General features: G+C 43.2%; 5 protein-coding genes across 7 annotated transcripts in view; 1 reads left to right on the top strand and 4 right to left on the bottom strand.

Annotated features, from left to right (window-relative positions):
• The window catches only part of LOC306941235 (pleckstrin homology domain-containing family G member 3-like), a 104,472-nt gene extending 88,295 nt beyond the window's left edge, over positions 1-16,177 (bottom strand). For all 3 annotated transcript variants that reach the window (XM_079526570.1, XM_079526572.1, XM_079526571.1), the window contains exon 1: positions 15,943-16,177. Coding sequence is in view for 1 of the 3 variants with exons in the window: in XM_079526571.1 (XP_079382697.1) it covers positions 15,943-15,994 (52 nt within the window). In the remaining 2 variants the exon portion in view is untranslated. The remainder of the gene's footprint in view (positions 1-15,942) is intronic.
• Positions 16,178-25,254: 9,077 nt separating this feature from the next.
• On the bottom strand, positions 25,255-42,790 carry spint1b (serine peptidase inhibitor, Kunitz type 1 b). The gene is made up of 12 exons (XM_079525792.1): positions 42,205-42,790; positions 41,078-41,207; positions 40,375-40,582; positions 39,016-39,194; positions 36,783-36,924; positions 34,164-34,334; positions 30,857-30,892; positions 29,515-29,646; positions 28,894-28,944; positions 26,749-26,919; positions 25,743-25,805; positions 25,255-25,509 (listed from the first exon to the last, which is right to left on the bottom strand). The coding sequence occupies exons 1-12, from the start codon at positions 42,294-42,296 to the stop codon at positions 25,319-25,321; spliced, it is 1,566 nt and encodes a 521-aa protein (XP_079381918.1). The 5' UTR covers positions 42,297-42,790; the 3' UTR covers positions 25,255-25,318.
• A 16,877-nt stretch (positions 42,791-59,667) lies between these two features.
• On the bottom strand, positions 59,668-76,932 carry gpr132b (G protein-coupled receptor 132b; the record flags this gene model as incomplete). Its single annotated transcript, XM_079526480.1, has 6 exons — positions 59,668-59,967; positions 61,147-61,381; positions 62,450-62,721; positions 65,259-65,396; positions 72,859-73,052; positions 76,851-76,932. 6 exons carry the CDS (start codon positions 76,930-76,932, stop codon positions 59,668-59,670), a joined length of 1,221 nt encoding a protein of 406 aa, XP_079382606.1.
• Positions 76,933-88,952: 12,020 nt separating this feature from the next.
• On the bottom strand, positions 88,953-123,115 carry vipas39 (VPS33B interacting protein, apical-basolateral polarity regulator, spe-39 homolog). The gene is made up of 19 exons (XM_079526170.1): positions 123,045-123,115; positions 122,416-122,508; positions 121,031-121,136; positions 118,855-118,995; positions 118,128-118,163; positions 117,927-117,994; positions 114,672-114,728; positions 112,266-112,358; positions 111,752-111,785; positions 109,425-109,527; positions 108,549-108,576; positions 106,525-106,598; positions 104,599-104,674; positions 104,366-104,500; positions 96,608-96,649; positions 95,889-96,065; positions 94,611-94,700; positions 94,320-94,424; positions 88,953-90,467 (listed from the first exon to the last, which is right to left on the bottom strand). The coding sequence occupies exons 2-19, from the start codon at positions 122,506-122,508 to the stop codon at positions 90,447-90,449; spliced, it is 1,479 nt and encodes a 492-aa protein (XP_079382296.1). The 5' UTR covers positions 123,045-123,115; the 3' UTR covers positions 88,953-90,446.
• A 1,629-nt stretch (positions 123,116-124,744) lies between these two features.
• LOC306940540 (cell division cycle-associated protein 4-like) lies at positions 124,745-130,782 on the top strand (the record flags this gene model as incomplete). The annotated part of the gene is made up of 3 exons (XM_079525637.1): positions 124,745-124,862; positions 127,510-127,800; positions 130,168-130,782. Exons 2-3 carry the CDS (start codon positions 127,516-127,518, stop codon positions 130,780-130,782), a joined length of 900 nt encoding a protein of 299 aa, XP_079381763.1. The 5' UTR covers positions 124,745-124,862; positions 127,510-127,515.
• Positions 130,783-144,179: the final 13,397 nt, after the last annotated feature.

The following is a 144,179-nucleotide window of genomic DNA, read 5'->3' as shown; positions in this document are numbered from 1 at the left end:
CAATTATAACCCAATTTTAGCCACAATCGAAAATTCAATTAATAGATGGTCAAGTCTTTCAATATCTTTGATCGGCAGAATTAATATACTCAAAATGAATGTACTTCCCAAGCTATTGTATTTATTTCAAAACGTACCCTTGTCACCTCCACCAAACTTCTTTTCTAGAACCAGGAAATTGTTTACCAACTTTATTTGGAACAATAGACGTCCTAGACTTAGATTGTCCTTACTTTATCTACCCTATGATAGGGGAGGATTACAGTGTCCTAACTTGCTGTGGTATTTTTGGGCAGCTCAATTGAGAACACTAATGTTCTACTTTACAACGGATGCGGCGCCGGCATGGAAAGATGTGGAATCAAGCTCCTTGAAGTTACCACTCCCCCTTTATATTTACTCAGATACTTATAAAAACCTAAAAAGAATTACAAGCAATCCTATAGTTAAAACAATGATTGAAGTCTGGCATGAGGTTAATATATTTTTGGGAGAACATCCACGTCTCTCTCGCTTCAGCCCAATATGGGGTAATAATCAATTTGTGCCAGGTAGAGCTGATGGGGGGTTTAAATTGTGGGCTGATAGGGGAATAGGTCAATTAAGGGATGTATTTGAGAGGGGTCGGGGGAGTATGCTCTCGTTTGAGGAACTGGTCATTAAATATGATATCCCTCGCAAACACTTCTTTAAATATCTGCAACTGAGGGACTTTATTAGAACTAATCTGGGGCAATCCATGCTGGCCCCATCCATGTCTGTGCTGGAGAAAGCTTTGGTGACCCATTCGGAAGGGGGTTAATATCAGATTTCTACGCCCTATTGGTTGACTTTTCTCCGGAATCCTCGGAAGATAGGCTTAATGCCTGGAGAACAGATATTCAGGAGGATTTAACAGTGGAACAATGGAGTACGGCTTGTGCACAAGCTCAATCCCAGACTGGGAATACTCGTCTAAAACTTCTACAATACAATTGGCTTATGAGAGTGTACATCACACCAGTTAAACTTAATAAGTATAATTGTAATATTCCAGATGTATGCACCAGATGCGGTGAAGATAGAGGCACATTGTTCCACTGTCTATGGTCCTGTCCAAAATTGATTGAGTTTTGGGGGAAGGTCGGGCAGGAAATACAGAAGATTTTGTCAATAAATATTGTACCAGAAACAAAGTTCTTCCTGCTCGGTCTGTATCCGGAGGGACACAAGATAAAGCGTAATGAACAAATGTTTATAGATATATGTCTTTTACAAGCTAAGAGAGTGATAGCATTGACCTGGAAGAGGCCGGACAAACCAAGTATTACACAGTGGTTCAGAGAATTGTCTTTATGTCTACCTTTGGAAAAGATTGCATACATTCTTAAGGACAAACAAGAAATGTTTCAGGAGGTGTGGGGCCGTTTTATGAGATACATAAAGAACAATAATTTGTCACATTTAATGGATGGAGCTGAAGAGGAGTAGTGCTGTTGTTGTTGTTTTTTGTTTTGTTTTGTTGTTTTTGGTTATTGTTGTTTTGCTTTCTTTATATCAGTAATTGTCTTGTACTGTTCATTGTTGTTGTTTTTTGTATATTTGTATTGTCATTTGTGTGTAAAAAGGAAAATAAATATATTGTTGAAAAAAAAGACACCTTAATCCATTTTGGCCTGAGATCAGATTCTAAAAATGTCTTCTACATCCTGACAGTTTTCTGAAAAAGCTATGTTTCTATGTCAGTGGTTCTTTGATTTTTCAAAAATAGCAGACATACAAGCTTGTAGCGCGCCACTCGGTGGCGCGCTATGAGCTTGTAGATCTGCTATTTTTCAATAGCTAAAGCATAACATAATGCTAACACCAAAAGGGGTTCCCGCCCAAAATGGGTTAAAGGCGAGAAAGCGACCGCTAGGGCTGAGACACTCTACCGGAATAATGTCACTTCATTGTCTCCACCAGGCCGAAGGCATGGGGAGAGAGTATGTTTTGCACTCCGTCCGTCCATCCGTGTGTCCGTGTGTCCATATGTGTGTCCTACCGTCTGTGAACAGCTAATCCCCGGCACCGTTAACCCGGTCAATGCCAAATTTTGCAAACACACTCCCTGGATGCCAACGATGAACCTCTGCCCCAAAATTTCCAGAACGGCCTGTTATAGCGCCACCAGGAGGCCGCTTTGTGCAAAACAAGTTTTTGGAACAGTACACCTACAGATTTTGTCCAAACATCACGCAAATTGGTACACAGTCTCTCTAGAGCCATTCAACGAAACGGGTCTTTCACATTTCTCAGACTCCATCCTGATTGGCTAAGATTGGCTTCCAAAGTTCGCAGGAGTGCTCAGTTTCAAACAAAATGCTGCAAATCATGAACACATCGTGTGAAATTGTGCACGCACATTCCCACTAGGCCGAGGAGGAAATGCCACATGAACATTTTCAACTCGGCCTCATGGTGGCCGAAAAGTGTTTTTACCTCTAACTGCACGGATCTGTGGATAACTTTGTATGCCAACTCCCTAGAGGCCAAGGAAAAACCTTTGCCTGGAATTTTTCACATCTGCCACCAGGAGGCCGACATATGTAAAACACATTTTCTAATATTACTCCTTCAGATTTTATCCAAATTTCACGCAAATCGGTACACATGCTCTTCATAGTCATGTGATCAAGACGGGTTTGTTTGATTTCTCATAATCCACCCTAATTGGCTACGATTGGCTTCTAAACTTTTCAGGAGTAGCCCGCTTTGTACCCGTTTACAAATCGCCACAACTACTCAACGCAGCGTCCAATTGTGGTGAAACTGTGCATGCATATATAGGCTTTGGAAGAAATGCCACTTGACAGTTTTCAAATCAGCCTCATGGTGGCGCTACAACAGGCCAAGCCGCGTCTCACACACACACACACACACACACACACACACACACACACACACACACACACACACACACACACACACACACACACACACACACACACACACACACACACACACACACACACACACACACACACACACACACACACACGTTTATATTGCTCCTAAACATTTTGCCAAACATCACACACACTCCTATCCTCCTGGTGGAGACCTGTGCCCAGAAGGGCACTTTTTCTAGTTATGTTTTCTAAAATCAAAGACAGCCATGACACACAGAAGACACAGGGGTCAGTGTATTTTACGGCCATTTGAAGGAGTAATATTAGAAAATGTGTTTTACATATGTTGGCCTCCTGGTGGCGCTATAAAGAGCAGATGTGAAAAATTCCAGGCAAAGGTTTTTCCTTGGCCTCTAGGGAGTTGGCATACAAAGTTATCCACAGATCCGTGCAGTTAGAGGTAAAAACACTTTTCGGCGAGTTATAGCGCCACCATGAGGCTGAGTTGAAAATGTTCACATGGCATTTCTTCCTCGGCCTAGTGGGAATGTGCGTGCACAATTTCACGGGAATCACAGGATGTGTCCATGATTTGCAGCATTTTGTTTGAAAATGAGCACTCCTGCAAACTTTGGAAGCCAATCTTAGCCAATCAGGATGGAGTCTGAGAAATCTGAAAAGACCCGTGTCGTTGAATGGCTCTAGAGAGACTGTGTACCAATTTGCGTGATGTTTGGACAAAATCTGTAGGTGTACTGTCCAAAAACTTGTTTTGCACAAAGCGGCCTCCTGGTGGCGCTATAACAGGACGTTCTGGAAATTCTGGGGCAGAGGTTCATCGTTGCCATCCAGGGAGTGTGTGTGCAAAATTTGACATCGACCGGGTTAACGGTGCCGGAGATTAGCTGTTCACAGACGGACGGACACACACACACACACACACACGGACGGACACACACACACACGGACACACGGACGGACGGACGGAGTGCAAAACATACTCTCTCCCCATGCCTTCGGCCTGGTGGAGACAACAATACTAATATGGGAGAGGGGGGGGGGGGGGGAGGGGGGGGGGGGGAGGGGGGGCGGGGGGAACACAACGGAGACAAGAACACAACGGAGACAGCGTGCTTCTTTCACCTGACAAACATGACTATGTCATCATTTTCATCACTTTTTTCTTTTCTAGGTTTTAAAGGTCACATTAAATTGTCACTTCACCGTCATCAGGGGAGCCCCCCCAAAAAAAAAAAAGTCATGTGGGGACTAGTCTCCAACCAACACTGGATTAGTGTGTAAATAAATGGAAGGTTTAATTAATAGTACCTATAATAACAACGATGCACGTGAACGCACAGCATGGAAGGAATGCTGTCAGACAGCAGACAGACACACTCTGGGCACACCTGAACTTCCATGCACGGCCAAAAGAAGCTGTCTGCCGGCGTCTCTTCCGGGTTTTTAGACAGCTGGTGTATGGAAATGAAGCTCCACCCACGCGGCAGAATGCCGCTGAGGGCAAGCTTTTCCAGCCGCATGGGTGGAGCTTCATTTCCATCCACCAGCTGTCTAAAAAACCCTGGCCTGCCTGACAGACAGACAGACAGACAGACAGACAGACAGACAGACAGACAGACAGACTACCACACACAGGCACTGTGTTGTAATGGTTGTGCTCTGGCATGCAGGGCCGGCCTATCAGAGCTGTCGTAACAACTATCTACATCGCAGTCTGAGATCAAAGAATGTTCCCGAGGTCAGAGCAGAGCAGTGTTGCTCAACCGACGACGTGTTGAGAATCACAACAATCATAAACTTGTAGAACAAAAGCCTTATTTATGACTCGCATATTTATGTCCGTCCGTTAAATACTGCAAACTGCCCAACTGTACAAAGAAAACACGTTTCAATATGCAGTTACGAAGAGTTGTGCAACACACACACACACACACACACACACACACACACACACACACACACACACACACACACACACACACACACACACACACACACACACACACACACACACACACACACACACACACACACACACACACACACACACACACACACACACACACACTGTGCCCCCGCCCCACGACCTTACAGGCGTTGCTTTTTTTTTTTAAATAATATTTATTAACAGTTTGCAGAATTAGAGTACATTTCAAGCACAACTCAATACAAAGACTGTTAACTGTGAGTGGACGACCCAATAAAGCATTACACCACCTTGTTCAATTCATCAAAACATTTAGAGACGTACAAATAGTTTGCAAAGGCTAAACGTATGTAATTTAGATTTAGACATAGCACTCTATAGTGTGTATACTTATAGTGTCATTGTACATTGTACTGTTAGACGGATGTTAGGTTTCTAGTTGGATTCGGCACAAACAAGGGACTAAATTAATTTCGCTCCTATGCCACCAAAATGTGGAACGCCCATGTGAATCCCTTGACTCCTTCAAAACTGCTCTCAAAGGGCACCTACGGACGGCTGCAATTCGAAACTGGCCCCCGTAAAATCGGAATCCCCCACACACCCCTTTTCCCAGTGTATATGTTTTTAGTTTTTTTTTCCTTTTTACCTCCTCTATGATGATTTCCTGTTTTTGGCTATATAGAAGTGCATATTCGTACGTCTCTAAATGTTTTGATGAACTGAAAACGGTGGGCCCTATTGTAAACAAGTGTGATGCTTTATTTATGGTGTCGTCACCCTCACGGTTAACAGTTTTTGTATTGAGTTGTACTTGAAATGTACTATAAAGGGCCTTGCAAACGTGAAGTGAGGAACGCAGGCGTTGTTGCCTGGAACAACACAGGTCTCCTCCAGGTCTGTTGAAGAGGGGCGACAACGCAAGCGCAAAAAAAAAAGTTAAACAGAATCCAGGTCTGGTGAGTCGGGGGGCACGACAAATTAACGGGACTGCGCTCAAAATGAACTATAGGCACGTTTTATCGCTCCCCGTTTGCAAGGCCCTTAAGTCTGCAAACCAATCAAATCAATCAATCAATCAATGGGATACACATGCAGATCAGAGTCAGACACACCAACGGACCAACAAGCGGAAACAACTGTCGAACATGTGCTGTTCCCGTGCTTGTGGTGAGGGTTAGGTTAGGTACCCTCCTAGTTTACTTATGATGATGACTATTTCTATTTATTTGATCTATTACCATGTGTTGTTCTTGCTTACTGTAAATCTGCTAAATGCCTAAATTGTTTGACAATTTGGCCAATGTTTAGTTTTGATAGTATGTCGATTACTTTCGATGATGTAATTTATTATTATTCTTTTTTTTTTTTTTTTTGTCCTTAAATTGTCACTTCACTGTCATCTGTCAACTCGGTCCAACAGATTGAGAAGGACTGATTACAGAAAAGCTTTTTTGTGTGTGTGAAATAACCCATTTACACCCGAGGACGATTCTACAAATGTCTTTTGTACAGTTTTCTGAAAAACCCAGGTGGTTCTCAAACTATTTCATGTCAAGGACCGCCAAAAATTATATGTACCGGTAATTGGCCACCGACCCCCATCTGAAAATATGTTGTTCCATGCAGGGACACCGAGTGGCGCGCTACGAGCTTGTAGATCTGCTATTTTTCAACAGCTAAAGTATAACATAATGCTTTTAAACACCAAAAGGGGTTCCCACCCAGAATGGGATAAAGTCACCCAGCCAGAATAAACAGGAAGTGATGTCCTATACTTCCTGAGCAACTGTTTGAACACAGGAAGTGGAAGGTGAACCACTTCCTCTTGATGTCCAACAGTCGTGCGCTGATGGGGCTCTCACCATTACACATTTAAACCCATTCAGGATCTCACAAGCTTGTAGATCTGCTATTTTTGAAAAATGTGTGAAAATGTGGTGCAAATCTTTGAATATACTAGGGCCTTACCCGTTCTAATATATCAGGAAATTATGTAGTGTGGGTAATGCGATCAAATGTATGTTATTATATAAGATAGATAGATAAGACACCGATAGATAGATAGATAGATAGATAGATAGATAGATAGATAGACAAAATATTTTCACATGGGGGTCCTCGGCCAAACGCGTATCAAATTGGGGGTCCTTGACAAGAAAATGTTTGAGACCCATTTCTTTTTTTAAACCTCAGTGTACAAATGGTCCATTTGGTTCCATGTGTAGGCTCTCAGAGTTAGATTTACTCTAAGGCTTTGACAGGGTATACTCTCACATTACCAAAGCACAGGCCTGGGGTCAGTTCTTATGCTCTGGACTCAATCCAATTCTGTGTGACGGTCTGCAGGTAAACTTAACTGATTTAGTGCACGGTTCAAAAGTTTAAATGGCCATTTCGCTTGGCCATTTAAACGCGCGCACACACACACACACACACACACACACACACACACACACACACACACACACACACACACACACACACACACACACACACACACACACACACACACACACACACACACACACACACACACACACACACACACACACAGGCCGGTGCTAAGTCATCATTTGTGTTCAGAGTAAATGTGCGTTAACGGTGTGTGATGTCATCAGAGGAAGGACTTAACTGTGTTTAGATGTAAACAGCGTAAAGGTCTGGTATTCTGGACTGTCCTGTTGAGACGTTTTATGAGACAATTTTTTGAGGTGTTTTTACTTTACTTGAGTATTTCCAATTTTCTATACTTTTTACCTCTTTCTACTCTACTACATCCCAGAGACACATATTGTACTTTACAGAAGCAAAGATTTGAGTTAAAACGTTCTCTCTGAAGGAATAAATATTCAAAGATTTGCGCCACATTTTCACGATTTTTAAAAAATCTGCTATTTTTCAACAGCTAATGGCTCGTACACACTGCCCGATATTTGCTCCGATTATGCTGTCGGGAGCATTTTTGTGAAAGGAGCTGCGAGAAGATCCAGCGCCGATAAAAGTGCTCGCCGACGCCTCCCCGACCATTTCTGAACATCTAGCACGTTTGATATTTTACTCTGTCGCCGACTGGATATCATACAGTATGAACTGGGTTGCGACTGCACCCCAATAAGGCCTGTATTACAGCCAATGAGAGCATACTGCTCACAGCACTGCTGTCTGTCTGTCTGTCGTGTCGCCTGTATGGATAGATGATCAGATGATAATATATAACCATTATTCCTTGGGTAAATCCCTGTCCTGTGTCGTACATGGTAGCATTAGCCCAATGTTGCTGTTAAATAAACCATAACCAAATCATTTCACTTGAATAATGTTGACAAAACCGCATCGGAGCAAACTTTTGGGCTCTCTCTCTCTGTGTGTGTGTGTGTGTGTGTGTGTGTGTGTGTGTGTGTGTGTGTGTGTGTGTGTGTGTGTGTGTGTGTGTGTGTGTGTGTGTGTGTGCGCGTGCGTGCGTGCGTGCGTGCGTGCGTGCGTGCGTGCGTGCGTGCGTGCGTGCGTGCGTGCGTGCGTGCGTGCGTGCGTGCGTGCGTGCGTGCGTGCGTGCGTGCGTGCGTGCGTGCGTGCGTGCGTGCGTGCGTGCGTGCGTGCGTGCGTGCGTGCGTGCGTGCGTGCGTGCGTGCGTGCGTGCGTGCGTGCGTGCGTGCGTGCGTGCGTGCGTAGAGAGAAGGGGAGTTATTTCATGAAAATCAAGATTTAACGTCCTGTCCTGTCTCACTGCAGCCCACGTAGGCTACACTACACGCTGTCACAAACATTTCGCCGCCTGTGTGTGTGGCATGCACAGAGAGAGAGAGAGAGAGAGGCGTCCTCTGTGTCGGTCTCGCATCATGTCGGTCATCGTATCATGCACGTGCGTGAGACGTGAAAATGATAAAATAAAAACTAATGAATATCGGGTCTTGATCGCATCTTGGTGAACTCTTGCAGTGTGTGATGCCTAGTCTGCGACCAATCGTTTAGTGTGAAAGCCACAAAGATATAATGACAGCCGATTTAAAAAAAAAAAGACTCCTGTAGTGTGAAATATACACGACAACTTTAAAACTCCTACAGTGTGTAGGGGCCATAAAGCATAACATGCTTAAAACACCAAAAGGAGTTCCCGCCCAAAATGGGTTAATTGTAAACTTTAGTTACTAGTTACTTTCTGGATTTTTTTCTCATTATCATTTATAACAAAACGTGTATTAACTACTTCAGCCCTATATACATTCCGGGCCATTTGAAAATACACAGATCTACAAGCTTGCAATGTGTTGCTCATGCGACGCATTGTGAGCGTGTAGATCTGCTTTTTTTATATATAAATTTGAAAACCAGTTGAACTGACAAGACATTAACCCATTTTGTGCGGGAACCCCTTTTGGTGTTTTAAACATTATGTTATAATTTAGCTATTGAAAAATAGCAGATCTACAAGCTCATAGCGTGCCACCGAGTGGCGCACTACGAGCTTGTAGGTCTGCTATTTTTGAAAAATCGTGAAAATATTTATTTCAGAAAACTGGAGGATTTAGAATATTTTTTTTAAATTTTGAGGTCAGGCCTAAATGGGTTAAGGACATTACTGAGGAACTGTATGTCATGGAAAAACATTCATACTTACGACTACAAGAGGATAAGTTCTAGAAAAAGTGGAAAAAGTGGGATCTCTTCTTTCAGCCTATCGATGATGTATGAGGATTTCAATGAATGTATCCTGTAATATGAAAAATGCAGCCTTGTTTTTGTTTTGTTTTCTTCTTTTTTTTTACCCTTGAAAAGAATAAAAAAATAAATAAAAACACATTCAGGACGGGAACCCCTTTTCGGGTTCTAATTTTAGACTTTTTTTCTTCTGAAAAGGCGTTTTTAGAATGACCGTTTTTACACTTGCTGAAAATAGCCGATCTACAAGGCCTCGGCCCTAAATGGGTTCTAGGACCTGGAACGTGCCTGTGTCTCCTTTAGCTTTTTAACCACATTAATCATTAATTTAAACTTTAGCTGTTGAAAAAATTAGCAGATATACGACCTTGTGTAGATCTTTTGAAAAATCACAATCTTTGTTTCTTCTTGGGGGGGGACGGGGGGGGGGGGGGGGGGACATATTACATGTTTTTTGGGGTCCTTGACATGAAATAGTTTGAGCACCACTGATATTATAGAAACATAGGTTTTTCAGAAAACTGGCAGGAAGACCTTTCTAGAATCCGGTCTCAGGTCTCAATCAGTGTTGTTTTTGGCAGCAAATTTCTATTTTAGTTTAGTCCTCCTAGTCTTTGGAATGAAACTTCATTTAGTTTTAGTCACATTTTAGTCACCTGGAATGTGTTAGTGTTTGTCTAGTTTCAGTCGACTAAATATCATAAGATTTTAGTCGACTAAAATGTATTTTGGCCGGCCTTGATGCCGTCGTAATGACTGATTTTACACGCTGAAAATAGCCGATCTACAAGCTTGTAGAGCTGATATTTTCAGCATGAAACCAAGTGTAAAATGACTTGTCTTTTATGTATTACTGGATCTCTTGTCCCTTCCTAACATTTTAGTCTAGCTTTTTTTTGTTGATGAAATTGTCAATATTTTTAGTCTTGTACTTTTAGTCATCGTAGCTTAGTTTTTATGTAGTTTCCATTTAGTCTTCGCCAGTGAAAAAAGGTAGTCGACGAACATTTTTCGTCTTAGTTTTAGTCGACGAAAACAACACTGGTCTCAATGGGCGTTGAATAGATCATCCAACATGGAGCGTGTCATACTCCCTATCTGCTTCCTATGAGAGTCTCCTCACAGAGGACCAATGACCACGTCCTGTCCCACAGGAAGTGAGTCAGACCACGAGGGCTTTCCCAAACACAAGAGCTAATTTTAGCACAATGTTTGATATATATAGTCTCTGTCAGGCAGAAACCAGGGTTGTTCTCGTCGACTAATACCATGACGAAATATGTCTGTCGACTACCTTTTGACAAAAACTAAGCCATGATGACTAAAACTATGACTAAATAAATATACAGACAATTTCGTCAACAAATACAAACAGTGGACAAGAGATCCAGTAAGTCATTTTACACTTGGTTGCATGCTGAAAATAGCCGATCTACAAGCTCACAGCGCAAAGGTGTGAGTGTGCGTGTGTGTGTGTGTGTGTGTTTATAAAAATCACACCTGTGTGAAGTGATTTGGTCGCCAAATTATTTCCGGGGGTCCCCAAATTCTTTTCAATTTTTTTCATTTTTTGCAACTGAATGGCTGGAAAAAGGAAATTAAGAGTTTACATAGTACGTGGTGCATGCATAAACTTTCCTATGTAAAGCGCCTTGGATAAAGGCGCTATATGAATGCACCATTTACCATTTCATAGCTGAATATAAGGAGGCGCCCTTGAAAAATTGGAGCAAATGAAAAGAGCTGAAAAGAGAGTGACTAAATAATAACTTGATTGGATCAATTCATTCCTTCCCTACTTTGGAGGCAAGGTGAGGAGGAGGCCGACTGAGAGGCAGTGTTGATTTTGTCGACTAAAACTATGACGAAAAATGTTCGTCGACTACCTTTTTTCACTGACGAACACTAAATGGAAACTAAACGAAAACTAAGCTATGATGACTAAAAGTAAGACTAAATCTATTGGGAATTTCATCAACAAATTTCTTCATACGCCTTTGATGGCAATTGGATGTGTTTTGCAAAAATCAACCTGTTGGTGGCGCTATAACAGGCCAATGTGTAAAGGGTGGGATATATTCCTCAGCCTAGTAAGAAAATGTGTGAAAGATTTCACGTAAATTTCATGCTGCGTTCATGATTTGAGGCTTTTGTTCAAAACGGGGCAATCTTGCAAACTGTGAAAGCCAATTATAGCCAATTAGGATGGAATATGAAATATCGGACAGATCCGACTTGAGCACATGACCATAGAGATACTGTGTAACGATTTGTGAGATTTTTGGACAGAATCTGGAGGAGTAATATCCAAAAATGTGTTTTACAAAAGTCGGCCTCCTGGTGGCGCTATAAAAGGCAGATGCGGAAAATGCAGGTCAAAGGTTTGTCCTTGGCCTCTAGGGAGTGTGCATGCAACGTTTCACGCAGATCGGTGCCGTTTTAGGTAAAAAATGTGAAAAGCTGCCTCATGGTGGCGCTATAACAGGCCGTTCTGGAAAATGTGGGGCAGAGGTTCATCGTTGGCATCCAGGGAGTGTGTGTGCAAAGTTTGGCATCGACCGGGTTAACGGTGCCGGAGATTAGCTGGTAACAGACGGACGGAAGGACGCACACACACACGGACGGAGTGCAAAACATACTCTCTCCCCATGCCTTCGGCCTGGTGGAGACAACTAGACTAAAATGTTAGGAAGGGACTAGTGGACAAGAGATCCAGTATAAGTCCTTTTACACTTGGTTGCATGGTGAAAATAGCCGATCTACAAGCTTGCAACGCGTTGTGAGTTTGTAGATCGGCTATTTTCAGCAAGTGTGAAATCAGTCATTACGGCGGCATCAAGGCCGGACAAAGTACATTTTAGTCGACTAAATATACAGTTGATTTAGTAGACTAAAATGTATTCTGTATTTACTATTTTGACTAAAATGTTGTGATATTTAGTCGAGTAAAACTAGACTAACACTAAGACATTACTGGTGACTAAAATGTGACTAAAACTAAATGAAAACTATTCAAAAGACTATGACTAAAGCTAAAATCCAAATTTGCTGCCAAAAACAACACTGCAGTGCTGAGAGGACCAGTCCAATTATCCAGAATACATCCATCTATCTAGTATCTACTGAGATAAGGGATCAGTCCAATGATCCAGAGCCTGTCTATACAAATACAAGACGCTACAATCTAATGGTGCGTACACACGGCCAGATGCAAAGATACAGTCTACCAGTCATTGTCAAAGGAATCCAGACGTCAAGCTACCAAGCAAATCTGACGTTTGTAACTGCTGCAAAAGATACAATACAATACAAATCTACAAATTGAAGCTGAGCTGGGTTCAACTTCCAGATGCAAAGCTACAACTGTAGCTGCAAAACAAGTATTCCCCCTCCCTGCATTTTTGTCTCCACCAGGCCGAAGGCATGGGGAGAGTGTATGTTCTGTTGTCTCCACCAGGCCGAAGGCATGGGGAGAGAGTATGTTTTGTTGTCTCCACCAGGCCGAAGGCATGGGGAGAGAGTATGTTTTATTGTCTCCACCAGGCCGAAGGCATGGGGAGAGAGTATGTTTAGTTTTCTCCACCAGGCCGAAGGCATGGGGAGAGAGTATGTTTAGTTGTCTCCACCAGGCCGAAGGCATGGGGAGAGAGTATGTTTAGTTGTCTCCACCAGGCCGAAGGCATGGGGAGAGAGTATGTTTTATTGTCTCCACCAGGCCGAAGGCGTGGGGAGAGAGTATGTTTTGCCCTCCGTCCGTGTCCGTCCTTCCATCCGTTAACAGCTATTCTCCAAACTTTGCACACAAACACTCCCTGGATGCCTCTGCCCTACATTTTCCAGACATCACAGTCAGACCACAGTGATGACATCACACCACAGCGATGACATCTCACCAAAGCGATGACATCACACCACAGTGATGACATCACACCACAGTGATGACATCACACCACAGTGATGAAATCACACCACATTGATGAAATCACACCACAGATAACATCACACCACAGTGATGACATCACACCACAGATGACATCACACCACAGTGATGACATCACACCAGAAATGACATCACACCACAGTGATGACATCACACCATAGCGATGACATCCCACCATAGCGATGACATCACACCAGTGATGACATCACACCAGTGATGACATCACACACCAGAGTTATGACATCCCACCACAGTGATGACATCACACCAGACATCACAGTCACACCACAGTGATGGCATCACCCCACAGTGATGACATCACACCAGACATCACAGTCACACCACAGTGATGACATCACCCCACAGTGATGACATCACACACCAGAGTTATGACATCCCACCACAGTGATGACATCACACCAGAGATGACATCACACCACAGTGATGACATCACACCACAGTGATGACATCACACACCAGAGTTATGACATCCCTGATCCCACCACAGTGATGCCATCACACCAGAAATGACATCACACCACAGTGATGACATCACACCAGAAATGACATCACACCAGAAATGACATCACACCATAGCGATGACATCACACCATAGCGATGACATCACACCACAGTGATGACATCACACACCAGAGTTATGACATCACACCACAGTGATAACATCACGCACCAGTTATGACATCGCACCACAGTGATGACGTCACACCACAGTGACATCACACCAGAGATGACATCACACCACAGTGATGACATCACACCACAGTGATGACATCACACACCAGAGTTATGACATCCCACCACAGTGATGACATCACACCAGAGATGACATCACACCACAGTGATGACATCACACCACAGTGATGACATCACACACCAGAGTTATGACATCCCTGATCCCACCACAGTGATGACATCACACCAGAAATGACATCACACCACAGTGATGACATCACACCAGAAATGACATCACACCACAGTGATGACATCACACCATAGCGATGACATCACACCATAGCGATGACATCACACCACAGTGATGACATCACACACCAGAGTTATGACATCACACCACAGTGATAACATCACGCACCAGTTATGACATCGCACCACAGTGATGACATCACACCACAGTGATGACATCACACACCAGAGTTATGACATCCCTGATCCCACCACAGTGATGACATCACACCAGAAATGACATCACACCACAGTGATGACATCACACCAGAAATGACATCACACCACAGTGATGACATCACACCATAGCGATGACATCACACCATAGCGATGACATCACACCACAGTGATGACATCACACACCAGAGTTATGACATCACACCACAGTGATAACATCACGCACCACTTATGACATCGCACCACAGTGATGACATCACACCACAGTGATGACATCACACCATAGCGATGACATCACACCATAGCGATGACATCACACCACAGTGATGACATCACACACCAGAGTTATGACATCACACCACAGTGATAACATCACGCACCAGTTATGACATCGCACCACAGTGATGACGTCACACCACAGTGACATCACACCAGAGATGACATCACATCTCCACAGTGATGACAATACACATGCATTAATTAACCTACTACAATCTTAACATGATTGTGAAAGTTAAATTCAATTATTGTTGAACATGCATTAGGCCTACATAATTTACAAGAAATCTACACAATTAGAGAATGTAGAAGAATTGGTATTTTGATCAACGTTTGCCTAATGGTACCAACATCATGGAATTGTGGACAAAATCTTATCCAACGATAACAACAATATCAAGTTACTATGTTCTGGGTCTGAGAAGCTTAAATGTCATCAAATGCTGGAATGTGGCTTCAAATGCCGAATAAAAATAATGCTCCTTGATGTGAAAAGGGTTTGAAAACCACTGATTGAATAACCTGACTTGTTTGCGTGCCATTGCATGTCGCACTTGAAAACAGCCGATCTACAAGCTCACAAAGCAACCGGCGCGCAAACCAAAAGAAAAGAAAGGTAACTTCATTCAGTGGTTCCCGAGGGGGTACCCAGGAGTACTTGAGGGAGTTCCAGGGGGTCCCCATGCTAAATGATAGTTTGGAACCAAATGGACCCTTATGGGTCTGTAACTTTGGGTCCATTTGTACACTCTCAGAGTTAAATTAACATTGATTTTACATATATAAATTGGGGGTCCCAGAGATAGAAATGCCATTAAATGGGGGTCCGTAGACTAATGCATGTGAATCATGTCAAACTGGGGGTCCTTGGCTTGAAATTAAAACTGGTTGAGAATCACTGCTAGAGCTGTAAAAATCTTCTCTTATGGGGGTCCCTGGCATATCTTTTCAAATGGGGGGGTCCGCAGGCTAATAAATGTCAATTTGGGGGTCCTTGACATGAAAAAGTTTGGGAACCACTGACCTAATTCATGGCATCACACAGCAGGGTGGTGCACACAGAGTTTGAACTAAAGCGACGGACTCACCTCCTAGAAGAAGTTGATCATGGAAATCTTCTGTCTCCCCCTTGTCCTGCATCCACAGCGAATATGTCTCCTTGTCGGTTTATTATTAATATTCCGTAGATGTTCATATATTTATAAAACATCAAATGTGTGAATCCGGGTACTGTGTTTGTTGTCGTGAATCCAGTTTGAAGTGAACGCTTTCTTTCTCTCGTCTGACGAGTTGTTCTGTTCTCTGTTGCGAGAACTGTCTGTCTCTGAGGAGGAGGGAGGCAACGGGCCAGTCACGCGGAACTCTGTGACCCGTCACAATATGTGACCCATCAATGGATGGACGGAGGAAAAGGAAAAATACATCACATTTAAATAGAATAACCGACTACATTTACGTGGGGGGGGGGGGGTTGTTTTTAATTTTACGTTAAAAGCTAAACAGAATAAACCGCAATTAAGTGGGGGTGACGGAATTGTACGGGTCACCGATGTTGATGTAACGCACTAGTGACAACCCCACGCCCCTCGATCTCGAGCGCCCTCCGTAACAATCCCAAAGTCGCTTCTATTTAAAAAAAAGGTAATCAGACAAATACGGTTAATTCAAGGAATGACACGTGCTCCCCTGTCGAGTTTATAATAAGTGCGTCTGTGCTGGTGTGAATTATTGTCAATGTTAAACATGTATAAGCTCGTTGTTGTTGTTGTTGTAGTTGTAGGAAGTGGAGCGGTGTGTGGTGTGTTGATGAAGCATTTTTCAAACTGGCTCTAACATGGGAACTCTGGGAAGTGAAGGCGGGTCATGACTAATACTGTGTGTGGACTGGATTTACTGTACTACTATGTGTCCAAATACGTGATAAATATAAATACAATAATGAAATCTGTGGTGGAAAAAGTACTCAAATGTTTCACTCAAGTAAAAGTATCAATACTGCAAATGTAGAAATCCAGAATTCAAAATATCAAGCCTACTGAGTGAAAATTGGCCTACAAAGTATTGGATTGGCATCAAAAATGTATTTATTTTAAAGTGCCAAATGTAAAAAGTCATTGTGCAGAATGTCCAATTTCATAAGTTTTCAAATGTATAAAAAGAAAACTTTTGAATATAGCAGATGTACAAGCTTGTAAAAAAATTTGGTTTGTGTTTTGTAATAATAATCAAAATAGAGTTTTCAAATAAATGCAGTGGAGTAAAAGTGCAATATTTTGATCCGAGATGTATAGTAGAGTAGAAGTATTGGAAAATACTTAAGTATAAAGTACAAATAGAAAAGTACAGTAAAGTACCTAGAGTAGTAAATGTACTTAGTTCATTTCCACCACTGAATACATGCAAATAAATAGGCCTATATATAAATTTCAACTTCTTTAGACAAATTAACTACTTCATAATACAAGAGTATAGCACACAAGTTGTCAAAATAGATGATCTAGGCTACAAGCTCTGTAGCCCTAGAATGTATCAATCAACAGGAAACACTTCCTGTTGATTACCGCAGACGTCATCACCAATTGACCTACATACTAATTCCTACACGGGTTGTGCTTATAACCACGCCCCCGGGCAAGTTAACTTTACTGAGGTTAAGGTTAGGGTTAGGTTTAGGTATAGTTTTACTGAGGTTATGGTTAGGGTTTGGTTTAGGTATAGTTTTACTGAGGTTAAGGTTAGGGTTAGGCTGTCAATCACAGCGACTGGCCAATCACAGCGCGCGTCTTGCACAACCCGCTTTGGTACGTCGCCCAATTGACCAGGGAAACGCAAAGGTTTGGGTCACACAATTGGCAGGTGGTGTGATTAATTACCCAGCAGCTATCGCAATGCACCTGCCAATTGTGTGTCCCAAACATTTGTGCTTCCCTGGTCAATAATTGGTGATGACGTTTGTGGTGATCAGATGAAGTTTTAATAAATTAAGTCCAGCTGTCATTCCGGGCCCCTTTGCCCGGAGAGAAAGAGTCCGGGTGCAGCTCGTGAAACAGTGGAAATAATTGACTAAATACAGGTTTTGTGCCAGAACTTTCACATGGATATGAAACTAGATGACAATATTTCACTCCACGTCTTTGGAATTATTTAATGGGTGAGTACAAACGGAGCATTTATCACATTTATGCCGCACAAGGCGCGCATGTTTCAATTCTACCAGGAGGGAAGGGATCTATGCCTGTGATACAGAATTTACAAAGTATATGAATGGTCACAGACATTCTAGGTCTACAAGCCCTGTAGATTATTAGTATTTTTACTTAGTAATACAAAAATAATACAATTAAAAAGGATAGATTTTGGACATACTTGGTTTCCACCTGACAGCATTTATATGAATCTCTCTCTCTCTCACGCACGCACGCACGCACGCACAGTATTCTTTTATTTAGGCCCTAAAGGTAATAAGTGACCCATGCAGCCAGCCAGAGAAGAATGCCAAGTATTCTTTTCATGTCAACATTCCTGCCCTCATGTTGTTTTCATGCACTGATGTGTTTAATAAGATACAACCTTATTTAATAGGCGAATATAGGCTCTATGACTATGCACAGCAATACAGCCATGTTGTAAATAAATTAGTCATCTTCCTTACTTCTTTCGCAGGCGTTGCCATGATACTAAGGAATTAAGCCTCTGTTCCATTTTGGTCAAACAGAGTCACTCAGGGTGCTATTGTTGCATGTTGGCTCACTGGAAACACTCTGCTACACCAGTGGGTCTCAAAGTGCAGGGTCCGTGCAGGGATGTTTCCTTGAGGGGTTCCAAATGATATATGATATGATATATGATATTTTATAGTACTTTATTGTCAGTTTGTAGGCTACTGAAATTTGTCTTGCAGCCTTGTATGCAACACACACATACAGACATTTGACAGTCACGTAACACAGAGAACAGAAAGGAAAACAAAATTACATACCGGTACATGAAAAGTTAACCCGTGTGAAGTTAGTGGTGCAACTCTGTGTGGGGGTCCCCGGGGGGGGGGGGGGGGGGGGGGGGGGGTTCCAGACCACATGGTGTCGGTCCGGTTCCGACGAGCCGCCCCGCGTCCGAAACGGTCCAGAAATGACAGAGTTACTGTGTGGGGGTCCCCAGGGGGTCGCTCTACTGTACTGCATAAAGGCAAGAACAATGTCAGATCTTGTAGATCGGCTATTTTCAGCAAGTGTAAAATCAGTCATTGTGATGCCAAAATACATTTTAACTAGACTAAAATCTCATGACATTTAGTCGAGTAAAACTAGACTAACACTAACACATTCCAGGTGACTAAAATGTGACTAAAACTAAATGAAAACTATTCAAAAAGTCTATGACTAAAACTAAAACTAAAACTAAAATTTGCTGCCAAAAACAACACTGCTAGCCAACCTCCTGATTGAGCCTCAAAGTTTGACTGATGGACAAATAAGGACCTCTTCAGTCTGACCTTATTGTATGCTGGAACACCACATCTCCTTCCCGAAGGCAGCAACCTATACTCTCGTTACAACACATGGCTAGTATTTTAGGTAATATACTGTACCTTGCTAACCTTATGCTGTTACGGGTGTGCAACTCTGAGGGTGTACAAATGGAACCGACACTCTCAGAGTCATGGGGGGTCCTTGAAAATTAAAAGGTTGTCGCCTCGCAGCTAGAAGGTCCTGGGTTCGATTCACGCTGCAGGGGACGCTGTGGGTGCTGGGGGCTTGTTCTCTCCTCCATCATCAGTGCCCATATACCCCGAGGCGGGGTTGGCGAAAGGGCCTTTCTGTGTGGAGTTTGCATGTTCTCCCTAGGTACCCTCACATGTTCTCCACGTGTCCCTATAGGGTAGGTACCCTCACATGCTCTCCCCGTGTCCCCTAGGGTAGGTACCCTCACATGTTCTCCACGTGTCCCCTAGGGTAGGTACCCTCACATGTTCTCCCCGTGTCCCCTAGGGTAGGCATACCCTCACAAAAAAACATGCAGTAATCCTGGCCTCTAAACTACCTCCCCCTGGCCAGCCGGGGCGCCTGTTGGAGGGGAAAGGAACTGGTCGGATTAACCTATTTTTTTTACAGTCTATGGGATTAACGTGTTCCTTCCACGCGCTACGTCCAGCCAGGGAAACTCTCCTCTGTCAGCTGAAAAGAAGCGCGCAGCTTGGACTCCTCATGCATAGAAGGAAGCATGAGGTCAGCATGAGGTTATATTTAAATTATGAAGAAGAAATTAAATTGAGAAACACTGTAGGCCTACTATACTAAATGGAACAGAGCCTTAGTTAGAATCATTGGCATTCTACTTTATTTGGTTGATGCTGTGCGGTTTGCACACAATACCACGTTTCAACCACATGTCTCAAGATGTTTGTTACGCACTGGAAATGTTAGGAATGCACTGTGTGTGCGTGTGCGCGCACGTGTGTGTGTGTGTGTGTGTGTGTGTGTGTGTGTGTGTGTGTGTGTGTGTGTGTGTGTGTGTGTGTATGAGGGGGGCGAGGTCAGCTGTAGTATGACTTAATTGTGTGAGAACTTGTTTGGAGAGAGAGAGAGAGAGAGAGAGAGAGACACAGACAGACAGACAGACAGACAGACAGACAGACAGACAGACAGACAGACAGACAGACAGACAGACAGACAGACAGACAGACAGGTTTCTTATCTCACTCTATCATCAGTCCAACAAACACTTTGAATTTATGAGGTGTCATGTTGTTATTAAATCCACAGCCTGCTCATGCGACCATTGCACTCTGCACGGTGTGTGTGTGCGTGCGTGTGTGCGTGCGTGTGCGTGCGTGTATGTGTGTGTGTCACCTGAAACCACCACAAGGTCACACTGTCAAGTCTGTACTGAATAGTTTGGCCACTAATTAAGTGTCCTCGGCTGCATTGAATTCCTCCTCTTGTGGTAATGAACGACAACAGAGGGATGCTGTCCATCCATGGCAACATATGTCAATGTTTGCGGTGTATATATCCATTATTAAAATATTTGTCATAATTCTTCTGTCACGACTCATGAGGAATACAAAAAAAAGACAAACTGACACAATATTGTGTGGACAAGATAATATTCCATTGGCTATATTCTAAATGACGCTGGCTCCCTCCAGTGGCCACACGGTGGCTACTGCTGAAGTAAATGAGGGAATAAATACTTTAACCACTTAAGAACTATTTTATACTTTGGCTATATTCAAACATAGCATAATTATGTACAAACACGATGTGAGCTTGTAGATCTGCTATATATTTTAAAAATATAGGCCTATATTGTTAGGATTGTTAGGGGAGTTGAACATAATTTACATCTCTATAAAGTTTAACATTAACTTTAATTTAAGTACTAGTTCAGCAGACATATATTTATAACACATGTCAGCCCCAGCAACCTCACACGTGCAGGTCACACAAATAATTGTGTCCACACAAAAAACAACCCAACATGTCCAGACAGAATTGTCTATAATCTGGACAGAAACCTGACACTATACAGCCACAAAACAAACCATGACGTAAACAAAACACCCAGCAACAGACTGCCGCGGTGTGATATCACACACACACACACACACACACACACACACACACACACACACGTCTATACCTGCCTGGAAGAACCTGTTCAGCCTGATTTCTACCACACCGGAGGATAAAATGAAGCATCTCTTCCGCAGTGGTTCACAAACTTTTTGTTTGACCCCCAAATTGGGCCCCACGGACCCCCATTTGAAAAAGATATGCCAGGGACCCCCATAAGAGAAGATTTTTACATCCGATTCTCAACTGGTAATTTCAAGGATCCCCGGTTTGACATGCATATTAGTCTATAGACCTCCATTAACTACTTCCTTAATGTCAACGAAGTCCACACCCACAACACCAGAGGGAGTTCAACAAACCATGTGCAACCCAGATTCGGCACAAACAAGGGATTAAATTAATTTCGTCCCAAGGCCACCAAAATATGGAACGCCCTACCAACAGTCATTAAGACATGCAAATCCCTTGACTCCTTCAAAACTGCTCTCAAAGGGCACCTAAGGGCGGCTGCAATTCGAAACTGGCCCCCATAAAATCTGAATCCCCCACCCACCTCTGTTCCCCCTCACTGTAGGCTATATGTTTCTTTTCCCTTTTTACCTCCTATGATGATTTCTTTTTGACTATTGTGTATATTCGTATGTTGATTAATTGAAAATGGTGGGCCCTATTGTAAACAAGTGTAATGCTTTATGGTGTCGTCCACTCACTGTTAACAGTTTTTGTATTGAGTTGTACTTGAAATGTACTGTAATTCTGCAAACTGTTAAATCAATCAATCAATTTAATGGCATTTCTATCTCTGGGACCCCCGATTTATATTGTAAAATCAATGTTAATTTAACTCTGAGAGGGTCCATTTGTACACTCTCAGGGTCCATTTGGTTCCAAGCTATCATGTAGCTGGGGGACCCCCTGGAACTCCCTCAAGGACCCCTGGGGGTCCCCGGACCCCACTTTGGGAACCACTGCTCTACCCAATAGGAGTGATTCTAACGTTGTTGCGAACCGTGACTTGTGGTGGGACAGTTTGGTCAAAATGTTGCCGCAGACATACAACATGAGCAGACAATAATATTACTAGAAACATATAAAGATGGAATTATAGTCCCCGACTCCCTGAATGTCGATAACAGGTCTGTAACTCTGTAGACACAACGAACCAAATGGACCCTGTGGGGGTGGTTCTTGCAAATCAAACGTTTGAGAAGCGATCAGAAGTTTAGATTCCGTACCAGAATCTAAACTTGCTGTGGAAACTCAAAAACAAAATTTCGATTCTATAAACGTTATAGAAAGTGCACATTGAAAGGGAAAGTATATCAAAAATACAAGTCATCTTTCTTCTATACGGCTTTATTGAAAACTTGCATTTAAAACAAATGACATTCTTCATAAGCTTTCCTGAATTAAACTCTTTTAGCTCCACATTCATATATTTACAATAAAAACTGAAAAAAACATCCAAACATAATGACCACATAGAACGGTATTTGCATTTGGTTTTCCTCAAGTGAAGTTTGAATAAAACGACATTCAAATACGACTGTGACCCTCCCTCACCTCGTATAAACACTAACATACATGAAAAGGACCTTAACGACACAAATCTATCAAAAAGCCAAAGTAGAAATAGTTTCCCCCTGAGAATAGATGGCGCACGCGCGCGCGCACGCACGCGCACGCACGCGCACACGCACGTGCGCACACACACACACACACACACACACACACACACACACACACACACACACACACACACACACACACACACACACACACACACACACACACACACACACACACACACACACACACACACACACACACACACACACACACACACACACACACACCTGTGCAATTCAACGTCTAGAATCAATGAGTGACCACTTGCTTTCTGTCACTATTTAATGAAACTCAAACATCCTGTGTTTTCAATTTCACCTAGAGAAGATTAGCACAATGTTAAAACACTGCGTTACATGACATGAAAACAATTACTTTCTTTTAAAAGCTCAAAAATTCTCACTCATTCTCACTGTTTTCAATAGAGGGTATATGCGCGTGACATCATCATCATACCTGGAAGTTATGCGGGAAACGTCTACTGAGTGGCAAAGAACTATACTTTCTGGCCGAGAGTCTTCTAAATCCTGACAGTTTTCTGAAATACCTATGTTTCTATGTCAGTGGTGCTCAATATTTCATGTCAAGGACCCCAAAAATTATATGTAATTGGCCGCGGACCCCCATCTGAAAATATGTTGTTCCAGGGACCCCCCCAGAAGCAAAGATGTGAGTTAAAAACTTTCGCTCTGAAAGAATATATATTCAAAGATTTGTGCCACATTTTCAAGATTTTTCAAAAATAGCAGACCCACAAGCTCGTAGCGCAGCACTCGGTGCCGCGCTATGAGCTTGTAGATCTGCTATTTTTCAATAGCTAAAGTACAACATAATGCTTAAAACACCAAAAGGGGTTCCCGCCCAAAATGGGTTACACTCACTTTGCCACTCGATTTGCCAACTCACATTATGCATGCGCATACCCTCTATTACAATTAACACAGCGTTAAAATACTGTGCATACATGACATGAAAACAACAATCACTTTTCTTTTAAAAAGCTAAACAATTCTCAACCTTTGCACAGTGTCTCATATAGCTGTGGTTCGCAAACTTTTCAGGCCTTGACCACCCCAATGTTTGACCAATTCTTATAATATAGTTTTTTTTTTTACTACTTTCCATTGGTACAATATTTTCGAAAATATTGTACCAATGGAAAGTAGTAAAAAAAGAAATAGCACTTTAAGAGACTTAAAGTGGAGAAATGGAGAAAAATCTAAAACCTCACAAATGGAGTTAGTTGGTTTCCTCCCGACAGCAACGATATGTAGCACTGACAGCCAAACATAAACACGACCCTGTTTTCTTCCACGCGAAGGGAGGGGCTGGAAGGAGCGCCGCAGCTTGTGATTGGGTGAGACGGGCTGTCAGTCAGTGGGCTAAGGGAGTGCTCCAAACTGTGTTCATTGTAGGGGGACGACGGGGATTTACTATTCTCGGTTCTCGGTCGCAACGCGAACGGCGCCGAGAACATTTGTTGTTCTAAGGTTAATTTGTCTCTAGCCTCGGAAACCCAGACGTTTTTATTTCCAGGGAGAAAAAAAGAAGTATGGGGGCCGAGTCCACTTCAATTCGCCATACAGTAGTGCAAACGTCGCTCACTTTCTGCTGATTTCTGATCGTCTGCACGTTTGTTAAATTGACGCACATGTACATGTACACACACACACACACACACACACACACACACACACACACACACACACACACACACACACACACACACACACACACACACACACACACACACACACACACACACACACACACACACACACACACACACACACACACACACACACACACACACACACACACACAAAATAATGGTTAATGTGGTTAAATGCTAAGGTGACACACATAGGTGTTCCAGGTCTTAACCCATTTAGACCTGAGGACGATTCTACAAAATGTCTAAATCCTGAATCCATGTTTCTGTGTCAGTGGTGCTCAACAATTTCATGTCAAGGACCCCCAGAATTATCTGTATTTGGCCACCGCACCCCCATCTGAAAATATGTTGTTCCAGGGACCCCCCCCCAGAAGCAAACATTTGAGTTAAAAATGTTCGCTCTGAAAGAATATATATATATATTCATTCTTGCGCCACATTTTTACGATTTTTCAAAAAAATAGCAGATCTACAAGCTCATAGCGCGGCACCGAGTGCCGCGCTATGAGCTTGTAGATCTGCTATTTTTCAACAGCTAAAGTATAACATAATGCTGCCAAACACCAAAAGGGGGTTCCCGGCTTAAACCGGTTTGGTGGTGCTGTTGTGGTCGCTGAAGGGAGCGTGGGGGATGCTGGTGGCCACGGGCTGATGGCGGTGGGAGGAGGAGGAGGAGGAGGAGCGCTCTCGCCTGGCCTTGATGAAGCAGTACGACAGTACGGCCACCAGCGCCAAGATGGCTACCGCCAGCACCACCGCCACCGCTATGGAGCCTGCATGGGGGTGGGGGGGGGAGAGAGAGAGAGAGAGAGAGAGAGAGAGAGAGAGAGAGAGAGAGAATCGTTGGCTGCAGTGTTCATGCTGACGGAATGTTTTTATTTAATTTTAGACAAAACAAAATCGAAAAATCTAAATCATATTTTTGGCATCTTTGAAATGTCGACAGTTTATTTTGTCGATAAGTAAAATGCGTTTTGCACTTTCTTTTTAGTCTGGTGATTCTTACCAGATTCAGTCTCTTCTTCCTCTTCAAAGCGTTCAAACATTCCTCTGGCAAACACATGTTTCTCTGTAAGACATTTAAAAAAGGACTCGTCATGTATTATGAACACATGACAGAGAGACCCCTTTTCCACCGGTTGGTTCCCAACCAGTTCTTTTTGGTTTTTAGTCCATGAGCCAGAGCTCCAAAATTGGTGGGCAAACTATACCCTATATTCAATTGTTTATAAGATCAATTCAAGTAAATTAATACATGATAACCCTTCCACAGTAGTAGCCTTTTCATATTTTCTTATTTTTCATATTTTCCTACATAATGCCTCATTTGCATATTTAAAAATGTAAAATTTGTAATACAATAAATCATTGTCTTCGTGTAAGTTCTCAATTGGGGAAGTTTAATGGTGATAACAATCTAATATAGGTATGGTTTTGCCCACTCAATTCATAATTAACGTTTCAATTTTGGAGCTCTGGCTCATGGACTAAAAACCGGTTCCCATTGGGAACCAACCGGTGGAAAAGGGGCCAGAGTGTGCAAATGGAAATGTACTGTATGTACACATGGAAATGTAGCCAAATGGACCCGTAACGGTCCATTTGGTTACTGTTAGAAATGCTCTCACCTCACCTTGATTATCGAAGAAAAAAACTATATTTGGTTGATACATTGTTTTTTTGTATCCCTGTCAAATAAACATCATTCATTTCAATAGAAGTTGCTCAATGGCGTTTTGAAGCACCCGGAAGACTGCCGGAAGTACCATTATAACTCAATGGCTCGAGCGAGCGGATCAAAGTTCGATTTGATTTGCAAGAACCACCCCCACAGGGTCCATTTGGTTCGTTGTGTCTACAGAGTTACAGATGACGCACATTACGCACATGACGTCATGAACGTCCGTCCACCTCTATGAAAGTGCTGCAGTTCCACTTTTCGCCAGTAGGTAGTGGCAGCTTCAACGTTGGGATGGCCTTACTGGGGGGGCTTGGCCCTATAACACACAAACCTGTGACTCCTTGGCAGGTGCTCATGCAGGTGTCCTCCTGCTCAAAGTTGTTGTCGTTGCCATCGCAGCCCCCGAACGTGAAGCGGTGGCACTGCTGGTCCAGCGGGTCGTAGTACCAGCGGGTGTGGCTGGCGCGACACGCGCCCGTCCTGGGAGGCTCCGTGCAGCGGGCTACCACAAACACACGCACGCACACACACGCACGCACACACACACGCACGCACGCACGCACGCACGCACGCACACACACACACACACAAATGCAGTGTGAATATCGTCGACTACCCTTTTTACACAGACTAAAACCAAATAAAAAAAACTAAGCTATGATAACTAAGACTAAGTAATATAGGCCAATGACAATTTTGTAATGACAACTAGACTAACATGTCAAAATCACCCGAGACCCGAATCACATCCTCCATAAAGAATATGAGTTGATGCCGTCTGGCAGACCATCACCATACTGTAAGCTCAACACATATAAATTATCTTTTGTTCCACTGTCAATCAAAGCACTCGATAACAGATAACTAACTACTGGGGGGAACGGGGAAGACCTTATGATGGGAGAGTGCAACACTGTAATACTTGAACCTCTTGATATATTTGCACAGTGTGGGTAGGATCATTATTTTTTGTACTATAAACTGGATTCTTTGTACTATGAACTGTGTGTGTAAGTATGTATGTCTCTTGGTGCCCAAGACAAATTTCTCCTCCGCTAGTGGAGAAGAGATCCAGCTGAAGTCATTTTTTACGTTATAGATTTTGTTTTGTCACATTCCTAAGCCAATGTCGGTAGTATAGGTCATCAAATTGTTGTTCCCCCCTAAAATATAGATGCTGGGGTCTAAAATATGGATGCTGGGGTCTAGAATATGGATGCTGGGGTCTAGAATATGGATGCTGGGGGTCTAGAATATGGATGCTGGGGTCTATAATATGGATCCTAGGGGTCTAGAATATGGATGCTGGGGTCTAGAATATGGATGCTGGGGTCTAGAATATGGATCCTAGGGGTCTAGAATATGGATGCTGGGGTCTAGAATATGGATCCTAGGGGTCTAGAATATGGATGCTGGGGTCTAGAATATGGATCCTACGGTCTAGAATATGGATGCTGGGGATCTAGAATATGGATGCTGGGGGTCTAGAATATGGATGCTGGGAGTCTAGAATATGGATGCTGGGAGTCTAGAATATGGATCCTAGGGTCTAGAATATGGATGCTGGGGGTCTAGAATATGGATGCTGGGGTCTAGAATATGGATGCTGGGGTCTAGAATATGGATGCTGGGGGTCTAGAATATGGATGCTGGGGGTCTAGAATATGGATAGGGTCTAGAATATGGATGCTGGGGTCTAGAATATGAATGCTGGGGTCTAGAATATGGATGCTGGGGGTCTAGAATATGGATGCTGGGGTCTATAATATGGATGCTGGGGATCTAGAATATGGATGCTGGGGTCTAGAATATGGATGCTGGGGTCTAGAATATGGATGCTGGGGTCTAGAATATGGATGCTGGGGTCTAGAATATGGATAGGGTCTATAATATGGATGCTGGGGTCTATAATATGAATGCTGGGGTCTATAATATGGATGCTGGGGTCTAGAATATGGATGCTGGGGTCTAGAATATGGATGCTGGGGTCTAGAATATGGATAGGGTCTAGAATATGGATGCTGGGGTCTAGAATATGGATGCTGGGGGTCTAGAATATGGATGCTGGGGTCTAGAATATGGATAGGGTCTAGAATATGGATGCTGGGGTCTAGAATATGGATGCTGGGGGTCTAGAATATGGATGCTGGGGTCGAGAATATGGATGCTGGGATCTAGAATATGGATGCTGGGGATCTAGAATATGGATGCTGGGGTCTAGAATATGGATGCTGGGGTCTAGAATATGGATGCTGGGGTCAAGAATATGGATGCTGGGATCTAGAATATGGATGCTGGGGTCTAGAATATGGATGCTGGGGTCTAGAATATGGATGCTGGGGTCTAGAATATGGATGCTAGTTTAAAGTCTACTCTATGCTATGAAGTGTTGCTGTTAAATGAAAATGTCAACACAGAACATGCAGACGGACAGACATACAGACAGACAGACAGACAGACAGGCGATAAAGCTCACCTCTCTTCTGATTGACATCGATTTCCAGGAGACGACTGAATGTCCGATTGACTGAAATCAACACAAATAGTGTATATCAGTTACTCTGTGTGTGTGTGTGTGTGTGTGTGTGTGTGTGTGTGTGTGTGCGTGCGTGCGTGCGTGCGTGCGTGCGTGCGTGCGAGATTGAGTGAATGTGTGTGTGACAAACCACACAAGAAGAAACTGAAATATGTGAACTAAGAGAAGGTGTATTGTGTAGAATCACTGAGATGTTCTTAGTCTTTTTGTAAAAACAAAAAAGGAAAGTCTCCAAAAATAGCCAATCTACGAGCTTGTAGATCTGTTATTTTGGCAATTCCTCTGAGCTTGTTTGAATCTCGCCCCTGACTACCCCACGAATAAACTAAAAATTAAACTAAGCTAGCAAACCGACTTTAAAAACAAATCAAAACTAAATGAAAACCCAAACTAATGAAACCCTAGAGCATGTTGTGTGCCGCCTTACCCCTATGCCTAAACCTAAGGCATGTTTTACTATTCTGAAAAAATACAACAGAAGGGATATAAGGAAACACGCAAGATAGGGCTGTGTCACTGTGTGTGTGTGTGTGTGTGTGCACTTGTGCGTGCGTGCCTTACGTTTGTCGCAGTTCTTCTCATCCGAGGCGTCATCACACTGCGTGATGTCATCACACTCCTGACCTCTCTGCAGACAGCAGCCACTCCCACACACAAACTGACCCGGCTGGCACGCTGCGCCGCACGACTCACCTGCATGCACACACACGCGCACACACACGCGCACACACACACACACACACACACACACACACACACACACACACACACACACGCACACACACGCACGCACACAGTATTATCAGGATATTGATTGGTGTCAGATTGTATCGTTTCAAAGCGTGTCATGCGACGGGATTCACTCTTTCCCGGAGCGTTCTACACCCGATGGGCGTGGCTTTGAGGTCACAGGGTCAAGGCCTATTCATACTCCAGTCTTAGGTGATAAGCTGACCACCGACAAACTACAACATGAGGTCACTGAGCCGCGCTAAAACTACAACATGAGGTCACTGAGCCGCCGTGGTAAGAGACTCACCGCTCACCCAAAAACATCTCTCTGTTTTTACTAAAACTACAACATGACGTCACTGAGCCGCGGTGGTAAGAGACTCACCCAAACACATCTCTCTGTTTTTACTAAAACTACAACATGACGTCACTGAGCCGCGGTGGTAAGAGACTCACCCAAAAACATCTCTCTGTTTTTACTAAAACTACAACATGACGTCACTGAGCCGCGGTGGTAAGAGACTCACCCAAAAACATCTCTCTGTTTTTACTAAAACTACAACATGACGTCACTGAGCCGCCGTGGTAAGAGACTCACCGCTCACCCAAACACAACTCTCTGTTTACTAAAACTACAACATGACATCACTGAGCCGCGGTGGTAAGAGACTCACCGCTCACCCAAACACATCTCTGTTTTTACTAAAACTACAACATCACGTCACTGAGCCGCGGTGGTAAGAGACTCACCCAAACACATCTCTGTTTTTACTAAAACTACAACATCACGTCACTGAGCCGCGGTGGTAAGAGACTCACCCAAACACATCTCTCTGTTTTTACTAAAACTACAACATGACGTCACTGAGCCGCGGTGGTAAGAGACTCACCGCTCACCCAAACACATCGCTCTGTTTTTACTAAAACTACAACATGACGTCACTGAGCCGCGGTGGTAAGAGACTCACCGCTCACCCAAACACATCTTTCTGTGTTTACTAAAACTACAACATGACGTTTGGATGCTAAGGGAAGTGCGTCCCACAGTTTTGGCGCCAGAAGGGAGAAGGTTGGGGTTAGGTTTAGGCATATAACCACGCCCACTACGTAGAATGCTCCGGGAAAGAGGGAGTCCGACAGGAGGAAGTGACATCATCATTGTGGAGGTTACCTGTGTGTGGCAGAGTGCTGCGTGCCGCCGATGGAGCTGTGAGGAAAAACACACACTTTATTAAAACACACACACACACACACACACACACACACACACACACACACACACACACACACACACACACACACACACACACACACACACACACACACACACACACACACACACACACACACACACACACACACACACACACACACACACACACACACACACACACACACACACACACACACACACACACACACACACACACACGTCCCTATGTTTGGAGTACCAACAGGGGGCACTGTTGCACCACTCACTTCAGACCGGTCTGATTTCTTATCCCACGATATCTAATGTAATCCTGGGCTCTACAGTCCCTCTGGCAACCTGGGGAGAGCAACGAACCTCATGCTTCCTTCTATGCATGAGGAGTCCGCTTCTTATCACCCGACAGCCTGGAAGTTTCCCTGGTTGGACGTAGCGTGGAAGGAACACGTTATTCCAACCAGTTCCTTTCCCCCCCCATCAGGCGCCCCCGGCGGTAGTTTGTGTAAGACGAAAATCTACACTAATAATAATTATTATTATTTTGTATTCTGTGTCATTGAGGATGATCTGTGTCATTTGATATTGAAAGTGCTAGCCGTGTAATGGCCTTATTGTTCATATCAGCAAGTGTGGGTGTAGGGCAGGGGTCCTCAATAGGCGGACCGCGGTCCACGACCGGACCGCGGACCACCTCTCTGTGGACCCTGGAAAAAAAAAAAAAAAAAAAAAAACTGTACTAAACAGGCATAGAGCCCCGCTCTCCGCTGGCCGCTGCGTGGCCCGCGCCGCGCTCATGGGACCGGACCTTAGTCTTTTTCAAAAACTATTAGTGGACCTTCAGCATTTCTAGTTGAGGACCCCTGGTGTAGGGAGTCCGATGATCTTGGAAGCAATATGGGTAATACTGAAAAGTTTGTTTCTGTTAGGCATGGACAGTATGGTGTAGAGACATGCGGAACAGTACAACAGAACAGGTACAGTAATAACAGGAGATGAGGAGCAACAGATAATGATCTTAGCTTATGAATTACATGGAGTCATTGCTGAAAACGTGACTGGATAGATGTAATGTGTTGATCAAACCTAAGTCTATTGTCCAGTGTGAGTCCAAGATATGTGAAGCCGTCAACCTGTTATACAGTTTTACCATTAATGAGGAGTGGGCCAAGTCCAGTGTGGGTTGTCCACATTCAACTCTAAATAGTTGTCAGTGCACCACTGTGTAATAGAGTTATTGTCGTGGAGCAGTCCGAGAATGGCAGTTGTATTGTATTTAAGTTGTATTTAAAGAGTATTTTAATAGCTGAATATAGGAGGGGTTAGCACCCCTCAAAAATAGCAGACCTACAAGCTCATAGCGCGGCACCGAGTGCCACGCTATGAGCTTGTAGATCTGCTATTTTTCCACAACTAAAGCATAAAATAATGCTTAATAGGCATGTAACGATTCACTCAACTCACGATACGATTCGTATCACGATATGAGGTTCACGATACGATTTTTCACGATATTTTACAGAAAAATTACCGTTTTTTTTAATTTTATATAATTTATCTTCCCCCCCGAGCTTTTTCACATTTTTTATTTAACTACATTGCAAAAGAAGCAGCATTACTTTTGACAGTGCAGAAACATAATTGCCTTCCTTGATGAGCATCAACGACCATCATCACCTGGGCACAGTCACAGACAGCTCCCCTCTACAGTCAGACACACAGCTCCCCTCTACAGTCAGACACACAGCTCCCCTCTACAGACACACACAGCTCCCCTCTACAGTCACAGACACACACAGCTCCCCTCTACAGTCACAGACACACACAGCTCCCCTCTACAGTCACAGACACACAGCTACCCTCTACAGACACACAGCTCACCTCTACAGTCACAGACACACACAGCTCCCCTCTACAGTCAGACACACAGCTCCCCTCTACAGACACAGACACACAGCTCCCCTCTACAGACACACACAGCTCCCCTCTACAGTCACAGACACACACAGCTCCCCTCTACAGTCACAGACACACAGCTACCCTCTACAGACACACAGCTCCCCTCTACAGTCACAGACACACACAGCTCCCCTCTACAGTCACAGACACACAGCTCCCCTCTACAGTCACAGACACACAGCTCCCCTCTACAGTCACAGACACACACAGCTCCCCTCTACAGTCACAGACACACACAGCTCCACTCTACAGTCACAGACACACAGCTCCCCTCTACAGTCACAGACACACAGCTCCCCTCTACAGTCACAGACACACAGCTCCCCTCTACAGTCACAGACACACAGCTCCCCTCTACAGTCACAGACACACAGCTCCCCTCTACAGTCACAGACACACACAGCTCCCCTCTACAGTCACAGACACACACAGCTCCACTCTACAGTCAGACACACAGCTCCCCTCTACAGTCACAGACACACAGCTCCCCTCTACAGTCACAGACACACAGCTCCCCTCTACAGTCACAGACACACAGCTCCCCTCTACAGACACACACAGCTCCCCTCTACAGTCACAGACACACACAGCTCCCCTCTACAGTCACAGACACACAGCTACCCTCTACAGACACACAGCTCCCCTCTACAGTCACAGACACACACAGCTCCCCTCTACAGTCACAGACAAACAGCTACCCTCTACAGACACACAGCTCCCCTCTACAGTCACAGACACACACACAGCTCCACTCTACAGTGCACTACTACTGAAAGTGACTCTCATTTCTCTCCAAAAGCACTTGAATATGATGGAATATGACTAAAGCTCACATTTCACATCACACACCATAATTCACTAGCCCCCCTCTTTTTTTAAATTTTTGAGTGGTGTAAACCACTCCTACAACTGGCTTTGTTAGTTTACGTGTCTGTCTGTCTGTCTGTACCAAAGAAATCACACCCGTGTGAACTGAGTGGTGTAAGGTCTTATATAGACTGATCAGCTGTGGTCTGACGTAATGAAATCACACCCGTGTGAACTGGGTGACCATAGCAACCGTGCTCATTTTTTTTAGCACAGACAGACAGACAGACAGACACGTAAACTAACAAAGCCAGTTGTAGGAGTGGTTTACACCACTCAAAAATGAGCATGGTTACTATGGTCACCCAGTTCACACGGGTGTGATTTCATTACGTCAGACATTACGTAATTATTGTATTTATTTCAATAAATCGATTCATGTCGTCGGGATTAATATAGATATATATATCGATATACGATATATCGTTACATGCCTAGTCCTTACCTGGCAGTCCGTGGCACGCAGCGGAGCACTGCGTCTCCGTGAGGTAGTTGTTGAGGTTTCCTTTACAGCCTCCGTAGACGAAGCGCTCGCACCGCTCCGACGTCACGTTGTAGTGCCACCGCATGAAGGCCGCACGACACGGACCCACCTGGACCGCCACCGCGCAGTGCACTGAAGAGAGAGAGAGAGAGAGGTCACTGTACCTCTGCTATGCAATGCACTGCAGAGAGAGAGAGAGAGAGAGAGAGAGAGGGGGAGAGAGAGAGAGAGAGAGAGAGAGAGAGGGGGGGGGGAGGACAGGGAGCTCGGAGGGAGGTTGTGCACAAAGTGGGTCCCTTTATTCTTTTTTCTAAATTTCTAAATTTTGTTTTAAATTAGTATTATATCAAAACCTAAAAACAAAAAAAAAACATTCACAAAAAAGCAAAAAAAAAAAACAACACAATTCAATGATTTAGTTTCATGGATAAATCAAAGGAAAATCAAAGACATTCCAAAATGTGTGTGAGCTTGTAGTTCCACAGAGAAGTGTCTGCATTAGAGACAGCCAGAATGCACCAGTACAGTATGATCCCAGCCTAGAGGAAGTCTTTATGGCCAAGGTCATTAAATACCAACCACTCCTACAAACCGTCTCAGAGCTGGGCTATAGGTGCGGACTATTTGTTGAGTGGTGCAACCACTCCATTCCCTGGCTGGGTCCCTGGCTGGGTCCCTGGGTCCCTGGCTGGGTCCCTGGCTGGATGCCTGGGTCCCTGGCTGGGTCCCTGGCTGGGTCCCTGGCTGGGTCCCTGACTGGGTCCCTGGCTGGGTCCCTGGCAGGGTCCCTGGCTGGGTCCCTGGCTGGGTCCCTGGCTGGGTCCCTGGCTGGGTCCCTGGCAGGGTCCCTGACTGGGTCCCTGGCTGGGTCCCTGGCTGGGTCCCTGGCTGGGTCCCTGGCTGGGTCCCTGGCTGGGTCCCTGGCAGGGTCCCTGGCAGGGTCCCTGAATGGGTCCCTGAATGGGTCCCTGGCTGGGTCCCTGGCTGGGTCCCTGACTGGGTCCCTGGCTGGGTCCCTGACTGGGACTCCCTGGCTGGGTCCCTGGGTCCCTGGTTGGGTCCCTGGCTGGGTCCCTGGCTGGGTCCCTGACTGGGTCCCTGGCTGGGTCCCTGACTGGGTCCCTGGCTGGGTCAGTCCGAGCACGGAAATAGCATTTTCTTCTCAGATCTACAAGCTCACAACGTGACACAGACAGACAGACAGACAGATAGACAGACAGACAGAGGGGGGGTGATCGTGTCCAACCTGTCCGACTGAGTCAGATCAGAGGGTGTGGCCACCGATGGGGTGTGGTCACAACGAAACTGCCGTATGTGTGTGTGTGTGTGTGTGTGTGTGTGTGTGTGTGTGTGTGTGTGTGTGTGTGTGTGTGTGTGTGCGCTCAGTTTCAATCCACCCCTGGGAATTAATCAAGTATTTCCATTCCATGTATGTCTGTCTGACTGACTGATAGGCACTCATTAAAATGTGTAGCTTTTGCAATACACTCACTTGAATGGCATTATGTAAGCCATGTGACTGCATTCCTGATGCACTAGTGTGTGTGTGTGTGTGTGTGTGTGTGTGTGTGTGTGTGTGTGTGTGTGTGTGTGTGTGTGTGTGTGTGTGTGTGTGTTATGTAATAACTGTGTAACTTTGTAACTGTACGTGGGTGTAATTCTGGCTAAGTGTCGAGGTGTCCTTGAGCAAGACTCTGAACCTGTAACTGCTCCTGATGAGTAGGTTGGTGCCTTGCTTCGTTTCCTCCGTCACCGCTGTGTGTGTGTGTGTGTGTGTGTGTGGGGCACTGAAACAGCCACTCTACACAGCTACCAAGTAATTTGTCATTGAAGCTCCATCTTGGCATGAGGTCTCCTCTAAGGCAGGGGTTCTGAACGTTTTTGGCTGGGGAGTGGGACCCCCGGAAATGTCTCGCTGTTGATTTGTTTGATTTGGTTATTTCATCAGACTACACTTCCCGTGAGTACTCACGTTGGGACTGCTTAGGGCTGGGGGACTACATTTCCCATGATTATTCACGTTGGGACTGTATTTCATTAGACTACATTTCCCATGAGTACTCACAGTGGGACTGTGTTTCATTAGACTAGTTTTTTTTCCCTATGAGTACTCACAGTGGGCCTGCTCAGGGCTGAGGACTACATTTCCCATGAGTACTCACAGTGGGACTGTGTTTCATTAGACTATTTTTTTTCTCCCTATGAGTACTCACCATAGAGTATATAAAAGGATAGAGACTGAACTGGCGCGAAGCTCCGCCCCCCCAGCTATTCATGTCAGTGGAAGTTGCTCAGTGGCGTTTTGAAGCACCCGGAAGACTGCCGGAAGTACCGTCTCAGAACGTCTACTTCCGCATTTGACCACCAAATTTTGGTGGTCAAATGCGGAAGTGCAACCGAGCGCTCAATGTTAAAGCCCAGCTGCACGGGGTTTCCCGGTCATGAATCCACGGGTCCGCCTGTAGTCCCTCCTCCTACCACTAGGGAGGAGAGCTTCAACGTTGAATAGCCTCACTGGCCCCTTGGTACTCACAGTGGGCCTGCTCAGGGCTAAGGACTACATTTCCCATGAGTACTCACGTTCGGACTGCTTGGGGCTGAGCACTGTGACGGTGACGGTGGCGGTGTCAGACAGCTGGTGTGAGTCAGTGACCGTCAGCTGGAAGACGTAGCGTCCAGGAGGCAGGTTGGACACGCGGAGCTGGTCCGGCAGCTCTGTTTTCTGAAGGGAAAAAAGACAAAAACAAAAAAAGTTTACATTATTATTATCTAGAGCTGAGACTTTATTTTGATTCATGAACCCATTTAGACCGAAGTTTGATTTTACAAATGTCTTCTAAATCATGACAGTTTTCTGAAAAATCTATGTTTCATCAGTGGTTCTCAAACATTTTCATGTCAAGAACCCATAGAATTATATGTAATTGGCCGCCGACCCCCATCTGAAAATATGTTGTTCCAGCCTGGGACCGCCCCAGACGTAAAGATATGAGTTAAAAGCGTTCGCTCTGACAGAATATATATTCAAAGATTTGCGCCACATTTTTGCGATTTTTCAAAAATAGCAGATCTACAAGCTCATAGCGCGGCACTCAGTGCCCCAGACGTGGTTTTTTGTGTGTCCAGCGACACTCTCATTGGCTTAAACTGCTGCTCGCAGCGCTGATCACAGCCCCTTTCACATGACTGTACGATTTATGCGACAGAGACATACATTTAGAACCTGTCAAATATCTAGAAGAAACGCTCGGGGAAGGCATTGCCGATCGATTTTGTTATCGCCAACCGGATCTTCTTGCAGAGCCTTTAACACACACAGCGTCAGATGTTCGGGGGGTTTTGTCGGGCAGCGCCAAACAAAGGTCCCCGACAGCCAGTGGTGGAAAGAGTACTCAATTGTTTTACTCAAGTAAAAGTACCAATACTGCAATTTAGAACTACTTTGTTACAAGTAAAAGTACGGAATTTAAAATGTACTTGAGTAAAAGTGCACAAGTATTGGCATCAAAATGTACTTAAAGTACTAAAAGTAAAAGCATTCATATTCCAGAATGTCCCATTTCACAAGTTCAAAATGTGTAGAAAATCTTTCAAAATGTGTAGAAAATCTATTGAAAATATCAATCTGCTTGTAATTGTACAAGCTGCTTGTAGATCTATTCTTGAAAAATCGTGAAAATATGTGCAAATCTTTGAACAATATTATTCTTTCACAGCAAACGTTTTTAACTCATATATTTGCTTCTACATATTTTCAGATGGGGGTCCGGCAGCCAAATACATATCATTTTTGGGGGTCCTTGACATGAAATAGTCTGAGAACAACTGATATAGAAACCAGGGTTTTTCAGAAACCTGTCGTGATTTAGAAGACATTTTTGTAGAATCTGGTGTCCCAGGGACGTGCAGAGTGTTAAGAGAGGCAGGGGCTGAAATCCCGTAAAGAGGGCACTTTTGGACAAAAATAGCAGATCTACAAGCTCACAACACGTCACGCTGCGACGCGTTGAGAGCTTGTAGATCAGCTAATTCCGGGGCGCAGCCCAGCACTCTTTAGCTAGTGGAGATGCAGGTGTAACGACATGGAAAGCAATTCTCCTGAATGCTGCCTTCCCGGGCATGGCATGGAAAGGAGAGGAGTGGCGTTTTGCATTTCTTTCGCCATGTAGTAAATGCTGCATTCGTGGTCTGGAGAGGGCAGTTGTTTTACAGACGGGTAAAAGGGCAGGGGCTGAAACCCCCTTTGATGTCTACTGTATGTGTGCACGTCCCTGTGGTGTCAGGTAAATGGTGTATATAGTGTATACTGTACCGGTGTTGTTTTCGTCGACTAAAACTAAGACGAAAAATGTTCGTCGACTACCTTTCTTCACTGACGAAAACTAAATGGAAACTAAATGAAAACGAAGCTATGATGACTAAATATACTGACAATTTCGTCAACAAATAAAAACTAGACTAAAATACTAAGAAGGGACTAGTGGACAAGAGATCCAGTATAAGTCATTTTACACTTGAAAATAGCCGATCTACAAGCTCACAACGTGTGGCAGCACGACGCGTTGTGAGCTTGTAGATCGGCTATTTTCAGCAAGTGTAAAATCAGTCATTACGACGGCATCAAGGCCCGCCAAAACACATTTTGTTCGACTAAATCAACAGTAGATTTAGTCGACTAAAAATCTTATGACATTTAGTCGACTAAAACTAGAACAACACAAAAACATTCCGGGTGACTAAAACTAAATGAAAACTAATCAAGAGGCTATGACTAAAACTAAAATTTGCTGCCAAAAACAACAGTGTACTGTACCTCCATGATCACAGAGGAGTCCTCCCCCTCCAACAGGCTCCAGTGGTAGCTGCTGATGCTCCCGTCGCCCACTGCGTGGCTCTCAATGCCGTTCAGAATCACCTGATTGCCGCCAGCGGCCCCGCCAGGCTGGACCACCCTGTCCCGCCCCGCGTTGGCCCTAGGGGGTGTCTTGTCACCTGCAGACGAGGAGAAGAACACCTTTTGATCAGGCATGCATGCAGCGCACCTTTGGAAATGTATTCTTTGTGTGTTTCCCGCTAACAGTGGTGGAAAGTAACTAAGTACTTTTACTTAAGTACTGTACTTTTCTTGAGTATTTCCAATTTCCAGTACTTTTACTTCTATACTCCACTACATCTCGGAGCCAAATTTTGTACTTTTACTCCACTACAATCATTTGAAAACTTTAGTTACTAGTTACTTTGGCGATTAACATTTTGATTAGAAAACATACATTAACCACTTCAACCCTATACATTTCGGCCATTTGAAAATAGCCGATCTACAAGCTCACAACTTGTAGATCGGCTATTTTCAATAGATTTTGTACACATTTTGAACTTGTGAAATGGCACATTCTGCACAATGAGTACTTTTACTTTTAGTATGTTAAGTACATTTTGATGCCGATACTTTTGTACTTTTACTCAAGTACATTTTCAATGCCGTACTTTTACTTGTAATGAAGTAGTTCTAAATTGCAGTATTGGTACTTTTACTTAAGTAAAACAATTGATACTTTTCCACCACTGGCTGTTTGCTCAGGCTCTGAGCGTCACCTCATATAGCACGTTGCGATTCTTGTAGATTTGCCCCCCCCCCCCCCCCCCCCTCCCCCAGAAATCCCCCGTAAATAAGCTTCAACATTAAAAGTGTTATTATATTGAAATTGGACAATATAGGGTGACATCACAATATGTGTTAAAGTATATTGCCTATAAATAGGCAACCACACAAATTCAGACCTAATCTCTCCGTTCATTGTCCATGGCAAATATGAGACGTGGGGGAGAAGATGACGTAAATTTTCCCTTCATTGTCAATGGCATTTAATGTTTGTGTTGCGGACATTTGACCTAATTTCTCCTTTCATTGCCGATGGAAAACATGAGACGTGTGGGGGACAAGATGACGTACATTTTCCCTTTATTGTGAATGGCATTTCATGTTTGTGTTGCGGACATTTTGAAAAATAGCATATCTACAAGCTCGTAGTGCGGCACTCGGTGCCGCAGTACGAGCTTGTAGATCTGCTCTTTTTCAATAGCTAAACTATAACATAATCCTTAAAACACCGAAAGGGGTTCCTGAATGGGTTTTAAAAATCATTCACACACCCACCCCGTCCATCCTTACCAGACAGTCCCTCGGGGGGTCCCTTCAGGTACTTCTCGTAGACGGGCTCCAGGATGTAGCTGACGAATCCAGCCTTGTTGACGAAGCGACAGGCGTACCTCTGCTGGTGCGCGCAGCTGAACAGAAAGCAGGTGTAGCTGGAGGTGGTCTCGCTGCCCAGCGTGTGGTTGGTGGTCTCCACGAGGGCCAGGTCACACCGCGGGGCCTCCTACCATGGCAGCAGGGTTGTTTTGGACAGAAATTTTTTGGATTTAGTTTCAGTCATAGTCTTTTGAATACATTTTCTTTTGCATTTTAGTCACATTTTACTAGTCACCTGAGATGTTTTAGTGTTAAGTCTAGTTTTGGATCGTCTGAATATCATAAGATTTGAGTGGACTAAATCTAAGGTTGATTTAGTTGACTAAAATGTATTTTGGCGGTGCCTTGATGGCTTCGTAGTGGCTGAATCTACAAACCAATCTACAAGCTCACAACGCGTCACGCTGCGACGCGTTGTGAGCTTGTAGATTGGCTATTTTCAGCACGCAACCAAGCATAAAATTACTTGTCTTTTAGTTCTGCTGGATCACGTCTCCATTAATCCCTCCCAACATTTAGCCTAGTTTTTATTCGTTGACAAAATTGTCAATATATCTCATCATGTTCACATCAACGAACATTTTTCGTCATGGTTTTTAGTCGACGAAATCAACAACTATACCTGGCAGCAGGCGCTCACACACTCCTGGACCCCGCGGACCGGCGGCGAGGACAGGTATGAGGCTCCGGAAAGCACCGCGTCCTCCGTGTCCAGAACAAAGTTCTGCTGGGCCTCCTTGAAGCCCCCAGACCTATATAAGGCACGTCACCATTAGGACATTGTACTTCACCCTGAGGACGATTCTACAAAAATGTCCCGTCAGTTTTCTTGAAAACCCCATGTTTCTATGTCAGTCGTTCTCAAACATTTTCATGTCAAGGACCCACAGAATTATATGTATTTGGCCTCCACACCCCCATCTGAAAATATGTTGTTCCAGAAGCATATATATATATATATATTCAAAGATTTGCACTACATGTTCACGATTTTTCAAAAATTAGCTTGTAGATCTGCTATTTTTCAATAGCTAAAGTATAACATAATGCTTAAAACACCAAAGGGGGTTCCCGCCCAAAATGGGTTAAGGGACGACTTCACCACTTTTCAACCTATCTTCCTATAATGAGTCCTCACTATCTATCCATCCATCCATCCATCGATTGATTGATGTATTTATTAACAATTTGCAGAATTACAGTACATTTCGACCCAATAAAGCATTACACTTGTTTACAAGAGGGTCCACCTTGTTCAATTAATCATAACATTTAGAGACGTACAAATATATACTTCTATATAGCCAAAAACAGGAAATCATAGAGGGGGTAATAAGTCAGGGGAAAAGGGGGTGGGTGGGGGATTCAGATTTTACGGGGGCCAGTTTCGAATTGCAGCCATCTGTAGGTGCCCTTTGAGAGGGGTTTTGAAGGAGTCAAGGGATTTGCATGTCTCAAATGAAAAAAATTAACCTTTCTCAACATGGAAAGTAAACGATTATGACGAGTGTGAAAAATAATTGCGATTACCTCAAATGTAATTGCATTGTGTAATAATTGTGACATTATTGATTGAACATTGTTTGCAGTTTGCAGAATGGGTAGCCTACAGGTCAATACAAAATCTGCTAAAAATTGGATAAAACCAGAAAAAGCACATAAACCTTTGTTTACATATTGGGTCCTCCATTTTCAATTCATCAGAACAGAACATTTTAAAGACATTATTATACACTTAAACAGACCTACCCGGATTCAGAAGAACACTGCTGTCCTTTTACGCGCAGAGCGCACAGCGCGCACGCCAACAACAGCAGCACGCGCACAGATCCGAACATCATCCTTGGTAAACACTGGAAACCCGAACGTATATCCCGAGTGGTCTTTCTTTTTACACGTTGATTGATGGTGAAAATAATGTAACAAAAATAATTAAACACAACAGTAACCTGCCCAACAATGACCTGCACCTGAATTCTAAAAAAAACCCAAAAAAAAAACAAGAACGGCAATAAAGAAGACGAAAATGAAAAATGTGCGTTTAAAAAATAAAAATAAGTCCTTTTCAGCAGTCCAGTGCTGGCCGACAAGGCAAGTGCACGTCTCGTTTTAACTCCGTTTATAAGAATAAGAATAACCTCTTCTTCAACAGTATAATAACTGCCTGAATTCCAATAAAATGTAAAAAACAATAAAAAGGGGAGCTTTATTTATCTGAGAAAAAGAAATGGCGTTTCGTTTCGCTTCCTTGACAAACTAAAGGTGGAGCGTCTGGTGTGTTTATGGGACGCATGTCATGTCTGTCTACTCTACACAGGCGTGTCTCTCTCGGTGATATACCTCCTCGTACTACGGTGGAAAACACCTGATCTACAAGCTCACCGCGCGTCGCGGAGGCGACGCGCTGTGAGCTTGTAGATCAGGTGTTTGTTTTTTGTACCTCGCTCTTTTTCCTCCGGCATCAGGTGTGTCTCCCAGCCAGTCTCTCTCAGAGGCGCGCACGTGTGTGTGTGTGTGTGTGTGTGTGTGCGCGCGCGCGTGCGTGACATGCGCGTGCCGTGCGTGACGATGAGGAAGTCTTAAACGCACGCTCCCTATTGGTCGGCACAGACATGCACGTCAGTCGTCAGCTGACGTCAGTGAGGCGTGAGAATTTGAGAATTGAGGGTTTCGGTGCCATATATATCTATGTTCGGTGCCACTCATGGAGTCATGTATGTCTCTTTCGGTGAGGTTGTGCTATAATTAAATAAATATGAAAAATGTTTGTTCTTTCTTTCTCAGTTGAGTTGGACTACATGGATAAACGCATGACCAAGGCAGTAGCAGATCAATATCTCCATCTAGTGGCGAAGTGGCTACAGTTCAAAAGCAGCTCTGTTGAAGTGTCGGACTGGATTTGCCTACTGCTTTGATTAAGGTCCAGGTTTAATGTTTGATGGATCTTTTTAAATATCGTGGTTAAAGCAGCATTGTAGGCAGCATTGCTTTTAGACATTCATTTTATTCCTGTTTTATTATTCAGAAATATCAATGTCAAGAAATATTTCAAGTTGATGCATTTTCTTTTAAATTTCAAACATAGTATATGGTGAGGGGTGCGTTAATAGTTTTTGGATTAAGGTTGGTGAGGGATGCATTAAAAAGACTGGATTAAGGTTGGTGAGGGATGCGTTGCGTTTTGTGAGGTTATGGTTAGGTTACGGTTAGGTTTAGGCATAGTTTTGTGAGGTTAAGGTTAGGTTTAGGCATAGTTTTGTGAGGTTAGGCATATAACCACTTGTGTGCGCGTGGTCCAAAACACAGCCCAGCGCTCCCTATACTCCACTGATTTGGTTAGAGTGGGTGACAATGTTATCACACGTAAAGATGAAATTACCTACCTAGGTTCCATCCTGGAGGCTAATCTTTCCGGTGATAAAATGGCCACCAACGTAATCAAAAAGGTCAACCAAAGAACAAGATTCCTTTACAGGATCTCCTCACTGGTCAACAAAAACACCTTGAAGACCTTAACAGGAGCCCTCGTACAAGGTTTCTTTGACTATGCATGCACCTCCTGGTACCACAGCACCTCAAAGGCCCTTAAAACTAGGCTCCAGACTTCCCAAAACAAACTGGTCAGGCTCCTACTTGGCCTCACCCCCCGAACCCACCTCACCCCTGCCCACTTTGACAGGCTGGAATGGCTTAGGGTCGACGACAGAGTACAGCATCTTGCAATGGGTCTGGTCCACAAGATTCGATACACCACCAAGATACCCATGTACCTGTCTAGATACTTCCTTAAGGGTTGAAAACCCCTATAGCTGCAAGGTATTTAACCCATTAAGACCTGAAGCAGATTCTACAAATTCCTTCTAAATCACAGCAGTTCTCAAACTTTGTTCGTGTCAATGGTATGTATTTGGCATCACTTCCAATTACACATGTTAATAAATTCAGTTTGATACATTAAAATCCCCCTCCTCAAGGACCCCTGGGGGTCCCCGGACCCCACGTTTAGACATACCTATTCTGTGTAACTTATTCTGTGTTAACAGTTAATGTAGTATTTCCCTCCCTCTGAAATGGTCTTGTATACAGATTTATTTGATTGTATAGTAGTCAATCTCTATACTCTAATGAAGAAAGAATAACATGACACAGAGACGGTGACTGCTTAATTAAGTTAATTCAGGACCTTCTAGCAGTTCATTTCGTTTTATTAAACACATATTTCTTCCATGTAGCCCATGTTTTGTAATGGTGTGACCAAGGCCGAATCAGCCACACAAAATTTGGGCAGTAGAATATTCTTTATCGTTATTATTTTATAAGACATACAACCTTTAATTATTAGAGTGGCACCGTTTAAGGTGCTAGAGATATTTGAAGTTGTACACCTCACTAGATAATCCTGGGACTACGCCAGCCGTCATTTATTTACAGAGAAACGGCAACTCTTTTATCATTATTACTCTTAGCTTCAGTTTGTTCAAGGACACACAGGTTCACGTTTTACCAGGTGAGAGAGCAACCATAAAAAGTGGAGAGAGACTGACACTGAATCATGAATCAGAAATATAACATGTTTATTTTCCTATACATGGGGATCTCTAAAACACCCTTAAAATACAATCTTTAATAAAGCTAAAATCCTGTAGCAAAACTAATTATATAACAAAATAACAAAATAACCAACTCCTTAAAACCATTCCATTACATAAGTGCTGCTAAAGTGCGATGGGTTCAGACAGTTCTTTTGTTTCACAGAGAGAGAGTCCAATCAGTCCAACATCATATACGTCCCCTTCAATACATCATTTGGACCTGAAAGCACATAAGGTAGACGCCAGTTTTTCTGTTCCACCAACGAGTACAGCTCGCCTACGCCCCCGTACAGTGATGTAATCGACAGTAGTGCGGGATAGAACAATACTCACACACAACGGGCAGTTACCTGCCCGCCGATGTTGCTAGGTATCCGCACTCTGTAACACCACTCCTGGTCACTGGCTCGTACACGGCTCACTCGATCCTCTCCGTCGTCAACAGGTAAGTCAGTTCACTCGATCCTCTCCGTCATCTACAGTTGGTGCCACACACGAGTCCTTCTCCTCTCTCGGCTCGTAACTTTGGTGTGCCAACCGAATTTATAGTTCACTCTCTCTCTCTCTCTCTCGGTCCTCCTGTCACCCTGGAGCCTGGACACACTCCACAGAGCAGCACACACACCCAACCTTCCCCTCTGCCAGTCGCTTTATAGACCAATTATTTGTTTACAAACATTGGGACTGGACACACGGGTGACTGTTTCATGTAATCAATTCCCAACAGATCGAGTCCAAACCTGTTGTTTTGGGGAGCGCTGGTTTCAGTCCATTCAACCTCCTCTTGTGAGTTGGCTAGTGAGGTGCACCCTAGGAGACATTTATACTTCAAAGCCCAACAGTATTGCGCACAGAGAACAGCTGATATACAAGCTCACATCGCATCGCAGATGCGACTGTTGTGAGCGTAGAGGTCTGCGTGCGCGACACCATGCGGGACGAAGCATAAATTATACTTGATGGGCTGCAGGTGAGCGTGCAGCCGTGCACAAACAGGCTCTGCTGCCGTTATCATGAGCGCACCTCCCGTTCTGGTTTTGAGGACAACTGTTTTGAATTGCTATTATTGTTCAAACACAACAGAAACCAGGGATTATATTGTAGCGACCCCCCAGGAATAGAGACAGAGACTTGGGGGAGGGCTGGGGTTTGATGGGGGGAGGAGGTGCCTAGTTCAGGTATGCAGTGATAGGTGAGGCTGAGAGGGGGTTAAACAATGGAGAAAGGTGGTTGGTGAAGAGGAGAAGGCGCGAAGAGGAAGGAGGAAGTGACACAGTGGGGAGAGAGTGAGAAGCCTAGACTGAGACAGACAGAGCAGCCTCTTTGTTATTTTCGGCACCCTCCCAACCCAGTTTTAGCCTGTATTGAAAGGGCAATAAAACCCGGTTCTCTGTTTAAACGTTACTCCTGTTTCCTCCCTTTATTTTCTGAGTTAGTGAGTCAGCTTGAGGGACCGTAAACGCTACATTGGTGTCAGAAAGTGGGTTTACCAAGCCTCCATTCCCGGACTACAGCTGACAACACTCGCTAACTACCACCACCACAGAGGGAGTGAAACGAGATGGCGGAAGGGATCGAAAAACCGGACTTTTATTCTCTTTACACTCCACCTGCAACGCCGGTGGATAAGCCTGTTACAGACGACGGTCAGGTTGTAAGAAGAAAGATGCACTCACCATCTGCTACGCTACTTAGTATGGCTCCCCTCAGTGATATGGAAAATAGCCCATTCCGCGTTGCTTTGCCCGTAAATCTACGCTCAGGAGTGACAGATGTAAACACTGGAGCATGCGGACCTCTCACAGACAACGCGGACAGCGATGACGTCACTCACCGGGCTGATCTCAAAGGTAAAATGGGTGGCCAACCAAACACTATTGCAGAGTTAGAGAAGGACATTACAGCAAAAATCGAAGATGGCTTTATGCAAAGAATGGCTATTGCAATGGAGCATGCTTTTGGCAATTTCCTGAATAACTCCAGGGGAAAGTTTGTGTCTATGATGGGGGAGGAACCACAGCGTTGTGTGACTGGGCCTTGTGAGTTGGAGGACACTGTTAAAGCAAAACTGGCTGACAAAGACAAAAACAATGCAAATATGAACACCAACAATACAAGTGGCAAGACTGTCCAAGCTAAAGATGCTAATGTTGCTGTTAGTGTTAATGCACCACGTACAAGACCGACACGCCATGCAGACGAGGGAGCCGGTGCAGTTGTTCACTCTATTGGGGGTCGTGACCAGCGCAGCTCTATTACTACAGCCCCAGTTGGTCCACCTGCTGCTGCTAACCAGTTAGCTGATCTGGTGCCTGCTCTGACTGCTGCGTTCACTACAGCATTGGCGAACAGAGAGCCTCCCCCTGCCCACAGGGGTGGCCGTGTACAAGTTGGGCACTATGATGGGCTCACATCCTGGGAAACGTACTGGGCCCAGTTTGATCTTCTGGCAACAGCCAATGGCTGGACCCCTGCCGAGAGGGCAGTGCAACTGGTCTCAGCATTGCAAGGCGACGCTAGGAAAGTGCTGTTGGATGTGACTGCTGCTGACTTGGAGAATCCACAAGCTATATCCAGGGCATTAGAGAGACGTTTCGGAAATACTACACCTGCCGTTGTGATACGGCAGAGGTTCAACGAGCGTGTGCGGGCACCTGGGGAAAAGTTGGGAGTGTTTGCGGCGGAGCTACGCTACCTCGCTCAGAGAGGATTCCCTGATTTTGATGATGCAACACGCTTGGTGCTGACCAAGGAGGCATTCATTCGTGGCCTCCTACCTCCTCCCTTACGCCAACAAGTCCGACTTGCAGACCCACAGACCCTGGAGGAAGCATTGGAGAAAGCGCTGGCGGTGGAAGAGATCCTCATTGAAGGTTTTGACGGTTTTCCCCAGCCACAGCCTGCCCAAAGATCAATTCCCCCTGCTAGGACCTCAGGCCGCCCGCCAATGCCACCGGGTGGTCGTGATGATCGCATCTGTTGGAGGTGCAACCAAAGAGGTCACACACAGTGGTCTTGTACAGTCCCTGATTCGGCCTTGAATGCACCGGGGTCGGGAAACGGACAGGGCTCGGCTTAGAGGGGAGTGGGCCGAGCCATATTCCACCCCCCAGGGACCATGTCACTCAGTCTACGACAGACATGCCCCATCTCCCTGTTAACCATGCCCTTTGCACCCCTTACCCCTTTGCTGCTGGCTGCTGCAGAGTGCCTGCAGTAGTTAATGGTCGGTTGGTACATGCCCTTATTGACACTGGTTCTAATGCAAGTCTCCTCCACCCCGATCTTCTGCCGGCGGGGACCCCAACCCAACCTACCGATGTTCCCCTCATCACAGTTACGGGAGGGAAGGCCCCGATGTTGGGGAGGTGTGAGGCACAGGTTCAGGTGGGGATCTACTCTGCCTGCCGATCCTTCTGGGTGGCCGAAGTGAAAGAGAGTTGCTTACTTGGACTGGACTTTCTGTGTGAGGAGGGGTTGGTGCTGGACTTCAGCAGACAGTTCCTCATGTTTCCAGATGGGACGCGCGTTCCCTTTCTGAGTGACTCACCCGCCCCGGATGTGACAGACATTGTGGCGGTGGACAGCGAACCAGCTGATGATTCTGACCCGCCTCGGTGGGAGCCCCCTTATGCAGACTGCCCTCTTCCACTGCCTGCTGACAGTCTCCTGGTTCCGGATCCGGAGAGGCGTGCCGACTCGCACTTTTCTGCTGCTATACGTGCGGCCAGTGTGGCCCCTGTCTCAGAGAAAGAGGCAGCAGCCAGCGCAATTGTCAAGGACATTTGGGAGAAGAATCGGGAGGGTTTGGACTCGGGCCAGCAAGGTGAGCTCATTAACGTCCTGTATGAGTATCGCCACTGTTTTGCCACAGGTCCCCATGATGTGGGCTGCACACACATGGTGCAGCACTCCATTGATACGGGAGATGCACGACCGGTTCGACAGCGGCCTCGCCGAATGCCGTATGCCCGCCAAGCTGCTGCCGACCGGCTGCTGCGGGAGATGGAGGATGCTGGCATCATCGAGCCATCAGAGAGCCCATGGGTGTCGCCAGTTGTTATGGTCCCGAAGAAGGATGGGTCCTGGAGGTTGTGTGTTGACTACAGGCCCTTGAATGAGAGGACAGTGAAGGACTCTTATCCGCTGCCAAGGATAGACGAGTCACTGGATTATGTGGCCGGGTCCGCCTGGTTTTCCTCACTGGACCTACAGAGCGGATATTGGCAGGTGGCTCTGGCCGCGGATGCCAAAGCGAAGACCGCATTCACCACGGGACGTGGCCTGTGGCAGTTCACCACCATGCCGTTCGGGCTGTGCAACGCTCCGGCGACATTTGAGAGGCTTATGGAGAAGGTTCTGGTGGGGGTGCCACCCGAACGCTGCCTCTTATATCTTGATGATTTCTTGGTCCATGGCCCCAGTTTTGAGTCAGCACTTGCAAGCCTGAAGGAGGTGCTGGAGCGGATCAAGTGTGCAGGCCTGAAACTTCACCCTGCGAAGTGCAACTTCCTGCGACGAGAGGTCTCCTTCTTAGGTCACAGAGTCAGTGGAGTCGGTATCATGACGGAGCCGGACAAGGTAGCAGCTGTCCGGGATTGGCCTGCCCCCACTGATGTCCACCAGTTGAGGTCGTTTCTGGGTCTAGCGTCCTACTATAGACGTTTTGTGGCGGGGTTCTCTTCTGTGGCTGCACCTATGTTCCAGTTACTGCAGAAGGACACGCCTTATGTGTGGGGGTCAGACCAAGAGGAAGCTTTCCGGAAGCTGAAAAAGGCCTTATGTGAAGACCCAGTGCTGGTTGCGCCCGACCCGGAGCTCCCCTTTGTCCTTGATACGGATGCTAGCAACGCCGGCCTTGGTGCCGTGCTCTCGCAGCTGACTCCGGAGGGGGAACGTGTAGTTGCCTATCACAGTCGCACCTTTGACAAACCGGAGAGGAACTACTGTGTCACTCGCAGAGAACTGTTGGCGGTGATCGATGCAGTGGGGCACTTCAAGCACATCCTCTGTGGCCTTCCATTCACCATCCGTACTGACCATGCTGCATTGAAGTGGCTCATGTCGTTTAAGGAGCCGGAGGGGCAAGTGGCCAGATGGATCGAGCAGCTCCAGGCCTTTCAGTTCACCATACAGCACAGAGCTGGTGTGAGCCACACGAATGCGGACAGTCTCTCACGCCGGCCGTGTGCCCCAAGCTGTGGCCACTGTGACCGTGCTGAGCAACGCGAAGCGGAAAACCTGCGAGCTGGCGGGGTGGTCTGTCGGGCCCTGTTGCCGGCGGGAGAAAGGGGGTGGGGTGAGCTGCAACTCGAAGATCCGGACCTCAGGATAGTCGTGGGGTGGCTGGAGACGAACACCCGGCCACCCTGGAGTGATGTGGTTGCCCATTCTGCCACCGTAAGAGGCCTTTGGTCTCAATGGCCAGGAGTGAAGTTGGAGGATGGAGTCCTGAAGCGGTGCTGGTGTAAGCCATCCACTGGGGAACCCCACTGGCAGGTGGTGGTGCCCAAAGACCTACGCGAGAAAGTGCTTGAGGTGCATCATGGACCTCCTGGAGTCGGTCACTTTGGGGTGACTAAGACGTTAAGGCGGTTGAGGCAGACGTACTACTGGGGCTTGAGCAGGAGGGATGTGGAGGACTACTGCCGCCGCTGTGATGCCTGCACAGCCCGGAAGGGGCCCCAAGGTCAGTCACGTGCGCCCTTGCAGCTGCATCGGGTGGGTGCTCCCATGGACAGGGTAGCGGTCGATGTGCTGGGTCCGCTCCCCCGTACCACTAGGGGAAACCGCTACGTTCTGGTTGCCATTGACTACTTTACGAAGTGGCCTGAAGCTTACCCTCTTCCTGACCAGGAGGCGGTGACCGTGGTTGAGGCCTTGGTGCAAGGGATGTTCAGCCGCTTCGGTATCCCCTCGGAGCTTCACTCAGATCAGGGGAGGAACTTTGAGTCACATGTGTTCAGTGCGATGTGTACCCAGCTGAACATCCATAAGACTAGGACCACTCCACTTCATCCACAGAGTGATGGCCTCGTGGAGCGCTTCATGCGGACTCTAGGTGCCCAGTTGACTCTCGCCACTGCCCCTGATCAGAGTGATTGGGACTTGCAGATACCGCTTATCCTCATGGCATGTCGTAGTGCTGTCCAGGAGTCCACTGGTTGTACTCCTGCCTTGTTGATGCTGGGCAGGGAGCTAAGGACTCCACCTGACCTGGCCTATGGACGGCCGCCTGATGCGCCCGACGCTTTGGCTGGGCCCGAATATGCCAGAAAACTACAAGACCGGTTGGAACTGGCCCACGGCTTCGCCAGGCGGCAAGCAGAACAGGCGGGAGCACGTCAGAAGCGCGGCCATGACGCATGCGTGAAAGGGCAAGACTTTCAGGCTGGGGACTTGGTCTGGGTGTATGGGCCCAAGAGAGTGAAGGGCCGTTGCCCCAAGTTGGACAGTAAATGGATTGGGCCCTGCTATGTGGTCGAGAGAGTGGGGGAGGTGGTGTATCGTGTGAAGCTGGCTCCCAGGGGCCGCACAGTGGTCCTGCACCGTGACAGGATGGCGCCATATCGGGGGAACCAGCAGACGGCCTTTCCCGTGTCGCCCACCAGGGCGCGGGTCAGGTCCCCTCGCCGCAGAGCAGGACCGCAGGGACGGCGAGGGGATGTCCCTACTGGGGAAGTGATAACTCCGCTTGGTGCGGTGGTGCCAAGGACTGTCACTCCCGCCCTCGAGACCCCCGTGGTGGATCAAGGAGTCGGGAGGCCTCGGAGGGAACGGCGGCTGCCGGGTCGCTTTCGGGACTTTGTTGTTCCTCGGGGACGAGGACTCGGAGGGGGGGGCAATGTAGCGACCCCCCAGGAATAGAGACAGAGACTTGGGGGAGGGCTGGGGTTTGATGGGGGGAGGAGGTGCCTAGTTCAGGTATGCAGTGATAGGTGAGGCTGAGAGGGGGTTAAACAATGGAGAAAGGTGGTTGGTGAAGAGGAGAAGGCGCGAAGAGGAAGGAGGAAGTGACACAGTGGGGAGAGAGTGAGAAGCCTAGACTGAGACAGACAGAGCAGCCTCTTTGTTATTTTCGGCACCCTCCCAACCCAGTTTTAGCCTGTATTGAAAGGGCAATAAAACCCGGTTCTCTGTTTAAACGTTACTCCTGTTTCCTCCCTTTATTTTCTGAGTTAGTGAGTCAGCTTGAGGGACCGTAAACGCTACAATATATTTCAAGGGCGAGAGATCACAATAAAAATCCTAATCATTCTTCCTCCACACTGGGAGAAAAACAGCATCTGAAAGTTTGATGGGGCATTTTTTACATGTGAGTGTAACTTTTCCATTGCATCTTATGAGAGGTGGTGTTCTTCTGCTGCCTTTCTGCGCGCGCATGCTGTTTCTTATCAGTGTGACGTCGTCTGATAAGGCGTCTATACTGATACAAGCCAAGAGGAGAATTAGCAAGAGAGACCACTTTGCTTTACTTCCTGTATCTGCGTGAGGTGGGCGGTAACATTATTAGGAGACAGGAAGAATGTTGGAGTCTATTCATTTCCAATGGGAGAGTGAACGTGAACACAGCTTCTGAACCATTCCTTAACTCCATGGTCACTGAACTAAATACTGGACCAAATCATCACAAGGCACACAATATTTACAAGATATTCATAGTAAAATGGCTTCTTTTAGCGAGACAAATCAGGAGAAAATCGACTTTGTTAATGACATTTCTTTATCCCAGCAACAAACTCTCGCGAGATTTGAGAGGAGTCCGGAAGCCTCTCTCTGTCCATCTGCAATTTCACGGACAACACATAGGGGGCTCTGACCCCATATTTAAGATGATAATATGTGAATATTATAATGTGAAATGAATGGACATATTTAAAACGATTAGAAATGATCCTTATGTGCCCAAATTAGAGCTGGCATACTTGGTCTGCATATTGAGACAGGCAGATATGTAGGCACGGTTGAGGAGGATAGATTATGTAGTCTGTGTGATCTAAAGGAAATTGTTATTGTCCATTCTACAACTCTATTAGGGAGAGACTTTTTAATGAGATAGATACAAATCATGAATTTATATGGTTGGAGGACTTCGAGAAACTAAAACGACTATTTCAAAAGTACACCTTGTCAGTTGTTTTCAATGTACTTTGTTAAATGACTTGTCAGTGTTGTTGTCTTCTTCTTCTATCAGGTTTCATGGCGGTCGGCAAACCTAAATGGTGCATTACCGCCACCTACTAGACTGAGTGTGGAAACAGTGTTGTTGTCAGGGGGGGAGGGTGGAGGTCGGGGAGAAGCAAACCACGCCTACTATATTTAGGAGACCATTTGTAGGCTTTGTGTACCATTTCGCCTCTAGTGGTTCCAATGAAGGTGGCCCATCTTCATACATAAACCATCTTTGATACAAGTCAAGTTCCCAATAGACAAACTCCTCCTCTTCCGTTCCCCATCTGACAGCTGTCAGTTGCGGCCCCTGACGTCATCATTAGTCCGTGGAACCGGAAGTCTGCTCGCATATAGGATCATATATCCAATCGACAGTGGTAAGTAATATATATATAAGGAAGGATACTATAAGTCACTGATAGATATACAACAAATAATAAGTATGCAAAACAATTAAAGGAACAACAACAAAAAAAAGAAAAACCTATTCCTGACACCGGTCACAATGGCATCATCATTATGCCTGTGGATATACAGACTACATCATACTGTTTAAAACACAACACAATAATCACGCACTCATAATATCACGCACAGACGCTAGAATAAACATAATAATAATACATAAACAGCAGGCTTGGCTGCCTACCTCGCTGCTGCAAGTTCTTCAAAGACAGGCAATTCCCTACAATAAACGATTAAAGTTATACAAGCTTATACAAGCATTCTTTTTTTGGAACGTGCGTCGGAGTGTGTCATATACCTGTGGGTTTTTTGGCTAAAAGCAGAGTAAACTAGTAAGAGAGTGGCGACACTAGTTGACTCCCATTGTAACAATGGAATGCGGAAGTGCTCATTCTACCTTTTTCCTAGGCTGTGTGTGCTCCACTTCCTGTCGATTTCATTGGACATCATTGGTCATCTGACCAGTTTCATTGGATTTCATTGGATCAAATCGACAGGAAGTGGAGCACACACAGCCTAGGAAAAAGGTGAATATAGCCCAAGAGGAGAATTAGCAAGAGAGGCCAACTTTGCTTACTTCCTGTATCTGCGTGAGGTGGGCGGTAACATTATTAGGAGACAGGAAGAATGTTGGAGTCTATTCATTTCCAATGGGAGAGTGAACGTGAACACAGCTTCTGAACCATTCCTTAACTCCATGGTCACTGAACTAAATACTGGACCAAATCATCACAAGGCACACAATATTTACAAGATATTCATAGTAAAATGGCTTCTTTTAGCGAGACAAACCAGGAGAAAATCTACTTTGTTAATGACATTTCTTTATCCCAGCAACAAACTCTCGCGAGATTTGAGATGAGCCCGGAAGCCTCTCTCTGTCCATCTGCAATTTCACGGACAACACATAGGGGGCTCTGACCCCATATTTAAGATGATAATATGTGAATATTATAATGTGAAATGAATGGACATATTTAAAACGATTAGAAATGATCCTTATGTGCCCAAATTAGAGCTGGCATACTTGGTCTGCATATTGAGACAGGCAGATATGTAGGCACGGTTGAGGAGGATAGATTATGTAGTCTGTGTGATCTAAAGGAAATTTTTATTGTCCATTCTACAACTCTATTAGGGAGAGACTTTTTAATGAGATAGATCCAAATCATGAATTTATATGGTTGGAGGACTTCGAGAAACTAAAACGACTATTTCAAAAGTACACCTTGTCAGTTGTTTTCAATGTACTTTGTTAAATGACTTGTCAGTGTTGTTGTCTTCTTCTTCTATCGGCTTTCATGGCGGTTGGCAAACCTAAATGGTGCATTACCGCCACCTACTAGACTGAGTGTGGAAACAGTGTTGTTGTCAGGGTGGAGGTCGGGGAGAAGCAAACCACGCCTACTATATTTAGGAGACCAATTGTAGGCTTTGTGTACCATCTCCCAAGAGTGGCCTCTAGTGGCTCCAATGAAGTTGGCCCATCTTCATACATAAACCATCTTTGCCCATAGGCACCCGCTTTGTGGTGAGATCAAAGCGTGTCGCTACTCTCCTACTCTACACTCTACACTCTGGCTAAAAGCCATAGAAACCTAGCAAATATAAGACTTCCGGTGGAGTGGACGAACTCTTCAAAATAAGAGTATCCTTGAGTCTAGTGCTAAACTGAATCTATTGAAAAACATTTACACATTAATACTATAACTTAAAGGGATATTTCACTTTAACAAAAAAAAACATTTTATCGTCTACTCAGGCTTATGTGAACACCCCAGAGAGTTTTTAAGTTGCTCGATTCAGTATTTAGATATTTGATATTCATTTTAGCTGCAACTTCCAACTCTTTTTTTCTGGAGACTGATTGTCCTTCTAATACGTGAGGGGCCGTGTTTTTCATTTACTGTTTTCATTTATTTTGTTATGTATACCAGTACTGTACTACCAGCCAATGTTGATTTTGACAACAAATTTAAATTTGAGTTTTAGTCATAGTCATAGTCTCTCATAGTCCCATTTTAGTCACCTGGAATGTTTTAGTGTTAGTTTAGTTTTAGTCGACTAGATATCATAAGACTTTAGTCGACTAAATCTACAGTTGATTTAGTCAACTAAAGTGTATTTTGGCGGGCCTTGATGCCATCATAATGACTGATTTTAGACTTGCTAAACTGCGACGCGCTGTGAGCTTGTAGATCTGCTATTTCACTGGATCTCTTGTCCACTACTAGTCACTTAATCTAGTCTAGTTTTTATTTGTTGACGAAATTGTCAATATATTCAGTCTTAGTTTTAGTAGCTTAGTTTTCATTTAGTTTCCATTTAGTTTTTGTCAGTGAAAAAAGGCAGTCGACCAACATTTTTTGTGAATAGTATTAGTCGACGAAATCAACACTGCTACCAGCCACTAGATGGCAGAAGGCACCAGAGGATGCCAATTATAAAGTCAAATATGTTTCCACATGGCACAGGGTCTGATGGCACAGAGACCCCGGCAGACAGCTTCTTTTGTCCGCGCATGGAATCTTAGGTGTGCCCAGACCCACAACACATCAGACAGAAACCAGTGGCGGAAAGTACATTACTTTAAATACTGTACTTAAGTACAAATTTGAGGTACTTTTACTTTGCTGGCCGTATTTCCAATTTCCAATAGCATACTTTTACTTCTACTATCTCAGATCCAAAAATAGTAATTTGATAGGCCTACTTTGATTATTATTACAAAACATACGTTAACCACTTAATAGCTGATCTACAAGCTCATCTGAACACTCAAGCTTGAAATGGGACATTCTGCATAATGAGTACTTTTGGTACTTTAAGTACACTTTGATGCCAATACTTTTGCACTTTTACTCAAGTACATTTTTAAACCCATAAATATTGCAGTACTGTTGATACTTTCACTTGGGTAAAAAAATGTGAATACTTTTTCCATCGCTGATACTTCCACCATCTGGCTCTTCTTGACATAGAACAGTGGTTTTCAACCAGTGGTCCGGGGACCACCAGTGGTCCATGGGGGGGTTCCAGGTGGTCCCCAGCTAAATGGAGTTGGTAACCAAATGGACCCTTATATAGAAACTCTCAAGAGTTAAATTATTGCTAAACATCTGGCATTACTTAATTTAGGCTACAGTCTATATAAATCAGAGAAGGTAGAATAATTGTTATTTTGATAAAAGTTTGCCAACAGCATGGAATTGTACGTGTGTCAACAACAACACAATATTTAGTTTTGGTTGAAAACCACTGACTTACTGTAGTAGTGGTGGAATAACTAAGTACATTTACTGAAGTAGGCTACTGTGTAGGCTACTTAAGTACAATTTTGAGGTATTTGTAGCGGTAGCCTACATTACTTGAGTATTTCCAATTTCAAATACTTTTACTTCTACTCCACTACAGCTCTGATTCAAATATGGTAGCCTACTTTTACTCCATGTGCTTTTACTCCATCTGACAGGACAAGACTTTGCCAAATAGACATTTATAGAAAATCATTGAGATGAAACAGTACAGTAGGCTACATAATCATATAAACAGGTTATACATCACTGTGTTTTACAGATACAACACTATAGGCCAACAGTATGCTAAAAATAGATCGACAATACAAATGAATAGTTTTGTGGATTAATTTATTTTTAATGCGTGGCTCCCAGACCCCCACCAAATGACCAGAGCTACTTAATATTCACCAAAACCAGACCAGGACTCCCATCACGGGACTCAGGCAATCAATGAATATACCTTTGCAACCAATACAGTACATTTCCTACAGCTTTAAGTAAAAATAAACATTATCTGAACTAAACCGCTTTAAGTATGACAATAACAGTGTTTCAAAAAAGGCTGGTCGATAATAAATAGTATAATAGTAATAGTATAATAAAAAGTTTAGTAGTAGTAGTATTTAATATTGTGTGGCTTCACTGGCTTGTGACGTCCGGGTCCAATATTTAGTTCAGTTCAGCGACCATGGAGCTAAAGCATTTTTCAGAAGCTGTGTTCACGTTCATTCTTACATTGGAATGAATTAACTCCTAAAAAAGGCATCCGCCCACTTCACGCAGATGTCTTCCTTACTTCATTCACAGGTGTTTACCATTACCAATCATACTAATGAAGGCTCTGCTCCATTTAGTGTACGTTCTCAAATGGACCCGTATTAAGGCCTTAGTAATGGTCCATTTGGTTCCCAATTGACCATTTGGCCAGGCTAGCAACCACTCCCTTACGGAGCTATGTGTGTGGGTAGCTGGCTGGCTGGCTGGGTGGGTGCCTGGCTGGGTATGAGTACGAAAACAGCATGGTTGTTTTTCACCACCTGTGCGCAACCTAACGCACACACAAACACACACGCACGTATTAACTGTATATATGATGCTTTCAGGTTTGCCAGTACAGTACAGTGACAGTACTGTACAGTAGAGGGTACAGTAGAGCAGGGGTTCTCAACGTTTTTGGCCGGGGACCCCCGTAAATGCTTTGGCAATGTCCCGGGACACCCGCCCCCTCCCTCCCGACCCCAATATAAATTGACTGCTACAATAACCTTAATAATAGAGACAATACATCATAAATAAATACTGAAACCACATTAGGGAAGGTGTATGCATGTAGGTGTATGCATGTACTGTGTGTAGGCCTACTATGTAAACTCTTCATTTCCCCCCCCCGGGAACCCCCACACGGAGTTGCACCACTCACTTCACATGGGTGTGATTTTATGAAACAAACACTTTGAGGAAAGAGGGGGCGTGTTCCCTCCTCCTCATCAGTGCCCATACCCGAGGTGGGTTTGGCGAAAGGTCCTTTCTGTGTGGAGTTTGCATGTTCTCCCCGTGTCCCCTAGGGTAGGTACCCTCACAAAAAACATGCAGTAATCCTGGTCTAACCTCGCCTCACCAGGCTTTCCACCACCTCGGAGGAAAGCCTGGTCTCTGTTTCAAAAGTCCGTATGATCCTGTCAGGAGCGGATGATATCGTTACGTCATGTTGTAGTATTGTTTTCCTTTTCCCTCAAACAATAAAAGCTCTCGTAGCCTGTAGCTTTTATTGAGAAAAATCGGTTTGAGGAAGTTGCCGCCTGTTGTTCCTGCCTGTCGACTATCATCCGCTCCCGACAGGATCATATACCTAAATGAAATGGTGCCCAGGCTACGTCCGGCCAGGGAATAGAAGCAGCTTGGACTCCTCATACATAGAAGAAAGCATGAGGTCAGTCCGCTGCCCCCCCAGGTTGGTAGAGGAAGTGTGGCGCCCAGGATTACATTAGATAATTGACAATTATAACATTGGATAATTGACAAATGGAACCAAATGGAACCTCCCAAGTGGAACCTTAATGGACCCTAACGGGTCCATTTGGTTCCATTTGTACACTCTCAGAGTTACAGACCCATAAGGGTCCATTTGGTTCCGAACTATCATTTAGCTGGGGACCCCTGGAACTGGTCTAAGTCATATATGAGCACAACATCATCATATGCCGATTTGCAGTGGCGCTGTGTATGTCCTGTCTGCGCGCTGCATGACACACACACACACACACACACACACACACACACACATGACGCGGTATAGACCCCTGGGAGATGGAGTCTATACCCGTTACAATGCCCTATAGACCCCTGGGAGATGGATCGCTGAGGTGGAGCGCCACACCTACCATCAGCTCCTAGTACTCACCGCACGACTTGCCGCACCCAAGCGGTGGCTCCCGGGAGGATCGAACCCCAGCACCTTGCACCAAAAAAAAGGTGAGCGCTCCACCGACTTGAGCTACAACCGGACGCCAATTTCATAGCATAGCCTATAGATAAAACATCAGACTTAATGAACGTTAGCGTTACCGTTTGCCCCGAAATTTTCGGTCCTCCTTTGGATTGTGCTCCACGTAGGTAGCATTATTAGCGACGCCATTAGCATTAGCAGCAGTGTCTGTCACTGAGCGTCCGTACGTCCACCTCCGTCATGAATGACGACCCGCAGTTCCAGCGTTGGCCAGCAGGGTATAGGCGGCTTCCACGTCGACCAGCCGCTCTGGTGGGTGGGGCCTGGTGGTAGGCGGGGCCGAGGGGGGGGAGGAGGAGGAAGCGGCGGCCGGGTGGCCCAGCACGGCGGCCAGGCCTCTGGTCAGCTCCTTGCGGATGTTGTCGCTGGACAGGACGTAGAGGAGGGGGTTGATGGCGCTGTTGAAGGTGGACAGGCCCAGGGAGATGGTGTAGGCCGTGTAGATCCTCTTCTCCAGGTGGCACGCGTCGTCCTGCAGCTGGGTGGGGGGGGGGGGGCAACGTTTATTATACTTGTGCAAGCAGAACGTGCTAGTAGGAGGAGGGGGGTGGGCGCTAGGGCATTAAAGGGCCACTTCACCCCTTTTGCAACCAGATCTAATTGTAATGATGTTTGGGAGACAAGAAACACTTTCCTGGGGTTTTTACGTGGGTAATATGTGTTTTTAGATATTTTAGTATTTCAAAGTATGTCCATAGGCTCCATGATGTCATGGACACTGCTCCTCCTTGTGGATAGGGGGAGGGCTGTCGTACATGAGACATGTAGTCCAGGAAATAAGTGAGACATGCAGTGTCCATGACATCATGGAGCCCATGGACACTTTGAAATACTAAAATATCTAAAAACACATATTGCCCACATAACGCCAGGAAAGTGTGTCTTGTCTCCCAAACATCATTAAAATAAGATCTTGTTGCAAAAGGGGTGAAGTGGCCCTTTAAGCAACTAGTCAACTATTCAACTAATCGACTAGTAAATCCACTAGTCAACCTTGTTGGTACTAGTTAAGTAGTTGATAAGAAAAAAAAATCTCGAAGTAGGGCATGGCTATTTGTGTTTGAATTGGTCAAACTAATAAAGTGTCCTTTCTTCTTACGCCTTGGATGGCAATTGGATGATTTGAGGCACTTTGTTGCAAAAAATCCACCTGTTGGTGGTGCTATAACAGGCCAATGTGAAAAGGGTGGGATATATTCCTCAGCCTAGTAGGAAAGTCTGTGAAAGATTTCACGTAAATTGCACGCTGCGTTCATGATTTGAGGCATTTTGTTCAAAACGGGCCAATCCGGCCAACTTTGAAAGCCAATGTTAGCCAATTAGGATGGAATATGAAATATAGGACAGATCCGTCTTGAACACAAGACTATAGAGATAGTGTGTAACGATTTGCGGGATTTTTGGATAATATTTTTGGAGTAAAAAAATGTGTTTTTCAAAAGTCGGCCTCCTGGTGGCGCTATAACAGGCCATTCTGGAAAATGTGGGGCAGAGGTTCATCGTTGGCATCCAGGGAGTGTGTGTGCAAAATTTGGCATCGACCAGGTTAACGGTGCCGGAGATTAGCTGTACACAGTCACACACACACATGGACGGAGTGCAAAACATACTCTCTCCCCATGCCTTTGGCCTGGTGGAGACAATAAAGTATAGCAACCTGTGGGAAGTGGAACAGCAGGGCTCTCAGCAGCAGCACCAGGTGGTAGGGTCCGAAACACACCAGGAAGAGCAGCACCACGCCCACGGCCAGCGAGCGGACCCTGGCCTTCTGGCGGGCGCTCAGCCCCCCGCTGGCCCGCACGCTGCCCAGGATGGCCCGGTTGGTCCCGATAAGCAGCGCCAGCGGCGCCACGAAGCCCACCGCGAAGCGGGCGTAGTTGAAGCCCGTCACCCTGCGGGTGTGGAGGGTATAGGCATTAAGCAACTAGTCGACTATTCAACTAGTCGACTAGTAAATCCACTATCAGGTAGATTATAGTTATAGTCAACAAAGTACACAGTTTTTAAATGTTTTTTTAGGTAGTAGTCGACTAGTAAACTAGGCAACTAGTAAAAATTACTAGAAGTGAATGCCCTAGTGGAGGGACGGACGCAGTGTTCATTTTGACAGCAAAGGAGCTCTATTTTCGTCCATGCTAAACCCCTTATGCCTAAACTTCTTTGCCTTTTTTTTTTTACTATTTTGTTCTTCAAAAAAGTAAAAAAAAAAATAGGCATTCCGGGTAGGAACAGAGTGCATTCTGGGATGGATTGGGCCGAAACACATGAACGCGCTGCCGTTGACTATCCTTGCACGCGTTCATGTGCGTTCACGTAAGAAACAGCGTTCACGTGTCATCATGTGCGCGTGCGCAATGATAGTCAACGGACCAGCACGTTCATGTGTTTGGGCCAGCGCTGCAATACCAAATTCGGCCACTATGTCCATTTCGCCTCAGGGTTTCCTCCGGTTGCCATCTCTATTCATAAGGTTTAACCCTGCAAGACCCGGATATATTTCTAATTTGGAAAAAAGAGATTTCAACCTTACTACTACTTGTACTACTAGTACTATAGGACTTTGTAGAGGAAATTATGTAAAAAAAAAAAAAGCAATTACATTTGGGGGATATTTTTCATAATAATAAATAAAACATGTTCTACACATTCTAATGATCACAAAAATACATATATTACAGACTTACTTTTATCAGGGTTAAAGGTCAAAGGTCATAGGTTAAACATTGTTAAAAATTGTTCAAAAGGTCCAGAGATTTTGAAGTTGTGTGCATTTCTGCCTCTGTGGGGGGGTATTTATATGCAAATATCATGACCAATGGGCATTGCAATGGAATTCCAATGAACATCAATGATGATGTTAATGTGAAAAACGAACAGAAAAAAAAAAATATATCAATGAATGAATGAATTAAAAGTTTAAAACATAAATTGTTGTTTTATTTTGTGTGCCATAATAATACCTGGCGGTGCTCTTGTCGGGCTCGAAGCACCTCCTGTGGCCCTCCTCGCCGGCGCCCAGCTCGCCGCCCTCCTGCATGCTGAAGACGGGCAGGTGGCCCAGCGCCACCACCGCCACGATGGAGGCCGCCACGCCGGCCGCCACGCGGCGCCGCCGCAGGCCCCGCCCCCGCGACTCCACGGCGTAGACCACGGCCACGTAGCGGTCGGCCGACACGCAGCACAGCAGGAAGATGCTGACGTACATGTTGTTGAAGAAGATGTAGCCGCACACCTGCCGAGAGTTGTGTTCATTATATTGTGTCTGTAGCAGAGTTATAATGAATTGCATTTTTATAACGCTTTTTTCCAAGTGCTCAAAGCGCTTCACAATGGTTCATTCATTCATTCATACATTGGGAGGTGAAGCGTCGACGCCAGCGTCCTCACTTCCCACATTCACACACCAACGGTGGCGAGCTTACACCGACCAACTCATTGGAGGCAATGTAGGGTTCAGTGTCTTGCCCAAGGACACTTCGACATGTGGAAAGGAGTAGGAGCCGGGATTCAAACCGGCGACCCAGGGATCATTGGACGACCTGCTCTATACCTCCTGAGCCACAGCCGCCCTATAACAGTTGTTCATTATGTCTGTAGGTGGAGGTGTGACACAGCAGGAAGATGCTGACATACTGTACATGTTGCTGAAGAAGATGTAGCCGCACACCTGATGAGCGTTAAACATATCACCACAAACATATCTTAGACTCAGAGCATACATGGGCAACTGGCCATGGGCCACAATATAAGCCACAAGCGTCCACCTTCACTTAATGTAGCCCTCAGGTTAATATCAGAACGCTGATATATTATTGATTTCAGCTGTTACAATTCGAGGAAAAAAGTCCTTCTGCACACCTACAATGGAAAGGTGCATTGGAGGATGCAACAGGAACTGGAGAAGTATAGAGAAAAAAGGACACTGTCTTCACTTAGAATTAGATTTAGTTTCGGTCGTTCAGACCTTCATCAGGCATGATGAAGGTTACAATTCCAAACATTCAATTACTTCAGTCTAAATAAATAGCTTAATGCGTAGTATTGAGTAAGTAAATGTTATCATCGTTTTTAATCCAATGTATTTGTATTTAGTTCATAACGATAACGTAACTATAATTGAAGGCATTTGATTTATTAGCAAAAATAGCTGATCTAATATTAGAAAAAATAGCTGATCTACAAGCTCAAAAGGCGTCGCAATGCGACGCGTTTTGAGCTTGTAGATCGGCTATTTTTGCTAAGGCAGTAATATGCAATGTGGCTCTCTGGAGTGAGTGTGGAACTATAGTGGTCCTCTCCATCGTCAAAGTTGCCCACCCCTGTCTTAGAGCACACCTGAGGGAACGTTAAACAAATCACCACAAACATATCTCACACCTGAGGAGCACACGATACCTCAAGTACAACTACCAGAATGTAACGCAGGTAAAGTAATGAGTCACTCGTTTATTGAGTCAGTCAATAAACAAGAAATGATCACCCAGTGATATTTGTCATGCAGGTGAAAGAAGCGCTGGTTTCTTTATTTAGTAACGAACGCTCCTCTCAACCGGCCGGTCTCAATCATTCATAATATTATGTTACGTAACAATGGGTGTCTCTAAAGATTTATGTTACCTGCTTCCTGTTACCCGTTTCCTGGTCATGTGACCTGAGTAACCAATACATGACAGCAGCATGTGTGGCAGGCAATCAGGACTATAGGTCCTCAGTATGACTCATGTATGACTATAGGTCTTCTACATTTCATGAGAAAAAAGCCCTAATACACGGTCCAAGGCCACCTGTGGTTTGAGTAGAAAAGACGTCCTTAGCAAATAAATTGTTAATCAAGTTAACACCCCGAGCGGCATAAAACGGAGTTCTCCGTCCTATCAAATAGTAACGCCCAGCGCTCAGGAGATTAATAAAAGGACGGAGATGTATTGATATCAAAACCGATCACATCGCTCCACAGGCTGGGAGCGTCTGTTCATTCGATGTCATTTCCGGTTGGGACGTCATCGAAAATGTTCCCCCCCATTTTAGCGGATGAGACCGAAAATCTTAAAACATGAATAACTGGTGATCTACATCATTCCGTCCAATTCTAAGCAAAGATTATGTTTTTGACGGCCCATCACGGTCCCATCGCTAGTCGCGTTAGAATTAATCCTACCTCCCGTTGTTGTCGATCGCCTCGGGGGTGTTTTGGCTACATCTAGCTACTTCGGCTACATCCGGGATAGCGCCTGGTGCATCATTAAATGTGCTCCTTTGCTGTAAATCGCTGGGCGCTCTGATTTAATGGTCCTAAATACCCCCGGGCGTTCTGGGTGGGAACCCCTTTTGGTATTTTAAGCATTATACTTTAGCTATTGAAAAATAGCAGATCTACAAGCTCATAGCGTGGCACCGAGTGCCGCGATACGAGCTTGTAGGCCTGCTATTTTTGAAAAATCGTGAAAATGTAGTGCAAATCTTTGAGTATATTCTTTACGTTTTTAACTCAAATCTTTGCTTCTGGGTGGAGGGTCCCTGGAACAACATCTTTTCAGGTGGGGTCGGCGGCCAATTTCATATAATTCTGGGGCTCCTTGACATGAAAATGTTTGAGAACCTGCACTGACATAGAAACATGGGTTTTCGTAGAATCGTTTTGTAGAATCTTTCCCAGGTCAAAATGGGTTAATAGGCCACGCAAGGTCGGAACCAACGGGTGAGTCTTCACCGGCCACGCATGGCATTGGTACTCCCCCCACCCCCCCCCCCCCCCCCCCGTATACACACCTTGCAGGCGGCAGAGCTCCAGGGCCACCAGTGTCCTCGGCTGACGTAGTAGGCCCAGAGGGGCAGCGTACACAGGTACATGAGGTCACACACCGACAGGCACCACAGGTACACACCCAGCACGTTGTGGCTCCTCACCTATAGGACACAAATAGACAAGATCTAGATCCACATCCAGATTCAGATTGAACACCTTAACACATTTATTGAAAAATTAGGATCTAATTCACACCAGCATTTTTCCCAGTTGAGCTCTTATTTTGAAAAGCCACATTTCTATGGAATTTATGGAATGCACGTCGTTGCTAATGAAATGTATTTAAAATATTGTTTTGATGCTCATGTTTTTTTTTTTGGTAATATTTTTTATCCCACCATTTTGCAACCCATTTTTTCACCCAATGTCAATTATCTAATGTAATCCTGGGCGCTACACTTCCTCTGCCAACCTGGGAGGGCAGCGGACTGACCTCATGCTTCCTTCTATGCATGAGGAGTCCGAGCTGCTTCTTTTCACCTGACAGGGGGGAGTTTCCCCTGCCGGAGATACATACAGAAAAATAATGGTTCTATATTGGTTCTATAAAAGGCTGCATGGTTCTTTGAAGAACTAAATAAGTACTAAAGAACCAACCATTTTATTTCGGTTCTTCAGATCCTCATATGGTTCTTGGGGATTTTAAAAGGTTCTTTAAAAGGTCCCGCCCCCTTCTTCAATTTACATTCAATTTACAATTTAGGCATTTAGCAGACGCTCTTAATCCAGAGCGACTTACATTAGGCAGGAACAAAAGTATGGGAATACATCACATAAAATGCATTTATCAAGAAACATGCGTAAGCTAAGAACGTAACTAGAACATATCTATATAATGACACTATACATATTAACTATACATATATACTATACTATGCTATACATATGTAGGCTACTATGATGTGCTATGACTATATACAATGCAATTATTGTGCTGTCTACATGACATGCTATAAGTCTGTTTCAAATGCTATCTAAGTCTAAAAAGTGCTATCTAAGGGGGTAGGATAAGTGCTATGGGCCATGATGGAGTCTGAAAAGGTGGGTCTTCAGACTACGGCGGAAGATTGGGAGTGATGCCGCAGTTCTGACTGCAACGGGGAGTGCATTCCACAGTTTTGGGGCCAGAAGGGAGAAGAGTTTGGGACGTGTGGAGCGTTGTCCCGGCGTTTTTAGTGAGGGTACTTCCAGCTTTCCTGCGTTGGCTGATCTGAGTGCTCTTTTACGTGTTTGGCAGCGGCCAAGAAGTTAACATTAACAACGTAATTCTTCACCATTCTACTACATATGAAGAGAGTGGAAGTGAGGTGAGGTTATTTTCTACTTATAACATGTTTTAGTTGATGTTAGAATGTTCCACAGCCATGTAGAACTTGCAGTAGCTTTGTACTATATGTTTGGTTGTGACAGAGGCAGAAGAGGAGAGAAGAGACGCCATTATGTGATGCTAGTTTTTGCAGCTAAGCTAACATTAACTTGAGGTAACAAGTGTTAGCTAAAAGGTAAGAAGTCATATAGAATATTACATTTGTGAACAAGTTTATAATGTAATTTCTGTAAAGTTGTTTAAGGCAATGTGGCCTAGTGTTATGGAGGATGGGTGTATTTAAAACAGCGCCAAAGCAGTCCATGATGAAAGCCTCCCTTTACACAGAGATGAGCCCTGTATTTCCTTACAGAAATTGTGTTTGTGTGCAGGGATTTTCTGACAGTATTCTACTGTAAATGAAGGCTGGCAGTGTGAAGGCAAAGTTAAACAATTATCGTGTGAAGGGCTGACACAAAAAATTCCACTATTCTATTAAAAAAAAAGCCGACCCTTTTGGTCCACGAGCCGGCCCCTTTGGTCCGCGAGCCATGCGTGCGCCTCGCCGCATACTAGAGGGTAACTCGTTACTGCAACGAGGAGACGGCTGTGTTCGTTTGCGACATTGCTTCCAATATAGCTCTGTGCCTCGATATTACGAAAGAAGACAAGTTTGTCAAGGGGGTCCAACGGTCCTTCGTTGTGCGGGGGCATACACTACAGCTTACGGTCAGCCCGGGCCCGGGGTCGGGTGGTGTTTATCTGTTTTATAATTAATTGTGCATTCCTGCTTTAATAAAGTCTCAAATGATGTTTAATTAAGTCCAATCAAAAGGACTTTCAAACTATAGCATGCCAACTTTAGTTTCCAGGAACAGAAAGCCTGCCATTTTCATTATCTTGACTTGGATTCCCCACCGATGGGGTCTCTGGTAGGCAGGTTTCTGAACTGTCCACAGCCCTGAGACACAGAGTATGGCACCAATTTAGTATGTAGATTGTAGACTAAATTGGTACCATATTATAATGAGCATTAGTGAGGACCAATATGAGTTGAAAATGGGTGAAGTGGTTCTTTAAATAAATAAAATAAATGTATTTAAATATGTCTTTCTTCTTCACAGGAAATGGCACACCTGTGGACCGTGGCTGAAGTGTCCCTTTGGCTGGAAGAGAATGACTTAAAAGAATACCAGCAGATCTTCTTAGGTGAGCCTTTCAATGGAGGCATCCTATCAGTGGCCACAATGCACCACTAGAAAACCTACTCATGAAAAACTACTGAAACATCAACAAATATATCATGAAAACGAGAGTGGATTCTCTGTTGTTTGTGGCCTAGAGAACTGTCCAAAAGAGTACTTGTCTGTGAAGACTTTGCAACACTATATAAGGAAAAAACACAAGCGTCAAGTTCAAGAATCGGAATTGATCGCAGACTGTGATTCCTGTGGAACAGTTCCTGTTGCTCAATCTTCTGAAGCGTCTACTTCCCAATTCACAGTTGCTGAACTTATAACGAACTTTACAGACACTGTGAAAAAACAACTGGCCTTATTCTCTTTGAAGCTGCAGGAGTCACTTTTCAAATATGTTACTGAAAACTAAAGGCTCATTAAATGGTAAATGGTGCACTTATATAGTGCCTTTATCCAAGGCGCTTTACATAGATTGTGCATTACATTCACCCATTCATACACCGATTGCGGCGGAAGCCATGCAAGGTACCAACCAGCACATCGGGAGCAATTTGGGGTTCAGTGTCTTGCCCAAGGACACTTCGACATGTAGACAGGAGGAGCCGGGATTCGAACCGCCGACCCATGGATCATTGGACGACCTGCTCTACCTCCTGAGCCACAGTCGCCCCTCATTTTTTTCTCAATGTTTGCAGACTTTAAATATTGATATTTCAAGGGATCACATTTCAAATATCCTAGATGATATGACTGGACCGCAGCCGAGTGTACGACGGCTGGGATGAGGATCAGCGTCTCCAAATCTGAGGCCATGGTTCTCAGCAGGAAACCGGTGGATTGTGCAGTCCGGGTAGGGAATGAGGCATTACCCCATGGTGAAGGAGTTCAAGTATCTCGGGGTCTTGTTCACGAGTGAGGGGAGGACGGAGAAGGAGATCAGCCGGAGAATCGGAGCGACAGGGGCGGTATTGTAGTCGCTGTACCGCACTGTTGTGACGAAAAGAGAGTTGAGCCAGAAGGCAAAGCTCTCTCTCTACCGAGCAATCTTCGTTCCTACTCTCACCTATGGTCATGAAGTGTGGGTCATGACCGAAAGAATAAGGTCGCGAATACAAGTGGCCGAAATGAGTTTTCTTCGACGGGTGTCTGGCATCTCCCTTATAGATAGGGTGAGTCACACGAGAGAGACTCGGAGTAGAGCCGCTGCTCCTTCGCCTGGAAAGGAGCCAGCTTAGGTGGTTAAAACTACTTTTTGAGGGAAAAGCCTTATTGCATCAAAAGTGCTCTAGCAACTGTATCGGCAGACAACCTCTCAGCTCACGGACTTGCAGGTTTTAGTTGCTCATTCAGCAGTGGTAGGATATGTATGTATGTGTCACTATGATGGCTTATAACAGGGGTTCTCAACCCGTGGGTCGCGACCCCTCGGGGGGTCGCCAAATTATTTTAGGGGGTCCCCAAATTATTTTCAAAAAAAAAAAAAAAAAAAAAAAGATTTTGTTTTTTTAAAAAAAAATCACGATTTTTCAAAAATAGCAGACCTACAAGCTCGTAGCGCGCCACTCGGTGGCACGCTATGAGCTTGTAGATCTGCTATTTTTAAATAGCTAAATTATAACAATGCTTAAAACACCAAAAGGGGTTCCCGCCCAAAATGGTTTAAGGTTATTGTAGCAGTCAATTTATATTGGGGGTCGGGAGGGGGCGGGGCGGGGGTCCCGAGACGTTGCCAAAGCATTTTCGGGGGTCCCCGGCCAAAAACGTTGAGAACCCCTGGCTTATAAGATAGTGAGTGAGGAAGATTGTGTTCTCAGGACAAAGGAAACTCATGCATACCATTTGAAGTGTATTGAAGAGACTACGGCCCTCATTTATCAACTCGGCGTACGCCAAAATATGGGTGCACGCCGGAATTACCGCAATTTTCTGCATTTACCATTTCCACAAAACCTTGAACTTGAACGTGAGCCAGGACAAAAATCACGTCAGGTCGGGAGCTGTCGTAGGCTTTGTCCTCAGCTGTTTTTCTCTCGTAGAAAAGCGGAGCAGCATTGTCTGAACTGCTGACATGCTGTCACAGGCATCTAAGCATATGTATTCACTCCTAAAATGTTAATATAAAACTGTATGTATATACAAAAGAAAAAGAGAGATTTCCAACTTTACAAGCAATTAAAATCGCGCAATTAAAAACAATATAACATGTTTACAATGTACTAGTTTGTGCTTAATCAAACATTTACTGGCCTTGTTAAACATATATATGCGAGCGCACTTGTGAGATGATTTCATGGGAGCACATGAGCGTGACATCAGATGCCTATATAATCACTGTGATATTATAAAAAAAATATTTAGGCATAAATGGACTGCACGCCTTTATTTCCAAGTGACAATGACAAGCATACAGCTTGCCTATTTGCAATAAGTAGGCTATAGGCGTAAGGGGCTTAATCATTCACCATTTAAAAGTGCTTTGACAGTCATTCAGATAAAAGCAAGATAATTTCCGGGAGTCGGGAGGACGAGACCGTGGCGTTCGTCGCCAGCACATATCAGCACACATGCAAGCCTTCATCCATATGTTTATGATTCGTTCATCAATGATCAAATCACTCCATAAACGTTGATTATGACTGCCTTGACGACATGCTAATGATGCTATCTCTCATGCAGGCATCGCTCACCCACAGCACTTATCACAGCAGTGCGCAGTCTCACTGATCGCCTTCGCCGTGCACTGCGCACGAATGGGTAAAATTAATATAGGCCTAGCCTATAAACGTATTCCATTCATGGCTATGCGATGTGTCATGTAGCCTTGAGCTGCGTGCGTGTGTGCGTGCGTGCGTGTGTGCGTGCGTGCGTGCGTGCGTGCGTGCGTGCGTGCGTGCGTGCGTGCGTGGACATGACAGCAAGGCAAGTGAGGTGAGAGGGAAACAGACAGGGTAGGCCTACAGCTTTATTTAATTCATGCAGGTGTTCGTTCTTTATTTAAGATACAACACACCAGTTGGGCTTGCAAGTTGTGTGTGCGTGCATGCGTCTGTGTGTGTGTGTGTGTGTGTGTGTGTGTGTGTGTGTGTGTGTGTGTGTGTGTGTGTGTGTGTGTGTGTGTGTGTGTGTGTGTGTGTGTGTGTGTGTGTGTGTGTGTGAGAGGGGGGGGGGAGGCGGGCAGCAAGGCAAGCGGGGGAAACTTTTTTATTGGCTTTTTGCATCATGTAACCATGGTTTCCATGCGTTGTTTGGTCGGGCAGACCTCAAGTCTCATCAAAGATGATGCACAACCAGCAGTCAGTGAGTTGTTCCTTCGAGAACTTCCAGTGAACTTGCAGGCTCATTTTAAGAACTTGGAGGTTCCCATTGGTGTTGATGAGAGGCTCTGGAAGAGTAAACGTATTGTTTTGAACTCTTGTCAAGTATGCGGCTGGGGATTTCTTCATTCTTGATCTTGTGCACGGAGAGCAGATACCACTGTTTGTGAAGATAACCCTAATTCTGCATATTAGGGCAAATTGGATTCTTGTTGGGAACCTTTTCTCAACAGTGGAATTTAAAAGCCATCTTCATTCATACCACATCAGAGAGACGAGCTGTTGGTGTTCAAGCCTGGAGAGGAGGTGGACTATCATGCTTTGAATGCATACAATTTTGAAATTACAATTACAATTGTAATTGAAATTACAATATTGAAACATATCCTAATTACGTCACCATCGACAGCCAGTTATAACCCGACATTGAAAAAAAATCAGTATATACCTCATAAAATATAAAAAATCAAAAATCCAGCATGACCACAATACTTGCGCGCTCTGCTTGCGCAAGTAATAACTGGGTGCCATGCACAATACTATAGCAAGTGGAAGGAACACGTTATTCTGACCAGTTCCTTTCCCCTCCATCAGGCACTGGATTACTGCATGTTTTTTGTGAGGGTACCTACCCTAGGGGACACGGGGAGAACATGCAAACTCCACACAGAAAGGCCCTTTCGCCAACCTCGCCTCGGGTATGGGCACTGATGACGCGGAGGAGAGATATCAACGATATATCACGATATCTGCAACTACAAAATACTTGGAACTGAAAAAAAGCTAATTTCATGCTCGGACACAGGGAGGGACACACACATAGCTGTCTATAGGAGTGGTTGCACCACTCAAACACTAGATTAATACTCAATAAACTCCCCCTTTGCCTCATGCCATCATCATAATACCTCACAAACACCAACTGACCATTATCGCTGGTATCATCATAATACCTCACAAACACCACCAACTGACCATTATCACTGGTGTCAGTGGACTTGTCCACTGCTGGGGAAATGCATTCTGCATTTTGTATTCCCACAAAGCTGTTTGGACAAATCACCATCCAGTAATTCAGTACTTCTGGTTGCTGTGGAATCTGAGAGTGGGATTTGCATTATTTTAGCTGTCATTTCCTCCTTTTCTAAACATGTTGTTCATCACTTCATTATGAACAACATTATTTTATTTCAAATTTCTTTTTTTCCCCCGCAGCTGCAACAGGCTGTTGCCCCATGTCATTTGCCAGGCAGGCTCCACTGGCAACAGCTCCATCAGAGTGCTCCAGACTTCCCTCTCCAGAGCAACATTAAGTAACTTCCTCCTGGGGGGATCCCGAGACGTTCCAAGGCCAGTGAGTCGATGTAATCCCTCCATCTGCACCTTGGTCTGCCCCGAGGACTCCTCCCAGTGGGACGTGTATATAACCCATTTTGGGCGGGAATCCCTTTTGGTGTTTTAAAGCATTATTTAGCTATTGAAAAATAGCAGATCTACCGCACTATGAACTTGTAGGTCTGCTATTTTTGAAATATCGTGAAATTGTGCCTCAAATCTTATATATTATTACAGAGTGACCATTTTAACTCAAATCTTTGCTTCTGGGGAGGTCCCTGGAGCAACATATTTTCAGATGGGGAGGGGGGGGGGGGATATTGAGCACCAGTGATACAGAAAAATAAGGTTTTTCACTGTCAGGACATTTTTTTAAATCTCGACATCAGGCCTAAATTATGTTAAATACCTGCATCCATGTGAGGGCGACGGTGAGCAGGTTGGCGGGCAGGCCTATGAGCAGCACCACACTGTAGAGGAACACCAGCGGGAGGCGGTCCTTCTCGTACGGAGGAACGCACGCGCTCACACTCTGGTTGCTGCTGCTGCTGCTGGCCAGCAGGGGGCTCTGGGTCCACGTCACATCATGCATGTTGTTGTTGTCTGCAGGGGCACACGCACACACACACAGTCACACACACACACCAGTGTTGTTTTTTGCAGCAAATTTTGATTTTAGTTTTAGTCATAGTTTTTTTTCCATTGATATTTGTATTAGAAGTTAGGCAACAGTATATGGTGTCATTTCAGTCACATCATATATACAATAGTTATTTAGGTATACTGTACATGGAATGACAACCTTTTATAATACTTCTGATTAAATTGCTTTGCCCACTCCATTTTCCATTTCAAAACCCATACACAAACAAACATAAAAGACATCAGAAAGTAATAAAATAAAAAGTGCATAAAGAACATGGTACAATATATCACATTTTTTAAATGAATAAAATAAACATTAAAAACATGTACAAATAATAATCATAAGCACACATAGAGAGAAGAATTAAGTATAGAAGGAAGGATAGAAAGAGGGGAAAGAGAGAAGAGGGGGGGGGGGGGGGGGCAATCACTCAATGAGTAGGGATTAGTTGGCTATTAAAGAATAACAATAAAGGATCCCAGTTCTCTTGGAATGTATTGAGATTACCTCTGGTAGAATATCTGATTTTCTCCAATTTCAAAAAGGACATTACTTCTCTCAGCCATTGGGTACTAGAGGGTGGTCTAGTAGATTTCCACTGGAGAAGTAGATGGCGTCTTACTATTAGGGAGGTAAAAGCCAAAACCTCCAGCTGTCTGGGAGTGTATAGATCGTAGTCTTCTGGGACCCCAAAAATTGCAATGTGTGGAGAAATGTTTACAGGAAATGTGAATATTTTGGACATTGTGTCGAAGTAATTCTTCCAGAGGTTAATCAGAAGTGGACATGAATAAAACATATGTGTTAAATTACAGGGTGAGGAGTGGCATTTGTCACAGCTATCTGCTACGTTGGGATACATTTGTGATAGTTTGGCTTTGGAGAAATTAATTCTAAATAATACCTTAAATTGAGTGAGACGCGCACAGGTTGAGCTTTTGTAAAAAGTACATCCCACCAATCATCATCGAATGTCAGACCAAGTTTAGCCTCCCAAGCCTCCTTGATCCTGTTATTGTTGGGGGCACTATCTAAAGATAGGAGATTATCATAAATCTGAGATATTCGTGATTTCTCAAATGGGTCGGACTGAATGAACTGCTCCCATACCTGAGTCGGAGGTATCTGTGGAAAGTTTGGAAATAGTGATTGAACACAATGTCTGACTTGAAAATACCGAAAAAGATGGGAGGTTGGGAGACCAAACCTAGCAGATAGGTAGGCAAAACTACAGAATATACCATTCTTGTATACATTTTTAAAAGATTTAAGACCCCTTTCGTGCCAGACTGAATAACCTGAATCCGAGCTAGCAGGGTTAAATAAATGGTTCCTCAATAGAGGGCTTGAGGCGGATGGAAATTTAAATTTAAAATGGCTTATGAATTGGTACCAGATTTTGAGAGTGGAACGAACAATTGGATTCCGAGTATATCCAGAGGGGTTGGTTGGAATAGGAGCAGTAAGTAGAGCTGACAATGAGGATGAGGTGCATGATTTTGATTCAAACTTACACCAAAGCGGATTTGCTGATGCATACCAGTATGAAATCTTATGAATGTGTGCAGCCCAATAATACAGTTGGAAATTTGGCAATGACAACCCTCCATTGAATTTGCAACTTTGAAGTACAGATTTTTTAATCCTGGGTGCCTTTACCATTCCATAGGAATTTAGAGATCCGTTTTAGTCATAGTTGAATAGTTTTCATTTAGTTTTAGTCACCCGGAGTGTTTTAGTGTTTAGTCTAGTTTTAGTCGACTAAATATCATGAGATTTTAGTCGAGTAAATCTACAGTTGATTTAGTCGACTAAAATGTATTTTGGCGGGCCTTGATGCCGTCTTAATGACTTGCTGGAAATAGCCGATCTACAAGCGATCTGCAATGAGCTTGTAGATCGGCTATTTTCAGCATGCAACCATGTGTAAAATGACTTATACTGGATCTCTAGTCCCTTCCTAACATTTTAGTCTAGTTTTTACTTATTGACGAAATTGTCAAATATATTTAGTCTCAGTTTTAGTCATCATGGCCTAGTTTTCATTTAGTTTCTATTTAGTTTTTGTCGACGAACATTTTTCGTTTAGTTTTAGTCGACGAAAAATACACTGACACACACACACCCCAGGGGTCTTCACCATGTTGTACCAAGAAACACATAAATGGATGAATGACTGAGGTCTGTAACTCTGAGAGTGTTCAAATGGAACCAAATTGACCCTTATTATGGGTCCATTTGGTTTGTACAGAATGTAGAATAATTGTTCTTTTTGATCAACTAACTTGATTCTGCTAACAGCCGGTTTCAATGATATAAATAATAGGGATGTAGTCGAATCCACCTAAATCAAGTTCAAGTCAAGACCAAGTCCGAGTGGGGGGGGGGGTCGTGTCCGAGTCGAGACTGACGCGAGGCGAGACCGAGTCGAGACCAGATTTATTTTAACTCTGTTACTTAACAAGACAGCTGTCTATAGCGTGTACCAAAATCTCCTTAGATTTTCAGCTTTCCAGCATGGAGACAGCATCAAGGAACCCAGTTTACAAAAAAGACGTAGAATGGCTTGGATCTCGGCTGTATGGCGTACGGGCGCAGAGACATAACGTTCAACAAAGTATAGTAAGCTGGCCGTCCCTAGCTTTTCAGACGCCGCCCCCCTCTTGGTGACGTACACGTTTCCACACGCTATAAGCACAAGAACAGATGATGTTAATGTGAATGGGCTCCTCATAGTGGCATAATACATATAGTACCGAGTTCCTTAAGGTACCAGACCGAGTCAAGTCGAGGTCAAATTAAGGGCGAGACGATACCGACTAAATGAAAATGTGAACTCGAGACCGGACTCGGGACGAGTCAAGGACTTGATTGAAGTATTTATTAACAGTATGCAGAATGGGTACAGTGACATTTCAAACGAAAGCACAACTCAATACTGTGGACGACACACTGATAAAGCATTACACTTGTTTACAACAGGGTCCACCATTTTCAATTCATCGGAACATTTAGAGACGTACAAATATACACTTCTAAATAAAAAACAGGAAATCATCATATAAGGAGGTGATAAAACATACATTAGGTCTAAAGGGTGTGTGGGGGGGACTCAGACTTTACGCGGGCCAGTTTCGAATTGCAGCCATCCGTGTAGGTGCCCTTTGAGAGTGGTTTTGAAAGAGTCAAGGGATTTGCATGTCTTTTTTTGGTTTGTTTTTTATTTTTATCCCACGATTTTGTAACCTATTTTTCACCCCTGTGTCAATTATCTAATGTGATCCTGGGCTCTACACACCCTCCGCCAACCTAGTCCCCATATATGGGGGACATGGGGAGAGCAACGGACTTGAACTCATGCTTCCTTCATGCGTGAGTGTCCAAGTTGCTCCTTTGCACCTGACAGGGGGGTTTCCCTGGTTTGGACGTAGCGCGTGTGTTGTGCCACAAGCTCCTCACGTTCCTAGTCCCTCCCCTGCACGACATCATAGGGCAAGGGCCGGGCGTCTTCCTCAGCCAGCAGCCAGCACAGGTGGGGCTGATTCCAATCAGCCCAGCTGCTCCACAATCACCATCAGAAGCTGCCAATATAAGCTGCTGAGAGCCGGCGCCCGACGCTTGGACGTTGACTACTGTGGTTAGTGTTACCGGCAGTTTAGTTTCAGTTCCTAGCGTACTATTAGCGTGCATATTGTAGATCTTCTATTTTTGCTTTGAGTTGTTCCTGTGGTAGATCTGCTGTTTTTTGTGCTAACTTTGTTCCTCTGTTTTGTTCCAGGCTCCCTCCACAAACCCAGGGTCTCCCAGCTCCACCGCTCCTTCCAGGATTCCCCTCATGCTCCTAACAAACCAAGTTTGAAATAAATTCCCTTTTGGTTACTCCTGTCTCAGTGTCTTTGCCTTTGGGGTCCCCGGCACATTTGGCTACTTAACACTTCGAGTGCAACAGCGTGGAAGGAACACGTTATTCCAACCAGTTCCTTTCCCCTCCATCAGGTGCCCCGGCTGGCCAGGGGGAGGCAGTTTAGAGACCAGGATTACTGCATGTTTTTTGTGAGGGTACCTACCCACAGGGAGAACATGCAAACTCCACACAGAAAGGCCCTTTCGCCAACCCCGCCTCGGGTATGGGCACTGATGACACGGAGTAGGAAACACACCGCCAGCAGCCACAGCGTCCCGAGCGGGAATCGAACCCAGGACCTTCTAGCTGTGAGGCGACAGCACTACCATGAACTGTGCCACCGTGCCCCCGGATTTGCATGTCTTAATGACTGTTGGTAGGGCGTTCCACATTTTGGTGGCATAGAACTTAATTTAGTCCCTTGTTTGTGCCGAATAGTACTACAACACTTATAAATAACTACTTTGGATCCATATAGGAATGCAGGTTATTTATTTTTTTGCAGATGGGTTCCCAGATTGCACGTTATATGAAATCAAACATAATATACAGTAGATTCATCCTACCAGTCAACACGCTGTTGTCGCTTGTTTAAAATCAAACACAGTATGTTTTCCTGAACTTCAATTTGGGGAGAGCATTGATGACGTGAGCATGTCAAAAAGTGCATTTCATCACTGAACGTTTCTGAGAAATTAGTCATTATGGAGAGAGAGAGAGTGTGCACACGCCTGCATGAGTGCGTGCGTGCGTGCGTGCATGCGTGCGAGTGATAGCATCAGGCCTCAAAATTAACCGGGTCATATCCTGTAAGAGGAAGTCAGAATGTTGAGTTATCAGCCTCACCAACCTGAAAACGGTCATGACTCTGATGAAGACCTTTTAGGTCGAAAAGTTAGTCGTTCTGTATACTTAAAATGTCCGTGCTGCTCCAGTGTCCTCTCCTCCTTTTGCTGAAAAAGGTTGTATCATGCTGTCTGTATGACTCCATGCAACACACACTATTTTACCCAAAATGTACAAAGAGAAATCCAGCGTGCTTCAGCCAGTTGAAGGTATAAGGCAGGGGTTCTCAAACATTTTTCGCTCAGGTCACCCCATGTAAACCAGTGGTTCTCAACCTGTGGGTCAAGACCCCCAGGGGGTTCCCCACATATTTTGTGGGGGTGGGTTCTCAAAAAAGAACGAAAGAAAAGACAAAAACCATTACTGCATCAAACGTAATCAACAAACTATACTTTAAAACATTGGTCAAATTGTCAAATAATATAAGAAAGACGGGGGGGGAAAGTGAAAGCCGATCTGCAAGACTAAAAGACTATTAGATTAAATCTTTTGGCAATTTCGTCAACAAATAACTACACTAAAATGTTAGGAAGTATAAGTCATTTCACACTTGGTTGCATGCTGAAAATAGCAGAAATCTTTCCCCTAAAGAAATAGGCTACATTATGTCACGAGGAAAAACTGGAAAGAATGGTTGTTTCCATTATAGGACACAGACTGAAAATGACTTTTATACTTGGCGTTCAACCACTTAAATCCCAGCATTCCTTATCCTGGGGGTAACACATTCACCAAACATTAGCGCCATCTACAAGCTCACAGCTGCAGCTTGACCTAATTTGGTCCATAATATTGACCTAATTTGCTCTGCTCAAGGACCCCGGCTGTCCCCACAGCATGAAACCATTCTATAGCTGACACATGCCATGACTGTTGGCTGACTGAGTCATTTAGTGGAGGACAATCTTAGTAGCCTATGTGTAACATGCACGCACACACACACGCGCGCGCATGCACGTGCACGCACACAGAATACCAAACGACTCTCCCCTTTACCAACTCGCCCCCGCATTTTTTTTTAATGTATACACAGTGTAGTATTTCCCTCCCTCTCTGAAATCTGAAATTATCTTGTATACAGATTTATTTGATTGTATAGTAGTCGATCTCTATACTGTAACATTTAGAAAGAATAACATGACACAGAGACGGTGACTGCTTAATTAAGTTAATTTAGGTCCTTCTAGCAGTTAATTTAGTTTTATTAAACACATTTCTTCCATGTAGCCTATGTTTTGTAATGGCATCATCATTCTATCATGCCCGTGGATATACAGAGTGAACTTAACAATGATAAATTAATATGATAATACCTTTTATATCATGGGTTTTCAACAGGTGCTCCGTGGACCACTGGTGGTCCGTGGAGGTATTGCATGTGGTCCCTGACCATGCATTTAGTAATGTAGAATTTGTTGATTTGTTTTAAATGTTCTTTCTACTAGTTGAGAGACCGTGAACTGAATGACCTGGTGACCTATGATGAGTCCATCCATGTAGTCATTTACAGACAAGTTGGAGTTCAAGAAATTCAACAGAAAAGCACGCACGCACGCACGCACGCACGCACGCACGCACGCACGCACGCACGCACGCACGCACGCACGCACACACACACACACACACACACACACACACACACACACACACACACACACACACACTACACATTTGTGTGTTTGTTGACATTTACAGTGAGAGATGTAATGTCCAGTGACATTACAATCAACCAACAGACAGTAAGCAGCATGCAGTCTTTCAGGAATGGATCGATATAGGGGAATAAAGGCTGTTTTCCAGTTCACTGACATTAGGGGGGAGAGAGAGCGAGATAGGGGGGGGGGAGAGGGGACGACAACAATGGACTGTAGCTGTATAGGCTACAAATATGGACACATCACATGTGTCCATATAAAATATGAAGACAGACAGTAGCCTTATATGTCTAGACACATACATGCAATATAGAAATTGTATAGACTATGTGCATGGCTATACATCATTTATAATAATATAAAAATTAGCTATAATTCAATTAAATACAAATATATCTATAAACAAGGTGTCTGTATTGCATGGTCACGGAAGAGCGCACGACGCACGCACGCGCAAACACTTATTACACGTACCTCTTATAGCACCTCTAATTAAAACAGTCAACATGTTTTAAATGTGTTTTTAGTGTATAGTCCGCGGCTACAGACCTAGTACTAAACTGTCATATAATGTCAATAAACCATGAATAAACCAGACGATAAGACTTATTGTGGCCTATAAATCTGCTCATAGCTCATTAACTATTTATGCCTTTGTTTATATCTAGGCGGCCTACAGTATATACTGTTTGAACGAATTCAATGTTTAGGGAATAGGCCTATATGACATAAACCTACAAATATTTAGATTAATTCCGTTATTTTTACCCTATATCTTTTTGTGTTGTATTGTGGCATTTGTTGATTTTTGTTCCACATGATGATGATCCACATGGACAGCCTCAATTCTGTTGTTATTAATATCAAAGATTAAGCCCCATGGTCCAGAGCCTTTAGTGCGTTCTGTACCACCATATCGAACATTCATATGTGATACAGTGATGAGTAGCCTAATACACTTTAAAAGGGCTTATAAACTTGAACGAATATACAGGGGGAGCTAAGGCACGCACTTATAGGCTACTTGGTTGTTAAATTGGCCATTTCATTACAAAATGTAAAACATAAAATAAAAAAATTGGAAAATGAGACCTACAGATGTTTTATTCTTCAGCATGTATAGTAGGCTATATAGGCTACTGTAGCCTACTACATCAATATCGCACATATTAAATTCAACTTGTTTCAATATGACCACAAAGACTACAGTGCATACTGTCAATTTTAGAAATAAACTCTCATGTTTCTATAGCCTCCAAATAGTGTAGCCTATAATTTGTTTAACATTTTGTTTGGGGGGGAAACTAAGAAATTAATATCGAGGCGCTGCAGTCTTCCTGTTACCGACATGGACTGATGATATACCAATAATCGGCCGACATATCCTCCTCCTACATTCATTTTAACAAGTAACCAATTATTGAAAATCAACACAATCAATGATATTGACTAGAAAGAAGACAGACTGACCTGAGAGTTGTAGCCATATAGGGTTGATTAAGCTTATAATTAAAGTCCATTCATACATACACGGAGTCACGCACACACTCGAGGTGGAAAGCCGCTGGTGACACGAGGTTACGCATACACACACACACACGCACGCGCGCACACACACACACACACACACACACACACACACACACACACACGCGCGCACACGCACACGCACAGTCGCGCACACACACACACACACACACACACACACACACACACACACACACACACACACACACACACACACGCGAGCTCTCCAGACACCACGTTCACAGCTTGAATGAAGGTGTACATAGGGTGCATTATTTTGCCTTGATGACGTTTGTGTAAGGAACCCTATAGGCTAATTTATAGCTTCTCCTCCACATCAAATTAAAGTAGCCTATGCTTTGGAAAATATAGTAACATAACATAACATAATAAAGTTGCTTATACATGTATCATTTGAGCAAGCAAAAATCTTGCAATTGTAGAAATATTAGGTCTTTTAAATGTCATTACAATGATAATGACCTCCCAATTACACACACAATCACGCACGCACGTACGCACGCACGCACGCACGCACACACACACACACACACACACACACACACACACACACACACACACACACACACACACTTCAAGCACAACTCAATACAAAAACTGTTAACTGTGGACCATAAACTTGTTTACAATAGGGTCCACCATGTTCAAAACTATATGACTAAATATATTTCGAAGACTATATGACTAAAACTAAAATCAAAGGTTACTGTCAAAATCAACACTTCTCTTATAATCAGGATGGAGTAGGTGCATGGTCCCGCAGCTGGATCAACATCAATTGAAAACACCTGGATTAGATTGTTTAATCCAGTGGTTCCCAAAGTGTGGTCTGGGGACCCCTAGGGGTCCTTGAGAGAGTTCCAGGGGGTCCCCAGCTAAATGATAGTTTGTACCCAAATGCACTCTTGTGGGTCTGTAACTCTGACGGTGTACAAATGTACACTCTCAGAGTTAAAATAACATTGATTTTACAATATAAATTGGGCTCTCAGAGATAGAAATGCCATTAAATGGGGGTCCGTATAGCTTATGTTGCATATCACACATGGGGGTCCTTGAAATGAAAATGTTTGAAAATCACTGCTAGAGCTGTAATAAATCTTCTGTTATGGGGGGGGTCCTTGGGGATATATTTTCAAATGGGGGGGTCCGCCGGCTAATGAGTGTCAACTTTCTCATGTCAAGGACATGAGAAAGTTTGGGAACCAACTGGTTTAATCTCAGTACAGGAAGTTAAGTCGAGGCAAAATAAACTAAACTGTGTGCGGGAGGGCGCATAAACAAGCGACAGACCATCATTTATTAATGTTGCTACTAGTGCTGCCCTTCCTCATTAAATATACATGAGCCGTTAAAAACAGAAAAATACATATATGAAAACACTACCACTCTCCTTTTTCATTTCCTCTAGCACCATTTATCACTTAAGAAATAAAAGTTCTGCCACAAATAGCGGGCAGTGGTGGCCTAAGGGTTAAAGGAGCGCCCTTGTTGCTGAAAGGTTGCCGGTTCGATTCCCCGGACGGGCAGGAAAAATCTGGGTGGGGAAGTGATTGTCAACAATGCTGAAGTGCTGTTGAGCAAGGCACCGAACCCCCAGTATAAGACTGTGGTTGTACTGGTCAGCTCCCAGGTGTTAATGTGTGTATGTGTGTGTGTTTCTATTTGCAGGGCGTTGCTGAAAATGTGCACTTGTGCTCAGCTACTACCCTTGATATATATATATATAATAATTGGATACATCACTGAGGATACGTCCCAGGTGCATGTATGTATTTTGTTTTAGTTATTCTATTTATAGTGACTCATAGGAATAGACTACGTGACAACCAGGAATAGTCTGGTGACCACCGGAGAGACGGGTGGCAGCCGGAAAGTAGACGGCACCCGGGAGCAGTATGGGTTGGCGCCCCAGCCTGTGTCTTCCGTGAGGAAGAAGCCCAACAAACCCACGGTGAGGCCTTTAGGAGGGCCATTCAAGCCTCAAGCGGAGCCTGCAGCACCACCAAGGGCAAGGTGGAGCCTGCGGAACCGTTGCGGCTCGAGAATCCACCATTCCTGAATAAAGTGCCTGGTGCTGGGAGTCTGGTGCAACGCACAGGGCCTGACCTGGTGAGAGCAGGAGTGGACCTAGTGAGACGTAGGAGGGGCCCGGACAGGAGTCAACCCACAGAGCCTAGTCCTTCCACGCGCCAGAATGGTACCTCCCAGTCCCGGCAGAGTAGTTCAGGACGAACGGATTGTGTGGCCCTGGTTTTTCCCTAATGGGACTGATCGAGGGTAGCTACTGGGACGTAAGTCGGGACTTGATCACCCCGGCTGGGTCACCTGAGCGAGGGGTATGATGTTGGGAGACCCGAAACCCTGATGACCTTGGGATACATCACTGAGGATACGTGCCAGGTGCATCCATGTATCTATGTATTTTTATTTTATTTTTTTTAGCCCCTCCTATATGCAGCTATTAGTGTCGATTTTTCTTACACAAACATCAAACTCCCATTGACAAAAAAGGGAGAATTTAAATTGGCTATTTCTGTCCTACACAAAGATTACATTCCCATTGACAATGAATGGTATAATTTACGTCATAATGTGTCTGAGCAAATCGACATGTTATGTTACGTTATGATGATGTATGCGATGATATAAGAGCGCCCCTCACTTCGCACGGTGTGATTTTTCAATGCAAAATGTCGATATGGCCGCCATGTGAATATGGTCTATATTAATCATGTTGTTGACCTCAGAGAGCAGCTTCAGGAAGCACAGCTGGTTTGTGGGCTGCCTATTTACGTATAAGCTCTGTGGAAACTACGTCTTGCTACAGTTCCTCAAACTTTACATATTTCTGCAGGGATGGATGGGACGGAACCAAAATGTGTGTAGGGACCGTTTACGGACTAATTTACCAACATTAAGTGATGTTAAAAAACAATATTTAAAACCAGTGAAGACGCCTGAGGGCAAAGGGGAGAGTTTGCGTGCTCCGCCTCGTTGACGGCAGACTGCTATGGGCGAGCGCTGGCGCTTTGGCATGGGGGGGTCAGATCAACATGGAATGAATTATGTACTTGAGTGTACAGGGCTTGATTGATGAACATATGGAATGTCAGAACAGGTCAGCTCATGTCGATACTGCCAATGGAGAGGTTAATCACATATTAACGTATTAAGAGGCACTCTTGCTGACTTTTTGTTAGAGATTGGTCACCTATGGCAAGATTTTTAAAAGAAGAATGGAAAAGAGTAATATGTTATGGGTGTGACAACTGCATAAGAACAAGTTAAACTGTATGATGGGAGTATTATACGTGAATGCTACTTTTTTCTGTATTACTATATGGCATGTTGTTGATTCTGTCTTGTTTTTTCTTTTCTCTTTTGTTTCCTTTTCTTTGTAATGTAATGCATGTTTATATTTTTGTGAAAAACCAATAAAATAAATATTGAAAGAGAGAACAGGTCAGCTCCATACAGTATATGCATGGAGATCTAAGTGTCTTAAGTGTACAGGGTTTGATGAGGGCCCAGGTAGGGCCGGGCCTTAATTTCCGGGTCAGATGTAGAGTTGCTGGTTGGCCAATATTGATGGCATCAGGGATCTCCATATATGGGCTTAACTGCGACAGCAGGTCACATTTACTATGACATCCATCCCTGATGATGTCACGTGATGTCACGATGACCTGGGGGCTTGCCTGGTGTGACACATTGAAATGCAAGATTCCATAGTAAATGCGACCTGCGGTATATAGGCATTTAATCTTAATCTTAATCCAGAGCGATTTAAGAACAACACATAAATACATCGAATTGTAATAGTCATCAAGAATCATAAGAAACTAGTATAGGAAAGTGCGTGACAGATTTCACGTCAATTGCACGTTGCGTTCATGATCTGAGGCTTTTTGTTCAAAACAGGCCAATCCTGCAAACTTTGAAAGCCAAAGTTAGCCAATTAGGATGGAATATGAAATATCGGTCATATCCGTCTTGAGCACATGACTATAGAGATAGGCCTACTGCCTTCGGCTGGTGGAGACAACTAAGAACCGAATAATAATCCATTATTGTTCCTCATATATTACAATTGTACAATATGTTACAATATAACAATAAAAATCACACCCGTGTGAACTGAGTGGTGCAAGGTCTTATATAGCCTGATCAGCTGTGGTCTGACGTAATGTCAGTGACCATAGTAACCATGCTCATTCTTTTGGGCCCCACGTACAGGTACACACAAACACGGATACAAACAAAGCTGGTTGTTGGAGTGGTTTGCACCACTCAAAAATCAGTGAGGGGCGCTCTAATCATCGTACATCATCAATAAATCATCATCAAGAATGGTGGTCCCTTATTGGCCAATAAGCTCAGACACACATGACGTAAATTCTCCAATCATTGTCAATGGCATTTAATGTTTTGGGTTCAGACAGAATCTACAGTAATGCTGTTTATAGGAGGGCCCTCAAAAAAATCACACTTGTGTGAAGTGAGCGGTGCCTTTCATCACAATGAGGACGTCTGATGATGTCAACAACATGTCGTCGCGGACATTACCGGTGCTCAAACGGACAGACAAACACACACAGCTGCAGTGGCGTGCACAGATAGACACTAGGGGGTGCTAGAGCACCCCCTGCCCTTTTGGCAATGTGCCCTTTTGAAAAAAAAAAAAAAAAAAAAACTTTTTTTCCCCTTTTTTTTTTTTGGATTTTTCAAAAATAGCAGACCTACAAGTTCATAGCGCGCCACTCGGTGGCGCGCTATGAGCTTGTAGATCTGCTATTTTTCAATAGCTAAAGCATAACATAATGCTAACACCAAAAGGGGTTCCCGCCCAAAATAGATTAAGGCAACCGGCCGGTTCCACGCGCTGCACAAGGTGCCCTTTTTTTAACTTGAGCACCTGCCCCTCTAAATGTCTGTGCACGCCACTGCACAGCTGTGCGTTGGAGCGGCCGCACCGCTCACCAAATGAAGTGAAGAAAACAGCCGTTCAGAAAGAGTTATAGACCTAATGACTAATGTACAGTATTTTTATTTACAAAACATGTTTTAGGCCCTATTTGAACTGCACATTAATAAGACTCCAACTTTAGAGGGAGGCCAGAATCCAAAAGAGCCGGCGGGTTCGACCGACCGGCCGGCCGTCGGAAAATATTAAGGCCATTTTTGTATACCCACCAGAACCAATATAAGGCAAAATGTCATCATACTTTAAGTAGCATGTGACATGTCAAACTAGGGCGTTTTCATGATTCTGAATCCATTCATAATTCATAATTATCCCTGGTCAGCATGCAGTGCATGTGGATGCAGTGTGTGTGTGCGTGCACATTATGAATGCATGTGCTAGCTGTTTTCTTTTTTTTAATGTTTTTTTGTGGCTTTCACCTTTATTTAATTTAATTTTTCTATGGAGGGACAGACAGTAGGCTGACAGGAAATGGGGAGAGAGATGGGGGAGTGACATGCAGCAAAGGCCGTCGGGATCGGGAGTCGAACCCACGGCACACTGCCAGACTGGATTACCAGCCAAGGTGCCTGGACCGCTGAGCCACGGCCCAGGCTCTAGCTGTGTTTTGCACGAAAAACACTCCTTGACAAATTCGGGCCAGATCCACAAATGTGCTGACCTCATCACATTTGTGATGCCGGCTATCGCCATTTTTAGGCCAAGGAGTGTTTTTCGTGCAAAACTAATGCTTGTAATGGACTCAGAATCATGTAAACTCCCTAGTTTGACACGTCACATGCTACTTAAAGAATGACATTTTGCCTTATATTTGTTGTCTATGGTGGTATACAAAAATGGCAATAACTTTTTTTTTGCGATGTTTCCGGCAGAGCAGACCTCTCATTCTGTGGACCTTAATGACCAAGTGAATAGAAAAAACACAAATAAAAAGTATGTCATGACATCACAGGTTAATCCTTAAAGGGACACTTCACCCTTTTTGCAAAAAAATATATGTTAATGATGTTTAGGAGCTTTAGAACACTTTCCTGGGGGTCTTTATGTGTGTAATATGTGGTTTTAGATATTTTAGATCGTAGCAGTGAGCACAGTGTCTCTGATGTCATGGACACTGGGCTCACTTACTTCCTGGACTACATGTTGTCTCAGTAAGACAGCCCTCCCCCTATCCACAAGGAGGAGCAGTGCACCAAAGCTTTATGGGAATTGAAGTCCAGGAAGTAAGTGAGGCCAGTGTCCATGACATCAGAGACACTGGGCTCACTGCTAAAATATAAAATATCTAAAACCACATGTTACACACATAAAGACCCCCAGGAAAGTGTTCTAAATCTTCTAAATGTCATTAACATATATTTTTTTGCAAAAAGGGTGAAGTGTCCCTTTAACCGTTGGCGTTGAGCTTCTGGGCCTGTGTCTCCCTGGCTACACTGCATCAGCAGGCCTGCAGCTATGTTTCTCTGCTTGTGCTGCATGGCCTCAAACGAGTCCTCTTATAGTCTTAGGGTCCTTCCACTTAATGTTCTCGGATGTTGTTGTGTTGCCAAATGCATGATATGTCCAAAGAACGGATTAAAGTGGACTGGAGGAGGGTTGACGAAACTGTGCATAAACATGTTTAATTGTAGTGTTCCATTCTTTACAACAGCTCATTGACAGAGATCATCTTTGTACATCATCCTTGCCATGTGCTCAGAACTACAAACATCTTTGTCCCGAGACCGATGTTGGTGGCAGATATAGGGGAAAAAGAAAATAATTAAAGGCCAGACCATTATGGTGGTGTGCAACTTGTATCCATTCCATGCTCCACAGATGGACATGACCTTCCCCAAGACACATGCTGTGCGTGCAACTAGACCCTATATAAATACAATAAGCCCGAAACATTGATGCTTTTAGACGCACGCGCCCACGGCCTTCAGGGCTAGTATGTGCTGTGGTTATCTGATGTTATAACCAGGGGATGTCCCAATCAAGTTTTCTTTGCTCTCAAACCGATCATTTGATATTGAGTACTATCTGCCTATACCGATCTTTCCCGATCCGATATTTATATTTTTATAGAACATTATGCCACATCACAATATTACAATATCCAGTAAATTATCATATGAATATAATATTGACACTATAGGGATGTCCGGATCAGTGTTGTTTTTGGCAGAACATTTCGATTTTAGTTTTAGTCAGTCTCTTCAATAGTTTTAGTTTCAGTCACATTTTAGTCACCTGTAATGTTTGTCTAGTTTTAGTCGACTAAATATCATACGATTTTAGTCGACTAAAAATACAGTTGATTTAGTCAACTGTATTACAATTTATTTTGGTGGGTGTTGATGCCGTCGTAATGACGGCTAATGAAAATAGCTACTAATCTACAAGCTCACAGCGCGACGTGTTGTGAGCTTGTAGATCTGCTATTTTCAGCATGCAACCAAGTGTGAAATTACTTATACTGGATCACTTGTCCACTAGCCCCTTCCTACATTTTTAGTCTAATTTTTATTTTTATTTATTTATCAGTAGTTTTAGACATCATTCCGATCATTTGAAAATGACGTGATCGGCTCCCGATTTCCGACCAGACCTGGACAACCGATATAAACAGACGTGAAAAAGAAATGATACCAACACTGGGCGGAAACCTTGCATCGTCTTTTGCTCCATAACTGTGAATGCCCTCCATCGGCACACTCGTAGCAGTAAAGTAGTGAAACCAGACGATCTACAAGCTCACAGCGTGTCAGATCAGATGCACTGGCTGAGCTTGTAGATCTACAAGCTCACAGGATGTCAGATCAGATGCACTGGCAAGAGCTTGTAGATCGGCGGTTTTCTGAATTGTTTTCAAGAGAAATCCCAACCCTGATTATGATGATGGCACATTTCACACAAAGACATTTTTACAACATTAATGTTTACAATCATTTTGTATTTTAATTGCATGTTTAAAAAAACAAAACAAAACAAAAAACAGACGAGGAATGTGGTATGAGAGGACATAACAGAATATAACAAAGACATTCTTTCATTTGGCAAAGTTCACTTGGAACTCCAGATATGAATCAATATAGAGCGTCGCAGTCCCGCCCCCTTTCATGACGACGCTAGAACCAGAAGTGAATTTCTCATTCAAACTTTCCTCATAGACTTTTCAAAAAGTATTTATTTAAATAGACGATTACGCCGTGGACAAAGCCAACTGGAGTTGTGACACATCGTGACAATAAACACAATGTTTTTCGCTGATCAAATAATTTGTAAGAAGAAAAACAAAACAAAAAGTGTTGCATCCTGCCATGTTTTTCTTCTCACAAATTATTTGATCGGCCCAAAACATTGCGTTTACTGTCCTTTGTCGTCACAACTCGAGTTGGCTTGGTCCGCGGCGTAAACGTTTTTATATAAATACTTTTTGAAAAGTCTATGAGGAAAATTAACGGGGAATTCACTTCTGGTCCTCGGGAGGGGGCGGGACTGCGGAGCTCTATACATGTCAAGTCAACTAGTACACGTGCAGTGGTTGCTCTCCCTACTACAGAGTCCAGGGGTTCTCAACGTTCTCGGCTGGGGGACCCCCGGGAAATGCTTTGGCCGTGTCTCGCGACCCCTGCCCCGCCCCCCTCCCCACCCCCAATACGAATTGACCACTACAATAACCTTAATAACATCATAAATAAATACTGAAACCAGATATAATCATTAAGGAAAGTTTATGCATGCACTATGTGTACTATGTAAACCATTTGAGAAGATATGCCAGGGACCCTCATAAGAGAAGATTTTCACGGCTCTAAGCAGTGATTCTCAACCCGTTTAATTTCACGGACCCCCAGCTTGACATGCATATTAGTCTACGGACCCTCCATTGAATGGCATTTCTATCTCTGGGACCCCCCAATTTTCATTGTAAAAATCAATGTTAATTTAACTCTGAGAGTGTACAAACGGAACCAAATGGACCCGTTAGGGTACAAGACCCATAAGGGTCCATTTGGTTCCAAACTATCATTTAGCTGGGGACCTCCTGGAACTTCCCTCAAGGACCCCTGGGGGTCCCCTGACATGGCCATGACGACCCCCCCCCCCATTGCAGCGCTTGAGGCCAGACCGGGATCTGCAGAAGACAGTCAAGACACACGATGATGATGATGACGTGAATTCACTCGACCCGATCGGGATGGTATTTCACCTGGCTGTACTCTCCGTACTTCAGTCATATATATATATATATATATTATTTTTAGTCATATATATATATTATTATTTTTTTAACATTCTAGTGGCGTGTTGATCCGTCAACAACACACGACCAAGGGGGGGGGCGGAGCGTCCTGCAGTGCCTTGCTCAAAGGCTCAGTGACATCACGGTGTGACATCACGGTGTCCAGGTTGAGGTCAGAGGTCAGTTCTTCCATCGGATCTGCTGCAGGACAAAACGTGACAAGAAGACATCAGCGCTGGCCAGTAGTGCATTTACTAGAGTACCATTTTGAGGTATTTGTACTTTATTATTTTCCAATTTCCAATTTTACTTCTACTCCACTGTTAACACTCCGATTGCCCGGGGTTATTTAATCCATTAAAGGAGCATTCAGTGATTTGGGTGATTTGGAAAACCACCCAGTCCGCCCCGGTAACAAAATGTGCACATGCACGCTCTACAGTGGGGGGAAGTGCAACAGACCAACAGGACGTGCACCAAGGCCCGCTCCCACTCGATCATGATTGGAGGAAGGCCCCACTCATCCTGATTGGATGAAGGTTTTGCCACCCGCCACCAAAACTGAATTTATAGCAGCGGAGCACTTTTACCAACGGACCGGATGTTGTCCCAGGATGTAGCAGCTAAATGCAGCCAAAACACTCTAGAGCCGATCGACAACAACGGGAGGCATGATTAAATCGAACGCGACTAGCGACGGGACCGCGGTGGGCCGTCTAACACATGATCTTTTCTTAGAATTGGACGGGATGATTTAGATCAAGAGTTATTAACGTTTTAAGATTTTCGGTCTCGTCGGCTAAACAGGGGGGGAAACATTTTCGATGACGTCCGACTGTTACGCAACATCGAGTATTGCGCAACAGGCGCTCCTAGGCTGTGGAGCGATGCGATCGGTTGTGATATCAATAATCTTCATATTTTGGATAAAACGTCGTCCTGGGCGCTGGGTGTTACTAATAAGCCTATCTCACAGAATTTCCCCGCCCCCCTTAATACGCCCCCTTTCGGGGTTAGTGGTGATAGCGTGACGTCACTCCATAGACGCTTCATGTTAACAGAGGTAATTTAAGAAGTCTACAACTTTTGTTTTCTCAAGGTAAGGTTTGTTCTATCTGTTCGAGCTGATTTACCATATTGTTTGCTTCATAATAATATTGGTCTGTCACATTTTTACATTAGAAAATGTACTTAGATTCTCCAGAGAAAAAAACGTGTAAATGCTCATGTTAAAGTCACCACTATTTACCGGAAGTGGGCGTGAAAAACGGGCTGTGAGATAGGCCTATTGAAAGGACGGTATACTCAGGGCTGCACACAACTTTTTTGGTCTAGTACTCAGAGGAGCACCTGGAGAAGTTACTTGGTACTCCAAAATGCGGCGACCCGTCTCGCCGGATGAATAAAAGAGGGATGCATGAATAACTTATAGAAAAACTATATTTATTGGATAGGTGGGGACTGGTGGGTATTTCAACTCTAGATTCATACCATTATAAAACAAAATCTAGAGTTGGAAATTGCAGCTAGGTCCATGTGTGGTCCAGCCCTAAATGCACAACTTAATACTTCCTAAGGATAATATGAGCATCAAAGCAATATTTAGGTACTATATAATATATATATATATATTTAAATAGCCGATCTACTAGCTCACAACGTGTTGCGGAGGCGACACGTTGTGAGCTTGCAGATCAGCTATTTGTTTAACATACACGTCGTACGGCGAAGCATACGTCAGGCTTCCCTTTAGTTTTTACCGAGGCAACGTACAGTCACTCAGACAGTTAGACACACATGGCTCCTCGGTGCAAAAATAAACAGTGTACTACCCGACTTTACGATAATAAGGGACAGTATGTCGGGATACGGTGTTGTCATGTTGATAAGCTTCATGTTGTGCAGGCTGCAGCAGCAGTGCCAGTCCGCAATGCTTTGCACTCTTCCCAGTTCCCACTGTCGGAACTAAAACCTGTACCCGTAAAAAGTCAGTGGCCTGTGCCTATAAGCCAGACCGAATCACGACAGTGTGATTTGAGTCTGGCTTATTAGCCAGGCTACGGTGCCTAGGCTGTGAGAGACGGCATCGCACACGAGCAACTTGCTCCAGCACCCGGAAAACAAACATGAGCACAGCGGCGAATGGGAAGAGTGCAAAGCATCCAAAGCATCCCCTTTTACAACTTTTACTTTTTAGTTTGCTCCACATCTGAAACGGAGAAGCCGAACCATTTGTGTCAGGATTTCTCAGTAGTAAACTCCTGTCAACCGAACCGCCCTCCTCCCAGCAGCGAGCAGCATGGAAATGGATCGTCCCTCGTTTGAGTAAGGACGCGCTGTGATTGGCCACAATGGCCAGTGCACTTGTGCAAGACGTACTTTGATTGGCAGTCGGTGGGAAATGCTCTCGCTACAGATTTTACTAGTATTCTGGCCATAATAATCATTCTAGGCGGCCCCAGCAGGCGGTACGCAGAAGCGCTTCCCGGCGATTGATTGACAGCGCAGAATTTATTTTGACGACGCATGCGCACTGGCGTACCGCCTGTGTGCAGCCCTGGGTATACTTCGTCCTGGGCGATTGGAGTGTTAACACCTAGATCGCCCAGCGTCATTTGGAACCATTAAATCAGTACACCCAGCGATTTGCAGCTTCAGAGCCCATTTCAAGGTGACACAGACGCCATCTTGGTTTGTGCTAAATATAATAGCATGTAGCCAAAAGACCCCCAGAGGATTGACAGCCACCGGAGGTATGATTACTTCTAACGCGACAAGCGACGGGACTGCGATGGGCCGTCAAAAACAATCTTTTGTTAGAATTGGAATTATTCACGTTTTACAGCGCAAATAACATGCATTTTAAAATCATATTGTCTATGTCCCTCAAAGTTATTTCTAATGGTTTGAGCCTCAATCACCACTCTGATATAACCAGGCCTTGTAGTTTCTTTCTGGACTTTGAAAGCAGTTTTAGCTGCAGTACCACAATGTCCTGAGGTGGTGGGGGTGCTGATATGCAGATTATTTAATATTTGAGTCATTATAATACTGATGATTAAACCAGGCTTGTTTCCATTCCATGCCAGCTTGGAAAATCAACAATGGTAGACATTGTAAACAAAGTGGAAATGCAAATTTGGAACTGAAGACTGAAGAAGAGGAGGAATTATACAAAGTAGGGTGACATTGATGACATCACGATGAGGCCAAAATCAATTGAGCTGTTCCTGAGAGCAATTTCCATTAAAACACCCATATGATATGAAAGCTTGATTGTTCAAAATTGGTTATTTGTGGGGATAGAAAACACATATGGGAGCCCCAAAAACACAAAATAAATTGAAAAAGTTCAATTTTATGTTATAGGTCCTTTAAGATTTTTGATCCCATCCGTTAAAATGGAGGGGGACCACTTTGGATGACGGACTAGCTGGAAATGACATCAAATGTTGCCCAACAGACACTCCTAGACTATGAAACGATTAATGTTCCGTCTTTTGATTCATCTCCCTCCTGGTCGACAGGCGTAATTATTTGATAGGGCGGAGACCTCCGACTAGGGCGATAAGAGTGTTAACATATCGGATCCAAATATTGTACCGTATTTATGTGGCCGAATATAAGACGACTCTTGATTATAAGACGACCCCCCATTTTTCCAAGACTCATTTGTGGATAGAAGAACATTGAATGTCAAATAAGTCTAGTCCCCGATTATAATACAACACAGTTTTTTTTTTGTTGGGATATTTTCATTAGAAGAAAAAAATATTCTTACTGTATATTCAGCACAATAGGGTACTTTCACTCCACTACATTTATTTGAGAACTTTAGTTACTGTAGTTACTCGTAGATTTGCATTATTATAAAATAATACAATAAAAATAAAACAGACAGATCTACAAGCTCACAATGTGTCGCACCGTGACGCGTTGTGAGACTGTAGTCTTGCATGGTTAGAGAGAAGTTCTAATATATCTTATATTTGTGTCTGTGAGTGTGTGTGTGTGTGTTATTATTGATCATAGTATGAATCCTATCAGTCTTACAGGGTTAGAGATCAGCTCCTCTATCTTGCGGTCCTCCATAGACCCTCGCTCCACCTTGCAGCGGTATCCTAGCAACAGCTGGCGGTCCTTCAGGTCCCTGTAGGTCTGATCACACCACACGCACGCACGCACGCACGCACGCACGCACGCACGCACGCACGCACGCACACGTCAATCAATCATTAATCAATTTATCAAATAATCAATCAGTCAATCAATCAGATTAAACACAGGCAGGCACATAAGAGACAGACAGACAGACAGACAGACAGACAGACAGACAGGTCTTACATTAATGATGAGGTCATGACATTTGTATTTCAGTGCCAGATTGATCCTCAGCTCCGGCTCGTCAACCAGGGCAACATAGTCCTGTAGGACCTGACACACACACACACACACCACACGCGCACACACACGCACACGCACACACACAAACACACTTAAGGTGGTTGCACACTGGACGCGTTTTTCGGAAAACCGATGGAGAAACGCCTCTAAAAATCCGAAAATCGCACTCGATGTGTGGGGACCTTAACTCTGTCTTTTGTCTGCACTATAGACAGCTTTTATTTTGTGTGGACTTTGTGTGTGTGTGTGTGTGTGTGTATGTGTGTGTGTATGAATGTGTGTGTGTGTGTGTGTGTGTGCTTTTTTTGGCAGCAAATTTCTATTTTAGTTTAGTCATAGTCTTTGGAATGAAACTTCGTTTTTAGGGTCTGGGTTGGGCCTAAAATGTATGCTAATTAGCTGGGCCCTAACCAGTTAGGGCCCAGCTAATTAGCATACAGTTTCCAGGCCCCTCAAGAACACTTAAGGCCTATTCATAGTCCAGTTTTCGGTGAAGAGGTGCATGACCACGTAAAAGTACAACATGACGTCAGGTCGCGGTGGTCACCGCTCACACAAGTTGACACAACACATCAGTGTGGTTTTTGGCGGTACATTTTGATTTTAGTTTTAGTCGTAGTCTCTTGAATAGTTCACATTTTAGTCACCTGGAATGTGTTAGTGTTAGTCTAGTTTTAGTCGACTAAATGTCATAAGATTTTAGTCGACTAAATCTACAGTTGATTTAGTCGACTACAATGTATTTTGGCGGGTCTTGATGCCGTCGTAATGACAATCTTTACACTTGCTGAAAATAGCCGATCTACAAGCTCATAACGTGTCGCAGCGTGGCGCGTTGTGAGCTTGTAGGTCGGCTATTTTCAGCATGTAACCAAGTGTAAAATGACTTATACTGGATCTCTTGTCCACTAGGCCCTTCCTAACATTTTAGTCTAGTTTCTATCTGTTGACGAAATTGTCAATACATTTAGCTTAGTTTTAGTCATAATAGCTTCGTTTTCATGTAGTTTACGTTAGTGGAAAAAGGTAGTCGACGAACAAGTCTTAGTTTTAGTCGACAAACCCCCCCCCCCCCCCCCTTTTTTTTTTCTTCTTATCAACTAGTCAACTAGTACCAACAAGGTCGACTAGTGGATTTACTAGTCGACTAGTTGCTTAATGCCCTAGTGTGTGTGTGTGTGTGTGTGTGTCTGTGTGTGTGCGTGTGCATGTGCGTACCATCACAGGAGCGTTGTTCTTGGACAGTATGTCCACCACTCTGTTGAAGCCAACAGGAGAGCGCTTCTTGCTGACCCCCAGCCAGTTCCTGCTGGCGAACAGAGCGTCCACATCCAGCCATGCCTTCTGCTTGGCCCTCGCCGCCAGCGCTGTCACCAGGTGCTGCTTGTCACTGAGCTGCAAAGGTTACAATCATTTTAGAATTTTTCATTATATATATATATATATATATTTTTTTTTGTATTGTTTTTTTTTGTATATTCTTTTTTTTAATTAAGTTAGTTTTAACAATTTAATTTTTTTAATTTTTTTCTTACTTTCTTACCTTTAGTTTAGTTTTTTATTAGGTTTAGGTTATATTCATATAACGGAATATACGGAATTCACAAAGGTCAGAGTAAGTAGGCCTATTAAAAACTCAACAAAATATACTATTTAAAAGAATATACAGTATATATTCAGTTACTGTCGGTAATGATCAAAACTAAAGGCATTTTGGCTTGTTTTATTTGGTTGTGTAAACACACAATACAGTTTCAGTTAGTTAGCGTATTGTTTTTTTTTATAGTTTTTGTTTATTTCAGTTAACAAAAATGTTTTTTTCTTTTCTTTTTTTGGTCTCAATTTTAGTTTTCGTGAACTATAAAACCCCGTTAATTTCCAGGAGTACTGGAGACAGTTTGAGAACCACCAACAAAAAGTTAACGTGCGTTTCTCACCCTGAATGTTTTCCGGATGTTGGCCGGACTACTGTATGTTCCCTGGACAGACAGACAGACAGACAGACAGACAGACAGACAGACAGACAGAATATCGGTCAATACGCCATCAAACACCAATCGATACATTTCGTTGAGTTATACTGCATCTGAATGCAGAAATATGTAAAAACATGAATACACCACCTTTGTTAAATGGATTAGAGTATATTTAAATCATATTTCATAAGTCCATCAAATTGTAAGAAAGGCTATTAAAAGGCGTGGTGTGGGAGAAAAAGCTCGACATTAAACAATAAGTTAAGGGCTTGATTTAAGTTGTTGCACAATACTAATGGCAATTAATGATATCAAGCCAAAGCTTAACCCATTCTGGACGGGAACCCCTTTTGGTGTTTTAAGTATTATGTTATACTTTAGCTGTTGAAAAATAGCAGATCTACAAGCTCGTACGCGAACGTTTTTAACTCAAATCTTTGCTTCTGGGGGGGTCGCTGGAACTACATATTTTCAGATGGAGGTCGGCGGCCAATATTTTTGGGAGTCCTTGACATGAAAATGTTTGAGAACCACTGTCATAGAAAGTTTAGAAACATAGGTTTTTCAGAAGACTGTCAGGATTTAGACTTTTCGACGTCAGGCCTAAATGTGCGAGTAGTCCAGAGCTGGAAAAAAGGCAGAAAACCAGCGATCTCTTTCCGTCCCACGGCTCCCCTTACGTCAGACTCTATAGTGGTAGATACCAGCGTTGTTTTTGACTGCAAATTTCTATTTCAGTTTTAGTCATAGTCTCTTGAATAGTTTATTTAGTTTTAGTCACATTTTAGTCACCTGGAATGTTTTAGTGTCTAGTCTAGTTTTAGTTGACTAAATGTCATAATATTTTAGTCAACTAAATCTACAGTTGATTTAGTCGACTAAAATGTATTCTGGCGGGCCTTGATGCCGTCGTAATGACGGATTTTACGCTTGCTGAAAATAGCCGATCTACAAGCTCGTAGATCTGCTATTTTCAGCATGAAACCAAGTGTAAAATGACTCATACTGGATCTCTTGTCCACTAGTCCCTTCCTAACATTTTACTCTAGTTTTTATCTGTTGACGAAATTGTAACATATTTAGTCTTAGGCGCGATTCATACTCCTATTTTAGAGCCGAATAAAAGTCGGTTCGGCTCTGTAGAGCCTACAATGTGCTGTCATTTGAGGTTCGGGGCGGGTACCGTCCTAAAGTCGGCTCTTCGGTGCTACTGAAAATTTATGACGAGCCGAAATCATTTCGGCACTACAGCGGTAAAATAGGAGTATGAATCGGCCCTTAGTTTTAGTCATCACAGCTTAGTTTAATAATTTAGTTTTCGTCAGTGGAAAAGGCAGTCGACGAATATTTTTCGTCTTTGTTTTAGTCGACGAAAACATCACTGGTAGAAAGCCCTTACGTCAGACTCCATAGTGGTAAAAACCTCTTACGTAAGACTCTCTATAGTGGTAAAAACCTCTTACGTCAGACTCCATAGTGGTAAAAACCTCTTACGTAAGACTCTCTATAGTGGTAAAAACCTCTTACGTCAGACTGTATAGTGGAAAAACCTCTTACGTCAGACTCCATAGTGGTAAAAACCTCTTATGTCAGACTGTATAGTGGTAAAAACCTCTTACGTCAGACTCCATAGTGGTAAAAACCTCTTACGTCAGACTGTATAGTGGTAAAAACATCTTACGTCAGACTCTCTCTAGTGGTAAAAACATCTTACGTCAGACTGTATAGTGGTAAAAACCTCTTACGTCAGGCTCTCTATAGTGGTAAAAACATCTTACGTCAGACTGTTTAGTGGTAAAAAACCTCTTACGTCAGGCTCTCTATAGTGGTAAAAACCTCTTACGTCAGACTCTCTATAGTGGTAAAAACCTCTTACGTCAGGCTCTCTATAGTGGTAAAAACCTCTTACGTCAGACTCTCCATAGTGGTAAAAACCTCTTACGTCAGACTCTCTATAGTGGTAAAAACCTCTTACGTCAGACTCTCTATAGTGGTAAAAACCTCTTACGTCAGACTGTATAGTGGTAAAAACCTCTTACGTCAGACTGTATAGTGGTAAAAACCTCTTACGTCAGGCTCTCTATAGTGGTAAAAACATCTTACGTCAGACTGTTTAGTGGTAAAAAACCTCTTACGTCAGGCTCTCTATAGTGGTAAAAACCTCTTACGTCAGACTCTCTATAGTGGTAAAAACCTCTTACGTCAGACTCTCCATAGTGGTAAAAACCTCTTACGTCAGACTCTCTATAGTGGTAAAAACCTCTTACGTCAGACTCTCCATAGTGGTAAAAACCTCTTACGTCAGACTCTCCATAGTGGTAAAAACCTCTTATGTCAGACTCTATAGTGGTAAAAACCTCTTACGTCAGACTCCATAGTGGTAAAAACCTCTTACGTCAGACTGTATAGTGGTAAAAACATCTTACGTCAGACTCTCTCTAGTGGTAAAAACATCTTACGTCAGACTGTATAGTGGTAAAAACCTCTTACGTCAGGCTCTCTATAGTGGTAAAAACATCTTACGTCAGACTCTCCATAGTGGTAAAAACCTCTTACGTCAGGCTCTCTATAGTGGTAAAAACCTCTTACGTCAGACTCTCTATAGTGGTAAAAACATCTTACGTCAGACTGTTTAGTGGTAAAAAACCTCTTACGTCAGGCTCTCTATAGTGGTAAAAACCTCTTACGTCAGACTCTCCATAGTGGTAAAAACCTCTTACGTCAGACTCTCTATAGTGGTAAAAACCTCTTACGTCAGACTGTATAGTGGTAAAAACCTCTTACGTCAGACTCTCCATAGTGGTAAAAACCTCTTACGTCAGACTCTCTATAGTGGTAAAAACCTCTTACGTCAGACTGTATAGTGGTAAAAACCTCTTACGTCAGACTCTCTATAGTGGTAAAAACCTCTTACGTCAGACTCTCTATAGTGGTAAAAACCTCTTACGTCAGACTCTCTATAGTGGTAAAACCTCTTACGTCAGACTCTCTATAGTGGTAAAAACCTCTTACGTCAGACTCTCTATAGTGGTAAAAACCTCTTACGTCAGACTCTCTATAGTGGTAAAAACCTCTTACGTCAGACTCCATAGTGGTAAAAACCTCTTACGTCAGACTCTCTATAGTGGTAAAAACCTCTTACGTCAGACTCTCTATAGTGGTAAAAACCTCTTACGTCAGACTCCATAGTGGTAAAAACCTCTTACGTCAGACTCTCTATAGTGGTAAAAACCTCTTACGTCAGACTCTCTATAGTGGTAAAAACCTCTTACGTCAGACTGTATAGTGGTAAAAACCTCTTACGTCAGACTCCATAGTGGTAAAAACCTCTTACGTCAGGCTCTCTATAGTGGTAAAAACCTCTTACGTCAGACTGTATAGTGGTAAAAACCTCTTACGTCAGACTGTATAGTGGTAAAAACCCCTTACGTCAGGCTCTCTATAGTGGTAAAAACCTCTTACGTCAGACTGTATAGTGGTAAAAACCTCTTACGTCAGACTGTATAGTGGTAAAAACCTCTTACGTCAGACTGTATAGTAGTAAAAACCTCTTACGTCAGACTCTCTATAGTGGTAAAAACCTCTTACGTCAGACTGTATAGTGGTAAAAACCTCTTACGTCAGACTCTCTATAGTGGTAAAAACCTCTTACGTCAGACTCTATAGTGGTAAAAACCTCTTACGTCAGACTGTATAGTGGAAAAACCTCTTACGTCAGACTGTATAGTGGAAAAACCTCTTACGTCAGACTGTATAGTGGTAAAAACCTCTTACGTCAGACTGTATAGTGGAAAAACCTCTTACGTCAGACTGTATAGTGGTAAAAACCTCTTATGTCAGACTGTATAGTGGTAAAAACCTCTTACGTCAGACTCCATAGTGGTAAAAACCTCTTACGTCAGACTGTATAGTGGTAAAAACATCTTACGTCAGACTCTCTCTAGTGGTAAAAACATCTTACGTCAGACTGTATAGTGGTAAAAACCTCTTACGTCAGGCTCTCTATAGTGGTAAAAACATCTTACGTCAGACTGTTTAGTGGTAAAAAACCTCTTACGTCAGGCTCTCTATAGTGGTAAAAACCTCTTACGTCAGACTCTCTATAGTGGTAAAAACCTCTTACGTCAGACTCTCCATAGTGGTAAAAACCTCTTACGTCAGACTCTCCATAGTGGTAAAAACCTCTTACGTCAGACTCTCCATAGTGGTAAAAACCTCTTACGTCAGACTCTCTATAGTGGTAAAAACCTCTTACGTCAGACTCTCTATAGTGGTAAAAACCTCTTACGTCAGACTCTCTATAGTGGTAAAAACCTCTTACGTCAGACTCTCTATAGTGGTAAAAACCTCTTACGTCAGACTCTCCATAGTGGTAAAAACCTCTTACGTCAGACTCTCTATAGTGGTAAAAACCTCTTACGTCAGACTGTATAGTGGTAAAAACCTCTTACGTCAGACTCTCCATAGTGGTAAAAACCTCTTACGTCAGACTCTCTATAGTGGTAAAAACCTCTTACGTCAGACTCTCTATAGTGGTAAAAACCTCTTACGTCAGACTCTCTATAGTGGTAAAAACCTCTTACGTCAGACTCTCCATAGTGGTAAAAACCTCTTACGTCAGACTCTCTATAGTGGTAAAAACCTCTTACGTCAGACTCTCCATAGTGGTAAAAACCTCTTACGTCAGACTCTCTATAGTGGTAAAAACCTCTTACGTCAGACTCTCTATAGTGGTAAAAACCTCTTACGTCAGACTCTCCATAGTGGTAAAAACCTCTTACGTCAGACTGTATAGTGGTAAAAACCTCTTACGTCAGACTGTATAGTGGAAAAACCTCTTACGTCAGACTGTATAGTGGAAAAACCTCTTACGTCAGACTGTATAGTGGAAAAACCTCTTACGTCAGACTGTATAGTGGAAAAACCTCTTACGTCAGACTCCATAGTGGTAAAAACCTCTTATGTCAGACTGTATAGTGGTAAAAACCTCTTACGTCAGACTCCATAGTGGTAAAAACCTCTTACGTCAGACTGTATAGTGGTAAAAACATCTTACGTCAGACTCTCTCTAGTGGTAAAAACATCTTACGTCAGACTGTATAGTGGTAAAAACCTCTTACGTCAGGCTCTCTATAGTGGTAAAAACATCTTACGTCAGACTGTTTAGTGGTAAAAAACCTCTTACGTCAGGCTCTCTATAGTGGTAAAAACCTCTTACGTCAGACTCTCTATAGTGGTAAAAACCTCTTACGTCAGACTCTCCATAGTGGTAAAAACCTCTTACGTCAGACTCTCTATAGTGGTAAAAACCTCTTACGTCAGACTGTATAGTGGTAAAAACCTCTTACGTCAGACTGTATAGTGGTAAAAACCTCTTACGTCAGACTCTCTATAGTGGTAAAAACCTCTTACGTCAGACTCTCTATAGTGGTAAAAACCTCTTACGTCAGACTGTATAGTGGTAAAAACCTCTTACGTCAGACTCTCTATAGTGGTAAAAACCTCTTACGTCAGACTCTCTATAGTGGTAAAAACCTCTTACGTCAGACTGTATAGTAGTAAAAACCTCTTACGTCAGACTCTCTATAGTGGTAAAAACCTCTTACGTCAGACTCCATAGTGGTAAAAACCTCTTACGTCAGGCTCTCTATAGTGGTAAAAACCTCTTACGTCAGACTGTATAGTGGTAAAAACCTCTTACGTCAGACTGTATAGTGGTAAAAACCCCTTACGTCAGGCTCTCTATAGTGGTAAAAACCTCTTACGTCAGACTGTATAGTGGTAAAAACCTCTTACGTCAGACTGTATAGTGGTAAAAACCCCTTACGTCAGACTGTATAGTGGTAAAAACCTCTTACGTCAGACTGTATAGTGGTAAAAACCTCTAACGTCAGACTCTCTATAGTGGTAAAAACCTCTTACGTCAGACTCTCTATAGTGGTAAAAACCTCTTACGTCAGACTCTCTATAGTGGTAAAAACCTCTTACGTCAGACTCTCTATAGTGGTAAAAACCTCTTACGTCAGACTGTATAGTAGTAAAAACCTCTTACGTCAGACTCTCTATAGTGGTAAAAACCTCTTACGTCAGACTGTATAGTGGTAAAAACCTCTTACGTCAGACTCTCTATAGTGGTAAAAACCTCTTACGTCAGACTCTCCATAGTGGTAAAAACCTCTTACGTCAGACTCTCTATAGTGGTAAAAACCTCTTACGTCAGACTGTATAGTGGTAAAAACCTCTTACGTCAGACTGTATAGTGGTAAAAACCTCTTACGTCAGACTCTCTATAGTGGTAAAAACCTCTTACGTCAGACTCTCTATAGTGGTAAAAACCTCTTACGTCAGACTGTATAGTGGTAAAAACCTCTTACGTCAGACTCTCTATAGTGGTAAAAACCTCTTACGTCAGACTCTATAGTGGTAAAAACCTCTTACGTCAGACTCCATAGTGGTAAAAACCTCTTACGTCAGACTCTCTATAGTGGTAAAAACCTCTTACGTCAGACTGTATAGTAGTAAAAACCTCTTACGTCAGACTCTCTATAGTGGTAAAAACCTCTTACGTCAGACTCCATAGTGGTAAAAACCTCTTACGTCAGGCTCTCTATAGTGGTAAAAACCTCTTACGTCAGACTGTATAGTGGTAAAAACCTCTTACGTCAGACTGTATAGTGGTAAAAACCCCTTACGTCAGGCTCTCTATAGTGGTAAAAACCTCTTACGTCAGACTGTATAGTGGTAAAAACCTCTTACGTCAGACTGTATAGTGGTAAAAACCCCTTACGTCAGACTGTATAGTGGTAAAAAACCTCTTACGTCAGACTGTATAGTGGTAAAAACCTCTTACGTCAGACTCTCTATAGTGGTAAAAACCTCTTACGTCAGACTCTCTATAGTGGTAAAAACCTCTTACGTCAGACTCTCTATAGTGGTAAAAACCTCTTACGTCAGACTCTCTATAGTGGTAAAAACCTCTTACGTCAGACTGTATAGTAGTAAAAACCTCTTACGTCAGACTCTCTATAGTGGTAAAAACCTCTTACGTCAGACTGTATAGTGGTAAAAACCTCTTACGTCAGACTCTCTATAGTGGTAAAAACCTCTTACGTCAGACTCTCTATAGTGGTAAAAACCTCTTACGTCAGACTGTATAGTGGTAAAAACCTCTTACGTCAGACTGTATAGTGGTAAAAACCTCTTACGTCAGACTCTCTATAGTGGTAAAAACCTCTTACGTCAGACTCTCTATAGTGGTAAAAACCTCTTACGTCAGACTCTCTCTAGTGGTAAAAACCTCTTACGTCAGACTGTATAGTGGTAAAAACCTCTTACGTCAGACTCTCTATAGTGGTAAAAACCTCTTACGTCAGACTCTCTATAGTGGTAAAAACCTCTTACGTCAGACTCTATAGTGGTAAAAACCTCTTACGTCAGACTGTATAGTGGTAAAAACCTCTTACGTCAGACTCTCCATAGTGGTAGAAACCTCTTACGTCAGACTGTATAGTGGTAAAAACCTCTTACGTCAGACTGTATAGTGGTAAAAACCTCTTACGTCAGACTCTCTATAGTGGTAAAAACCTCTTATGTCAGACTGTATAGTGGTAAAAACCTCTTACGTCAGACTGTATAGTGGTAAACACCTCTTACGTCAGACTCTCCATAGTGGTAAAAACCTCTTACGTCAGACTCTCTATAGTGGTAAAAACCTCTTACGTCAGACTCTCCATAGTGGTAGAAACAGGAGTAGTAGAAGGTGGTGACGATGGGCATGTGGAGGATGGACGCCTTGCGGGGAAACTTCTTGAAGACGTCCGGGTGACCCTTGACCTCTGCCTGTTTATCGTTCGCCTGGCGGAAATAGAACGCACGCATTAGGACCCACCGACCGACCGACAGACAGACAGACAGACAGACAGACAGACAGAAAAACAGACAGACAGACAGACCTCTATAATAATCTGTCTCTCCAGCAGCGTGTAGTGGTCCTGGATGTGAACGGAATCTTCTGGAGAGAACGGCAGACTGAAAGACAGAAAGAAAGCCACGCACGCACGCATTAAATACTACACTACAGAATAGGCTTAATGACGCATGTATCGGTGTGTCCGTTTGTACACTCTCAGAGTTACGGACCCGTACGGGTCCATTTGGTTCCATTTGTACGCTCTCAGAGTTACAGACCCGTAAGTAGGGATGGAGCTCGTTAATTCTTATTGATAACAAGCACCTTATCGAGCCGGGTTCTTATCGAGCCCGTTATCGAGCATTTTCTATTATTTTGTGGAAAGACGGGAGACGATACATTCTGAACAGAACCAGTATCTTTTACTAGGGCCTTCAAATACAGTACTTTTCTAACAGACGGAAGGCAATTGACCTTTTTACCAATACAATAATATATAAGAAACTGTTAACTGGGTCATATGTGTACAGTCACTTTAACCCATTCAGGCCTGACGTCAAAAAAAAAAAAAAAAATGTTTTCTAAATCATGACAATTTTCGGAAAGATTTGAGGCACATTTTAACGATTTTTCAAAAATAGCAGACCTACAAGTTCATAGCGCGCCACTCGGTGGCGCGCTATGAACAATAGCTAAATTATAACATAATGTTTAAAACACCAAAAGGGGTTCCCGCCCAAAATGGATTAATGGTTAATGTGGTTAAACGCTAACGTGACATGGATGCGTTCCAGGTCTCAATGGATTAAAAGCATAATTTTGTTTACCCGGCCAGAGCTGGTTGGCAGGTATCAATACACTTTTAGACCGACATCTTTGTGCCAGCGTGCGTGATTACGTTTATTTCTTGATCGCCTCTTGTCTTGATTGTCGTCATGGGCCGCTAATACCGCTATATGCTCGATAACAAGGCTTGATAAGCCCACAGCTTATTGATAATGGGTACTCAATAGGCATGTAACGATATATCGTATATCGATTTATATCGATATTATATCCCGACGATATGTATCGATTTATTAAAAATGAATATCGATTGAAAAAAAAAAGAAAAAATCTTTTTTTCTTTTTTTAGGGGGGCTAGTGTGTGATATGAAATGTGAGCTGTAATCATATTCCATCATATTCACGTGCTTTTGGAGAGAAATTAGAGACTCCAATGCAGTCACTTTCAGTAGTAGAGGCCTGCAGAGGGGAGCTGTATGTGTCTGTGACACAGGTGATGGTCGTTATTGATGCTCATTAATACATCAAGGAAGGCAATTATGTTTCTGCACTGTCAAATAGGTCTACATCTATCCTAAGATGCCATCAAAGAAAATGTTAACTCGAGCTAGGTTTAAACATGAAAGCATGTTTACAGTTGTTGCACAGAAATTAAGTAATTTTACATGAAAAGTAATGCTACTTTTGCAATGTAGTTAAATAAAGATTGTGAAAAAAGCTTGGGGGGAAGATAAATATATAAATAATTTAAAAAAAAAAGTTTGGTCATTTGTCTGGAAAATAATTGTTTAAAATATCATGAAAAATCGTATCGTGAACCTCATATCGTGATACGTATTGTATCGTGAGTTGAGTGAATCGTTACATGCCTAGTACTCAATAAGCTTGTTATCAGATTTTTTCCGGGTATCGGTTATCGAGCTCCATCTCTACCCATAAAGGGTCCATTGTGGAACCTCCTCAAGGGTCCCTGGACCCCCACTCTGAGAAGAACCACAGGGATAGTGTTGTGTTGTGTATACAGACAGGACATGCCCACAATGAAACAAGCATTGACGTGAAAACAGGGCGGCCATAGCTGAATGGCCCCCCTGCTAAATTGGATATCTCTTTTGTTTTTGTCACATTCCTGACTGTGTGTGCGCGTGCGCGTGCGTGTGTGCGTGCGTGCGTGCGTGTTTACTTGAGGCAGCTCTTCAGGAAGTCTCTCCTCTTGTTCTCGTCCTTAATGCTGACATGTTCCTTGTACTGGAGCAGCTGCACGTTACCATGGAGACAGAGGCACAGGTGGCCAATCACAATGTCATTAGCCTGCCTAGATATGTCCCTACTCGATAAAAGAAATGGCAACTAAAAAAAAACAGTGAAGCAGCTTTCTTAATAAATATATACATCCCTCCAAGACCACTACGCTCTCAGGATGCTGGGAAACTCACAGTCACAACACACAATAAAATAACGGTTGGGGGCAGAGCTTTCACACATCGTGCCCCCTGTCTTTGGAACGCTCTCCCTCAGGATGTCAGAAATGCACATGCACTCCCTGGACATATTTAAGTCGAGGTTAAAAACACACCTTTTTTCTATGCACTACGGTTCCGCCTAGTTTTAATCTGTATGATTCATACAGCTATGCACATTTTACCATGTTTTACTATGTTTTTTGTATTGCTATGTATAGTCTCTTGAATAGTTTTCATTTAGTTTTAGTCACATTTTAGTCCCCTGGAACGTTTTAGTTTGTCTAGTTTTAGTCGACTAAATATCATGAGATTTTAGTCGGATATATTTAGTCTATAGTTTTAGTCATCATGTTTTTTTTATTGCTATGCTACTTGTGTCTATTTGTTTTTTTGATGTATTAATGCTGTAAAGTGCACAGAGACCCCCTGGGGTGATTTTGTACTATAAATAAAATAAACTGAAACTGAACTGAACTGCTTCTACGGGCCGACGGCGTGGAACAAACTCCCACTATACCTTCGACAGGCAGCCTCTGTAGACATTTTTAAAGCACAGCTCAAGACCCACTTCTACACAAGTCTTGTTGTTATTCAGGTCCTCACTGTAATGCCTTATTCACTGCTAATATTTTAACTTTTCTTGTTTTCTCTATTCCTCTGTAAAGCACTTTGAGCTGCCTTTCATGTCATGAAAGGTGCTACACAAATAGCTGTATTATTTATTATTAGTAGTATTAAGTTAAAGCTGCTATAAGCAATAATGTCAACATTGTATTTACCTTTTTTTCTTTCTTTTTTGATATTCAGACATGTTTTACCCATTCAATGGGTAAAACGCTCCCCCCAAAAAATCTAGTCTCTGTGACACATCTAGGGGCTGCAATCTGCATTCAAAGATGTTCCTAGAAGTTTGTCATTGGTCATTTGCTGATTCTGCTTCCTGATTGGTTAGTCATTGCGACCAATTGGTTAGTCATTCGACCAATGACAGAGCTTCTAGGAACATCATTGAATGCAGATTGCGGCCCCTAGGTGTCACAGAGAGTACTTTTTTTTTAGTTTTACTCATTGCTGGCTGTCTAAAAAAAAAAAGTCATTCAAATGTTGACATATTTTTGCTTATAGCAGCTTTAATGGCAGGGTAGCTCATAACAAGTCTACAGTGGATTTTTATGAAACAAACACCTTGCAGATAGAAAGAGGATAGTTCAAGCATTTCGTTCAGCTGCAATGTTGGTGAGGTGGATGCCATTAAATGCAATCAGATAGGACCTTTCCTGTTTGATGGATGGGCTGTCAATGGGAAATTGCGGCTAGTTGTAGTTACCAGCCTGCCATTAACTTAATTACTTTTCCCCCCAAAATGAGTTAATAGCACAGGCAGACTCTTCACATACTCTGAAATAAGTGTCAGAGCTGAAATCGACATGTAAATATGAAATACATGCTTAAACATGTAGCTAGGTGTAAATGCTAGAGTCCACAGAAGTGAACCTTTCAAGCCTGTTTTCTCAACTCGCTGTTTTCTGCAAGACATTACTCTATAAGCCATATCTCCAACACCGGTGGGTCAAACTGAACAACCAATATGTCAATTTGAAGCTATGATTCCCTGCTTTCATATGACGTTAACATTTTTTTTTTTAAATGGCAGTCCCTCAGTCAAATTTGGTCACATATGGTCTATTAACAACAACCAAGTGGTTTGATGTTAAAGTGTGAATGTTCATGGTTACATACATACCGCCACGTCTTCCGTCCTCCCCAGAGACCTGCGCACACACACACACACACACACACACACACATTTTTGCCTGGATCAACTACAGGTCTTCTCAAGGTCTGCTCATGAGGGGCGCGACAACGCAAGCGTAAAAAGAAAAAACAATAGCTCAACACGGGCGTGTGCACGGAACGAGCATTTTCACGGGACCGCGCTCGCGTAAATACGCTTGCGTTGTGGTCGCCCCTCGACTTCGATTTTAGTTTTAGTGTATAGTCTCTTGAATAGTTTTCATTTAGTTTTAGTCACATTTTAGTCCCCTGGAACGTTTTAGTTTGTCTAGTTTTAGTCGACTAAATATCATGAGATTTTAGTCGGATATATTTAGTCTATAGTTGTAGTCATCACAGCTTAGTTTTCATTTAGTTTTCTGCCAGTGAAAAAAGGTAGTCGATGAACATTTTTCGTTTTAGTATTAGTCAACAAAATCAACAGGGACATTTCCCAGTGTTGATCAGGACCCAAACTAGTAAACATAGCAAGTGATGCTTCGCGCCACGTTGTGAGCTTGTACATCTGCCATGTTCACTACTTCTTAACACATCCCCCGCCAATAAACGTAATCGACGCTAATCGATTAATCTCGGCAAGCGCCAACTCACGTAAGTTACGTTAATTCAGTTGTATACATGTTTTGATCCGATCTAGTCGAAAAAGCTACTCATATTAGCTTCGGATGGCTATCTGTTGTTAGCCATACTAGCCGATATACTTTTGAACTTTTACTACTAAAATGTTGAATTCTGGACTTTTTACTTGTAACAGAGAGTACTCCCCCCCACCACTGATTATCTGATGTCAGTACCGGCGGTCTGCAGCCAGGGGGAGACATTTTACCTGAACAGCTCCAAAAGCAGCTTCTGGTCTCCCGTCTCTCTCAGATAGTGGACCAAATGTCTGAGGGCGACCTCTCGGTTCTCCAACTCACGGAACAGAATGTCTGCACGGACAGAGACAAGCTGTTGTTAGGACAAGTAAGACGCGCGAACGCGGGAAGCGAACGCAGCTCGTAAATTGCAATAACAACAATTAGAATAAATTACGTACTTTAAGGTTTTTTTAAGATTTATTTTTTAAGTTGTTTTTTTAAGTTCTTTTTTATTGTGTGTGTGTATGTGTTTTTGTACGTTTTTTTTTAAAGTTTTTTTTTTAGTTAAGTTTTGTGTGTGTGTGTGTGTGTGTGTGTGTGTGTTTTTTGTGTGTGATACAGCTGCGCCCTCTGGTGGCGGGCCGGTGGTGTTACAGCATGACACACACACACACACACACACACACACACAGACAAGACAGTTTAGGCCAACTTCTATAGTTAGTGCTCACTGCATTCGCAATAATGTAAACAGAATGTCTGCACGGGCAGAGACAAGCTGTTGTTAGGATAATATAAACAGAATGTCTGCACGGGCAGAGACAAGATGTTGTTAGGATTTTCAATTTCCTGGCGGCAGTGGCTCAGGGGTAGCATGTGTGCGGTAGAACAGTATGGGAACCGTGAGGTTCCCGGCTCGATCCCTGTGGGCTCCCCCAGAGTTAGTGTCGAAGTGTCCTCGAGCAAGACGCTGAACCCCTAATTGCTCCCGATGTGCAGGTTGGTGCCTTGCATGGTTACTTTCCTCCGGCATCGGTGTGTGAATGTGTGTGTGAACGTAACGCACAATCTATGTAAAGGTGTGTGTGAATGGGTGAATGTAACGCACAATCTATGTAAAGGTGTGTGTGAATGGGTGAATGTAACGCACAATCTATGTAAAGGTGTGTGAATGTGTGTGTGAATGGGTGAATGTAACGCACAATCTATGTAAAGGTGTGTGAATGTGTGTGTGAATGGGTGAATGTAACGCACAATCTATGTAAAGGTGTGTGAATGTGTGTGTGAATGGGTGAATGCAACGCACAATCTATGTAAAGGTGTGTGAATGTGTGTGTGAATGGGTGAATGCAATGCACAATCTATGTAAAGGTGTGTGAATGTAACGCACAATCTATGTAAAGTGCCTTGGACAAAGGCGCTATATAAATGCACCATTTACCATTTAGGATAATGATATCTGGGATGTATACAGTGCTTTTCTAAGTACTCAAAGACGCTTGGAGAACAGAATGTCTGCATAGACAAGATGTTGTTTTATAGCACCTCACCTTCACTTAATGTGGCCCTCAGGTTAATATCAGAATACTGATATACTATTGATTTCAGCTGTTACAATTCCAAACATGACCCTTTTAATTACTTCAGTCTATATGACTACCGCTATATTAGTAGCTGAATGACTAGTATTTTAATTTTATTGTCTTTTTTTGTATGTCCAATGCATTTGTAAGTTCATAAAGTTCATAAAGTTAAAATAAGTATAAATGCATTTGACATAAATTAAAAATGTTACTTTTCAGGATTACAATTCAAACACAACAAAAAGTCAGGATTTAAATTCAAATATAGCAAAAATAGCTGATCTACAAGCTCAAAACGCGTCGCAGTGCGACGCGTTTTGAGCTTGTAGATCGGCTATTTTTGCTACGACAGAAATGTGCAACGTGGCACTCTGGAGTGAGTGTGGAATTATAGTGGCCCTCTCCATCGTCAAAGTTACCCACCCCTGTTTTATAGGATAAACTTGACACAACTTGACACAGCAGCACAGGGAGATGTAACAGGTAGATGTAACAGGTAGTCAACCTGTAACAGGTAGTCAACCCATTTTGAACAAAATGTCTTCTAATTTTTTTTTTTTTTGTAAAACCTGTTTCTATGTCAGTGTTGCTCAACCTTTTTCATGTCAAGGACCCCCAGAAATGTCTGTATTTGGCCGCGGATCCCCATCTGAAAATATGTAGTTCCAGGGAGACCCCCCCCCCCCCAGAAGCAAAGATTTGAGTTAAAAACGTTTGCTCTGAAATAATATATATTCAAAGATCTGCGGCACATTTTCACGACTTTTCGAAAATAGCAGACCTACAAGCTCAGCTTGTAGATCTGCTATTTTTCAATAGCTAAAGCATAACATAATGATTAAAACACCAAAAAGGGTTCTTGCCCGAAATGGGTTAATTGATTATAAATATGTTTGTGTGTCGTGTCAATTTGTTGATATATTCAATACAAAACTAATAATCGTAGAATAATCACTAAGGAAATGATCGATAGCCGCAGCCCCGATGCCTACCTTTATGTAAGGTCCTCTTCAGATAAATTAAAATCTGAAAGAGAAAACATTTATAGTGAAAATATTGTCGCATGCTTTGTACCTTTTATATTAAGAGATAAATCAACAAAAGACATGTACGGTTACAGTAAATAAAGGAAAATAGGCATGATTTGGAGGCTAATTAATTAGCATGTTCAGTTCAAAGGTAACACTGGCCTAATACTGGACTCTGATTGGCCAGAGTTGTGCACACGGTTCCAACGGCGGAATATAAGTGTGGTTACCGCAGCGATGACATTCCCAACAGCATAAGTGTGGTTACCGCGGCGATGACATTCCCAACAGCAGAATATAAGTGTGGTTACCGCGGCGATGACATTCCCAACAGCAGAATATAAGTGTGGTTACCGCGGCGATGACATTCCCAACAGCAGAATATAAGTGTGGTTACCGCGGCGATGACATTCCCAACAGCATAAGTGTGGTTACCGCGGCGATGACATTCCCAACAGCAGAATATAAGTGTGGTTACCGCGGTGATGACATTCCCATCGTTGGCACTGACGGCTTCATCCAATAAGAACAGCTTGTCTTGTAGGGAACGAAACCTCTCCAAGGAATATACCTACACGCGTGTACACACACGCACACACACGCACACGCACACACACGCTTTAGTTTAATCCACCGTATATATAATATAACCATGTTAGACGGACAATTAATGAACATGAGTGAGCCCAAAAATCTAAAATATATAAAACCACATATTACACACATAAAGACCCCCAGGAAAGTGTTTCTAAATCTTCTAAACGTCAATAACACATACTTTTGCAAAAGGTGTCCCTGTAAGGCTTATTTTTGATCTGTTGAATGTTAGGCATCTTAGTTTAGTTTTTATTCCGTTTTGGTCAGTGAAAAAAAAGGCATGGTTTCAGTCGACGGAATCAAACACTGAAGACTCCTATTAGACGTCAGTCTAACTGGACTAAAAATGAACGTTTTTAGTGGTCTAGGCAGAGTTGTTTTCGTCGACTAAAACTAAGACGAAAAATGTTCGTCGACTACCTTTATGGAAACCAAATGAAAACTAAGCTACGATGACTAAAACTAAGACTAAATATACTGACCATTTCGTCAACAAATAAAAACTAGACTAAAATGTTAGGAAGGGACTAGTAGTGGACAAGTCATTTTACAATTAGTTGCATGCTGAAAATAGCCGATCTACAAGCTCACAACGCGTCGCGCTGCGCTGTTGTGAGATTGTCGATCGGCTATTTTGTAATAACAGTCATTACAGCGGCATCAAGGCCCACCAAAATACATTTCAGTCGACTAAATCAACTGTAGATTTAGTCGACTAAAATCTTATGACATTTAGTCGACTAAAACCAGACTAACACTAAAACATTCCAGGTGAATAAAATGTGACTAAAACTAAATGAAAACTATTCAAGGGACTATGACTAAAACTAAAATAAAAATGTGATGCCAAAAACAACACTGGGTCTAGGCTTACACCAGGGCTCCACCGGACGCGTTGCGTCTCCGTCGCGTGCGTCAAAAAACGCACCGGTTCAATTTGAATGCACGCGTCACGCAACGCGGGCAGTGGAGCCACCCTTCATTGATTAAAAAGGGAACATTCCCTGACGGTGACGGAGACGCGACGCTGACGCGCCCAGTGGAGCCCTGGTGTTAGCTTAGACCAAATTCTGTTTTCTGAAATACCTATGTTTCTGTATCAGTGGTGCTCAATATTTCATGTCGAGGACCCCAAAATGTAATTGGTGGCTGACCCCCATCTGAAAATATGTTGTTCCAGGAACTCCCCCAGCTCAGAAGCAAAGATTTGAGTTAAAAACGTTTGCTCTGAAAGAATATACATAGCAGTTATAACCCCATTTTTAGACAGCCATTTAGGCGTATTGTAGATATCTAAACGTCTACATAAAGTATAGACCGTCGATAGATATCTGTTGAAACGACGTTGTTTCAACGTCTAATCTAAGACCGCAAAAGAAAAAACCTTTAATTTTTAGACCAGTTATAACCCCATTTTTAGACGGCCATTTAGGCGTATTGTAGATATCTAATAGCCTGGAAAATGCTCAGTGGGCAAAATAGAGCGTCACAGTCCCGCCCCCTCCCGAGGACCAGAAGTGAATTCCTCGTTCATTTTCCTCATAGACTTTTCAAAAAGTATGTATATAAAGACGTTTACATCGCGGACAAAACCAACTCGAGTTGTGACGACAAATGACAGTGAACACAATCTTTTGGGCCGATCAAATAATTTGTAAGAAGAAAAACATGGCAGGATGCAACACTTTTTGTTTTGTTTTTTCTTCTTACAGATTATTTGATCAGCGAAAAACATTGTGTTTATTGTCACGATGTGTCACAACTCCAGTTGGCTTTGTCCGCGGCGTAATCGTCTTTAAATAAATACTTTTTGAGAAGTCTATGAGGAAAATGAACTTCTGGTTCTAGCGTCGTCATGAAAGGGGGCGGGACTGCGATGCTCTATTGTGAAATATAACAGGGGTTCTCAACGTTTTTGGCCGGGGACCCCCGGAAATGCTTTGGCAATGTCTCGGGACCCCCGCCCCGCCCCCTCCCGACCCCCAATATAAATTGACTGCTACAATAACCTTAAACCATTTTGGGCGGGAACCCCTTTTGGTGTTTTAAGCATTGTTATAATTTAGCTATTGGAAAATAGAAGATCTACAAGCTCATAGCGCGCCACCGAGTGGCGCGCTACGAGCTTGTAGGTCTGCTATTTTTGAAAAATCGTGAAAAAAAAATAAAAAAAATAAATCTTTTTTTTTTTGAAAATAATTTGGGGACCCCCTAAAATAATTTGGCGACCCCCCGAGGGGTCGCGACCCACGGGTTGAGAACCCCTGAAATATAAGACCCCGCTCACCTTTCCCTGTTGCATTCTCTTCACGGTTTCCTCCGGCGACCAATCGCCGCTGTAATCCTGCCGTCACAAAAACATGACATAGTGACACATAATGACAAGTTAACACAGAACACACAGAACAGCATCACATTCATGGAAACACAAGAGGCTCTCAAAGCACCATACGGACGTCCCATTAACCCGTTTAGACCTCAGACCGATTCTACAAATTCTAAATCTAAATCTAATTCTAATTCTACAAATTCTAAATCCAGTTTTCTGAAAAACCCATGTTTCTATGTCAGTCGTTCTCAACCCTTTTCATGTCAAGGACCCCCGGAAATATATGTAATTGGCCGCAGACCCCAAGACCACCCAAGAAGCAAACATTTGAGTTTAACACGTTCGCTCTGAAAGAATATATGAGTTAACGGGCAATTATGGGCACTAGATTTGCCCGTAAACCTCAAGTTTAGCAGCCATACAGTAATCCAGTAATATCCAGTAATATACAGATGTGTTTCGGTAGTTTACCGGAGTTTGTTGGAAAGTTTAACGGGAGTTTCCTGGAATATACACATCCGTATTCCATGCTTTTTGCGCAATATTCAAAGATTTGCGCCACATTTTTGCGATTTTTCAAAAATAGCAGATCAACAAGCTTGTAGCGCGGCACTCGGTGCCTGTTGGATTTCTCAGATTGTACACTGATTGGCTAAGATTGTGTACAGTGGCCCATTTTGTACAAAATGCTGCACATGTCCTGCTCATCCAGAATTCTATCCTCAGAGATGCTATGAGTGATCTGGCTCTGCATTTCCTCAACAAAATGAAGAAAATTGTTGCAAAAACAAATAAAAAAAAACATCCTCAAGAAGGGGGCCGCCAGGATGATGTTTGTGTTAGTGTTCGTGTTGTTACTGTGACTGCGCGCACACACACTGTGGGCACGTTCGGAAATAGCGCACTGAGCGCACTGTGCAATGCAAACTAATAGGCGAGTGTGCTCCGGTGCGGTATTTCCGAACGCGCCCTGTGACACACCCACCACCAGTGGATACGTTCCATCTCCAAATCCTCGATGCGTGTATTTTAGAACATAATCATTACAACGCAGTTGAATGCACGCATAACCATAATATGTCTATTTTCAAAACCTATTTTTAAAGTTGAAAGGTTTAATATATAATAAAGCTCGGGTCCTGCACGGGCATTTCGGGTATTCTGCATTTCAGATGCACGGAACGAGGCCCGCAGCTTTGAAATGGAACCGACCCGTTCCCCGACGGAATGTCAATATTTTGCACCCGAACCAGCTCGGTTCTCGGTTCGGATCTCGGGTATTCGGGTCCGGGTGGACCCGTGCTGCCCTCTACTGTGTATGCTGACTTTTGAGTTGGACGAATTATTTTGTATTTTGATTAATTTAAAGCAAATTTGAAATGGAATCAAATTCATCAAGGCCAGGTTCTAATGCCAGTACAAATGAACCGAAAAGGCAATCAAAGCTCACTGCCAAAGCATTAGTAAACAAAATGGAACAACTTAAAAAAGGAACGAAAAGCTAAGGTTAACAAAATTTAAGTTGTTGTGAAAGTACTTAATGAGCTTATGCAAAGTTCTGACAACGCTCAAACAATTCAATCTCATCTTCACAATTTATCTGCACTGTATGATGAAGCTTGTGGCTGATAATAATTCCCAATGAATTACTCATGCCGGCAGGCTAAACCTGGGAGCTAAAAACAATCTGTAATGACGTGCCACAAACAATGATAAAATGATTCATGTCCAAACGAGCTCACAAGTTTAAAATGTTTATATAGTTATTCAGTGCACCAAATATCACAATACAATTTCCAATAATAAATACGTATGCAATAAATATGTGCAAAGAATACAAATTTAAAAACAGTGAGCAAACCAAACGTGAATGAACCAAAATATCAAATAAAGTGCGATTGCGGTCAACAAAATGTATCGCTCCCAGCTCACCCTGCCTCCAAGTTCAAGCGTCCTAAGAGTGAGCTGGTAGACACCTGTATTTGTGACCTATCTGGTGGCCACCCACAGAGGCGCTCCCACCAATAATGGAGCGTCAATGCGGTGCCCACACCCATCACTAACTAAGTGAGAATAACCATAGGCTAAGCACTCTTTGTCTCCTACACTAGTCCTTACCCGTTGTGAGATATTGCCCCCCCATAAGGTTTTAGATTTGTTTACTAGACTAAGACTAAACCGTTTCAAAGGCCTAAACAGGCCTAAAGCTAAATTGTGTGTAAGGCTTAAAACAGAATTTTTGTTTTAACATAACATTATGTTGTGCTTTAGCTATTGAAAAATAGCAGATCTACAAGCTTGTAGCGCGGCACTCGGTGCCGCGCTACAAGCTTGTTGATCTGCTATTTTTGAAAAATCGCAAAAATGTGGCGCAAATCTTTGAATATTGCGCAAAAAGCATGGAATACGGCCCACACCCATCACCAACTAAGTGAGAATAACCATAGGCTAAGCACTCTTTGGCTCCTACAACTAGTACATATAATTCTGGGGCTCCTTGACATGAAATAGTTTGAGAACCACTGACATAGTTTTTCAGAAAACTGTCAGACATTTTGTCGATCTCAGGTCTAAATACCAGAAACCTAAGCTAGACCTAACCCTAAAGGGAAGTCTGGGGTGGGGTCATGAAATGCTACCTCTGTGACCTGATTCCAGATAAGAAGGAAGGAAGGAAGGAAGGAAGGTAGGAATGTATGACAGTAAGCATGTAACGATTCACTCAACCCGCGATACGATACGTATCACGACATGAGGTTCACGATACCCTTTTTCACGATATTTTAAACACTTTAAACATTTTCTTACGATTTCTCCCCCCCCCCCCCCCCCCCCACCGAGTTTTTATCACATTTTTTTATTTAACTACACTGCAAAAGTAGCAATTCTTTTCATGTAAAATTACTTATTTTCTGTGCAACAACTGTAAACAGGTTTTAATGTGTGTGTGTGTGTGTGTGTCTGTCTCTATGTGTGCAGGGCGTTGCTGAAAATGAGCACTTGTGCTCAGCTAAAAAACACACAAACAGCCCCCTTCCGCAGGCTTCTACTACTGAAAGTGACTGCATGGAGTCTGTCTCATTTCTCTCCAAAAACACTTGAATATACGTCTGGAATATGATTAAAACTCATGTTTCATATCAGCCTCCCCCTAATATCGATATATCGTTACATGCCTATATGACAGTAATGTGAGATTTGAAAAATATTCACCTTGTATTCAGACCTGGGTTTCCTCAGCTCAGGAGCGTAATTATGTCTGACAGAGGACTCACTGAAAGCTGTGCACACACACGTGCGCGCACACACACACACACACACACACACGCACACGCACACGGACACACACAATCAACCAATCAATCATCACAACATCGGGCCAATCATTATCCAATCAGTGAGAGTGTTACTCACAGTCAAAGGACGGAAGACTTCCAGTTTTGGCCTTTCCTGAAAAAAAAATGAAAAAAAGAAAATAAGACAGGAGACTATACAGTACAACTACAAAGATATATCACAATACTAGTTTCCACAACAGATGATCTTTGTTTTTGAGTGGCCACTCCTATGCACAGCTTTGCGTGCATAAAGGCTAGATGGCTCAAGGCGGAGTCTCTGACGTAGTTCACCCGGTGGCCATCTTGCTTCGGGGCTACAGTACAGTATGTTCAATGGCAGCTCAAACAAAAACAGTCATAACTCGCTCAAATCTCGACGGATTTACAAACGTGTTGGTTTATTACAAACGTTGTCAACGTGGCTATGATTCAGGATGCTTGTCTGCTTAATTTCGTTTTTTATATGAACGTCATATAAAAGCATATAAGTATGCGGACGTCTCTGACGTTTATAACAAACCAAACCGCTTGAACATCCGTTGAGAATTGAGCAAGTTATGGATTCTATGGAACCCCTAGAATCATAATGTATTTATGTATCCCCCCCCCAGAGAGAAAGATTTGAGTTAAAAACGTTTTTCAAAAATAGCAGACCGACAAGCACCGAGTGCCGCGCTATGAGCTTGTAGATCTGCTATTTTTCAACAGCTAAAGTATAACATAATGCGTAAAACACCAAAAGGGGTTCCCGCCCAAAATGGGTTAAACAGAGAGCTGAGAAAGTAGCCCGATTGTTTGTTTACCTTTGAACAGAGAGCTGAGGGAATAACCCGATTGGTTCTTGGGAAGGGAAGGAGTCGTGTCGATCTTGGGGAAGCTGTGCTCTCTGGCCTCCCCTGCTGGCCGGAGGCTGGAAGCTGTCTCTTTAACGGACCAGGAAATACCTGCAGGCCACACCCACAATACACAGCGTTACATTTACACGCATACGTCATCAACAATACATTCTCGCGTAGCCAGACAACTATTCCACAAACTCTGAATGCTATAATATAGTCTGGAACTACACCTCCCGATATCCGAGTAAGGAAGCTGCCATTTCCGTTCACGGAAATATATTTTAAAATATCTTTTACATTTTATTTTTGTATTTCCATTCCTGCTAAGCAGCAAGCTATATATCTCTGCTGTCAGGAGGAAACCTCTTAACTCCAAAATCTTCATTTTTCAAGAAATGGAAAAATTCAGAAATTGAAGAAAACCATATATTTTTTTAAACAAAGCAATACTGCCTCATCAAAGTTGGTATTGTGACTTTGTATATTATCAGATACTTGCATGTGTCACGTGTTGTGAGCTTGTAGATCAGCTATTTTCAGCATGCAACCATATTGTAAAATTACTGAATGGATCTCTTGTCCACTAGTCCCTATCTAACATTTTATTCTAGTTTTTATTTGTTGACGAAATTGTCAGTATATTTAGTCATAGTTTTAGTCATCATAGCTTAGTTTTCGTCAGTGGAAAAAGGTAGTCAACGAACAATATCCGTCTTAGTTTTAATCAACACTGCATAGCAGCGGCGGCCATTTTCTGGTTCCATCCATCCAGACACTATTCATTTTTCCCCACGAAGATTTCCAGAAATATTTATATAAATTTCTTCTAGTCTAGAATCAAGCAAAGTTCTGGTGAATCATGACCATAAAACATTTGTTTCTGTGAAAAACGAATTGAATATTTATTTTCATTATAGGATATACTATATTTAATAAATAAATACACCGTTTTCAAAAAAAGAAAAAAAAGGAAAATTCACACAGGATCAAATGTTTTGTAACCGACTACCTATTTTTGAAAACTATGTAAAAACAAAATAAAACGAAGCTATGATGAAAACTTAAACTAAATATAACTATTGACAAGTCCGTCAACAAATAAAAACTAGACAAAAATGTTAAGGAGGGAGGGAGGGTTAGTGGAGAAAAGATCCAGTAGAACTACATTTTAGGGAGGGACTAATGGAGAAGAGATCCAGTAGAACTAAATGTCAGGGAGGGACTAGTGGAGAAGAGATCGAGTAGAACTAAATGTTAGGGAGGGACTAGTGGAGAAGAGATCCAGTAGAACTAAATGTCAGGGAGGGACTAGTGGAGAAGAGATCCAGTAGAACCAAGGAAGCTTTGAGAAGTAAAGGAAATGGTCACGTGACTGGGGCTGCGCCATGACACTTCCATGGGAGCCAAACTCACACCGGAAGTTCAATGAATACATGGCAGTGAATGGAGCCGGCTGGACCAGCTCATAACAAACATTATTTCTGAACAATTGAGACCTTTGTCATATCATATAATCAGTTCAGGAATATAAACGAAGACATATAACAGGTTGTTTTAATGTTTTCTAATCACTTGCTTTTCGATGTGCACAGAGTGCACAGTATATAATTTTATCTGAGGATCTAAACAGCAGCAGGAATCGTTTCTGGCTCAGAGGTATCGCGATATTTGGCTGCCAGACAGGAAACGGTGGGAAGTCTCGCGATACTTGGTACGTTCAGAAAGGTACTTTGTGCTCTTTAGATACCATACCTCTATAAAATTGTACATATGGAAAAGCAAGACAATAATGTGTTATATTACTTCTGTTATTTGCCAGAAGCGATTACTTTACAAAAGGTCTCAGTCATTCAGAAATAGTGTTTGTTCATGAGCTGGTCACTGAGCTCTCATTGACTCCAGTGCATTCTGCCAAACTTCCGGATGTAGTTTTGCTCCCATGAAAGTGTCCATGAAAGTATCATAGCGCAGCCCAGTCACGTGACCAAATTATTTTCCTTCTCAAAGCTTCCTTGAGTAGAACTAAATGTTAGGGCGGGACTAGTGGAGAAGAGATCCAGTAGAACTAAAAGACTCTGAAAATAGCAAATCTACAAGCTTGTAGATCGGCTGGAGGTCAATAAAACTAAATGTTTCTTACTTCCGATTGGTTCTCCGCTCCAGCTGACCTTCACCACATCATCATCGTCGTCGTCGTCATCCACCAGGCTGTGCAGGCTGTTCACAGCCTTCTTAGATTCCTTCATCTGGCGGGACATGGAACCAAAGCCCAAATCAACACAGGACATCAAAGTAAAAAGCATTTTCACTGACTCTCTTAACCCATTTTGGGCGGGAACCCCTTTTGGTGTTTTAAAGCATCATGTTATACTTTAGCTATTGAAAAATAGCAGATCTACAAGCTCATAGCACGGCACCGAGTGCCACACTACGAGCTTGTAGGTCTGCTATTTTTGAAAAATCGTGAAAATGTAGTGCAAATCTTTGAATATATATTCTTTCAGAGCGTTTTTAACTCAAATCTTTGCTTCTGGGGGGAGTCCCTGGAACAACATATTTTCAGATGGGGGTCGATTACATATATCCCCCCCCCCCCCACACAAAAAAATTAATAAAAATCAAATAGAAATCACACCTGTGTGAAGTGAGGGGCGCTCTTATCATCTTACATCATCTCATTCTGGCCAATCACAATTTGCGTCCTCACTTTTGTCTACAATGTTTGTGTTCACACAAACCCTCAAAGCTGGGCACCCCTCAAAAATAAACAACGATACCGTTCTGATTGTCCAGCACAGCAGTAGTTCTCAAACTTGGTTAAGTTAAGGACCCTGGCTGCAGACCCTGAAAAACCTATGTTTCTATACCAGTGGTGCTCAATATTTCATGTCAAGGACCCCAAAAATGATATGTAATTGGCCACCAACCCCCATCTGAAAATATGTTATTCCAGGAACCCCTCAGAAGCAAAGATTTCAGTTAAAAACATTCGCTCTGAAAGAATATATATTCAAAAATTTGTGACGCATTTTCACAATTTTTCTAAAATAGCAGACCTACAAGCTCGTAGCGCGGCACTCGGTGCCGCACTATGAGCTTGTAGATCTGCTATTTTTCATTGGATAATATAGTGCGTGTTCTGTTGAAGAATGTAAACATGGGCCTGGGCCAGCTTAGCGGTCCAGGCCCGGGATTCGAACTCAGGTCTCCCGTGTGAAAGTCCAACATCTTAACCACTAGACCAAAGGGATATCTCTATGGACTAGGGGCGATATTAGACTTGTGAGCCGGCTCTGAGCCACTCTGCTACATAAGGACCCCCATTTAAATTACATTTCTCTCTCTGGGACCCCAATTTATATTGTAAACATCAATGCTGATTTAACTCTTGAGAGTTACAGAGCCGTAAGGGTCCATTTGGTTGGTAACTAATTACTATCCATTTAGCTAGGGACCCCCTGAAACTTCCTGAAGGACCCCTGGAGCCACTTTAAGAACCGTGGGTCACGGCATGCAGTATCTCACCCTGGCGAAGTCGTCATCTTCATCATCGAAGGTGAAAGCTTTGAACTTGGAGCTGTTCCAATACTCTTCCTCGTCTGTTTTGGCCTTCATCATCTGAGCAACACATCACATGACAGACACACACACATGTCGATCTGAATGATCTGAAGACAAATCTGATCCGATTGCAGTTGCAAGTCAATGCTGATTCATCACACCAAAAGAGGGAATCATATAATTTCATTCATTTGCATGTCATCATCTATCATCCACGTGCAGTTTCAGCGTGTGTGTGTGTGTGTGTGTGTGTGTGTGTTGTTGCCATTCATTATATTCGCCCTGATGTGTGCTTTGAAGCTGCATGACTATAAAAAGGAGCTACGAAACTTGTGTGATATATATATATATTCCCATGATGATAATAAAGGTGAATACATATAACATCAAAGTGCACAGTCAGTAAACATTAAAAACAATATGTCACCATAACAAGAAACTAATACATGTTTTGTTGACAGGGTTTTGTTGACTGATTAAACGAATGAACGGCAGGTTTATAGTTAAACTGATCTAAAAAAATAATAAGCATGGATTCACACAATGAGATAAAACAGCAGAATATTGTTGTACCGTCCGGTATGTTTGTTTACCTTCCTCAGCTCCGGATAGTCAACCAGTACTGACACATCCGCATCTGCGGCGGCGCGATGCAGCCTGGGAGTTGTAGTCACGTATGGAATATTCTACAATCTACATTGCGGGGTACTGGCTCTCCCAAGTGGTCAAAGTGAATTGCTTGTACCATTTACCATTGTTGATATTAACCTACGGGCCACATTTAGTGATGGTGGGGGCCAAATGTGGCCCATGTATGATTTATAGTGATACTTATAATTGAAGACATGAAAAACATAGATATGATGAAAACAATCCAAGAGTGGGCACTATGAATAGGCCTCTAGTGTGACGTGTTGTGAGCTTGATCTGCTATTTTAACTATAGTGGGTCCCGAGCAAACGTTTAATCTCTCTTTTTGGTCTCAAACTGAAAGGTCTATCAAGGTCTAATAGTTCTACAAATTGCTACCTTTTAGGTATAGGCATATATTAAATAAGAAGTTGAAGGATACATAGGTCTGATAATGATATAAGCTACCGTGCATGTTCAAATCATGTAGGCTACTTTACTTTTACATTACTTAACATGAAGGCTTAATTTGACACCTAAATTAAAAAGTACTAGAGCGGTGCCCATTGGACACTGGCCTACTTGGAATGATGCAAGTTGGAAATGCAGTTATTGTCTTTGTCCCTTTTATGCCCATATATGGAGTTCTTTGTCAGGCAAATATGGAGTGTTGTGATGTCAGGCCAGCTCCATGTATGGAGCATGAGCAGAGGCCGGGTGCAGAACCCAGGCAGAGGACTTTTGTGGCGGTTCTGGAGAACCGTGGTGAACCACGGTGGGTCCACGGTGGGTCCGACCGACTCGACACCGGTCACTGCGCTCCCTGTGTGAGTATGGAACGCATGCATGCATGTGTCGAATTTGAAGTCGGTGGGGCGAACGGTTCTCAAGTGGATTACAACCGTACGCACACAGACAGACAGACAGACAGACAGACAGACAGACAGACAGACAGACAGACAGACAGACAGACAGACAGATACGTGGAGCATTTATAGATAGATGTGTGCAGTGTGTTTGTACCACGGAATGTGATGATTTGATTGCCCGATTGTCTGTGCACGGAATGTGATGATGTATGATCATAAGAGTGCCCCTCACTTCACACGAGTGTGATTTTTGTCTTAATCTGTCAGTCTTCTTGACTGTGTTATAAGTGCATCCGGCCCTCTATTAAATAATAATAATAATTACAATAATTATAATAATAATTAATAATAATAATACATTTTCAGGTGGTATACCAATTTTATCCAATCAGGAGAGAGAACCCATTTGTCAGTTTACAGTCTCCCAGTTCCAATTATGTCTGCTTTTTGTAATTTTGTGTTTCCATTTTCACTTGTGTGTATGAGGGGACACCATTGTAAAAAAGGATGTAGCATATATATATATATATATATATATATATATATATATATATATATATATATACACAACACTGTCCTACTGCTGAGTATAAATGGCCCATTGTTTTGTTCTGGTCCCTCGCCCCTCCCCCTTGCTTGCTTGCCTGCGTTGCAGCCGGCCCCCCGCGTCACATCCAAGCTGGTGACCCATCGAATCGTGTGACGACCTAAACAGTGAGCGGACGACTAGAGTCACATTATTATATAAGACGTCGGTTTCGGTGTGACATGGTTACGAGAGGGAAAGAGCAGAGAGAGAGAGAGCGAGAGAACGAGAGAGAGAGAGAGAGAGGGAAGGGACAGACCAGACGGTGAATGTTTCTTCCTAACAGCAGAAGGTGAATAAAGAAGCTAAGTTCTGGTTAATAAAAGGTAAGTTTGAGCTATATTTTTCATATATTTTTAAGTTTCCTCCATTTCGCTTTTAAAAAACTGTAGGAAAAGGGGGGGGGGAAGAAGCTCCGTCCGACTCGACTCGCGCCCGATTTGGAACGTAAAAGCACGACTCGTACTCTTCCTTCGTCCGTAGTCCGAGCCCCGTACGGGAATACGCAGATCTACAAGCTCTTATGAGCGGTTCTACAAGCGGCGCTGAGAGCTTGTAGATTAGCTATTTCCAAACGCGGAAGTGGGTGGGAGTAAATTTACGCTGTTACATTGTAACAACGCCTTATAACGCTTAAGCATAATGACGTGTTACAATGTATCGCACATTGTAGCGTTTTAATGTTACGTTTGCCCCTGATGGACTTGTCACGACATTTATGTCATGAATATTACAGTTACTAATTATACACACTGAGACAATACTACAAGTCAAGAACGGGACGTTAAAACAAATGACCTGTTTTTGTCGCCGTATCGCGGGGATTCATTAATTTGGGCGCTTTAAAGTTTAAAAGTCCGAATATAAAACCGGTGTAATGTCAATGTTATCAACAATTAAATATGTTTCCTATATAAAAAGTAAGTTATTTATATGGTCTCATAAACGTGTTAAAACAAGTTGTCTTTTGTTAGGCTACTCTGCTGTAGTAGCCTACAGTCATGGCTCTGGCTACAGTGTACAGTCATGAAGTCATGTCTGCCTACGTCACCGTGAGTCATACAGTATAATGACTAGTAGTAGTAGTAGTAGTAGAGATGTGTCGAAATGTAGGCGGGGTTTAAAACGTATTTAGCAGCATGTAACCCTATATGGAGTTATGTAATGTGCATGTGTCTCAGTGTGTGTGTGTGTGTGTGTGTGTGTGTGTGTGTGTGTTAAACATTTCAGGAGGTAAATTTGATAGTAGAAGAATAGCAGGCTATAGTAAATAACAATTACTACTACTACTACTACTACTACTACTAGACTGTGTGTGTGTGTGTGTGTGTGTGTGTGTGTGTGTGTGTGTGTGTGTGTGTGTGTGTGTGTGTGTGAGAGTGTGTGTAATGTTCAATCAGGTGTTTTATTTTTTTATTGATAGCATATATGGAAATTCAACAATTACAATTAACAATGATAATAGTTGCAAAAAGAAGCGTACAAATCCATAATATCTGTGCATTTGCTGTCGGAAATAGTGAAATATATACACGCAGGGAAGCTGAGCTTGGGATACACTTTTGAAAGTAATCGCAGCAACATTTAAATGTTTTGCATTCACTTGGTATAAAACTTTGAGGCAAATAGCAGCAATCCTTTCAAACATACACATTTAAAGAAATGTGCACAAAAAGCAGTACACACACGTGACACATGCTGTGACAGATTTCTAGGGCTGTCAGTCACGATTATGGATATTGTACTTGACGATTAATGATTGCCACTCAAAGAATTGTGATTAACAATTTAATTGCGTTCCTGTCTTTGGAACATTATGAATAAAAATTCTTCCGTTTGGCTTTCAGTAAACTAAAGGTGCACAGATACAGGCTTTTAAGTCTTTGCTTAAAACACATCTCTTCTCCCTGGCTTTCAATGTTGTTTGACCTAATTAACCTGTCTAAATACTTGTGTTGCTTCGATGTTGTTTTACTATGCTATTTTGTGTTGATTGTATGCTTGTTTTATGATCGTGTACAGCACTTTGGTTGACCTTCTGGTCTTTGTAAATGTGCTCTATAAATGAAGTTTGATTTGATTTTGATTTGATATGACAAACAACTTACATAGTTGAATAACTTTAAATACTGCTATACACAGTCTGGAAAGTCTCCTATCTCAGAGGTAGGCGAGATATTCCAAATCTTAGAAATCAACACAGGGCTTCTGATTGGTTTGTGGTGCGGGTTGGTACAAAAACACCAATTAGAAATGTGTTAACCTTTTACCGTAGGTTTTACTCTCGAGTCTCGAACTGGCTGGAAACCAGGCTAATTAATAGTAGCCGATCTATAAGCTCATAGATCTTCCAGATCTTTCAAAAATTGCGACTGGACGATTATGTAATAATCGTGACAGGAGTGTTGTTTTTGACAGCAAATTTAGATTTTAGTTTTTTTTGTCTTGAATAGTTTTCATTTAGTTTTAGTCACCTGGAATGTTTTAGACGTAGAGTTTTAGAGTCTATAGGCGACTAAATATAAGGTTTTACTTGACTAAATTTACAGTTGATTTAGTGACATAATGTGTTTAGGCGGGCCTCGAAGCCACACTTGCTGAAAATAGCCGATCTACAAGCTTGTAGATCGTCTATTTTTCAATAAAATGATACTACTATAATAATGCTGGTAATAATACTGATAATACTGGATCCCACTAGTCCATTCCTAACATTTTAGTCTAGTTTTTATATTTATTTATATCATATTTAGTCTTATAGTTTTAGTCATCATAGCTTAGTTTTCATTTAGCTCCCATGCAGTTTTCGTCAGTGAAACAAGGCAGTTGACAAACATTTTTGGCATAGTATTAGTCGACGAAATCAACACCGCGTGACAGGCCTCCTAACCCTGAGATTTCTCTCTCTCTCTCTCTCTCTCTCTCTCTCTCTCTCTCTCTCTCTCTCTCTCTCTCTCTCTCTCTCTCTGGCAGAGCGACATGCACTCGCGGGGCATCAAGCGCAAGCTGTGCGGCGGCGGTGGCGCGGCGGCAGCGGGCTACGTGGCGGACTGCGAGGATCATCGTCGCACTCCGCCGCCGTCCTACGGCGTGCAGCGCCGCGCGCTGCTGGACATGTCCCTGGTGAAGCTGCAACACTGCCACACGCTGGCCGAGCCCGACCTCTGCAGGTCCGTGCTCATCGCCAACACGGTGCGCCAGATCCAGGAGGAGATGATGACGATGATGATGATGCACAACGTGGACCACGACGGGAGCTGTCAGGTATTTTATGGCTATAGATCTTCTTTTAAGGCTTTTCTGCCTTTATTCTAACCCATTTAGACTACAGGGTGAGGGTGAAAGTTCATGACAATCAAGTTATGGAAATAAGTAGAGATGTCCCGATACTGTATCGGTATCGGAAAAGTATCGGTATCGGCCCTTATTTGGTCATATCGGGTCGTATCGGTATCGGCGAATATGCCAGTCTAACCACCGATCCGACACAGGGATAAAGGGGTTGACACTATGGCAGGTAAATAAAATGTTGGGGCATGTGGAGTTTGCTTTGGAGTTGCCCAAACTGCAAGTGCACAATTGAGTGAGGAGTCTGCTATAAACACAACACGAGATCACAACACTGGTATCGGTATTCGGTATCGGCTAACACAGAAATTGTGGTGTCGGGATCGGATCAGGAACGAAAAAAGTGTATCGGGACAGCCCTAATTTAGACCTGAGGCCGACCCCGATATATCTGAAAATATGTTGTTTCAGGGAAACCCCAGAAGCAAAGATTTGAGTTAAAAACGCTCTGAAATAATATATATTCAAATATTTGCACATGTTCAAGTTTTTTCAAAAATAGCAGATCTACAAGCTCATAGCGTGGCACTCGGTGCCGCACTATGAGCTTGTAGATCTGCTATTTTTATTTATTTCTATTCTATTTTTGAGTGGTGCAAACCACTCCAACAACCAGCTTTGTCTGTACCTGTGTCTGTACCTGTGTACCTGTACGTGGCCCCACGTACATGTGAGCATGGTTGCTATGGTTAGTGTGTGACGTCACTGCACCACTCAGTTCACACGGGTGTGATTTTTAGCTAATGTATAACATAATGCTTAAAAACACCAAAAGGGGTTCCCGTCCTGAATGGGTTAATATAAGTGACGAATGACAGGAATGAGGGAGAGAGAGACAGGGAGAGACATGCAGCAAAGGTCGTCATGAACGGGACTCGAACACGCGGTGCGCTGTCAGGCCAGAGCCTGTATATGTGTCATGCGCCTGGACCACTAGGCCAGCGGGTGCCCATTATAGCTATATATCTGATCCCAGACCAGCTCTGTGTTGTGTCGTTTACTCAGCTGTCCTATTGTCTGTCTCTCCTACACACTGTCTCAGCATGCTGTGTATTCAATCCATTATCACAATCCCTCCTGTTACACTATGTGCCGGTTGTGAGGCCAATGCCAGCCAATTGCAGGAAATACCACAGTAGGAGAAGACATCCCAGGGCAACCAAGGAAGCTTTGAGAAGGAAAGGACATGGTCACGTGACTGTCATGAGCGCCATGACACTTTCATGGATGCTTTCATGGGAGCCAAACTACACCCGGAAGTTCGGCAGAATGTACTCATGTGCATGTCGTGCATGTCGTCACTGGAGCAAATGAGAGCTCAGTGACCAGCTCATGAACAAACACTATTTCTGAATGACTGAGACCTTTTGTAAAGTAATCGCTTCTGGAAAACAACAGAAGTCATATAACACATTATTGTCTGGCTGTGTTGCTTTTCGATGTGTACACTGTGTAATTTTATAGAGGTATGGTATCTAAAGAGCTCAAAGTACCTTTCTGAACGTACCAAGTATCGCAAGACTTCCCACCGTTTCTTGTCTGTCAGCCAAATCTTGCGATACCTCCGAGACAGAAACGATTCCTGCTGCTGTTTAGATCCTCAGATAAAATGATATACTGTGCACTCTGTGCACATCGAAAAGCAAGTGATTAGAAAATATTAAAACAACCTGTTATATGTCTTTGTTTATATTCCTGAACCGATTATATGACAAAGGTCTCAATTGTTAAAATAAGAATAATGTTTGTTGTGAGCTGGTCCAGCCGGCTCCATTCACTGCCATGTATTCATTGAACTTCCGGTGTGAGTTTGGCTCCCATGAAAGTGTCATGGCGCAGCCCCAGTCACGTGACCATTTCCTTTCCTTCTCAAAGCTTCCTTGAGGGCAACCAGGAAGTGCAGCCCCCCCCCCCCCCCCCTCTCACCACAGTGTGCTTCAGTGTAGGAACGGAAATGGGGATGTTTTGATCCGCGCGATGTAAGAACAGAGAATAACAACCTTCCAAACACTGGAATTTGGCTCATTTTGAGCAGAAAAAGGAGTAATAAGCGCACGTGTGTGTGCACGTTGGATCCGTATGTAGCCTAACATGTGAGTAAAAGCAAAAAAAACAAAACATTATTTTTTATTTTTTTAATTGCTGGTTTAAATTAATTTAAAGAAAGACGAGTTCCCTCGTTTTGGCACATAGGCGGGTTGTGGAGAGAAGAACGAGGTCCCGCGCTCTTGGCATACATTCCGTTAATACTAATACTAATCATATACCCTGTCTCAAACCCAGGTGGTTCCTGACCCGTTCATGGTGTCCTGTGGTCCAGAGTCGCCCCCCCAGCCGCTCCCGGACAGCCACGTCTCTTGCCAGAACGGCAACGTTTCGTCTCAAAACGGCAACGTTTCGTCTCAAAGCGGCAACATTTCGTGTCAGAACAGCAATATTTTGTGTCCGAACAACAGTGACATGTTGTGTCCGAACGGCGACGCGTCGTGTCGGCCGCGCGCCGCGGACCACAACCTGGCGACCTACGACCTTTGCCCCGAGGAGGAGGAGGAGTCCTACTGCTGGGGGAGGGCGGAGCTAAAGATGATGGGCCACGCCCTCCTGGAGGAGGAGGAGGCAGAGTCGACCGCGATGAGGTCGCCCGGGTGCATTCTGGGACGGGAGGAGGAGGAGTTAGAGGACGATGTGTTTCTGGGGAAGCTGGAGATGCGGACCGGCGCGTCGGCGGCGCCTTCGGCCGGCGGCGGCGGTTCGAGTCCCGGCGGCCTGGAGGAGTTCCTGTCGGACGTAGAGGCGTCGTACTACGACCTGGACACCATGGCCATCGGCACGGCCACGCCCACCACCACCTTGACGGAGCTGGACCACATCATGGAGATCATCGTGGGAGGGTCCTAGCTTTAGGCCACGCCCACTGTGGGTGTGGCTTAAATCCTTATCTGGATTTTGGCCAACAAACCCCCCCATCTGAAAATGTGTGAGATTTGAGTTACAAAACGTTCGCTGTGAAAGAATATACATAATCAAAGATCTGTTCCATGTTTTCACGAATAAAATAAAATAAAATAGCAGATCTGCAAGCTCGCATATATCTGCTATGAGCTCATGAGCTCGCTGCTCATCAGCTTGTAGATCTGCTATTTTTCAACGGCTAAAGTTTAAAATATGAGGTGACACAGATGCGTGCTCAGGTCTAAATGGGTTAAAGGAGCAGGTCACCCAGAAATAGGACCCTTTTTGTCCAGCTGCAATGAAAAGCGACTGTACTGGACAACATTTACACGTTTACACTGTTACACAGGGAACACTCTCTGAGTTTATGGGGTTCCTATGAAAATCAAACGTCTGAGAGCCACTAGTACAGTACTAGTGGACTCCTAAAGTGTCATAAATCAGTGTCATACAATATTCCGAAGAAAACCTGGAGACTGGTGTCGAGTGTTGGTGTTTTTTTTCTTTACAACCAATACCGGGACCAGAGCAGTACAGAGACTGCATGGGAACAATTGCTCTTAGACTATAATTCTGACACACTGACTGACTGACACACACACACACACACACACACACACACACACACACACACACACACACACACACACACACACACACACACACACACACACACACACACACACACACACACACACACACACACACACACACACACACACACACACACACACACACACACACACATACACACACACACACGCACGCACGCACGCACACACACATGCGCATGTGTACATTACTTTTTTCAATTGGTTACAGATTTCTGCATGTGTTTCTACACACATTATTTTCTTACAATCTTTTTTATACGTCGTATGATCTAATTTATTGTGAATTTGGTGACACTACATGAACTCATGAGCTGAGAACATTTATTTGTATTATTTTTTTATATATTATTGTACACACGTATATATATTCACGTGACCATTTATACAGTGTATTTATCACAAGCAGCCTTTTTTATTGACTGTGGGAGGGAATAAGCCATTGCCGGGTCGTTGTGGGAGTGCTCAGTGCTGATTGGTCGGTCACGGCGTCTCCTCGCTACTTATAAAAGGTGGTGTACGTGATATTTCTCTCAATTCACGATTACAATTCACAATTTAGGCATTTATAGCAGATGCTCTTTAATCCAGAGCGATTTACAGTAAGCAAGAGCAACACATGGTAATACATCAGATAAATAATTACCAGCTGCCTTATTATATCTGCAGAATGTGTGCTATGAAATGTAAATATCTGTGGTATATGTGGTATTTGTGTGTGTGTGGAAACAAATTAAAACACTGCACAAAGCCAAAAGTCCTGCTAAAAGCTAAAAACCTGAGTCCAACACCAAATTAATGTCATCTGTCTCTGCCCTGATGTGTGCTCTTCTCATCCATGTAGCCCTGTCCAGTTCAAACTATTGCCCATTTGCAGACCGCGGCCATGTTTCCATCAGAGTTTGGAAGCACTCGTTTTCAGTAAAGCAATGTCCTGCTGCCTTATGTGCTAATTCAAAACAGGTGGTAGTAAGCTAGATGTATTTGGCCATGTGTTACTATATTCCTTCATTGAGGTAACAGATATAGGCTTGTTTCACGCACAGAAACTGGCAATCTAGCTTGTCACCCAAACAAAAAATGTTTTAGTCCTGCTGCGTGGGGGTCCGTGGGTCCCCGCAGAGGTCGGCGCGGGGGTCCGCAGACTAGAAACCCTTTGCTGAAATAACATTGGCGCGCAACTTGATAAAGACTAGTGGATTGTTGTGGCAACTTGCTGGCTGCAATGCTATCCCATTGGCTGAGAGGTCGGCTGCGACCGTTTAGACGATGGGTTGTTGCCGGCATTAAAAGTGTCTGGTTGCTAGAGACGAGGCAGCCGGACGCCAGGTCGCGACTACAGCATCCAATGAGAAATTGGTCGCGGAAGCCATATCCCGGGAGGTTATTATTAAATCAAGCAAGCTAAGAACCTAACATCCGTCCTGCAGTAGAATGTCTGTACAGTAAAGCTATGCGTATCCACTATAGAGTGCTATGTCTACGTAAAATGCTATCTATCTAAGTTACATAAGTTCAGCCTTTGCATATACGCCTGTAAGGTCGTCAAGGCTAGAATTACATATCTATTGTGATAGTACTCATTGCTAAAGATAGAGTGTTTGTTCAGCAACATGAGTCTCCCTGTCTCTCCAGCTCATCAGTAAAACGGCAAAACACATTTTCAGGTTCTGGGATACTAATTGCATCCAACCCGGGGGAGAAGGAGAGACTCCTTAATGCTACCGAATAATACAGGATAGCGACTGAACGCGGAATTGGACGTGATGACACACAAGACATGATTAGAGATCAGATCATTGGAAAACAGAATGGGTTATCAATCATTCCCGAAATTGACGTCTCCACCTGAAAATGTATTTTCTGTGCGTTAAAGAGCCCAAGAAAGACAATATCACTTACAGCACCTTCGAGCCACACTGCGTAGCGTTCTTCTTGGACACTCGCAAGTTAAAACAGTGTTTACTATAATAATAATAAAATGCATTTAATGGTTATTATACATCAGTCATCAAAGATAGTATCAAAAATAACTTTTAATTGAAAATGTTACATGGTATATAGGTGACCTTGAGCCATGTATATTTTGTCGTGCGACGGTTGTTAGCAACGAGCTCAGAACAAGTTGTATGTATCCGGTGCTATTTTCGCTATGCAATCGTAGAAAACCAATTGCCTATAATGACTTTGTCCAAAATAGGGTTTGAGAGGTGGACAACTTAAAACAAGTGGTTCCCCAACGGTGTGTGGGATTTTGTGACAAACATTATATAATATGCAAAAAAAGAAAAGAAAAAAAAGTAATTTCAACTTTTGCTAGATAGATCTGCTATTATGGTTATATGAATCTTGAAAAGTACATTTTGGGCATGTGAGGTTTATAGAGTACAGTACACATGACAGAGATATACTGCATATTTTAACCACAGTGTCAAGCTAACCTCGCTATTTTGGGGGCCATGTCGTTATGGGCAATTTTCTTTTAACCACACATTTAAAAAAAATAGCTGACGTACAACGCGAGATTTGTAGTTTGGCTATTTTCACTATAGGATTCAAGGCGTTGCCGTTGGTGTGCCTTGGGACCAGGGACGTGCATACATAGACATTAAGGGGGCTTCAGCCCCTCCTGCCCTTTTACCCTTCTGTAAAACAACTGAGAGACTGCCCTCTCCAGACCACGAATGCAGCATTTACTAATGGTGAAAGAAATGCAAAACGCCAGTCCTTTCCATGCCGTATACCGGAAGGCAGCATTCAGGAGAATTGCGTTTTTCCCGAAGTCTCCTGAACTTGGAACGTAGCATTTTGTGTTGAACAAATTTGTTTCGAAATCCATGTCGTACACACCGCATCTCCAGTAGATAAAGAGTGCTGGGTTGCGCCACCGAAAATAGCTGATCTACAAGCTCTCAATGCGTCGCGCTGCGACGCGTTGAGAGCTTGTAGATCTGCTATTTTCGCTGCTTTGGTCCAAAAGTGCCCTCTTACGGGATTTCAGCCCCTGCCTCTCTAACAAAAAAAATAAAACCTTTTAAGACCACTGACTTAAAGGAGTTGATCAGATGTGTACATAAATGATGTGATCGATCGGCAAAAGATCAGCCTGCATTCCTTGATGCCTTTCTCATCAACCGAGGAGCTATTGGTCAGTTTAGGATGGCCTCGGTCGGATATATTTAATATACGTATACTGACATATTGTTTTTCCTGGTAGAGAGATATTTTTACAAGATATGTTTTTGTTTTATATTCCTTTGTTATTTTGTAGATAGTATGCAAGCTTGTAATGTGTGTGGGACAAAATCGGAAGCATTGGTGTCATTTTAGAGTTTCACGTTGGCTATTAAACAAATAACAGATATAGTTTGCTGTCGGGATGAAACCACCTAACTCCATTTTTTTAGGGTTTTGATTGTTTTTTGCATAAATCAGTGCTATTGAAAACCCTTTACGTCTGTGTGTTGTTTTGAAAATATTGAACCATTGGAAAGTATAGTAAAAAGCGCTTGACAAAACCTCTTAAATCCATTGGACCCTCAAACTGTCTGCTAAAGCAACTAACTCCACCACCTCTCCACCTCTCATGGAAGTAATTGACAATATATAAAGTCACAACACCAACTTTGATGAGATAGTATTGCTTTGCTTTCAAAACAACTTCCTTAAAAATGTATATTTTTCATTTCCTGAAAAATGTACATTTTGGAGTTAAGGTGGTGTCTTCCCGACAGTGGAGATAAGGCAAGCTCACGCGAGTTTGTACATCCGCTATTTTCTTTTAAATAATGTTGAATCATTTTATAATTTGATCCTATTTCCGGGGTTCCCTGGCAGGCACCGGCGCAAAACATAATTATTCAGATTTGTGACCAGGTCTAGCAAAATGGTCCTCATCTCGCCTATAATGAAGGCAGAAAATCTAAAATAAACTAGATTTTTTTTTTTTGTGATTTTCGTTTTTTTCATATTAACACAGTTTGAATGTTGAAGAAGGTTTTCATTCCAACAGATTATTGATTTGGGCAAATTAAATGTATACATTTATAAGTCAAAGTAGGCTTGTTTTGTGAATCTTGTGAATGTTGTGAACATTCAAAGGGGTTTTTCTCAGCTTTGGGTAAAACGGCACAATCATTTTAAAATGGTCATATCTTCTTCAAATATGTTCCAATTTCATTGATGATGATACATCATATGAAAGCTTACATTCTGTACTTTAATAATCTGTAAAAATGAGGCCCTCAGGCCCTCATCTCGACTCTGGTCGAGATGAGGGCCTATTTGCCAGACCCGGTCACATTTGTGTGTTGAGGTCTGCGACGGCCACATTTATAGCAATGTGGGCGTCCGCCTCGCCTCGCCACAGAAAAGGTCTGAGAACTATATACTTTGTAGAATCCGCCTCAGGTCTTAAACCATTTAGACCTGGGAACGATTCTACAAAAATGTCTTCTAAATCCTGACAGTTTTCTGAAAAACCTATGTTTCTACAGTAGTGGTTCTCATGTTTTTCATGCCCAGGACCTGCAAAACTATATGTATTTGGCCGCCGACCCCCATCTGAAAATAGTTCCAGGGACCCCCAGAAACAAAGATTTGAGTTAAAAACGTTCACTCTGAAAGAATACATATTCAAAGATTTGTGTCGCATTTTCACGATTTTTCAAAAATAGCAGACCTACAAGCTCCTAGCGCGGCACTCGGTGCGGGTTCCCCGCCCGAAATGGGTTAATGAGTTAAATGTCAACGTAACTGGTTGTTCAGGTTTGAGGTGTCACCTATGATGTCACCTGATCGCCTGGAGTCAGAGCCAGAGCCGTTGACACAGAGAGTTACCACACTCCCATATAGATGCTTGTACTTGGAATATATATACCAGACAGTGGTTCCCAAAGTGGGGTCCGGGGACCCCCAGGAGTCCTTGAGAGAGTTATAGGATGATGATGATTAGGAACCAAATGGACCATTATGGCTCTGTAACTCAGGGTCCATTTGGTTTCCATTTGTACACTCTCTAACGGGTCCATTTTGTTCCATTTGTACACTCTCAGAGTTAAATTAACTTTGATTTTACAATATACATCGGGGTCCCAGAGATAGAAATGCCATTAAATAGGGGGACCGTAGCCTAATTCAGGTCAAACCGGGGGCCCTTGAAATGAAAACGTTTGAAAATCACTGCTAGAGCCGGGGTCCTTGGCATATATTTTTAAATGGGGGTCTGTGGGCTAATGAGTGTCATTTGACACCACTGGTTTAAACAGAGAGGATGTTCATATAATTCTGAACTGGGTCGGGACTATAGGGTGACCAGATGTCCTCCTTTCGCGCGGGTCAGTCCCTCATTTCCAAGACTTTTCATGCATCCCACAAATTGAGACCCTGTCCCAATTTGAACCCTGTGTTCAAATGGAGTTTTCTCTGGGGTTTGGAAGCCTTTTGAGCTGCAATGAAAACAGGCAAAACAGTGAAAACAGTGACATCTGCTGGCAAATCCCATTGACATATATGGGATTTGCATGCTGTGACATCACAAACAGCAGGAAAATCAGAGCACTTGAAAACTCCAGACCACAGAAAATCTACTGAATGTTAAACGTTTTTTGGGTGCAATTGAGCTCAGAAAACCTAAAAACAAATTAAGAAAAATTACACTTTATTTACATTCTGTATTTGATTTATTTAATTATTTCAGCCTATAATACCATTCCCAAAATAGTGAGGCCAGGGTGAGGGTGAAAGTTCATGACAATCAAGTTACGGAAATAATGATTGTTTACATGAATGTGAAATATGGCGTTTACATTAATGTGAGATTGCAATAATCTACAGCTGTTGTTGTTGATCATGCCTATGTTTACACAATGCATACAGACATACTGTGCTTCTTGTAAACGCTTATATGAGTTATTCTATTTATTAACTGCCAACACATTGTAAAAAAATAAAGAATAAAACATCACACATTGTCACTGACACTTTGAATGAGGTCAAACTGCAGGGCTTGTTATTATATTTTTTATTAAAAAAAATATGTCATTTTATAATTTTAATTAAACATGAATTATCAGTTGATGGCTTTCTGACTTGTTACGTGACACGCACGCACGCACGCACGCACGCACGCACGCACGCACGCACGCACGCACGCACACACGCACACACACACACACACACACACACACACACACTCACGCTCTCAAAATCTGGATTCTGGAGTTACAGGACGAGTTGAAATAGAGAAAGAATAGAGAAGAAGGAACACAGAACAAGTCTAAAAACTGCAACTGTATGTGGCTGTATTTTGTAGCCCTCAGGGCATCTTACTGGTAATCTCACTGTGTCACAATGTCAATTTATCCTATACATATTGATATACATAGTTTGAAAATGATATGGGTTTAATGCATGGCAGGCCTGTAACATGATAGCCTATAGGGGAGAACGGGGTAAGATGAACCACTTTTTTGCTTAAGTTGTCCTGGAAGCAAGGGAAAATGAGATGGAAGTAAAATCTAATGATCTACCCATATTTCAGGATGTCTTCTATATCAATTGAAATGATGAGTAAGCGTCTATGACAAAGGGCCATGAAAATATGACCTTTTTAAAAAAAAGTGGTCATGTGGCTCAATTTGCCCCATGTAAGGGGTAAGTTGAACCACATGATATTTAAATGTTAAAAGCTTAAACTTGAACAGATAATGTATTCACTTATCGATAATAATATAATAACAGTTTTCCCTTTTGCAAATAGTCTTATTTATTTGTTTATTTATTATTTAAACAATATTAAGACAATTACATAGTTTGTTATTCAGAACCTTATATTTGCAATATTGTTAATACAACATTGCAAACTTCTCTTAAATTAGTATGTACATGCAAATTAAAGGTCATTCAGTATAATTTGAGTAGCAAAGACTTAATCAAAAAAATATGAATAGTGATTCCCATTGACTCAATTTACCCCCGTGCATTGGTTAATTTTACCCCAGCCACCATTTTAGAAAACAATGACTAGAATAAGCTACTTCAGACAATTTATTTGCTAAATGATTCACATGGTTCTATCCATTGGCAAATCATCAACCTGTATGATATTACATTTTAGACCTAGGTACATTTTGCTTTGTATAACAGTCATTTTACATGATGTGTCAAAATTTTACTTTGACCGACAAAAACCTGTTTTTTGTGTAAAAGAATGTTTTCTACTTTCCCCATGTGCTTCCCAACTTCACAGCCAGGTGTAAATGATGGATGCTTACTAGATTTAAGGTCACATGGCAACACAGTTTTCTAGATAAAGGGGGTGGTTCAACTTACCCGGTGGCTCATTTTACCCCGTTCTCCCCTACTTTATATATATGGAGCCGGCCAGCAACTCTTCATACCTCAAACACTTACATCTCCATATATGGAGCTGACCTGTTCTGACATTCCATTATGTTGATCCTACCCCACCCGTCCTTCCTCTTCGATGTGTCCCTTTTGACCTGCCTGCCTGCCTCAAAGTTATTAGTGCAGCCGCGAGTCCGCGACCGTCAGCTGGCGAGAACTTGAGTTTTCAATCTCAACAGGCCCGAAAATGAAGGCCCGCTGCCCCGTAGAGCATACACTTCCATACTGGGGGAAGTATACAGAAGACAGGAGGGAATGGAAAGAGCTGGATTAGCTGGAGTAAGAATAAAGGGAATATTGGTGTAATGTATTTGCTATAATTCAATTCCTATGCGCATAATAGATGCTGATAGTTTCACAAAATTCTATATTGTATCAAACGTGAAAAGATTAGGTTCTCCCCTTAACGGTTCCTTGAAGATGTTCACTAAAACCTGGCAGTCCTTTCTGAACCTCATTGGCACCCTTACTATAGTGGAAGAATTGTTGAATTGTTAGATTTGATTCATCAAATGGTTTCTATAAGTTTATATTAAAAATTATTTAGTGAAGTTAGACTTTGATGAGATGAGATCACAGTATAGAGCACCAATGTCTGACGTCAATATAAATAGAGGGTGCTAAATCAATGGGTTCATGTACTTTTTATTTGCATTGTAATCCCCATAGGGGGACTTTAGATCGCCTCATAAGAACTGTTTTATTTGTATTGTATTATAGGCTAATCCCCATAGGGGGATTTTAGATCTCATATAAGAATTGTGATTTATTTGTTTATATTATATTATATTATATTATATTGAACTGTGTGTAAGTCACATACAGGGGAGGATGCTAGATTGCATTTTGTTCTGTTAGCACCCTCACCTGTCTGTATTGAACAATAGCATGTAGCCTACAGGGGAGAATGCTAGATTGCAAACTCAGAAAGTGAAGACAACTCACCGGGGTGAGTTGTCCAGTATTCTGTATTATAATCCCCATAGGAGGATCTTAGATAACCTCATATAAGAACTGTTATCTGTATTATAATCCCCACAGGGGGATCTTAGATCGCCTCATATAAGAACTGTTTTAAAAATAAACAAATCATCCCGGCCGGTCATATGGATATGTAGCCATAGCCTGGCTAATAATCCAGACCGAATCAGCCGTTGGCAAACAAAAATTGCCTGCCGGCGGATCAAATACCACACGACAGTGTGATTTGAGTCTGGCTTATTAGCCAGGCTAATGTAGCCATGGTTCACATGACGCTCGTACTTCACGAGCCATGAGCGTCATGGCTTAACTTCCGCCTGTTTTACGCGATCGCTACATTTACATTGTAAACGTGTACATAAACATTCAGATTCCAAATATAAAGTACTCGCCACATGTGCCACGGGTGTTAGAAATGTGCTGGGACAGCGATTAGCATTGCTGCATCCCGCGTTGTTTAATAAAAAGCATTTTTATCCAAGCTGGGTTTTTTTGCCATTGGCTTTCAACTACGCGCCCCTATCAGTCGGGAGGAGTGTGGCACTCGGTGTGTTCGATATAGGCACGCTGACCGCACTGCCAATACAGACTAATTAGTGCAGGAACAAAAGCCCCAAAAGTTGACTATACCCCTACCCGAGGTATAACAAAACGGGACATAGTTTTTTCATATCTTTAGGATGTCCCCTTCATGAAATGAAGTGTCCCGAGATTTACTTTTACTGCAAAAGTCATGAAATTTATCCATGAAGTGACTCACCATATAGGCAAAAAAAACGCCTAACCAGAAAGATGGAGTTCCCCTTCACTCCTTTGCCATTTTCTACCTGTTGCTTTTTTTTTTACATCATACTTGCACAGATTGTCTACAGGTAGTGTCCCTACAACCCAAAACAATCAGAATGCAAATATGTGGTTCTATGTTGAATCAGCAGCCTTTTATATAGGACTTTCTATAGGCGGAATTTACATTTCTGAGGAATGTTCCCTTGTAATCCTGATTCCTCATACTCTTCTATAAGGGGCAGTACAAAACCTGACGTTATTTCATTACTTTGACCTGTCCTCTTCATGAAATGGATGGCCAGAAGTTCTACTTTTCCTGCAATAGTCATGAAAGTCTTCAATAAAGTGATTTACCAAAAAAGAGCAGAAACATCCCCACAAGTTAATCATGCACCATGTTCCACTTAACTGGTTGGATTTACATAATATTTTCACAGATTATCTACATGTACAACACTCAAATGCGGACCACTACGCCTGTGGCCTGGGTCATGTGTCATTCTTAATGACAAATAATCAATCCACAGTTTCTTTCTCATTTTCATTTATTCTTGCAATATTTCCAAATCAACAATTATTTTGAACAGTGAGAGGGACTGAGCAATTATTTTTTTCTGTTAATTTTTCAGCAGGTTGAATTAGTCAGAAGCATTAGGACAGTCCATGTAAACACATGAGCAATATTCTGTGCAGCGCAATCCCACAGACAGACATTGGCACTTTCTACTTTGACTGCAATCCTTATCATTGCAGTAGAGATGGGTGAGATCTCTTACTGCTTTTGGTGCAGGCTCTTTTTTGAACATGACAGGCTGCAGTGATGCATCATCCTTTAGCACCCAGCCCTTCCCAACTGGATTCCACAGAAGGGGTTTGGGGACATGACTGTGGCACCATATACCAGTTTGGTACATAGCCCGTTGAACGTGCTGTTCAAAAGCATCCTCAGTGGGAGGCAGATGTGAGACTGGCATGTCTGTCGTTGATGCAAGAGTATGACGGAGCTCATCCAGACTGGAACATGGCTGGCCCTTTGCCTTCTTTTTTAGGCCGTAGAGAGTGAGGGCATATTGTCTTGCACCTGTTAAAGCCTCTGGTAGACTATCTGTCAAGCCAAAGGTTCTCAGACCTTGAAGCTCATTTATGTGCTTCTCCAGCTTGTTAAAAGCTGTTGTTTTGCCTATTCTGAACAGGCTGCTCGTTGTATCGCACCCGGTCAATGCGTGGCATGCTGGAAGACTCTCACAAAAAGCTGTTCCCAATTTATCTGAAATAGCAGACACTGGGATGTATCGTTGTCTATCCCCATGACCAGCGTGCATGAAAATGGTAGCTGTTCCAAGGAGTCGTCGACTGACATAGTAGATAAGCAACACAAGCACATCAGTATCATCACTTTTTACAATGATTGTGTTGTATTTGTGAGAGAGGTGGATTGCATGCAGTACCATTCTGGTGTCGGCCTCCTCTTGGGTGCTGTACAACTCTGGCAAGCAGCGGACTCCTGTATGGTCAACAATCCTGACCTCCTGACCATTTTCAAATCCTCCTGCCAATACAATGGAATCTTGGTCTTTGAGTCTTGACTGTGCTCCAATGACGTAGTTAGACACAAACAAGCAAAGGGCTTCTTTGTTACCACAGCTCTGAAGGTACTGTCTATAATTTGGAACGTTTCCTGTGCCTGTGATATGATGTGTTTTGCGGTCTGTTACGTTTCCTCTTCTCTCCCTCTCAAGACACTTGATTGACTGTGGATTATCATATCGATCAAAAACTATGGTGACACAGTTTACATTCTGACTTTGATTCAGTAGAGAAAGAATTCTCCGCAACACACACTCTCCAAGATCATTGAATGTTTGAAATCCAGAATCATTCAAAATCTGCAACATGACCATGCCATCTATGATATGAGCAGATGGTGAAGCAGCATCTGGCAAGTGAGTTCCATCTTCAACAGTAGCCTCCAGTTTCTTTGCCAGTGTTGCTTTTGCAGTTTTCCGCATACTTCCATCATCGTGAAAGAGAGAAGGTGGAACGGCAGCCAGCTCATGGGCTAACACATCCTCCATACATACTTCTCTTTGTTTAGACACTGCCAACAATCTTCTGAAGAGGATGTCTGAATCCATTGCAATCTGTCCTTTTGTTTTAGAAGTCAATTAGTGGATCCCAATTCAGGGGGTTCACCCTACAAGGTGCGGTACTAGGTAGGATGGGGGAGGGCACTACCCCGTGGAGGGGGCATAGGGCACACGCTCTGGGGCTGTCTGTGAAATGGGACAGCGTTCACTTCGGAGCCGAGTGGAGCTGGGCGGAGCCGAGTGGAGCTGGGCGGAGCCGAGCGGATCCGAGCGTTCCCGACTGGCAGCCATTACTGTTGTCACCGCAGTGTTTTTAGACCTCTTAAAACTACTTTTTTACGCCACGGAATTTACTTTCAAGTTATTTTAGGGGAGTATTTAGTTGTTTAAGCTTCATATATGTGTTCAATTAATCATAAAACGGCCTATTTAAAAATATCCCACAACGATGTCGGAGAATTCAGAGAACCGTGTTGTCTCGCCTTGGGGGCGGCCAGCAACAGAGATGTACCCGTGTGTGGCTACCCGTTGTCGGCATAGCCCGAAGCAATTCCCCCTGTTGCTCCTACGTTGTTGTGGAACGAAATGATGCCCGCGGCTCTCACCGCTGTATGATATGAATCTGTTGTGGATATTTACAGCCTACAGGCAATTCGTTTCTAATTGTTTTATTTTCCCAAATAAGTGCATTATAAATAAAAGCTATTATATTATTGTTATTATTATTACTACATCGAATCTGATTTAACATGAGTCCTGACTCCTGACTCCTTGCAAAGAGTTGCTGAAAGGAAGGATTATCCTTCCTTCAAGGATATACCTGTAACCTGCATATAGCTTATTCACTTAATAATGATAAATGTTTTTACATTTGGACAGAATAGAGACTATCGTCACATCTGCTGTTTGATTTGTATTAGCAGGCACCGATCAATCACTGATATAATATACAGAAGAAGAATCAAGAAGATCTACAAGCTCATATCGCTATGAGCTTGTAGATCTTCTTGATTCTTCTTCTGTATATTATATCAGTGATTGATCGGTGATCAATCACTGATATAATATACAGAAGAAGAATCAAGAAGATCTACAAGCTCATATCGCTATGAGCTTGTAGATCTTCTTGATTCTTCTTCTGTATATTACTAGAATTTCGCCGCCCTTTGGGCGGCGAATCCTAGTTCCGTGGGCAGCGCAATGGGAAGAAGGAAATAGCGGGATTTGACAGACTCCACTCCAGTATTGTGCCCTTGACATGTAGTAACGGATGGGTATTATTATTATTTGTTGTATTTTCACATCAAAGGAAATTAATGTAAATGAAAATAAGCAGACATGAAACTGCTGTTTACTGTTTTTGTTTGCTTACAATAAATTACTGTTTTTGGAAACCAAAAGCTGTAGAGAATGGAGCAGAACATACTGTAGTATATTTTTTGGGGGACCTTGACTGCATTATAGTAGGGCT

This window comes from Electrona antarctica, assembly GCF_951216825.1.
Source record: "Electrona antarctica genome assembly, chromosome: 17".
NCBI classification, from domain to species: domain Eukaryota; kingdom Metazoa; phylum Chordata; class Actinopteri; order Myctophiformes; family Myctophidae; genus Electrona; species Electrona antarctica.
This window is presented reverse-complemented; position numbering and strand designations above follow the sequence as displayed.

Excerpts from the sequence above, each read along its gene's own strand:
- spint1b (XM_079525792.1), bottom strand. The coding sequence starts at position 42,296 with ATGATGTTCGGATCTGTGCGCGTGCTGCTGTTGTTGGCGTGCGCGCTG. Across the intron at positions 34,335-36,782 it reads CAGCCCCAAGCAGTCCGAAC|TGCACTGCGCGGTGGCGGTC; the intron begins GTGAGTACTCAT and ends CTCTCTCTTCAG. Across the intron at positions 28,945-29,514 it reads TGAGAAGAACTGCGACAAAC|TCAATCGGACATTCAGTCGT; the intron begins GTAAGGCACGCA and ends TGTTGATTTCAG.
- vipas39 (XM_079526170.1), bottom strand. The coding sequence starts at position 122,508 with ATGATGAAGGCCAAAACAGACGAGGAAGAGTATTGGAACAGCTCCAAG. Across the intron at positions 118,164-118,854 it reads CCTCAGCTCTCTGTTCAAAG|GAAAGGCCAAAACTGGAAGT; the intron begins GTAAACAAACAA and ends TTTTTTTTTCAG. Across the intron at positions 108,577-109,424 it reads CTGCTTTTGGAGCTGTTCAG|GTCTCTGGGGAGGACGGAAG; the intron begins GTAAAATGTCTC and ends GTGTGTGCGCAG.